Here is a 142,757-nt window from a genome sequence, read left to right as displayed (position 1 = left end):
TGATAAAATAACATGAGGATTAAAAAGAAACTGACGGGCTCTTGCTACATAAGTTTCATTTATCAGTCACAATAGAAATCTCACATGAGAGAAATAAGGAGTTCTTACAACACATAAAATGGGCTTTCTTTCCAAGCTATGTTACATCACCAGTAAGTGGTAGTAAAAATAATCACAAAATCAGGAGCCCTCCTTGTTTTTGATCATTAAATGCCCCTTGGTGTTCATGTCAGGTCTCAGGATAATGATGTAACATTTGGGTATAAAGATACAGCCCAGTAAGCCCAGGCTGGAGGCCAGGATGGAGAAGATCTGCACAGCCACCATGTATTTCCCTTTGGTGCTCAGGTAGGTGGGGACAAAGGAGATCCAAACGCTGCAGAAAACCAACATGCTAAAGGTGATCCACTTGGCTTCATTGAAACTCCCTGGCAGCTTGCGGGATATGAAAGCCACCAAGAAGCAGATGGCAGCCAGAAAGCCCAAGTAGCCAAGGGCAATGTAGAACATGGTGACTGAGCCTTCATTGCACTGCATAACAATGTGTCCTGGTTGGGAATGCATGTCAGAATCTGGGAATGGGGGAGAGATTCCCAGCCATATCATGCAGATGCCCACCTGAACCCCAGAACAGGACAAGACAATGGAGTTGGCCAGATTTTTCCCCAGCCATTTCCTCATCCTGCTGCCTGGCTTTGTGGCCAGAAATGCTACCACCACCATGATGGTCTTGGCCAGCAAAGAAGAAACAGCAACTGAGAAAACCACACTGAAGGCAGTTTGTCGAAGAAGGCAGGTCACTTTTTGGGGGTGACCAATAAACAGAAAGGAGGCCAAGAAAGAAAGCAGGAGAGAGATCAGGAGAACGTAGGTGAGATCCCGGTTGTTGGCTTTGACTATGGCAGTTTCTTGGTATTTAATGAAGATTCTCAGAACAAAGCCAGTGGTTAGAGACAAAAAAGAGGCAGAGAGAGCCAGGATGACCCCCAAGCTTTCTTGATAGGACAAGTAGCTTATAGCTTTGGGGACACATTGATCTCGTTTCTTATTGGGATGTTGGTCATCTGGACACTTTTCACAGTGAGCTGCGTCTGAAAAACAGAAATAATTGCTGTAAATCTGTGTGGTCAGTGGCATTCATCACCTTATGATCAACTGACCACCATATGTAGCAGGGTATAGACAGAGCATTAGGGGTTTCCTTTAAGTTCCCTCCTTGTCACACTACGTGCTCGTTTCTTTAAAAATATGTTGGTTTTTGTCTTATACAAACTGCCTCACTGATCAATGCTAAGATCTGATTCCCACTCTCAGGAATGCCCATACACACCTCCAGCACAAAAGTCTGGCTTCTGAAGCATTTTGTGAGAAAAAGAGACTGCCACGTTAGTAGCAATTTGGGTCCCTGAGCACATGGCAGCCTTTGACAGACTCAAGGGACCTTGGGAGCTCAGCATGATCAGGCCTTGTATAGACTTGAATGGTGCTCCTTTGCTTCTGAACCACCTACCTTCCTGGGTGGAGACTGTTCCTTCCATACATGGAGAACAGTCATAGCAGCAAACCGGTGCTCCCTCTCTCTTGAGTTTGTTGTATCCCGGGAGACAACTTGAAGTACATCTAGAAAATGGCACCATCTAAACATATAGAAAATCCAGGATAACCTATTTTAAGGGGACTATTTCTATGAATGGAAATTAGTTCCATGCTTGATTCACAAACTGGGTTAAACCATAGTTTTTGTGGACTTCAGCTCAGCTTTTAATACTATTATACCAGAAATTCTTTACAACAAACTGATCCAGCTTACTGTGCCTGACCATACCTGTAGGTGGATAATCAGTTTTCTAACAGATAGGAAACAACACGTGAGGTTAGGCAAAACCACATCCAGTACCCGGTTAATCAGTACAGGTGCCCCTCAGGGATGTGTGCTTTCCCTGCTGCTTTTATCCCTCTATACCAGTGACTGCATTTCAAAAGACCCTTCTGTTAAATTTTTGAAATATGCAGATGATACAACTGTCATTGGTCTAATTCGAAATGGAGATGAGTCAGCATACAGACGGGAGGTTCAACAACTGGTCTTGTGGTGTGGTTATAATAACTTGGAACTGAATACACTTAAAACTGTGGAGATGATTGTGGATTTTAGGAAGAACCCTTCTAATACCCCTCCCCTACCATACTTGACAGCCCAGTATTAGTGGTAGAGTCCTTCAAGTTCCTGGGTTCTATAATTTCCCAAGACCTGAAATGGACGCTTAACATTACAGCCATCATTAAAAAGGCACAACAAAGGATGTTCTTCCTGCATCAACCTAGGAAGTTTAAATTATCTCAGGAGCTCTTGGTTGTGATGGAATGGAATTATGAAGGCCAGGCTCAGGGAGATAAGCATTTTCTTAGCTCGCCGCAGGAGTGTGGGAACTACAAGAGGATGAGATTGGCACCTCCCTGAGGAATTCACACTGTTGTGGCTGGCTGACTTGGGACCTGGGGTTTCAGTCTGGGAAGATTCTTGCTAGAGGTTGTAGCTAATAAACATAGCTGAACTGATTTTGCATTGTCTCTTGGAGTTCCTTGGGCTAGGCCTGACATTGGTACAGTTTTACAGGGGAATCATTGAGTCTGTTATCTGTTCCTCTATAACTGTCTGGTTTGATTCCGCAACCAAACAGGACAGACTCAGACTCTAATGGATAGTTAAGTCTGCAGAAAGGATAATTGCAACCCGCCTACCTTCTATAGAAGAACTGTATACTGTGAGAATCAAAAGGAAGGTGGAGAAGATAACTGCAGACTTTTCACATCCTGGATATAAACTGTTTCAACTTCTTCCTTCAGGACAGAGCTATAGAGTACCGTATGTTAAAACATCTAGACACCAGAAGAGTTTTTTCCCTTGTGCCATTGCTCTGTTAAACACTACATGATACAATATGTGCTGGACAGTGGCTTCTCCTTTTGAAAATGAACAGGTGTTGGTCCATAGCGGTAGTGTTGTTTTACTGTGTAGCGTTACTGCTTATTATCATTCCTTCTTTTTGCTGTTATCCAAACACACTGTTGCTCTTGTTGCTTCTTTTTTCACCAAAGATAAATTCCTTGTATATATTTTATACTTGGCCATTAAAATATTCTGTATTCTGTTTTAACTTTAATTTGTGGAATATGATTCACGTATCGGGCAAACTCACAGAGACTATTGCCTGCTTTCAGAAAACCAGTTGAGTGGAAAGTAGCCAAATCTTGGATGGCTTAATGGAATGGATGAGCCCAGCCACGGAGGAGGGTTTATCCTTCAAGGATTCTTGGCTCCTTCCTAAGAACAGGATTTGATACTAACAGAAGGACAGGTTGCCCTCAAGCTGGTTCTTGACCATAACAATGTTTGAAGATCTTCCAAGAACTTTATTTTTTTTTTAAACTCAAGGTGCTAAAGAATCTATACTTGCCCAATGTACTAATTCTATATGCCAGTTATGGCCAGTTTATATATACTTTCATAATATAGTGAAGATTTGTTTTTCAGAAACTCATTTTCAACCTCATACTCTTTTTCTGAAGGATCCCCAGGAGCAGTCCATTTTCAGTAGAGTTTGATTACAAAATCCACTCAATATTCATGAACAGCTGATGGCTCTTCTGGCCAGGCACCCTTACCCTTACTCCTTCTATTCTACCAAGAGGTAACGTGTGGTTTGACCCTTAATGTCCCAACAGCTTCTGCTTGAATGGCCAATGCTAAGAAACTGTGAAAGTGTAATCCAAACCAGGGGAAGTAGAAGGTTGCTTGCTTCTCTCAGTAATTGCTAGGACAGATTGAGCATAACCTGTCCTTGATCCCTCTGCTTCCTCCAACATGAATCTCCTGAATCTCTATTTTCTACTAGCCAAGACTCAAATTAGGCTCACGTTCTGAGGAAGGCTGGAGTTATGTACCATGCAGTTAGTTCTTTCCTCTATGAAGGGAGTTGCTGGCCTACTTCCAGCCTTACACTAAACAATATGATTTGCCATCCTGCTCCAGAACAAAGCTGGCCTTCTCATAGTCAGCATTAGGTGTTTGAGAGGTCCAGGCGAACTAGAAGAATCTCCTTCAACCTGCTCGTTTTTCCAGATTAGACCTTTCATCAGAGTGGCAAGGCTGGTGAACTCCAATTTCAGAGAGATGTATGAGACCAGACTAATAATAAAACCCACAAGCAGCAGACGCAGCTACCTGCTGAAATGATGTTGGCCATATGATGGCACTCTCATTGATGGACAGCTTGACTTCTGAAGAGGCCACACTTTCAATCTTTCCAATTTTTACTCCACCAGTAGACCAGTTGGGAAATACTGCCCAGTGTATGATATCAAAATCAGCAACAGGAATTCCATTCTCATCCAAATAAACATCATCTCCTGAAAGATTATAAAGCTGGTACTTTCTCAGAAAACGATGAAGCTAGAAAGACATGGAAAATTACCCTGTACCATCTATATTCCCATTTGAGCCGCAAGTCAAAACTAGGCTACTTCAGCTTATTGCACCTGTCTGCAAACGTTGGGTGGCAGAATCTAGTCAAGGATTTACCCTCTCTCTCCTTTTGGTTGATCACTCTGGCCTGCTCTTTTTTTATAAAGTTCCTAATCTCAGGTTACAAACCTATTTTGACTCCAGTAATCAGATGCTGTGTAAAGTGACCATCTCACTATGACTGCTTCTCCACCCTTGGTCTAAAATGCCAACCTGCCCTTCTGTCAGCAAAAGCAGTATTCCAATTTGGCTTTTCTGGGACATCAGCTCATATTTGGACCATCTTCTTTGATGGATGTCAAAATCTCCAAATCTCTTTCCCACCCAACCCTGCCCCCTGTACAATTGTTCCTATCCACCCCCCACCCCTGCCTTTGTCCTCATCATTTACTGGAATGCTAATATTTGGATGCCTAAAAAGAAATGTTCAGCTTCAGCACCTCCCCTCTTGAAAATTCTGCTTTGTACCATTTCACCATTGATCACTTCAGATTTGCATAGCGTTCCCTCTTTCTTCTTTTATGTTTATTTCTGAAGGACGGAGGAAGAGCAGGGAATAGCCTTGGGATCTGCTCCTCCTTGAAAAGCCAAATGAAGAAGAAAAATAATGATGGTGAGTGCCAGTCTATGCTCAACAGGCCTCAGTCAGAGAGAGACCAACCAACCTTGTTCTTTCTTGAAGATGCTGAGCAGAGGCATAGATGTAAGACCTTCCTGCTGTGGCAGGACAGGAAATGAGAACCAATCCCCTGGTCTAAGAACAAGATAAGGCCAATGTGGGATGATCAAATGAGAACATGGTGCTTACTCTGTCATTGTGGTGATTATTTAATCTTCAAAAGGAGAATGAGCCTTTTTCTCTTTTTGAGATAGCACTCCCTGTACCATGTTCTGTCCTTCCCATTTCGAAAAGATAACAGAAGAATTGAAGCGGGGCCATCAGTGGAACCTCGAAGGAGAAGTCTTACCTGCCCAGGTGGTAACATCTGGGGTACGAGACGGTCTCGAACCTGCATCCTCCCCCTATTCAGTTGGGAGGAATAGGCAGCATTTAGGGCCATGGAGACAGCCTGAATTGCAGTAGAAATACTGGCGGCATCTTCGAAGAGGATTCTTTCAACTATATCACGGGGTGGAAATTCCCAGTTCTCTTTTTCTGTCAGTCTTACCCAAACCTTTTTGGCTAACACAGGGCTTGAATGGGAATACTGAAATGCTGTTTTCACAAACTGATCAATACTAAAGGAATCTAAGTGAAAATGACCATATGGTGTCCTTTGTCTGGCCTGAGTTGACAAGGATAACAAAAGATGTTTATGATAGAGATCAACATATTTGTAAAACGATTTGACCCCTATGTCTGTCAAAGCAGTGGCAATCCACACTTTCTCCCCAAACCCTTTTGGATCATATTCCAACTCTGGTATTGTTAATGCTAGGAGTAGAGCAGCCTGGAAGTCCAAATAACATACAATAACTTTTACTTCACTGTGGATAAAATGAAGACTTTTCCCCATTTTTGTCTCTTTATCAAACAATTGGATGTCTTCTGAGAAGGCAACACAAACCCCTTCCTTTATGGCTTCAAGCGCAAAAGAATTTCTGAAGTTTTCTCCATTTTCATTGTCGGGAACAAAGAGGCCGATCCACGTCCATCGGAAATGCAGGAGCAGCTTGACAATGGCCAAGTGAGGAGGCTCTTGTTTTGGAATCATCCGGTAGAAGAAAGGAAAAAGATGTTTCTGCTCCGGAATGTGGCTGATGACCCCGTAGCTGATCTAGGTTGAAAGAGAAAAGATGGATGATTCTCTTCCTCTTGGAGAGAAGAAGGAGTGCTGAAATCTAAGGGCCTTTCCCCTTTGCAGAGAAATTCTTTCTGTCTGCCCTTGAGTTGCAACCATGGAATGTGCTCGCTCTCTCTCTCTCTTGTATCACTTTTCTGGGTTGAGAGTCAGAACCTGTTACCTGACTTCCCTCCAAGATCAGGGAAGGAGAAATATACCAGGTTTCACACACCTTGAATTTGTCCTTAGACCGTGTGTGAAGAAAAGGAACATACTCCTGTGACATCTGTTCAGATACACGTCTCACATCTGGATTGGGGACAAGACAAAGTCATGGGAACTCCACAGAAAAAAGATATCACCTGATATCTTTGAATCCTCTTTATTTGCAAGTGGGGAAACACCCTCTTCATGTAATACATTCCCCTTCTTCCTTCATTACATGCCTTCAGGCTTCCTTTGGAGGTGAATGGATTAAGGGGGATAATAATTTTTTGCTGCCCATTTTCTTGGAGGGAAGTCAACTGAGTGCAATGACTGGAAAAGAAAGGAAAGAGGCAGGAGAGGGATTGGGGAAAGGAGAACTCTTTTTTGAGTGGGGTGGGAAGTGTAGTGGGTTTTGTAGTTGTTTTTAATTTCTGTAAGCTGCCCAGAGTCACCGTGAGTGAGTTGGGCGGTGATATAAATTGAGTAAAAAAATAAAATAAAGTAAAATAAAGTAAAAACTCTGCAAAACCACTATATCTTTAAAAAAAACATGGTGTACCATGATGCAAGAGTAAAGAAAGAAGAATTTGGACGCATAATGGAAAAATTCTATTTCAGGTGTCCTTTAAACTCTGTCATCTTGGTCCATTTATCAGTTGATATGGAGCACATACTCATACACGGTGGATTGGCTTCATCATCCATTCATACCTGTGGGATTTTGTAGATGCTCAGCATGGTTGAAATACAGTTAAAGAGCTCAGAATCAGTCCCTTCAAGCACAGCCAACAGATTTTTTGGTCTTCCACATCTGTAATTTGGGACATTTTCCTGCCCTGTAGTAAGCAAGTCTATAATGGACTCATATGTTATTCTAGCACTGAAGAAGTTGTCATAGATGCTGTAGCCCAGGGTGATGTTGGATAAGAGCCTTGGATTCTGGTTGATCTCATGAATGGTAAAGATGAAGGGCAGAACATGCCACCAAGTTATGTTATCACTGCAAGATAAGAGATATTAATAGATCTTCCCCCTCAGTTTGGATTTCCATCTTCATTTCAAAAGGTCTTCATGTCATATTGCTTTAAGGGAATGTATAAGTCATCAGCTGATTTCTATCTTATTGGTATAAATAGGACAGTAAATAAAGCCATAGTGTGAAATCGATGGAATAGCAATGAAACGGGTAATTCTGAAACATCAAGGTAATCTAGGCAATCTCCTGAAGGGCAGAGAGGGGCAGGAGGTCACTCTCACTACATTGCAATTGAGGAACTGCTGGCAAGCATTTATTGCTCCATTGATAACTAGTGAACTGCTGAATCCTTTATTTACAGGGCCTGTCCTATTGATGGCCTTCACTGGGTGCTCCAATCAGAAGAAAAGTCCCAGTGATGCAAGAGGGACCTTCTGTCCAAGATGAAGATCAGGAAGAAACATTTTTATTTAAGGTTCAGAGTGATCCTCACTGGAAGTCCTTGACTTGACCCCAACTATTATTCTCTCTAAATGATGGCTTACGGGGCAGTCTTCCATACTCTTATAGGAGGTATCAAAATGGGTTGTGTATCTTCACAATTGGATGAATTTATTTAAAATTTAAAATCCACATTGGAAAAGTACAATCAGGTTTCTGTTAAATAATTCTCTTTTTGTTGAGTACTTCCTACAGGATTTCTTTGACTGCTAGTTGTATGACTACTTGAAAGGAAATATTCTGGCAAAACCCAAGCCAGGAATTTGTACTTTATTTGTCTTCACTGAGTATCTCACTGAGAAGAAAGGGTGGCATTACCACCACCCTACAAATAGGAGAAGATTTCCTTATATACTTAGCTGTATCTTGTGGTCCATTTGTCTCTGTTCCAAAATCTGTCACCCCCGTCTCCCTTTCCTTTTCAGCAGAGAAATGTAAAGGCTCTCCAAAAGAACTAATGGTTCGATTGTTGTTGTTTTGGATAATACAATCAAAATCACCTTCCTGATTTGGATTACAAATATATTTATTTTGATTACCTTCTGAAGGGATTCTGAGCTGATTCTAAAGACAGTGAGCATTGCGGGCTAAAAAATGAATGAAAATTATTTGATCTTGTTTACGTGTATATACATATCAACACAGCCTGTATATAGTTCTGTATAGATTTTGGATGAATCTGTTCAGTTTTGATGAAGTAGCAGAGAGGTGAAGGGAAGAGAAGCGTAATCTCTAATATGGTTCTGGAATGGATTGTTTGCAGGAAGATGGCAACAGTAAGTAGACTGTAAAGAAGGCAAAGTATGTGAATAGAAGGGAAGGGCAAGTATTAGTAGAAGTCCCACCCCATCCTACCATCCCATCGATTGATCCATCATGTTATAGATACAGGAAGGAAAAAATGAACAGAATTGTACGATTAGAGCAGTACAATAAGAAGGCAGTACATTTTCATTACTGTCAAAGATTGAAGGGAAAAATGAATGATGTCAAAAGAAAGGAAGAAAAGGGAAGGGGAAGAAAAACTCAGATATGTTGCAACAAAGTTCAAGAACTTAACCACACAAATAAGGGGTTGCATGAAAATCTTCAGGAATCAGAACAGATGGCAGTGATTAAGATGGATGAAATTAAAGCAGGTATAAAAGCAGATATGGAAATTATGAGAGCTCATCTAAATCAGAGATTACAGTTATTGCTAAGAGTGTGGAAAACAACATGCAATAAATCTCGGAGTTAAAAGAAAGAAAGAAAGAAAAATTATTCCATAAGAAAAACAAGAAAAATGGTGTTCCAGATGTTTTTTGGAGGATGATCTCAAAGGTCATTTCTAGGTGGTAATGCAAAATTATCTGAAAATACAAGATTTTGCAGATTTTGAAAATGTTTTCAGGATAAATTCTGCATTGGCATAAAAAGAAAAGTTCCCTAAGACAAATTCCTACATAAAAGAACAAAGAGATGCCAAATTTACAATAGCAGATTGAGACACCCTTTACTCTAGAATGGCATCAGATCTAAATATTTCAAAATGTCTCTCCAAGAATGCTAAGAAAAAGGAAAGAATGTGCATTTCTCATAGGAGTTTCAAGACACAAGAAAATCAAATACCAATGGAAATTCTGTTTTCTCTGGAAGTCCTCTTGGAAAGAATAAGAATAAGAATAAGAATAAGAATAAGAATGATCCAAGAGGCGTCGTCCTAATTTGGAAGAATTTTTTCTGTCACTGTGTCATATTTAATGAACCATTTGTAAATACATCCTAATGAATTATCTTGATTCTGTATGAGTCTTTCAAATTCTGTCATCTTTCTCAAGGTCCCTCCTTCTTCTTTAAGATCATGTTTTATTTTTCCAGTTATTTGCAAATATATTAACCAGGGTGGATTCCTTCCTTCGCTAAGCCATTCTTGTTGTCCCTTTTGTCTGTTTCCTGAGTCCAGATGGATTGTGTTGGCATCTGTAATCAGAAATGGGAATCGTTCTCTGCTGAAAAGAAGACAATAGAAAGGATAAAATGACATACCTTACAAATGTTTCGTTTGGAGGCATGATGAAAATGAATGGTTTAAGATCATGTAAAGATATAGATATGATTCCACTAATCAGCAAATCCCCTGGTTTGTAGTGATTAAAAATAAACTTCTCTTCTAACACACTGAATGGGCAATTGATCATCAACATCGTATAAGGAAAATGGGACACCAGGAGAAGAAGCAGCAACAGCATTTGAGCTATCATGATGGAGATCGGGTATGGTTCTCTGAGACAGGCGCCACCGTCTTTCATCTCATAGCTGTCTAAGGAGAAGACAGTTCTCTCACCCACGAACACAGCCACACTGACTCTATCAAGGGAGATGCGGCCAGGCACATTAAAGGGGCAGCATTACATTTCAGACCTGCACAGTCTGTGCCTGCAAGAACACTACCATATACTCTCCATAGAGCTGGAGGTATTTTGAAGGTTTTTATATGAAGAGCTACCAAATATTTGCCAAGTTTAGTTGATGAGAAATTTCTAAGGATTTGTTACCTTGGTTTCAAAGATGACCAGGAGTGGGGTGGGTGGAGAGAAGGGAAGATATCCCATAGGCTTTGGTGGAAATAGAATAAATCACCATGATTATGATAATTATAAAGGGAGAAGGAATCATTGTGATGTGACTTGATCGCAGATGTGCAGCTGGAGAAATAAATTTGTGTGACCATAGGTGTAATTCCAGGCAAAGAGTTTGTTGATTCCCTCAAGGGACAGTTCAAGAATGGTTGACTTGCTTCTACTTGCCAAACTTATTTCTTGATGCTAAAGTTTGTAATTGCTCAGACAACTGAACAATTTTTCACTAGTTAGTGAGAAGATAAGAATTCATCCCTACCTTGTTTTGGTACAAATGAGGCACCTTCCTAAGTTCAAGTCAGATTCCTCAAAACAACAAAAGTCAGGTCTTCTGCAAGTTCCTGGGCAAGCTCTCTCTGTCCCCTCCCTAAATGCTCTTCTTCCCCTCCACACTATCTCTACTCCCAATGGCTGATCTTTAGGGCTGGTCCTGTCAGGTTCAGCCCAAGAACCACAGCGAGACAAATCCAGGAACAGTTTAGTTACTTTATTAGCTTACTGTACACCTAGTAGACAGAATCTTGCCAGACTATCTCTAACCCCCACCGACAGCAACTAAACACTCTGAATTCCTTAGGGTGGTACCAGTCTCCTTCTCTTCACTTTCACATGCTCTGGCTGAGGGCTAAGGAGACACTTGGGATTCCTCTCCCCTTCCCTATCACCTTGGACCTCCCCGCTCATATCTTCCATCACAGGGGCTAGTAGAACCACCACCTAGAGTTAGCAAGTCTCACAGGCTGGAAAACCCTCTTCATCTCTTTCTATGATAGGCATTTCTCTTTACCTAACTACCCATCTTAAAAGATACAATTTTTTGCATTCTGCCATTAACAACTTTCTCCATTTTGCCTTTCATTTAACTTTACTGCAACCTTGGGGTACACTAATACGGCTGAACAAGATATAACTAGCCAGAGAAACCAGTCTTATTCCCCCTTTAATTCTGGTCCGATACTCCAGAATAACCACTTCCACGGTAGAGAATCAACTCTTATGTTTATGGTCACCATGATATCTAAGCTTTCTTCTCTGAGCTCCCTGCCCAACAGAATCAGTCTTCATCTATTATAGGATATAGTGCTCAGGAATGCAAGCAGATTCTTACTGGAGCAATGAGATCACTATGCTGGATAAACATTTCTTCAATCAATGAACAGGACTATAAAAGAGTTGGACCACTATTCCGTGGTGACCTCTTCCCTGTGGAATGTTATTCCCTCTGAATTAAGATTGGCCCCTGATGTTGTTTCAGAAGGCCCTGAAGACAGAGTTTCGCCAGCGGGTCTGGAGACCCAAGCTGAAAAGGAGCTGACCAAGTGGCTGTGTCAATTGTGTTTTTGGCTGCTGCAGGGGGTGGGTGTTGATGGGTTTGTATTAGGGATTTTACTTTGTAAGCTGCCCAGAATCAGTGTGTGTGAGTTGGGAGGCCATTTTAATTTGTTAAATAAATAAAATAAAATCAATAATACACCATAATAAAAACTGACTGAAAATCCTATGTAAAATTCTAATGATGTAGATGCCTACTTGAATCCCAGAGCAGTACAAGAAAAGGGATTTGGCCAGACTCTTCCCCAGCCATTTCCTCATCCTGCTGCCTGGCTCATGAGAACTGTTGGGCCTCCCTGCTGCATAGCGACTTCCCTACCTGAGCTACTGGAAACCATCACGGGGCTGGCGGTGGAGTTCCCCAGGTTTATGTTCTTGGGGGACTTCAATGTGCCATCCCTTGGGTGTGCCTCAGAGGCAGCTTGGGAGTTCACGGCCACCATGGCAGCCATGGGCTTGTCCCAGATTATTCACGACCCAACTTCAGACAGTGGTCTCACACTGGACTTGGTTTTCTTGTCAGAGCAGTGGCAATGTGATCTGAAGGGGGAATTACATCTGTCCCCCTTGTGATGGTCAGATCATGTTCTGGTGGCCTTGAGATTCTGCTATGCTATTGCACTCCGCAGGGAGGCGGGACCTATTCAACGGGTCCACTCACAGCAACAGATGGGCCCAATCGGGTCCCAAAGGCAGCTGAGGGTCATACCCAAGGATCTGCTGCATAGTCCAGCAAAGGCCTTGGCTGCTACCTAGAATAGGTGGCAACGAGGCTTTGGACAAGATTGAGCCCCCACAACCCATTGAGCCCAACCCTCCCTGTGGTTTATGGAGAATTTGAGGGTCTTGAAAGGATTAAGAGATGCCTAGAGGACTGCAGGAGGGAAACAAGGACGTAACAAGACCAAACACAGGCTAGAGCCACAATTAAGGCCTAACTTGTGGCATTAAGAGTGGCAAAACATCAATGTTGCCCAGTGGCTCTGTTTAAGATCACCAATCTCTTTTGGGAAAAGAGGGGCCCAGTAGCCCATTTAGAGAGCCACACAGAGGAGTTTTCTGGGTATCTGGAAGATAAAATCACTCACATTCAGTCCCAGTTGGATGCCAAGTGTGGGGCATGGTCTGTAGAGATGCCCAGGGTACGGACTTACCCTGTTATCTGGGAACAGTTTGATCCTGTTGAATCCCAGGAGTGGACAAGGTCCTCCAGGCAATCAATACCACTACTTGTCAACTAGATCCATGTCCCTTCTATCTAGTTAAGGTTACTTGGGAGGTGACATGTGGGTGGGTCCAGGTGATGGTGAATTGATCCTTGATGGAGGGAGTGTTCCCAGCAGCCTTTAAAGAGGCACTAGGGAGATGCTCCTCAAGACACTTTCACTGGATCCCACCATATTAGACAATTTTCATCCAGTTTCCCACCTCCCCTTTTTAGGGATGGTGGGTGAGAAGGTGGTAGTGTTGCAGCTCCAGAGGATCCTGGAGGAAACAAATTATCTGGAACCTTTTCACTCAGGTTTCAGGACCTGATATGGGATGGAAATAGCATTGGTTGCACTCATGGATGAACTCTGGTGGGAGCAGGATGGGGGTAGTGAATTCATCCTTGCTCTTCCTGATATCTCAGTGGCTTTTGATACCATTGACCATGGTATCCTTTTGGGTTGACTTGGGAAGTTGGGAGTGGGCATCACAGTTTTGCGCTGGTTCTCTTCCTTCCTCCAAGGTCGGTCCCAATCGGTGTTGATAGGGAATGAGAGGTCCACCTCATGACCCCTCCATCATGGGGTGCCACAGGGTTTGGTACTCTCTCCACTCCTTTTTGACAGCTACATGAGACCACTGTGTGAGATCATCTGCCACCATGGGATGAGATATTGTCAATATGCAGATGATACCCAGTTATACATCTCCATCCCAGGTGACCTGAGTGATGCCATGACCACCCATTTGTGGTACCTAGAGGCAATGGGGGTCTGGATGGGGTACAACAGGCTTCAGCTGAACCCTGGTAAGTTGGAGTGTCTGTGGATTGGAGGCCCCTCTGTATCTGAGAATTTACCATCTTTGGTTTTGGATGGGTTGCACTGCCCCAGACAGACCGAGTACGAAATCTGGGGGTCCTCCTGGACTCACAACACCTGCTCAAGGAGCAGGTGGCAGTCATGGTCAGGAGGGCCTTTGCTCACCTTCATGTGGTGTGCCAGTTACACCCTTTCCTGGGTCAGGAGGCTCTTCAGTCAGTCACTCACGCCCTGGTCATCTCTCAGTTAGACTATTGCAATGCGCTCTACATGGGACTACCCTTGAAGAGTATCCAAAAGTTACAGCTGGTTCAAAATGTGGCCACATGGACAACCTTGTGTTCCCCAAGGATGGCACATATAACACCTTTGCTGTGGGAGCTGCATTGGATGCCAGTTTGCTTTTGGGTCCAATTCAAGGTGTTGGTTATCACCTTTAAAGCCATACTTGGCATGGGTCCAGGTTACCTGAGGGACCATCTCACTCCCATTACATCAACCCATCCCACCTGGTCAGGCAGAGAGGGCATGTTGCGGACCCCATCAGTGAGAGAATGGCATTTGTCAGTGCCCAGGAGTAAAGACTTTTCTGCCATTGCCCCTGCTTTTTGGAATGTTCTCCCCCAAGAGGTATGGTGGGCCCCTACCCTCCTGGCTTTCCAGAAAGGACTAAAGACCTGGCTCTGCCAGCGTGCATGGGGCAACAAGAATATTACCCAATCCTGGGGGTGGCTGGCGCCCTGATGATGCTCCCCAAGCTACTTGCCAATTAACATCTAATCTTGGACTATATTTATTTACTATTCATTCAGGACCGTTCTACATTTTATAGTTTACATTGAGTTGTCCTATCTTCTTTGGCGGATGTGCCAATGCAACCTTCCTGCTTTCTCTCTCTTACCTATCCTTCCTCTCCTCTTCCTCTGCTTGGAGATTGTTCTCCACCCCCTTGTCTATGTCATCTGGAACAAGGGGGAAAAAACCCAAATCTCAGTGTTGTAAGAAGGAAGAGGGGAGCTTCAGCAATTGACCTGGCTGTTCCCTGAGGATGCTGAGAAGAGGCATAGATTTGATCCCTTCTTGGAGTGGCAGGAAAGGAAACAACAAGAGATGCCCTGGTCTTCACAGCAGAAAAAGATCAGTGTTGGATGATCAAGGGAGAATACGAGAGTTACTGGGGCATCCTGGTGGCTATTTAATCTACAAGTATGAAATGAGACTCTCTCTCTATTGAGGCAGCCTTCCCTTTTTGCACAGCATCCCAAACCAGCACAAGTGTTCAGTTTAGAAGATCAAGACACAGAAAATCTCTCTCTTCTCTCTCTCTCTTTCCCTCTCTCACTCACTCACTCAGTCTCCACACACCCCATAGACTACATCTAGCCAGAATACACATTAGAAACTGAGAAACTGGGCAGCACCCCACCCCATGTCCATTCCGTCCCTTCTCCAACATGAAACTGAGGAATTGAAGGGGATTTTCACTGGAATCCCAAAGAAGGAAAATCTTACCTGCCATGGTCTTACTACCTGAGGTACCAGATGATCACCAATCTGCATCCTTCTCCGACTCAAGTGGGAGGAATAGACAGCATGGAGGACCCAGGAGACAGCCTGGATCACAGTGGAGATACTGGAGCTGTCCTCAGACAGAATGTCTGCAACCACATTATGGGATGGGATTTCCCAGTTCTCTTTTTCTATGCATCTTCCCCAAATTCTCTTTGACAACCCAGGGCTTGAATAGGAACACTGAAATGCTGTCTTCACAAAATTTTTGAGAACCAAGAAATATGAATTTAAATCATAAGATCATGTCCCTTTGTTGGTCTGGGTTAAGAAGGAGAGCAAAAGGTGTTTATGCTGGAAGTTAACAAATTGGTAAAAGTATCTCACACTTATGTCTGTCAAAGCTGTTGTAACCCACAGTATTCTCCCCAAACTTTTTATTAGCCTTTTCAATATCATGTATTATTATTGCTAGTAGAAATGAGGCCTGAAAGTCCAATTGACAAAGAATAATTTTTACTTGTCTGTTGCTAAAATATTGAAGGATGTCCTTTCTTTTCATCTTATTTATCACAGGGAGGATTTCTGAGAAGGCAATGCAAATCCCTTTCTTGATGGCCACAACCGTAAAGGTTCTTCTGAACTTTTCCCCATTTTCATTGTCCAGAACAGCAAGGCCAGTCCAGGTCCACTGGAAATGAAGGGGAAGTTTGACAGTTGCCAAGTGAGGAGGCTCTTGTTTTGGACTCATCTGGTAGGAAAAGGGAAAATGATATTTCTGCTCAGGAATGTGGCTGATGACCCCATAGTTGATCTAAGATAGAATAGAAAATAAGATAAAATAGAAAAAAATGGGTGATTACAGATAGTCCTCCCTTAACAACTGTTCATTTAACGATGTTCTGGAGTTACGACAGCCTTGGGAAAAGTGTTTTATGACCCCCACAGTCACGTTATTGCAATTTGCGACCTTTTTTACAATGGTTGTTAAGTGAGTCACATGGTCTTTAAGTGAATCACATGGTTGTGCAGCAAATTCTAGCAAAAAAAGTCCATTGGGGAATCTGGATTTGCTTAACAACTACAGTGATTCACTTAATGACCATTGTAAAAAAGGTCATAAAATCAGTTCCTATTCGCTTAACGATCAAATTGCTTAGTGATCTAAATTCCGGTCCCTATTGTGGTCAGATAGTAAGGACTACCTGTATCTGGCTCTTAGGAACAAATGTGAGTGCTTAAACTTAAAGTTTTTTCCCAGTACAAAGGTATCTGTCCTTGAGAACACTGCAGTTGAGCTATGGATAAAGACTCTTAGTCTGAATCCAGTTCAGTAGCAAAACAAGGAGAACTCTGCAAAATCAGTGTACCTTTAAAAACCATGCTATAAAGTGATGCCAGAAGGAAGAAAGAATTATTTGGATACATAATGGAAAAATATTATTTCAAAAAATAGTTCAGTATTATTTCAAGCTCTATCATCTGACTCCATTTATTTCTTGAACTGCACCGTTGCCACCTTTTAGACAATCTGGAGAATTTACCCAGTAAAATTAGCTTGAATGTTCATTAATACCTGTGGGATTTTGTAGATGCTTAGCATAGTTGTAACATGATTGAAGAGCTCGGAATCAGTCCCTTCAAGTACGGCCAACAGGTTTTTTGGTCTTCCACAACTGTAGTTTGGGACATTCTCTTGTCCCATGGATAGCAATTCCGTCATGGCATCGTAAGTTATTCTTGCATTGAAAAAGATCTCATAGATGTTGTAGCCCAGGGTAATATTTGGTAACAGCTTTGGATTCTGGTTGATCTTGTGAATGGCAAAGAAGAAGGGCAGGACGTGACAGAAACTCACAAACTTAGTGCAAGATAAGAGATATTAATAGGTTTTCACCTTCAGTTTGAATCTTCATCTTCATTTCATAAAGGTTTTGGTTTTTTTTGTTTTTTTTTTGCATTTTTGACTGACCAGGCAGGCATCGCTGCTCAGTCGCTCTGCCCACTGTGGAGCAAGGAGAAGCTAAGCTTCTTTTCTCGTTCCCAGAGCCCTGGTCCCCCTTCAGCCAGGGTTGGCTGCCTTGCTGGCTGACTGGTATTTCCAAAGCTCTATAGTCAGGGATGGGTGGCCTTTGATGGGACAGAGATTTAACTAGAGTTTTAATGTCATGATCCCTCCCTTCCTCCTCTCTTCAATTTACTTCAATCAGAGTAATATTTTGGTGAGCCTTTTTTGACTTTTTCTTCCAATTCTACTAAAAGTGCACTTCGGAATCTTTCAGAAATGCTGAGGATGCCTCTTCAGATGAAGCCAAAAAACAAAAAAATCTTCTGCCTCTCCAGTTGAGGAGGAAATTGTATTTATTTATATATTTATCTATTTATTTTTCAAATTTGTCACTGCCTATCTCATTGCAGAGCGACTCTGGGTGGTTTACATTAAAAAAGAATAAATATTGATTAAAATAAAAGAAATATTAATGAATGAATTAAAATACTCTGGATTGCAACATGAATTTACTACCAGGTGATCTGAAGTCTGTGTAGGCATAACTCAGCAAGCTTATTTATTTATTTTATTTATTTATATATCACATTGATATAGCTGCCCATCTCACATAACCGACTCCGGGCAACGTACAACAATTGAATAACACAACAAACAGATAAAAACAATAATTATAAAAGATAAAAAGGGGTTATTAAAATACAACATCATCAAAAAGTTTAAACATTTTAAATGTTAATATATAAATTAAAATTTTAAAGAAATTTCAAGAAGAGCTGGAATATTTAACCATTCCTTGCTCCCATGAACCCAGGATGAAGGCTGCTGAATCTACAAATTAAAAGCAAGGAAAGGATGGAGAGAGAGAGAGAGAGAGAGAGAGAGATTTGCATGACAAAGCCCTGATTAAAGTACAAGAGGAGCTGACTTGCAGACACTGAAAAATACATGGTTTCCCCACCAATGCTGAAAGTTTTGATACTTTGAATTTTGGGGAAAATGCTTCTGCTTTGCTTTCACTATCCCTTGATCAGGACTTGGAAATGGATGATATCTACTGTATAGTCTCAGAACTCAGAATTTGGCAGGGTATGAGTACAAATCATTTTTACATGCTGATGATAATTTAGCAATTTTGGATAAGTATTCCATTTCTCCACCTAATTTTATACAGCTAGTACAATATTTTGGAAAGCCTGCTGGCTAAAAAATCGACTGGAATCAGTCTTGTTTGCTTTCTATAGGCCCTGATACATCAGCACAGTTTGATGGTTGGGTTTTGCCATTTCTACTGAGTCTATCAATTACTTGGGACTCTATATCCCCAGAAGGATTTCTAAATATGTGGAAATAAAAATGTTGAAACTTTTAGAAAAGACTGAGTTGGATTTAAATAGATGGTTTAAAATCCCATTAGGTGATTTTAAGAGACAAAATTAATGTTATTAACACGAACATTGTCCCTTGTTTAATTTATGCCCTTAGAGGCATCCCAGTGATAATACCAAATCAATCTTTTTGTCAGACTGATCGGTCATTCAGGAAAATTTATTTGGGATAATAGTCCACCAGGGCTTTCATTAGCTAAATTGAACTACCATTTGAAGTGTGGGAGGCTTCAACTGATCGGACTTGCAAAAGTATCCCCAGGCTTATATGTTAGCAGCCATCAAGATGTGGGATGAAAATTTAGTAGAACATTATCTCATCTGGGTTTGTTGGAAAGTTACGATTCATTCCCATTATGGTTATGAGGAAAATACAACTTTGGGTGAAAGTAGTAGAAGCTACTACTGTGCAAGCTGGCTGTAAAGAATTTATCCAACTGGTGTGAACTGGGGTAATTGCAAAAAGCCTCATCTCAAAGCCTTATCGTGAACATCCCAATATACAAGGCACCTGTCTCGCAGTTCTTCCTGGCATTTGGCACCTTGACGAACTTGTTACTTCCTCTTAGTAAGGCTATTGTCTTCCTTGAAGATAGCAGATAAGAAGAGGGGCAAATACACAAAGTATCTGTCTCGATTGAGATAAGAAGGGGGGCAGAAAGTAACTTGAGATCCATTGCTTACTGATGTATGCCTGCATCATCACATGAATATGTATGCATTCTTTTCCCTTCCCCTTCTTGTAGAAATATATAAATATCAGGGTATCCATTGTGCGTACAGGGGAGTGTCTCCCACTAACCTTTAGTGGGGTCCCCTCCAGTGCACACTGTCTAACAAACACTGCAGTGAGGCCTTGATTATTTTGCATTTGAGACCTGTGTTTTGATTCCACACGCTCATGGAATGTTCCTGGAGCAACATACATGTCTTATTTCTAGGAGTGTGGTCTCCAAGAAATCTTTGGGCCATATTGGCGTGTTGCTTGGGATTTTATCATGACACTCATGAATATTTAACCATGTATACTGCAGATTAGCACTTGGTAGGGTAGCAATGCAAACCTTGGAGAAGGTATTCAGATACCATGATGCAGCTAGTATTGATGCTTTTAACTTTGGTATAGCAGAAGACTCTCGAGAATCCAATGGATAGCCAAGAAAACAAACAGATGGATCCTAGGACAAATCAATTCAGAGTTCTCACTCAAGGTAGAAATGACTAGGCTGAAATTATCATCCTTTGGACACGTGGTTCAAAGACCTAGCTCTCTTGAGAAGTCTATGGTTTGGGGAAAGGTGGAAGACAAGTTAACGTGGATAGCCAGCAGCAAGGTGGCTTATTCATATTCAGTGACAAGGACAATAGGTGGAGTGTGGGAAGACCTGACCATGTTGGGAACAGATCATCCTGGAGAATTCTACCCATGGGATTGCTAACAGTTGACACTGATGTGATGGCATGTAATTCAGCAATCAAAAATATGACAGAGAAGAGGGACAGGTTCCAGTCAGGAACCTGGAACCCTTCAGCAGCAACATCAAGGTGGACTCCCTGGCAGGCATGCCATCCCCTTCCCTGGTTTGCTGTAGGCTGTGAGTCAATCAGAGGCGGTCAGACTGCTCTGTTTATCCCTGTATCTTATAAAATATACCTTGCCTCCTAGGAAACAGAATTTTTATGCTTGTTCCCATGACACTATCTTCATCTCACCCATGCCAACAAGTGAGACATCTTTAAGCCACCCTTTATTGTAGGATCGTACAAGATCCAACAGTTTGGGGTGAGGTAACATCAGTATGCCAATGATACCCAGCTTTATATCTCCATCTTGGGCTGCCTCTGTGATGCCATTGACGTCCTGCCTCAGTGCCTGGAGGCTTAGGGGCCAGGATGGGGTTCAATGGGCTTTGGCTCAACCCAAGCAAGACTAAGTGGCTTTGAGTGCTTGGGCTTACCAGGGTCAAGGGTTGTCCGCCTCTGGTCCTGGATGGAGCGTCACTGCTTCAGATGAACCCGGTGCACAATCTGGGGGTCCTTTTGGATTCACAGCTCCTGCTGGAAGAACAGGTGGTAATGTGGCTAAGAGGGCCTTTGCACACCTTTGGGTTGTATGCCAGTTGTGCCCATTCCTGGACCAGGATCCTCTGCTCACTGTCACTCATGCCCTTGTGACCTCCCATTTGGACTACTGCAAGACAATCTACATGGGGCTGTCCTTGAAAAGCATTTGGAAGCTTCAGCTGGTGCAGAATGTAGCTGCATGGGTTATAAATGGTGTCGGTTATTTGGCACATGTAACACCACTGCTTCATGGACTGCATTGGTTGCCGGTGTGTTTCCTGGTGCAATTCAAGGTGCTTGTTGTCACCTTTAAAGCCTTTGATGGCTTTCAGCCGGGATACCTGAGGGACCAACTTCTCACAGTTGTTTCTTTCCATCCAATCCAATCTGGTAGGACAGGCATGTTCCAGGTCACGTCAGCCAAGGAATGTCACCTGGCAGGTACTAGGAGATGTGCCTTCTCTGCCGTAGTACCTGCCCTCTGGAACATCCTCACGTCTGCGATTAGGGTGGTCTCCACCATGTTTGCCTTTCAGAAGGCCTTGAAGACCTAGTTATGTGCCAGGCCTGGGATACTGAGTGTGTGAAGGGCCCCGTTTCCTGGTTAGGTTGACACCGATGGATTGTAATATCTCTTGGCTGCTATTTGTGTTTAATTTATTATTTGTATTGTGTTTTAACTGTGAAATTCTCTTTATGATTGTTCGCCGCCCACAATCACTGGTTTCAGATGGGCAGCTATGCAAATTGAATAAATAAATAATTTTTTAAAAAACAGAGTTCATCTGTAAAATCTGTTACATTCTGTCATCAGCTATCTTGAAAGGACATCTGAAGACCAGTCCTGATTGAGAAGAGGCAAGAATGGCTGGATAAAGTTTCGTCTTCTTTTATATTAAGAACATAAAAATTAGCATAAGCATGTCTTTTGAAATAAGGAGATAGCCAATTATTTTCTACAATCTCTGCCTGAATATCTATTTCTAAATCTTATTACAAACATAAGATTTAGAAATAGATCGATAGATTCTGCAGAAGGGAAAATGCAGCAACGTGACAGACACTCCACCCATCTGTGTACACTTGTGAAGTCAATGCATGAACCAAAGGGTGGGGCTTCATTAGCACTGCCATGACTGCTATCTTGACTTTTCTGAGCCTTCCTGAGCAGGTCACTGTTCCTATGGATCACATTCAATGAGTTTTCTATGAGTTTTCTATCACCTTGGGCTTCTATGAACTCCTCTATTCATAAATAGTATTTGGTATGTATCTCATTCGATGGGTTCTTTATTGGGCCAGTATCTACACTTTCTCTATCCTTTTCTTCCTCTCCCCCTTTTTCTTTTATTGGAATGTGAATAGCCCACCTGGAGGAAATCTCAGGGCTCAGCTATCCTTCCCCTTAGCCATAGTGGGAGGAGGACCAACAATAGCAAAGGATCAAGATGGTGATGGCAGATACATCCCATACAAAAGGCTCCAATTGCACAGTTGCCACAGCCATCTTGCCGTTGTGACCTCCCAGGCAGACACAGCTAATCAGCCCCACTCACAACTGTTCAGGGAGGAGAAGCACAACTCTTTTGTCCTCAGTCTGAGCCCTGCTCCCCTTTTACCCTTCCAGACTTGTCTGGCTTGGTTGCTGGCTGGTGTCTTCTAGGCTCTACAACCAGGGATTGGTTGCCTTTGGCCCAAGCTGCCCTTGGGACTTGGGGGTCTCTCAGCCTCAGGTTGGCAGTTGGTGGTTGGTGTATCTCTTGAAGTTGGTGTGGCTGCAGGGAGCTGCCTTTCCGCTCAGTCGGTAGCCACATTCCGCTCAGTCGGTAGCCTCAGCAACCAGCCACTCAGCTGGCTGCACTTCTGAAGGAACTCTGGCTTTTCCTCCACCTTCAGCTGCCCACTGCTCACTGCTTTGGCAGTGAGTCCCCAGCCAGCTTTGTCCTGGGCATCTCTGGCTTTGCTCAGCCGACATCGGCAACTTTTGCTGCAGCATTGGCCTTTCTCTTTCTCTCCAACAGACCCAGAATGCACCATCTCCTACTGACACACCCATGCGGAGCTCCAGATGGCTTCTCTTCTTGGGTTGGGATCAGCTAATTCAGCTGATGGAAACTCTTGGAGGAAAATAAATCAAGTCACCCAACCTGCCTAAAATTCAATCTGGGTTCAACAAAATTCTCCCAAGGTCCCTGAACACTTAGTATTTTCACTAGTTTTACTGAAAATGTCAATCGTTATTGCTTAAGTGCTGAACTGAGTGTGATGCCTACTAACAGGCAGGTGTGCCCCTTCAGTGAGGATCTCAGCTGAAGACCTTTACAAAGCCTGTGGTGCTCCAAGGGCCTGACCCCAGATTGGCATCAAGGGAAGAAGCGGAAATCTGGATATGGCCATGTTACACTTTTTCCCGAGGTTTTTATGAGGGATGGGGGTGGAAGAAGGAACTGGGCACTGAAATCAGTAGGACTTTTATACCTCCCCAATACTACCGCTCAACAGCTTGAGAAAAAAATGAATCCTGCTGTATATCTACTGGCCCCACAAACTGCGCATTACGGCACCTCTTAAGTGAATGAGTTTATTCACAGGTAACAGATTTTTGTTTGCTTCATTTGTGGAACTTGTGATGATTTAGAAGATCTGGTCTTCAAGGAAAACTTTCCTCACAGTGGAAAATTCTGTCTGTGGCCTCTTGAAACATCATCAGATAGAACTGGAATTGGTTTTTTGTTTTTTTGTTTTTTGCATAGTTTTATAAATAGGATCTTAAGGTATAACTGTGGAAAAAAAAATCCCACGTAATGTGTCTTTCCCCAGCATGAATCTTCTGGTGTTCTAACAGGAGAAGTAAAACATTTTGTCCCATCAGGACACATCTTTTCTGTGTGGATTCTCTGACGACCCACAAGCTTGTTCACCGAGATATTTTCCACAGACAAAACATTTCTGTGGTCTCTCTGCAGTTGTATTTTCTTCCAGATTAAGAAGTTTGGGCTGAAAGAAAAACTTTCCTGTATTCAATGCCTCTCAAGGGTTAGGGGCACCCCAATAGAGTCTTTGCTGTTTAGGAAGGTGAATGTTTTGAGAAAAAACTTTTCCCCACCCAAGGATGGATCAGGAATTTCTACCATGTGGTCTATGTTGTGTTTTGCAAATAGGGGGTACCAACATTCTTTGCCACTGTTCTTGAAATGTCTCCCTTTTGTAGACCCTATAATTCACTCAAGCTGACTGGGGATAAAACTGCCTCCATTATTCCAATCTCTGTAATTAATTTACATAGAATTGACTCTGAGACTTACTTACTTACTTATTTATTTATTTATGCAATTTCTATAGCTGCCCATCTCAATCCAAGTGCCTTTTGGATTGTTCTTGCAAAAAAAAACAACAACAGTATTTAAATTAATGGAAACTCATACCATAATAAACTGACCAGACTTTTAGCTGGCCAAAAATTCTTGATTGCTACAAGAGCGTATTGTGGGTTATCTTTGAAAATGACCTGGTCCTCTTTCTGTCCCCACAGAAGGCCATTCTTCCAAAACTATTACCTAATTCAAAAAAACAAAAGTTAGGAGTAACAATTGGAATTGTCTACATGATGTGTGAAAAAAGAGGGAAAAAGAAAAAAATTGCAGGAGCATTTAACTGAGGCAAAGAATATAATCATCCAGGGAGAGGAATGAAAATTCAACCCACAAAAAACAGGAAATCAAACGAAACCAAACTGAAACCAAATCAGTCCTTAGTAACAGACTTCCTTCTTGACTAAAAATGAGATCAAGCAAAGCTGTTATATACATGTTTTTTTCTAAATTACTTTGCTAAAATCCATTAATGTCAGTAATTGTTTATGATTCTAACTGAAGAGACTGTTATAAGATAATATAAGGATTTAAAAGAAAATGAGCTTTGCTATATCAGTTTCATTTATCAGTCATATCTGAAATCTCACATGGGAGAAAGAAAGAGTTTTTAGAACACATAAAAAGGAATTTAGTTCTAAGCTATCCGATATCACCAGTAAGTGGTACAAAAAATAACCACCCAAATCAGAAGCCCTCCTAGTTTTTTATCATCAGATGCTCCTTGGTGTTCATGTCAGGTCTCAGGATAATGATGTAGCATTTGGGGACAAAGATGCAGCCCAGTAAGCCCAGGCTGGAGGCCAGGATGGAGAAGATCTGCACGGCCACCATGTATTTCCCTTTGGTGCTCAGGTAGGTGGGCACAAAGGAGACCCAAACACTGCAAAAAACCAACATACTGAAGGTGATCAACTTGGCTTCATTGAAGGTCCCTGGCAGCTTGCGGGCCAAGAAAGCCACCGAGAAGCAGATGGCAGCCAGAAAGCCCATATAGCCAAGGGCAGTGTAGAACATAGTGACCGAACCTTCATTGCATTGCAGCAGGATCTGTCCTGGGTGGGAATGTAGGTTGGCATCTGGAAATGGGGGAGAGATTCCCAGCCATATGATGCAGATTCCCACCTGAACCCCAGAGCAGGACAAGACAATAGAGTTGGCCAGACTCTTCCCCAGCCATTTCCTCATAATGCTGCCTGGCTTTGTGGCCAGAAACGCCACCACTACCATGACGGTCTTGGCCAGCAAGCAGGATACGGCAACTGAGAAAACAACACTGAATACAACTTGCCGGAGGAGGCAGGTCACTTTCTTGGGGCGACCGATGAACAGCAGGGAAGTCAAGAAGGAAAGCAAGAGGGAGACCAGTAGGATGTAGGTGAGGTCCCAGTTGTTGGCTTTGACTATGGGAGTTTCTCGGTATTTAATGAAGATTCCCAGAACAAAGGCAGTGGTTAGGGACAACCCAAGTGCAAAGAGGGTCAGGATGAGACCCAACGTTTCTTGATGAGACAGGAAACTTATAATCTTGGGGACACACTGGTCTCGCTTTTTATTGGAATGCTGGTCATCTGGGCACTTCTCACAATGGGCTGCATCTGAAAAACAAGCAGTTGTATTTTTAGCTAGTGTGGAAGCTTTGGGAGCAAAGCAGGATCTCTCCTGGCATGGACCTCAATAGTGTTCTTTCTTTGCTCCTGAGCCACCTACCTTCCTGGGTGGAGATTGTTCCTTCCATACATGGAGAACAGTCATAGCAGCAAACCGGTGCTCCCTCTCTCTTGAGTTTGTTGTATCCTGGGAGACAACTTTCAGTACATCTAGAAAATGGCACCATCTAAACATAAAGAAAATCCAGAATAATCTATTTTAGGGGATTATTTCTATGAATGGAAATTAGTTGCAGGCTAGATTCACAAACTGAGTTAAACCATGTTTTGTTTTAACTTTAAATTGTGGAATATGATTCACACATTGTGCAAAACCACATCAGCAGAAAGTAACCAAATCAAGGATCGTTGGCTCTTTCTAAGAACAGGTTTTAATATGAGCAGAAGGACAGGTTGCCCTCAAGCTGGTTCTTGAACATAACAATGTTTGAAGATCTTCCAGGAACTTTGTTTTAAATTCAAGGGGCTAAAGGTTCTATACTTGCCCAATGTCCTAATTCTACATGCTAGTTATTGTCTGGTCATATATACTTTCAAAACACAGTGAAGATTTGTTTTTCAGAAACTCATTTTCAACCTCAGATTGTTTTCCTGAAGAACCTCCAGGAGTAATCCATTTTCAGTTGAGTTTGATTCCAGAATCCACTCAATATTCATGAGCAGCTGATGGCTCCTCTGGCCGGGCACCCTTGGCCTTGTTCCCCCCGTTCTAACTGTCAGGTTCAGCCGACGTGGCACAGCTAGGAACCTGCCCAGCCGCGCTTAGTCAGTTTCACCGCTCTAGCACTGGCAAGGAAAGAGGAAGTGTGAAACCGCAAACAAATTAATGGGCCAGCTGGCGCCACTTAACTAAACTGCAAGGGGATGCATTGTGTTAATGCCAGTTGGCTGTGGGCACTATAGACAAAGGGGAGAGCTGCGGATTTGAGGAATAGCAATCAATGCGCGATTGGAAACTCACGGCTTTGCACGCAACAGAAAGACCCAATGAAGACAACGACCATGCCATCGGAAAACAACAATCAAAGAACAAAAGAATTGGGCTGAACCTGCCATTTGAGTAAAAGGGGGGATTACTGGGGGTAATCTGTAATCTGCAATCTGTAATATGTAACCTAGCAACGGGGCTAGCGCAGGAACGAGACGACTATAAATTGTGTGGTAAGATGTGCCAAGCCAGTTCTGGCTTTCTCTGTAATTACGAATGTTACACTTGAGTAAACTTCTTTGTTGAACACACGTGTCATGAGAGTTTCTCTAGATGAACGGGGTAAGCCTTACACTAACAAGAGGTAACATGTGCTTTGACCTTCATGTCAAAAAAGCTTCAGCCTGAATAGCCAGTGCTAAGAAACAGTGTAGTCCAAACGGGGGGAAGTACAATAAAGGTTGCTTGCTTCTATCTTAGTAACTGCTAGGACAGCATCAAGCATAACTTGTCCTTGATCTCTCTGCTTCTTCCAACGTGAATCTCCTGAGTCATTATTTTCTACTAGCCAAGACTCAAATTAGGCTCCAGTTCTGAGGAAGGCTGGAATTACATGCCATGAAGTTTGTTCTTTCTCCTATCAAGGGATTTGCTGGCCTACAAGCAACCTTAAGCTAAACAATATGATTTGCCGTCCTGCTCCAGAACAAGACTGGCATTCCCACATGCAGCAATAGGTGTCTGAGAGGTCCAGGAGAACTAGGAGAGTCTCCTTCAACCTGCCCTTTTTCCAGCATAAACCCTCCATCAGAATGGCAGTGTTGGTGAACTCCAAATTTTGAGAGATATACTGGATCATATTAATAATAAAACCCACAAGCAGCAGACTCAGCTACCTGCTTATATGATGTTGGCCATATGATGGCACTCTCACTGATGGACAGCTTGACATTTGAAGAGGGAACACTTTCTATCTTTCCAATTTTTACTCCACCTTTGGACCAGTTGGGAAATATTGCCCAGTGTACGATATCAAAGACAGCAGCAGGAATTCCATTCTCATCGAAATAAACATTATCTCCTGAAAGATTGTAAAGCTGGCACTCTCTCAGAAAACAATGAAGCTAGAAAGACATGGAGAATTACCCCTGTACCGTCTATATTCCCATTTGAGCCCTGAGTCAAAACTAGGCTATTTTAGCTCAGTGCATGTGTGCAAATGTTGGGTAGCAGAATCTAGTCAAGGATTTACTCTCTCTTCCCCTCTCATTTGCTTGATCACTCTGGCTTGCAATCTTTTATGAAATTCTTATCCTCAGGACACAAACATGTTTGGACTCCAGCGATCAGATGTTTTGTAAGGTGACCATCTCATTGTGTCTGTCCCTCACCATTGGTCTAAAATGCCAGCCTCTCCTTCTGTTAGTAAAAGCACCAGTGTCCCTATTTGGTTTTTCTGGAACATCAACTCCATCTCATGTATGGACCATCTGCAGCAACCTGGTGTGGATTGTTCTATGTTTTTTATGAATGTCCAAATGTCCAAATCTCCTTCCCCTCCCCTGTACAATTGTTGCTATCGATCCCCCACCCCACCCCTGGCCTTATTGATCCCCACCCCACCCTTGCCCTTTTCAACATCATTTACCAGAAGGAAACATTATAATATTTGAGTGCCTAAAAAGAAATGTTCAGCTTCAGCATCTCTCGTCTTAAAACTTCTGATTTGTACCATTTCACCTTTGATCACTTCAGATTTGCATAGCACTCCCTCTTCCTTCTTTTATGCATATTTTTGGAGGAGGCAGTAAGAGCAGGGAAAGGCCTTGGGATCTGCTTCTCCTTGATAGGCCAAATGAAGAAGAAAAATAATGGTGGTGGGTACCAGTCTATGAGCAACAGGCCTCAGTCAGAAAGAGACCAACTGACCTTGTTGTTTCTTGAAGATGCTGAGCAGAGCCATAGAGGTAACACCTTCCTGCTGTGGCCTGACAGGCAATGAGAACCAGTCCCCTGGCCTAAGAGCAAGATAAGGCCAATGTGGGATGATCAAAAGAGAGCAAAGTGGAACTGTGTCATTGTGGTGGTTATTTAATCTTCAAATAGAGATAGACCCTTTTTCTCTTTTGAGACAGCATTCCCTGTACCAACTGCATTTCACACAAGCACACATTGTTTAGTTTGGAAGATTCAGCAACAGCATCTCCACTTTTTTCTCTTTCTCTAAGCCTTTGTATCTGGTAGGGACAAACACTAGAAATTGGGCAACTGATGTTGAAAAGACTCCACTCCATATCTTGTCCTTCCCATCTCCAAAAGATAACGGAAGAATTGAAGGGGGGCCGTCAGTGGAAATTCAAAGGAGAAGTCTTACCTGCCATGGCTGTAAAATCTGGGGTATGAGACGGTCTCCAACATTCTTCCTCCTACTACTCAGTGATAAAGAATAGGCAGTATTTAGGATCCAGGAGACAGCCAAGATTGCAGTGGGAATACTGGATGCATCTTCAGAGAGGATTCTTTCAACCACATCAAGGGGTAGAAATTTCCATTTGGCTTTTTCTCTGAATCGAACCCAACATTTTTTGGATAACACAGGGCTTGAAAAGGAATACTTAAAAGGCTTTGTCCACAAACTTAGTAACACTAAAGGTTTCTAAATTTAAATGACCATGTTGTGTCCTTTTTCTGGCCCGAGTTGAGAAGGACAATAAAATTGTTTATGATAAAAAAACCTGACCCCCATGTCTGCCAAAGTGGCAATCCACACTTTCTCCCCAAACCCTTTTGGATTATATTCAAATGTTGGTATTGTTACCGTTAGGATATACGTGGCCAGTAGATCCAAATGACATACAATAACTTTTACTTCACTGTACACAAAATGAAGAAGTTTCCCCATTTTTGTCTCTCTACCACTCAGTGGGATGCTTTCTGAGAAGGCAACACAAACCCCTTCCTTTATGGCTTCAAGCGCAAAAGAATTTCTGAACCTTTCCCATTTTCATTGTCTGGAACAAAGAGGCCGATCCACGTCCATCAGAAATGCAGGAGCAACTTGACAATCGCCAAATAAGGAGGTTCTTGTTTTGGACTCATCCAGTAGAAAAAAGGGAAAATGATGTTTCTCCTCAGGAATGTGGCTGATGACCCCGTAGCTGATCTAGGTTGAAAGAGAAAAGATGGGTGATTCTCTTCTTCTTAGGGAGAAGGAGTGCTAAAATCTACAGGCCTTTCCCCCTTTGCAAAGAAATTCTTTCTGTCTGCCCTTGAGTTGCAGCCATGGAATGTGCTCTCTCTTGTATCACTTTTCTGGGTTGACAGGCAGAATGTCTTACCTGACATTCCTCCAAGGTCAGGGAAGGAGAAATACAGCAGGTTTCACAGACCTTGAATTTGTCCTTGGACTGTGTGTTAAGAACAGGCAACATACTCCTGTAACATCTCTTCAACTATGTATGTCTCTGGACTGGGGACGATGCAATGTCATGGGATCTCAACAGAAAAAAATATATATATATATATATATATATATATATATATATATATATATATATATGCACCAATGATTTAATTGCTTTTACGGAAGTGGGGAAAGACCCTCTTCAAGTTATATTTTCTTCTTTTTCCTCCATTACACTCCTTGAGGTTTTCTTTGGATATGAATGGATTAAGGGGGATAATCATGTTTTGCCACCCTTTTTCTTGAAGGGAAGTCAGCTGAGTGTGGTGACCAGAAAAAAAGGAAATGAAGCAGGGGAGGCATTGTCAAAAGGAATGCAAACTTCATCCAGAGAATGGTTGAGAGATCTTCAGCTCAGACACAGATAAAGGCCCTTAATCTGAATCCAATTCAGTAGCAAAAAAAGGAGAACTCTGCAAAACCAGTATATCTTTCAAAAACCATTCTATAGGCCTTCCGGTGGGATAATGATGGGTTGAACATTTCCTTTTGAATGCTCTTCGAAGGGTAATGTCAACGTGGCATTTTTGAAGCTCAGGCAGGAACCCTTGTGACCAAAGAATTCTCCGGAGTCAAGGAGAATCCCCAAAATTGACCAACATGTCCTCCAGATGGCTGTTCCTGGCAAGGAGATCATGAAGCAAAGGTTTTTGTGATCGCCTGGTGAGTGAGCAGCTGGAAGGCAGGGTTTTCATCCAGTTCCAAGCTGCACTGAAGCTCAGAAAACAGACACCAAATTTGACTTTCCCATTTCTTCATTGCTTTTAGATTGCTATTTTTTAGTTACAGAGGCTTTCTTTGGACACAGAGGATTATTTCCTTTTGGCAATTGCAGGTATTTCACGGGACTATTGATTTTCAATTAATGGGATATTGGGTTTTGCTTAAAACATAAAAAGTAACGGAGTTTGAATTACTGTGGAATTTTAAAGAAACAGACTTTTTTTCTTTCTTTTATTGGCATTGTGTGTGTGTGTGTGTGTGTGTGTGAATCTGCTTTCGTTGTACTACATTTGGATCTACGTATCTCCATGAGAAAGTTGTCTTTTTTTTATCTACTTTGCGCTGATTGGGACAGACCTGTAAACAAAATAATTGGAGATTTGTGGAATTTGTCATGAACTTTTTTTCTCTCTTTTTCTTCTTTAAGGTGTAATTCATATTTTTGACCACGAGAGTGTGTTATTGCATAACTAACTGACTTGCTGAAAGACTTTCTGGTTGATTTTTTTTTTCTGGCTTTTTTTTTTCCTGGTTATTACATGTGAAAAATGTCATCTAAGAGATTGTACAGGCAAGGATCCAAGGACTTTGACTTCTTGAAGAAGATATTTGATGACTTTTCTGTTAAAGTGACACTACAGAGGCAAAATTTGAAACAATAGAACAAAAACTGGGTAAAAAGGTGGAACAGGTGGCTGCTGGTGTAAAACAAATTACTGACAAACTAGAGGTATTGGAAAATTAAATGGATACTAAAGACACAGAAATGCAAGGACAGCTGGATAATTTTGCCTTACTTGAATTTATAGAAAATGAATTCTGTCTAAGATTAAGAGCTATTCCAGAAATTCCTCAGGAGAATATTAGACAGCTGGTTGTGACAGCCTTGTCCAATTTATTAAGCTGGGAAGAAGAGAGGATGGAACAGGAAGTGGACATATCTTAAATATTAATCCATTTTTTAAAATTTTTTAAAATTTAAAATTAAAATTAAAAAATTAAATATTAAGGAGGGGTTACAAGTTCTTATTACAAATGTTTTGAAGATGAATGGTTATTGCCACTTTAATATATAATAATAACAATAAATTAATAACAATAAATTATTAATTATATGTAATATTAATTAAATAAATTAATAATAATAAATATCATATAAATTCATGCTTTGCAACTGTTAGAAAACTTCCTAGAGGTGTCATGGTCTATTTTTTTGAGAAGAAGGACAACAGAACAAGTACTACAAAGTCATTTTGATTTGAGATTAAAAATTCACAATACAGATAGAATTGTGTGAAAAGAAATTCCTGTCGGGATTTTGAGAAAGAGAAAGGAATACACTTTTCTGACAGAGGTTTTAAAAAAAGGTTCCATTTTGTTGGGATAAATTGGAGGGCATGTTTTTTAGCTTCAAACAATTCAGAAAAATTCTGTTCAAAAGGCCAAAGATCCTTTGGTGAGATATGGATCTGAACTACAGCAGGAATCAACGGGAATGGACTTACAGGGACAGCAACAGTTAGAAGAAGAGGTTGGTGCACAGGTTGTCCAGATGGGTGCTACAGCTAAAGACTTTGACAAATTGTTTCCTTAATTATGGCACTAGAATAATTAGCAAGAAGGGAACTGATGTTTGCATTTACATTCATTGGAGAGGAAGGGATTAGCAGTAAGCAGGCACAGAATGGGGAATACACTAGTGCTGGCAGTTTGCTTAACACACTTGCAGTTCTGAGCCCCAAGCTGCTTAGGAGCAACAAAAGCCAAAGGTGTAGAAGTGATTAAAGTCTTGTCAGTTACAGGCAGCATCTGTGAGATGGCTAATTAAGGTCACAGAGCTGAGCTTGTTAATGTGCGGTTAGCACTTTTAGGGATGCGCTATGCTGTGGAGAAAAGGAAGAAAAGGATGCATTTGTTTAGGCAATCTCTCTGCTCTATGATGGTGGGGGGAGAAAAAAGGGCCAGGCATAGGACAACACATACTAACTGACTGTAATGGTGAACATGTAACTGAGAGAAAGATGCTGCGAAGGTTGTAAATCCATGCCTTGGTCACAAAGTTATTTTTCAGCACCGTTGTAACTTCAAATGGTTGCTTCATGAGGCAAGGTCTACCTGTGATAGATTTATGTTATAGGCAGATAGATTCTGATCCAGGGTTAGGAAAAAAAATCTTTATTTCATGGACAGCACAAGAGTAAACCCAAGGACCTTGAAAGGGGCAGGCTTCCCTTCATTGGATGTATTTAAGCAAAGGTTAGGCAACCATCTCTCTGGGATGGGCTTTAATTTCAGTATCTGCACTGAGTATATGTGAACAGTATGTTGGAGTCCAGAATCCCAATTACCCTTTCCACCTCCAAATTCTATGGGATGACTTTCCTCCCTCCTGGGACATCCCAAGAAGGAAGAAGAATGTCCTGCCTCTGATGGTCAACCTTTTCCAACTTTACTTATCCCTAAAAAGTCATTATAAACCCACATAGTACAGTAGAACCTTGAGATGATACTAAGCTATTGAATGAACTGTCTAGCAACCCAACTCCACATTCCCTTCCCACTGAGCTCTCTCTCTCTTGTCACTGCCAGAGTCTCATGAAGCTGGCTGCTTGCTTCTGCTTTCATGGATCAGGTCCTAAATCATATCTTGTCTCCCTCATATCCCAGCACTTTCCTCCTCTTGACCTCAGTCTCCAAACTCTTTCTCTGCTGCTCCCCATCGGGGAAATTTCCAGCTCTTCACCCACCTGCCTCAGCTGCCAATTGTTGCTCTGGAATTGTTTACACCAAGTCTGATGCCTTCTTGACCAAGCCTGATGCCTTTACCTCTTGCTCATGAGTAGTCTTTCTAACCACCCCCCTCATTTCAAACTTCCTCCCTTACTTTCCCTCTCCCTTTCTTCTCCACTACCATATCTAAACCCCATCTTTTCTACATCTTCCTGAGCCAGCTCTCCCAGCCCCCTCTCAAATGAGCTCTTTTCCTCCCTTCTGCCTCTGTTCCCACAGCCTTTAGGACTGGGGCTAGTAAAATTTAAACTGGACTTAGCAAGTCTTGCAGACAGAAATAACTTTGCTAACTCTGCCCAAATGCTGCACTTCTGTTTACTTCTATCCCCTTTTAGAGGATTCCAGGTCTTGCATCCTGTAGTCCCCACTTTCCCCTTTGTTGCCCTTGCCCTTGTGTTGCCATGAGAACACTGAACAGTCTCTAAGTAGCCAGAGGAAATAGCCTCATTCCTCCCCACCCTGTCCTGGTATCAATAAGGCACCTAAATCCTCCAGAATAACCTTTATGCTTAAGGTGGCATGAAATCTAGGCCTGTTCCTTCAACCTTTCTGTCAAATGTAACCAGTCTCCATGTATCAGGAATTCAACTTCCAGAGGAAGAAACAGTGGACTGAAGACGTCTCCACAAAAAGCATAGCCAATGACCACAGTACAGAATGAAGAGCCAGCGAGTAGACCGTCTCACCGAACCTCTCCGGATAAAGGAGAGGACCAGAGATCACCTACAAATGCTCCAGACAATACCTTCATAGGCTTTCAGACACTGTGAGTCCGACACAGCATTCTGATGAAAGAAAAAATGAAAAAGTTATACATATATTTTTCATCTAACAGGGCCTGTGTCTCAAAAATTAACCATAAAATTACTGACATTAGTAGCATCCATTCTGAAAAAGGTCTTTTTAGCTGGCAATGGTGGAGAAGGATGGATAAGTCAGAAACCGCATACTGAAGCAGTCACGTATGCACCCTACTTCATACATGTTGTTGATGTCACAAACTAATCACATCAGAGATGCTGAATTCTTAACACCTTTTGCAAAAGCAGCAGGCCCACCCCCTCCAGGAAGCCCAGTGTGTTTACCATCTGACATGGCTAAACAGAGGTAGAAAAGGAAATAAAACACCTGTCACATGATTTGTAAATATATTTTATTATAAAATTCAATGGGTGAATGTTTATTACAAAATTCAATGGGGGAAGTTTCTTGTAATTAATTTCTGCTACATTCTGACATATGACCCTCTTCAGAGACACAGGCAATTCAGCCTCAATGTTTGACATTACTGAAAGTGGATTATTGTTCTTCTCCATACATTGTATGAATGTCCTGAGTTCACCAAGGATGTCCTGCATGAAATATAATTGATCCAGTTTGTTGGAAATTCTCATGATGATCCAAAGGGCCTCAGGCCTGGAAAGTCTACAGCATAAGCTTTTAATATGCTCTGCTTCACTGGTTCCATCCATTTGCTCTTCATCTTCTTATAGACACCCCATTAAACAACAATGCAGCATTTTTATGATTCACCTTTTCAGAATCTGTGTCATGCTAACATCTTGAGACCCCATAATTCCTAAAACAGGAAATAAGTAGAATTAGACTGGTGCTTTCAACTAATCAAAACACTATTTTCTCAATCTTTATTTTTACTTACCATTTGATGTTTTGCAGAACCTACAGGAACAAGGCAGTATAAGTTCATCCTGTGCATTCTCCTCAAAGAAGTGTTAGAATGCAAACTTAGGAGGTTGGTCTCTGACCCGGGAATAAACAGGCAGGCGGTTGCTTGAAGGAGAGAGAAGACTTTATTTCCGAAAGCCAGATACACAAGGCAATCAGCTGTCCAGCAGGCACAGTGGGGCTTCCCAGAAATCCCTTTTATAGGGAAGATCCTTAAAAGGTGCAAGGGAAACCCGCCCTCTAGGATTTCTTAGAAAAGGTAATTAGCGGGGATTCCAGGAGAGAGCGCTGGCGGGTGAAATTGACTAGGGAGCGGTCTAAGGTGAGGCACCCTACTGAGTTGGGGTTTCCTGTGTTTGCCTTATCTGGTATTGCCTAGTTGGAATGTAGACCTTGATTTTTTGGGTTTAAGGAATGTTGCCCTTCCTGGCAGGTCTTTAATTATTGATTTAGACTCTTGATTCTTTCTGTTACGTCTTAATCTTTTTGAGGTGACCCCATTCTTGCTATAATTTAGCCCTATGCTTTGATGGCTGTTAAGATAAACAATGGTAGGGTAAGACAAATGGGAAGCTTTGACTTCCTGCTGACATGAGGGGAGGGGAGGAATCTGATTTCCTTCTCACAAGATGAAACCAGAATTGTACTTACTAGGACTTATGGAAGAAGAACTGAGTAAAAAGCATGGCGTCTTATTGTTTTATATGACGATGGCAGCAAGATTATTATACACGCAGAAATGGAAAAATAAAGAAGCTCCAAATGAAGATTGGATATTTATATTTATGGATTTGGCATGTCTAGTGAGAGAGAAATCTACAGAGGCTTTAATTAAAGACTGGAGTCTGCTTATGGGTTTTGTTACAAAAGTAGAGAAAAATAGCCTGATGATCAAGGATTTTATAAATTAAATGAGGGGAGATAATGGAAAATTTAAACAGTTACAATAAAGGTACGAAAGAATGAGAAATGGTTAATGGATCCATGAGGAAAGTGAAGGGCAGAAATGGATTATACGCATTTAAGTCAGAACTTTAGTTCTGTATTTCTAGGTTTACGTTTTTGTATTATTTATTGTATTTTTTATGTTTATGTGTAGAATTTTAATAAAGTGTGTGTGTGTGTGTGTGTGTGTGTGTGTGTGATATGGCTCAGAGTCAGGTCAGAACTACATTGACTGATTTGCTGATGGATCAGGGCCAACTATTTGAAAGTTGTCTGGCAATGCTCAACGGGGACATTACAAATCATCTAAATCAAGTCTCAATTTACCTTCTAGTCCAATCCAAGCTGCATGGAGATATCACTACAGGTTTGGTTTGACAGCTACATGACGCGCTGGTGATGCCACAATAAGCAAACATCAGATTTTCATTCATGAGTAGTAAGCACACAGGTATATTGTAAAAAAAAGAAGGGGGGAAAAAGCCCCCACCATTTACACAATAAACCAAGCAAAACGAGGTACTGAAGTGTTAAAAGGAGGGTTAGGGTTAGGAGGGTTGACTTCATCCAAACAGTTGAACTGCTGACCTTGTTTTACGGAAAATAGCAAGCAGAGAAATCGGAGACTGTTAGAATTGCCAGAGAAGAGAGGAGAAAGTCTTCTTAACTGTTCGGATCAGCCTGCCCAGTTTTCCAGGCCACATTTTCAGCTGTGGCTTGCCCTTGCCTCCTTCCCAAGACTGAAAGATTGATGGGCCCATGTCACCCAGCTGGCTTTGTGCCGACCGGAGGACTGGAACTCCCACTCTCCTCACTATGAATCCAACCCCTTTAACCAAATCAAAGATTGCTTTCTTTCAGAACTGAGAAACTGTCTTAGAATAGCAATAATAAAATGATCCCCCAGGAAAGGTTTTTTAACGAGCTGGCTGCTCACTCGCACCCTCCTTTACCTGCGGCGGGACCTCTGTCCTTTAGCATTTTTTTCCAAAATAAGCCAGACTCATCTACATTAAATATTTGGTCTGGCAAATAACCTCCCTCCTCAATAATGGTTTTAAACATGTCAGGAAAATCACATCCAGCACTCACATTAGCACTCGCTGCTGCATCTTGCACCTTCAAGGATCATACATTTCCCCTCACATTGAAAAGTGTAAGCCAGTCCCTACTCACTGCAACTTCTGCATCATGAGGACCTTCACTTGCTCCGCATGCAGCTTTTAAGTAATTGAAAAGGCTTCGAGCCTTGTTTCGCAATAAAGTATGGCTAATAGGCTTATTACGCTGATTTTGATCATCTAACCAAAGTATCAATAGCCTTTCCATTTTTTTGATTAAAGTGATGTATTTTTTAGTATTAATTGTAGCTTCCATTGGGGCAGGGCCTTTCACACATGCCGTTATTTTTTCTTTATCCTTTATAATTGTTGCAACCGTTGATTGACTGTAGCCTAACGCTCTTCCAATCACCATTGCCATTTCGCCTCTTTCTGAACACCTTATGATTTCCAGTTCTTGCTCAGTGGTGATTGTTTTCCTTTTCTTTGATGCATTACCAGCCCTTTCATCAGATCTTTGCTTTGGAGTCATGGTAAATACCTGCAGCCAGAGAAAAACAGGACTGTGATGCAACTCAAAATGGGAGACAGCATTCTCTTTCACTATCCAACAAATATTTTTTAAGAAAAGTATATGGTCACTCTGAGAGTCAAAAATTGCCTCTCTGAATTTTAAATATAGAGTTTTCTTCAATCCAAAAGTTAGTAATTACCTACTTTTTTCAGGGTTGAGTTCCAGCTTCTTTGACAGATTTTTCTTCAGTATAAAAATGTATATTTCACGTAAAGCGGAGATCAATAACCCTTTCTGGCTATAATCTAGCTGTACAATTGAAGATGGCTCTTCCAGTATCAAACTGGAATTGCAAAGACCGTAGAAAGAAAGAACATGGATATAGAGTCCTCTATTTGAATAGTTTCAGAAAAAGAACTGTCTATTTCAAACAAGCCTGAAGGTCTATGAGTGCTTGTGTAAAAGTTGGCTCAACTAAAATTCAATCACATGTTTGGTGCCCACTGGAATTCAATTCATGCAATTCATCCTTCTCCATCCTGAATTTCCCACATTGGTAACGATCATGTGAATTTGGTCTGAGGACCCCACTGATGACTTTTTCTTGGAATCAAATTGTTCCAGGCTGTTCCAGTGAACAGCTTTAAACTGAATATGTCCACAAATGGGGAAGACAGACTTCCAGCAAGGAGAGCCCCATTCAAGGAGACCCACTGGAATTCAATTCGCATATTTCATCTCTCACCATCCTGAAGGTGGCCAAATGTTTCGGCAGTGGGCTCTACCTTAAAATGCCAGATGGACGAGCCGACAAACCACTGAAGCCACGCAATGCTTTCATGAACTGCTGAAAACAGGCTGTATATTAAAAACGTACACACTAGTTTGCGATGCTGATGAGAGCACTGCGTGGCTTCAGTGGTTCATTGGCTCGAGAATTCAGGGAGTTGAAGTCCACACATCTGTAAGCTGCCAAGGTTGAGAAACACTGGTATAAACAGAAAAAGATCATTGTCAAGCATGAAGTCAGAGCCTAGAACAATTCAGACTGAAACTGCACAGTGATTTTGATGGAAATAAAAATTGTTTTGGAAATGGATAGAGACAAATCAATAGAGAGCCCCCAGCAGAGCAAACAGAATTAAAAATAAAAACACTGAAAGGAAGGAGGAAGAAAATGAAATGAGGAAATGCTGGGAGAAGTATTTCAGAGATTGACTGTATATGGGAATGACCGTGATCTGCTGAAGAACGGAATTGAAATGAATGCCAGAAACTAAGTGTGAAAAAAATTAATGAAAAGTCATAAAAGCTGTGAGAATGCTGGAAAACATGGGGACTACCTGTATTTCTCAATTGCTTGTTCCTTTACTGCGGGTGGTAGATCCTATAACTGGGCAGGACCTATCCACCACTTGTCCAATGGGGGGGGGGGGGTAGAACTGTCAATCAACCATGAGGAACAAGGCTTAAGATGTCCCAAATAACGCTCCACAGGCACGGACCGAAATAGCTGAGCCGCCATGGCCCATGACAAAGGAAGGACAAGAGTCACTCCACAGACCACAAAGTGACTTTCTCCTGGTCTATCATCTCTTTAATTTAGTTGTTAAAAGAGGCTCCTCACATCAACTGACTTTCAATTCTTTCGGAATGCATCTGGCAAGGTTACCTTTGGATGAGGAATTCACTAAGCACCACCTTGGTGCATTTCAGGCGCTCCCCACAATGGCAGGGGACAGAGTGGAGGCAACTTGGGCCACAGCAGAGAAGGGCGTTTGCTAAAGCCCGCTCTGGGCTCAGGTCTGATGCCGCTTCTTCTCCCGCCACAGACCGGCGGACTTGTGACCGCTTTTCCTCTGCCTCGTCCCCACCGCCACCCGTCGGTACTTGCCGTTCCGCAAAGCCACCGGACAAGGCTCCGCAGATCCCGTTCGGGAAGGAGAGGGGGGCAGCCTTACGAGGACGGGGTGGGACGGAACGGGGGGGGGCGACATCTACCCTTCCTCGGAGGGCTCTGGAAAGGTTCCGGGACTAAGGCTCGTCAGAGCGCGCGGCAGGTTAAGTCTGAAGCCCCTTTTGCCTGGGGAGGGCTTCCTGCCCGTGCAGGGAACTTGGGAGACTTAAACTCCGTCCAAGGAGCGCCAGGGGCGGGCAGGGACGAAGCCGGGGGAACGCGCTCCTACCTCGACTCCGGGCGGTGCACGGCGAGTGTTCTCGGCGCGAGTAAACGCCGCAGTCTCCCCTCTCGCTGCCTTCTTCAAAGCGCAAGAAGGGAGGAGCAGGTCGGAGGCTTTGCAAGCCGAAACCGACTGCGCCTCTCCGATCTTCTGGGACGCAGCGTACGAAAACTCCCAGCTGCGCGCAAATTCCCACGCGCGTGGAACAGCGCGGCGCTGCGTCTCCCAGAAGCGATCACGAGCCAGACGCCTCAGCGATCCGCTCGTGAACCTCCTCCCTCTCCCAATTCAGTTTCCCGTCCAAGTCATGCCGTGAACGGGCGTGTGGTGCATCAAATCCAGAACGCGATCCTGGCTGCGTAGCCCCCCCCCCCCCGGCCCGTGTGGGGCACAAAGGCGCGTGTTCCCCCGCGGGGAATCGGAGCGGAGGGCGAGTCCTCCGAACTTCTCCTCCCTTATTGCACTTTCCATTTCTCGCTGGAGTTTCGCTTCCTTCGCCCCGGGAGTGGCGAGACGCGCGAGCGGAGGGAGCTGGAAGGAACGTCGAGGTCAAGATTCTTTCTTTAACCGCACCCGTAACATATTCTTAACTAACATGATTAAACTTGAAGTCTTGTGTAGGATTCCCTGGGTGGAACATAGATATTGTAAAGGATTTCCTGCAAATCTAATGCAAAAGGATATAACAATGTCCCACACTTACTCATTAGAGCATTGCAAAGAATTTCCCATTCTTAGCCCACTTAAAGAAAGAGTCTAGAAGTTAAGCTTCGACATCACAATGAAAATGAGCCTCCTCTTTTCTTTCCAGTCCCTTTTGGGATGGTTTGGCACTCTTGCAGAGGGAAAATTTGTTAGATTTCACTGGAAATCAGTGCTCCCCTCACCTAACAGTCCCAAGTTTGCCTTGTGAAATAATATTGAAGTTAATTTCCCTGCACAGATCACACATCTTCCCAAGGAGTGCTATACCGCTGTTCAGAAATAGCCTGACAGGTAAGAAGAAGAGAGAAAAGCATCGGGACACACCCTTCCAATTCACCTGTGTTCCCCTCACCCCAATCAGTGCTTCCCTCCTGTTAGCCTGGGAACTTGACAGGTGGCTAACTCAGCCATGCTAAGCATCCATCAATCTTGCTCCACCCCACGCTAGGGAGGGTGATTGATGGTTCTTTCCCTGCTGGCAGTGAGGCTTGGTGGAAGAGGAAGTGAAACTCTCATGAATAACTGCAGTATAAAGAGACGATGAAGTGCTTTGGGAGGAGATGAAGGAAGCGGCTTTCTTTTAGTACTGCCGCAAAAGTTATCCAAGGGCATCCATCAGGTGACCCTATTCTTGGAAAGTTGCTGTTGGTGTGAAAATGGGGCGGCCACGTTGGGACTGGGGCAAGATGCAGTGAGGATACTGCACTAAATGTTCTGCATTGGTGAAGGATGCTTCTCAGTCCCAAATGTGTTGGGACTCTTGCTCCTCTTTCAAATCCTAAGGAAATCCTCCTAGGCCCTGAGGAGCTGTGGGTCTGTCTCTCCTGCTGTTTTCCGCCAGGGAGCAGGAAAGACCCCTTCTGAAGAGGTGTCTCCTGCCTGCAGCGGGACTGATGAATATGCCAGTGTTAAGAGAGGCTGGTCCTCTGCTCTGCAGTTAGGAATCTCTGTGCGAACTCCGTGAACACCACCCAGCAATTCCAGGAGACGACTGGGAATTTTTAAAAGCTTTATTTTAGCAACATCAGGATCTCACACTGTCTCAGTCATTCGAATATTACATACCAAAGATCCTTTTTGTTGCCAGCCAAGCACCAGGAGGATGTGAAAAGTCCTTTAGGGCGCTCTTTCAGATGAATCTTGGTGGAGTGCAAGATGGGGCTTTGGGGTTTCTCCTCTCCAGCTCTTTTAGGAACACATGCTGGATTGCCCCGGCTTGATGGGTAGGTTACTGTAACCTCATACCCATCATGGTCATTCATCTAGCAGTCATCCTTCTGATCAAGATCTTCTCTTCCATCATCATAGGATGCATAAGCATCAGATCAGAAAGACGTTCTCAAGAAATCTCTGTCCCTTCAGAACTTGGCTCGGAATAGCTCGTATCTTGATACAGTCCTACATGTGCATACTTCCCAGTTTTGGGGGGTTTTTTTCTCCAGCACAATTTTTCAGCTCTTGATATTGTGGCCATTAACTCATCCTATAACATGGGAAAGGGCATCTCCTGCGTGGCTCTCCCTGGTGATAGTACGCCCCCCCCCTCAGGATTTAGGAAGAAGAGAAAAGAAGAGGTTTTTAACCAAGCTTGATTATTTTAATGGGTGATTAATGGTGCCTTTGATTTTAACTATATTATTTTTATCCAGTTTTATATTCTCTTTTTTTCTTATTGCTGTAAGCCATCTTGAGTGCTGGGATGACCAAAAAGGGAGATATAAATTCCAATAATGAGTACATAAATACATAAATCACAGAATATGGAAATTCTCTGATTTTTTTCTGAAGCTTGCTTCAAGTCTGCAATCTTTCGCACAGATTTATTAATGAATAAGTGTCACCAAGCATCCTGAAATTGCTGATGCTCGGACTGCAAATAACACATGTGTTTGCGCAGAAAAAACATTTTCAAATCACTTCTCCGATGTTAGGCCAGGTGTCACTTTTCATGATCATACCAAAGACTTCAGCATAATTAAATTATACACCCAGCTAGCTGGGAACTGTAGCCCAAAATATCTGGAGGACAGCAGGAAGCCAACTGGAAAGATAAAAGGTCTTTGGAAGTCTAGCTTGGCTTTTGGAGTGATGGGGCAGAAAGGGCAACCTGAAACACACAGCTAATATGCTTCCTCAATTTCATATATTTCAAATGTGTTGGAACTACAGCACCCATAATACCTTGCTTACAGTCACACTGACTAGGAATTCTGGGAGTGGCAAATTTAAAATGGTGCTGAACAATCCAGTCAAGAACTAAACAAAATGGGTAGCGAAGCTACATGAACCCTTACTTTAAGCTGCTGAAAGTCATCTGGGTGCAAATATAATAAATAAATATGGTAATTAAAATGTTCTGGCATCTATTGACTTTCCGCATCAAGAAAAGTAAAAAAATATATATTCATTTTATTTTATTAGATTTTCTTGGCCATGTGACTTGGGGCAGCTTACATTTTAAAAAAGTAAAAAATACAGTAATCAGAAGCAGCTATGGGTGTCCATTCAAGAAACGCTCCAAATGCTATGAATAAAAATACCTGATGGGTTCAGCAACCACCTCACCCCAAGGCCTAGGAGAACCACCAGGTTTTGAAAGACTTCCAGAACCCCATCAGGGTGGGAGCCCCATGAACCTCTGGGGTAATGATTCTCACCCTTGACAACTTTAAGATGTGAGGACTTCAACTCCCAGAATTCCCCAGCCAGCAAGGCTGTGAGTTGAAGTCCTCACATCTTAAAGTTGCCAAGGGTGAGAAAAACTGTTCTTGGGGAATGCTGTTCCAGAGGACAGGAGCCATGACAGAAATGGCTCACTTCCTGGGTCTTGTGAGATGACATTGTTTAATTGATGGGACCTGAAACACACCCATTCTGCCCAATCTTAGCAGATAAGCAGAAACTATGGAGGATAGGCAGTGCCTCAGATGGGACGACAAGCTGGCAAACTAGGGTGCGCAAGTGAACCAGAAACAGCAGAATTAAAAAGCTGGGCAAAAGTGTTTTTCTACCCCCTTTACATTCTTCTTTCCAGTAAGAGCTCCAGGGCATCTCATGAGACTTCATTTCTGCAACCCTCAGAGCCCTTTCTTGTTACAAATTGCCCAGAATTTATCCTGTTGCATCAATCTGGAACTAGGCAGAGAAAAAGTCTCTCTTGCGTTTGGCTTGACTCTTGGCAACTTGGCAGACATAGTCTTATAGTTTTCTTGGCATTGTACAGAACGGCCATTGCCTTATTCTGAGATGTTTTTTTCAATGTCCCAGCCTGGGGGTTTCCTAGTGGTCTCCCATCCCGGTACTAACCAATTGCAAGCGTGCTTAGTGTTCTGAGGCTGACACTTAATTCATACACCAGTGTTTCTCAACCTTGGCAACTTTCAGATGTGGGGACTTCAACTCCCAGAATTCCCAGGAGGGAGGATATCAGAAATGGGGTTGGCCGGCCCCTTAGCAGCCTGGTGTGGCCCCTATCGGCCTCTTGGATTTTTTAGCCTTTTTATCTTTGTAATGTCTGGTTTTTATAACTTTTAATTGTATTTCTGATTTTAGTTTGTTGTAAGCCGCCCAGAGTCCCCCGTTGTGGGGAGATGGGTGGGGACAAGTCTATTAAAATAAAATAAATAAAAATAAAATTCGCAGGCCAGCCAGGCCTGCAGGCTGACCAGTGCTGGTACTCGCTCGAGGTCACTGTACCTCGTGGCCACCTTCTAGCGTTGTCCTGCGTGGCCGTGGGGTCCCCGGATGCCTTCCTCGCATCCCGCCCCCCTGCGCGTATCTGCCAGCAGGTTCCCCCGGCTGGCCAGAGGGGACGCCAAAGATGCGCTGGGGAAAGAAACGCCAGCTCTTAAAGTGCGCTTTTCCCACTCAGTCCCAACCCGAGACTGAGCTCCAACACGGAGAATAGGGCGGGCAGGCGTGGATGCGGGCTCAGCAGCCTGAAAGAGCCACGGTGGGGATGGCAACTCTCCAGCTCAATTTCCGGGTGCCCTGAACCGCTCCTTGCAGCACCCCACCTTCTCCTCTTCATTTGCAGAGGCTGTTTGGTGTTGCTTTTTCTAGAAACGTATATTAGTCCCAGCCCTGGGGCTGGATGTCGTTTGCAACTACCTCCATCTGCGGTCCCCAAAACTGGGTCTTAGCTTGGTGTCGAAGCCAAATGACATCCAAACACGAGGTGGTGGAAATGCAAAGAAACTTTTATTGAAGCCCTTCAGCTAAAGGAGCCAAGACTCAGAACAAAACTTTGTTCTCTTTCATGCAGCTCAAGTTCAGGAAACATCTTCGTAACATGGAAATCTCTTGCTATTGGCTAGGTTCCCATAACTTACCATTTTTGGAATCTGTCCGTTGCCTTTTGGGTACGTAGGTACAAGCATGATTGGCTATAGCTCCTGAGCATACGTTGCCAGCTGCCCTGCTTAGACCTCTAACGCTGCTATTCTCACCACCACAAGTTACTTCCTGCTCTCGCCAACGAAGCCTTCAGCTCTCTGTCACATATCCTGTCCTCTACAGGTGACGGGTACTCTTGCAAAGTCCCAGCTATGTTTAAGCTTACCACAAAATTGCATCCTACCGCCTCTCTGCTAGCGAAGTCTACAAGCTTCTTATAGTCTGTAGACCCCTTCACGATGGGCTCCACACACACACAGCCCAACTTCTTCTTCAGAATGGTCATGATATGATGTTAATTCTAACCCTAACCCTTTACATCGAAACGGAAGTTTGATGGTTGGTTGATTTATTTATTGAACCAATTTAATAAATAAATTTTATTTATTTATTACATAAAACAGGCGACGCTGGGCGGCGTACAGCAAAGCTAAAAACAGTCAAATACGATTGTAATAACCTTCTCCTAAGATTATTAAAGCCAACGCCCAAAATAAAATGGGGGGGCGCATACTTATTGCAGGTGCAATGGGTAAAGCAAAAGTGGTTGGCAGGGTTGGAGAAAGCATTCAGATTGCAGCGGTTGGGGTTTTCTCCCAGTTGTGGGGAACAGCTGGAGCTGGTTTGTGTAGGTCAGGGATTCTCAACCTTAGTGACTTTAGGACGTGTGGACTTCAACTCCCAGAATTCTTGGCAGGGGGATTCTGGGAGTTGAAGTCCACACATCTTAAAGTGGCCAAGGCTTCGAAACACTGCCTTTGCCAGGTGAGCGTGAGGCAAGGAGGCGTGTTCTCTGCTTCCCCGTTGCTCCTGCAAAGTGTTTGCAATGAATTTTGCTTCTGGTCACTGTTGTATGGGAAGAGGCAAGAGGATGAGGAAGAGGAAGGAGGTGTTTCATTATGAAACGAAGGAGGGAGCTACAGTGGTACCTCTAGTTACGAACTTAATCCGTTCCGTGACTCTGATCGCAAGTCGAGTTGGTCGCAAGTCGAGGTAAATTTTCCCATAAGGTTCAATGTAAATACGGTTAATCCGTTCCGCCCTCCAAATTTGGTTGCACCATGAGGCAAATTTCCCCATAAGGTTCAATGTAAATACGGCTAGTCCGCCCTCCGAATTTGGTTGCAAGTCGAGGCAAATTTCCCCCATAGGGTTCAATATAAATACGGTTAAACAGTTCTGAAACATATGCATTTTATTTTTAAACCACAAAAACATGAAAAAAAGTACAGCACAGCACAGTATGAAGAGGGAGAATGTGGTGGGGAGGCAGTTATCGTTTGGAGGGAGAGTCCCCCTCCAAAAGGACATCAGGGAGATCTCCTTCAGGGGTTTCCTCTCTTCTTTGCCTCTTAGCTGCAGGCTCAGTTCTGGGGAAAAACCTGTCTAAAGTCAGTTGTTTTTTCCTGCGCTGCATAACCCTCCGGAAATGAGAGAACACGTTATCATTCATCATATTCAACACTCTGTTTGTCACAGTTCTGTTGGGGTGGTGCTTCTCAAGGAAATCCTGGCACTCATTCCATTTCGCCATGATGGATTGTATCACTTCACTGCTCACCTCCTCCCCGTCCTCCTCTTCCTCAGTGGAATGCTCCTCGCCAAGCGCTTTCTGTTGCTCATTCTGGAGCTCAGCAAGTTCTTCCGTGGTCAGCTCCTCCTTATGGTCCTCAACAAGCTCCTCTATGTCCGCATCATCCACAACCAGACCCATGCTCTTGCCCATGGATACAATCTCCTCCACTACCTCTGCATCAGACCCTTCAAAGTCACGTTCAGCGACACATTCTGGCCACAGTTTCCTCCAGGCTGAGTTTAAGGTCCGGCAGGTGACATCTTGCCAGGCTTTGTCAATTAGGCTGATGCAGTGGAGGACATTGAAATGTTTTTTCCAAAACTCTTTGAGAGTCAAGGATGTTTCTTCGGTGACATTGAAACACCTGGTGAAGAGCGCCTTTGTGTACAACTCCTTAAAGTTGCAGATCACTTGCTGGTCCATGGGCTGCAGAAGAGGTGTCGTGTTGGGGGGGAGGAACTTGACCTATATGAAGTCATACTCGGGGTCCATGTCATCCACCAAGGCTGGAGGGTGTGCCGGGGCATTGTCCATCAGGAGAAGGCACCTTTCAGGCAGCTGGTTGTCAGACAGGTATTTTTTAACGCAGGGTGCGAACACCTCGTGCAGCCATTCCATGAACAACTGCCTTGTGACCCATGCTCTTGCATTGGCCCTCCACATGACAGGCAGTCTGGCCTTGTTCACACTGTGTTCCCTGAATGCACGAGGGGTCTGGGAATGGTACACGAGCAGTGGCTTAATCTTCAGGTCGCCGCTTGCGTTCACACACAGCAAAAGGGTCGATCTGTCCTTCATGGGCTTGTGCCCTGGCAGTGCCTTTTCCTCCTGCATGATGTAGGTTCTGTTTGGCATCTTCTTCCAGAAGAGCCCTGTCTCGTCGCAGTTGAACACTTGCTGAGCGACGTATCCTTCTGCCTTCATGAAGTCCTCAAAGTCTTTCTGGTAGGCTTCTGCAGCAGCCTTGTCAGAACTGGAAGCCTCACCATGTCTTGCCACACTGTGGATGCCACTTCTCTTTCGGAATTTCTCAAACCAGCCTCTGCTGGCTTTAAATTCCTCACTTGCTGCGCTGGTAGAGGGGTTTTCCCGCAGTAAATCTCTGTGCAGCTTCCTGGCTTTTTCACAGATGATAGCTTCAGTCACGCTATCACCTGCCAGCTGTGTCTCATTCAGCCACACTAACAACAGCTTTTCCACCTCTTCCACCACTTGTGTCCTCTTCCTCGTTAAGATCGTTACTCCTTTTGTCACATCAGCTCCTCTGATGGTATCTTTATTCTTCAAAATAGTCGAGATGGTCGACTTCGCCATCTTGTACTCCGAGGCCAGATCAGTCACACGAATACCACGATCGTGCTTTTCTACAATGTCCTTCTTCAGTTCGATCGTCACTTTTTTCTTCAAAGCCTTATTCTTGCCAAGCCTGCTCTGCATTTTCTTTGGAGCCATGCTGACAAGCACACCAAACACCTTCCAAAACCTTCCAAAACGCCACAAAACACACCACAAGCCTCACCGAATGTCTCCTTGCTACCGCGATCTCGCCCACAGGAAGCCGCGACCGCGTGGCAGCAGGGCAAATGGCCGCAGATCCGGTTCATAACTCGAGGCGGAGTTCGCATGTCGAGGTAAATTTTTGGGGCCAGAGCTGGTCGTATCTCGAAAAATTCGTAAGGAGGGGCGTTCATAACTAGAGATACCACTGTAGATCACTAAGGGAAGCCGAGGTTTGGATCCACTCGAAGGTATAAAGGTGATCCTAGGTGAGGGTGTTGAGCCATTCTTCCTCCCCAAAATTAGCGAAGAGAAGGTAATCGTTTCCATGGGGTGGCGTGTTGCAGCAAAATCAGAAATGAGTCTTGAGACACCTTGAAAATGCATAATTTTATTACAGCATAGTCTAGGGGAAATCAGGCTTTTCCAAAACTGTTTTCCAGGTGCCACGAGACTCATGTGTGGATCTCAGAATGATACAGTAAAATTCTGTAAGAAGAAGCTCAATCAATACAATAAAACAAATTACAATGCATTCCTGGGTATTAATTAAATTTCCTTGATGGAATAGAAGTAATTTAAGCTGTATCTGTGAGCTTGGCTTTATTACCATATGTATTTGGATCATGCTAGCTAATTGTTTCTAACTGTACATTGTTCAGAGTCATATATACATTTGATTTAGTTGTATCAATCAATCTGAGGTATCGTGTTTTGTTCCAGTTTTATAGCCACATATCATTTCTTTCTGTGTGCATTTATTAACTTTTAGCAGTAAGATTTTCTTGATTTGGGGCAGAAGAAGGAAGGCCATATGTGGCTCCTTAGGGTCAGTTTTTGCTACCAAATTTCAGCAATGCAAACATTTAGTTTTTGCCTCCATAATTCCTAATGCTGCCTGTTAGCAATTGCTCTACAGCAATTATACAAATTATATTATGTAGCAATTATCTAAAACAGCAATAATCCCACACTTGAGTCTTTCTAGAGAAAGTCATAGCTACTTTTATATCTACCCTCACATTTTACAATATCCATCCACAGTTATCCCAACATTTTAGCAGTTATTAAATCAGCACATTAATATCTCAGTAGGCTGTTATATACTAATATAGGATTGTGTTTTATTTCTCAATTGAGTAACTCTTCAATTTTAGCTCATTTATACACTTTGGGTATCTGCTTTTTAGGGTGTTTTTTTTTTTAATTTGCTTTTTATTTTGTGCAATTGCTTAGTTTCCTTTTTGCATTACCGTTTGTTCTTGTTTCCATAAGTTTTTTTATGGAATTATTATTCAGATTTGGTCATTCCCTGTAATAAAGGCAAGACTTTTTTCTTTCTGACAGACAGTACTTACCTTTACAGGAAAGGATTAAAAAGAGAATACTTTTTAATCTTTTAAATTACAGTACTGGTTAAAATGGGCTAATGTAGCAAAAGATGACCAGGTTCATTCCGCACAACAGAGCATGCACACAATCAAATCACTCACCCATTTCTAGATCAAGATTCATAAAGGATATGTAGAACAGATCTACCTAAGCAAATACAATATTTGTATTTGGTCAAGACTCTTATGACCAAAGGCCTACAGCTGGCAGATGGAGTTGCCAGCATTGTGCTACAGAAAGCTAGAGAGCTTACTGAACATAAGCCACCTTTTCTCTACAGAAGAAAAGAAAGATATCCAAAGATTCAACAAGTGCTTCATTTCAACTAAGGCAAGTTTCTTGCCACATTTGGTAATTCAGTTTTTCCAGCCGGGGATCAAACCTTCACCGGGGAGAACTATAATGCATTTGAAGATCATCCCACTTCTCCTCCCAATACATTTTTCATCTCTCCTTCTAAAATTTTTTTTTTTAAAAACCACATTGTTTTGCACAAAATGTTTCCAAGTGGAAAAAGAAAGCTGAACAAAAGTGACAACATTTTTTGTCTCTAAATATTTTTATGGTTGAGCTTAACTCTTGAGGGAGGGGTATATATGTAAGTGGCAGTCCACCTGCAATCTGCATTCAAATCAAATCAAATCAAATAATACTGCTATACCCAATCAATCAATTGTTTTGGTGTATTGATTACATGTATATTGAAATCAGCATGTCTGTATTACAGGTTTGCAGCCCTGCCTGTTTTAAGTTAGCCTCTGCTGTATCTGGTACCATAATAAACCGTTTGTGCTTCAGTGAAAGCGTGTCTAATCCCCAATATTAACTCCTTGGAGAAATTTCTTCTATACTAATATGGGACTTACAACTAAAAGTGGTAACAATCCACCCAAGAAAGGGAATCAGAAAAGCCAGTCAGTATACGTAGAGAGGAATGAAGACAACCTTGATGGAAATGTGGAAGAACAGTTACCTAAGCAAAAGGAGCTGAAACATTTTTTGAGCAGAAATGAGATAACATTTGGAAGCATGGACACTGCCCTGATCCACTGGAGTATAAGAAAAGGGAGGACAATCAGATTTGCAATCAGATTTTCTGTTATTATAGCCAATCTCAATAAAAATAGTATTAGTCTTCATCTGGAGTTGATTTCCTGGTCTGGTCTTCCTAGTGGACTGACAGTACAAAAAGAAGTCCATAAAGGTTATTCCTGATTTTCTGAAATATTTGTATTCGTCTATCTGTGTTGTTCCTCAGTGATAACTCAGGAGTCTAATCATACTCTTTGCAAAAGCCATCTTCTGCACTCCTTTCACTCTTTTGGGAAGTTCCTTGTCTAGTTAGTAATGTGGCTGCCTTTCCACTTGCTTATTTAATGTGTCCATTTCCTAATCAACTTACTTTGAACTATTTTCCTGGGAGGTGCTGCTTTTGAACGGGACTTCCTTCTGAGTGGATCATTCGGTATCCCACCTCTGACCATCAGCTTCCTGACCTAGACAGAGGTGACTGGGGCTTCTTTTTACAGAAGATGTGCTGGAATGGAATTCCCACGGATGGATCTGTGACATCACAGCTAAAGAGACCAGTCAGAATCAAAGCACATTCTCTCTGGTAGTTCACCTCTTCCCAAGTCCCATGGATGCTAGGAAGTACCCAGGCACAGAGGTGAGCTCATTCTCCTCCCCGCAATTTCTAATGGCAACCCCTCTGCTTCTGTCTCAGCCCCAGACTATCATCCTGACCCACAACTGGTATTTTGCCTTCTTTTCCTCTCCTTGGTCCAAATTCCTAGGCATTCACCCTGAAGTTTATTTAATACCAATAACTCTCCTTCTCGTCCTTTTGCCACTTTGCCTTCTGTATATTGAAGACGGTTTTTCTTTACTTGCATGTTTATGGGAGTAAAATAGGCATTCTAAGACGTTTTTCTGACTCGGTAGAGAACCATGTGCAGGCAACTCTTCTGGATGGTTATATAAAATATTAGGGAGAGACACAATGATTTCTTGGAATCAGTAATCTTGTATCTGTATCTGTGTGGGTAATTTCCTGATCAGAAAGCTGGATTTCTTTTATAAAGCTCACAACCAAGGAAATCTCAGGAAAGCCATTTAATGATTGGTTTAAATTCAGCCTGCATATTAGGAGAACTTCAATTCAGAACCACTTCTTTACCATTTTTTTCATGTTTAAGATAACTTAGATTTTAATAACACCAAGGTGACGTATTATTTGAATCTTTTCACAGACCCCAAGAGCTTTCAAAAAATAGGTATGTTGAAATACCATCCACATTTTGTGAGAGCTGGATTTAGCTTTAGCTGTCTTTTATTCCTTTGGTGCTAATAGCATTTCTTCCCAACATACTACTTATTTGTCCAGAATATTCATAGTGTGCCCAATAAAGAGCATAAATACTATAAACATACCCAATATTAAAATCTCATGATAAATCCTCATTTAATTCATGAAAACAAAAATTAAATATCTATTTCCTCCCAATATGCAGTTGATCTAATATGCACATTATATAAATGCAAGATTTTCTCACGGATGGGTTAAGCAGCACCTCCTTTTAAGGGCTGGACTTGTACCATGTCAGACAATTCGCTTAATATAAGTTGGTGGTTATAAAGTTGTTTAAAAGTCTTACAGTGGGAGATTAATGAGAGTTGGTCTACTTGATAACTCAGTAGAAGGACATGGGGATGAGTCTGGATCACCAGTAACTCAGAGGCAAAGCAGAAGCTTTGGATGTCCCAATTCAATTACCAGCATTTCCAGGTGAGGCTGTAGAAACTTCAGCCTGGAATCCCTTAGGAATCCCTCTCTCTCATTATTGATTAAGCTGCACAATACCAAAAAGGGATTTGAGAACCCTGCTTTCTGTGTTTTTATGGATCATTGGTTTGCATAAATTATAGATGTGACTCTACAAAGATGGTCTTTAAGAGCCTTTAATTTAAGACTCCAGAAATACAGGCTTTTGGCTGCTTTCAGAACTTTCTCTGGTTATAAGCAGATTTCAGTCTGTTCGTTCGTTTGTTCATTCATTCATTCAATTTCTATTTCCACCTGTCTCACATATGTGACTCTGGGCGCTCACACAATTGTTTCCTACTGTTATGAGGCAGAAAATACAGGAAATTGTTGTGTGAGCCTAAGTTACACTTAAAAAACAAAGAAAACTCCCACTGCCCGAAAACAGTCAAAAATAAAAGCCAACCTCAGCCATATATGGGACATAACACCACCATATTTGTACTATCATCCTGTCCCAGCCTTTCTGGGGGCTATAAGGGCAGCTCTTAGCCCCCACCCCACCTTTTGGGTGCACCATCATGCGACACACAAGGCACAGCTAAAATGGGTTTAAGGAGTTTCTAGTTCAGCCATTGCCTTAGCCTGTGGGTAAGCCAGGCCATAATATGGTTTGCTTGGGCAATATACATTATGTGAACAAACAGTTATGGGTTTGGAGTGAAGCATGTTGTCTGGACCTAGCCACCAAGGATGGCCCCTAGCTATCAAAACACGCAGCCCTGCTTTAACATTTCAGACTGACGGAGCATTGTGTGTGTGTGTGTGTGTGTGTGTGCATGCGTGAGTGTGTATGTCTCTTGTGGGTGTGAAAGAAAGAGAAGATGGATTGCTTTTTTTACAAACAATTTGCAATGCCCTCTGTCATACTAATATTTGATGATATAATTATGAGTAATAACCATTCATAACTTGATCTTCCTATGCCTTTTTCTAATTCCCATTTTAAAGCCATCCAAGCTAATGGTCATTACATCCGCAAACTGGTTATACACCAGATGAAAAAAAAGTGGAGGTGAACCTTAAACCAAGGGCCTCCCTTCATAATGCCATCTCTTTATCCATTATGCTGTTTCCAGCCTCTCCTCTTTCCTCATCTTCTACTTCATGCTTCCAACCACCAGAATTCTTACAGATTACTCCTCACTAAGAAAGGTATGACTCTGAACAAATGCATATTGTTGTCAATCCAGATTCTTAATATTTTTTCTGCTATCATTTAGGAGGCTCAATTACCCTCTTGTGAAACCAGACGCCATTAGCTTGACCAAGATCACAGCTTGCTGTACAAAAAAACCCCCATCTTCAAATGCATTCTTTCTTTTCCAGATTTTGAATATTTAATGCCATTGCATGGGAAGACATGTTTGGTGCTGCTTCCATAAAACTTGGTCTTTCCTCGTATGGGTGCCTGCATCCCCAAACACATACCTCCAACACCACTGAGTACAGAAAGCTTACTGTCAGCACACAACAGTTTGGAGACTGGTAACCGGGAATCTAACGAGATGTTGAGGGCTTGCTTAAATCATGCTGTCCAAGAGTTCCATCGTGAGCCACAAAGTCTACGAGACAATGCCACCTTGACTATTCAGGTGAGAGGAAGAAAGAGAATGGAGTTTGTCTCTGGTGAAGGAGAAAACAAGATAGTGGTTTCTTGGTTAAAGGGAAAAACACACTACCATATTGAGATCTCTACCCTGGAAGTGTACCTGAATCGACTGTCCTTTTCTCCAGCTCCACTAACCTCTGAGAATTTGGAGAAGGTGAGGCAGGAGCTTGCTAGATGGGACAACATTACCAAGGAACTGCGGGCTTGCTTGGATATAGCTATAAGAGAGATTGAGAAGGAGCCTCCTTCTGTGAAGGGCAATGCTGAACTGACTGTTGAGTGTGGTATTTCCTGCTTGGATTTCATTTCTGGAAAGGGGAGGTCCCGTATCCACATCTTCTTTTCTGATAAACAACCTCACTATCAGGTTCGAGTTTCTTCTGTGGATGTCTATTTAGACAGGTTGAGCTGTCGCACAATGTTGCTCACCACAGAGAACTTGATGAAAGTATGGAAGGAAACAGAAGGCCTTAAAGGATGTACAGTAGACCTCCGAGCCTGCCTTAAGCGAGCTTTGCAGGAGTTTAATACCTTGTCCCCACGACATCGGGCTAATGCCACTGTCTTCATTGACTGTGATGGAAAGAACTTTAAGATGGTTTCTGGACATGGAGATAGCTGGATCTCTATCTTCAACGTTATTGGAGATCAACATTGCCACAGAGAAGTCGTTCTAGCATTGGGAGAGGTGGGGTCATCAAGCAAAATAACAGGGAAACATGGGAAAGAAGGACCATCATTTCGGATAAGAAAACCAGAAGCAAAGAGAAGTGCAGAGGAGGGGCCATCTAATCAGTCCTGGAGAACCTCTAACCAGCCCAAAGGGCTATCCATTAGGAAAAAATCTAAAAAAGGGCCATCCAATATGATTGAGTTAGAAGAATTTGCATCAAATGATAGAAAAGTAGAGGAAGAAACAATGCTATTTCAGGGAAGGACACTTTCCGATGGGAAAGAAACAGATACTGGACTCTCCAATAGTTCCGGGGCACTGGGAAAAGAACATTCTCTTACACCAAAGGTATTGTCATCTAGTACCCCAAACCCCCAGCCTGATGGAAAAGAAATGGATCTTGCTGGACCACTGAGTTTATATAGTGGGACAGCAACAGAAGCTGTACTGATCCATGGAAAGAATGAGGAAGCAGACAGTGAAGTGGGGGCATCTAATGACTCCAGTGAAGAAGAATCACCTAACGTTCTAGAGAAACCCTCAGATAGCAGACAGGGAGATGATGGACCAGAAAGATGATGCATCTAAAGGATTAATGAGCCAGGGTAATGCAGTAGCCAGTCCTTGGACCGGTAAGATGACGGATCCATTCTAGAGACAGGGTGCGGTTTCTGGATCTGGAAAAACAGAGGGCTGGTCCATCAAATGAATTGTGGAAGAATAACAACAAATAAATGATCTATGGACCTGAGATTCCTCACCTTTACAGCTTCTTTCTGTAGACTCTATTCCCACTAGTGCCAGTTCGTCCTCATACTGGTTCTGCTACCTCTGCATACTGTAGTAGGGATTTCCTAGTAGCTTATTTTCTGTTCCCATAACCTCCCACCAAAAGCTTATGTTTTTCTGTCTCCTTTATTTTCTGCTTTAGAATTTCTAAATCATTTAAGTGAGTTGAATTTGCAGCTCGTGTTCATGTTCCAAGGTGACTGAAAGCAGCAGAAATGCAAAAATAAAAAGCGTAGGAATATGATAGGAGTAGCAGTCACCTGGAAAATCACCCTGCTACCCAACCAAGTCAAGCATTCAGTGTAGCATCACTGCCTTCCCATTGGCCAAGATTAGACACTTCACGGCTGATGTTAATCTTGATACCAACAGTTCCTATTTTGAGAGACTAAATGCAAATGTAGAAAGATGCCTTGAGACCAGCATCTTCCATCCCTTTCATTTTTCCCATTACGTGAACCATAAGTGTGGCGGTGTTCGGACAAGTTAATGAATTAATTAATTAATTAATTAGAACTTCTTTAATACTGCTTTCTGTGTCCAAAATGTCTTAAAGTGGGGTCAAGGAGTAGTAGTTAAAGAACCATTAAAATTCAAAGCATCAAGTTCCATCCATAACATATTCAATGTAAATGCATATAAAAGAGATTTTTTTAAAAACGCACAGCACGTTATTCAGGTGAGTTTATTTGTGGTTAGGTCTGGTTTGCAAGTCAAACAATGCAGGAATTTATACCCAAGTTGAACTTAAAGGTGATAGATTCTCAGTCCAACGGTCAAGCAGAGAGAATGGTTCAGACAGGGAAGCCAGTGTTGAAAGAAGTTCTTCTAAATGGCCCTGTTGCTTCCCTTGAGGAATAATCCAGTGACACGACTCCCTTTGGCTCCCTCACAGCTGTTCTTTGGAAAGTTGTTGAGAACTTCTTCGGCTCCTGAGATTCCAAAGGGAGTACATTCTCACTTAGTTTGGCTGCGATGTCACCCAAAGCAGCAGTACAACAAAGATACAAATTGTCTCTTACCTTTGAGGTTGGGTCAATGAGTTAGACTCCAGATGGACAATGGATGGATTTCAGCTTCTGTTGCTCAAAAGATTGAGGAGCCTCAGTCTTGCATGGTGGAGACTCAGCAAGGCATGAGATACCAGAGGGACTGAAGAAGGCAAGGCAGAGATATAGCAGGGAGTCAGATTACAGAGGTGACTGCATCTCTGAAATTAGGACAGGAAGTCTAGAGGATTTGGACCAAGGTAATCTCATAAAGAAGGTAAACTTCAACCTCAGAGATCTCATCAAGTTCTATACAGAAAAGAAGTGGGTAACTAGTGATACCGCCTCCAAGGTTTCAGGATAATGAAATGTATAGTATAGTAAAAAAGTACTGTAATATATTAAAGTCAACCTATCATATATTTAAAAATGTGATTTAATAGAAAAGCTAAATTAACCCTATTGAGGGATTTCCTAGAAAGAGAGGAGATGGCATATGGGTGTTATATCTTCGAGTTGCTAGTCAGCAAATGTCTATTAAGACAGTTGGCCTTCATACGTTTGCTATATATTGACAACATCCCTTTCTGTGGGGTGCTCACTGTTGTGTTATGTGTACTGGTTGCTGTGCATGCTTGGCTGTCTTCCTGTGAATAAAGGATTTCATTTAAGCATCCAATGTAACTAGACTGTGAACCCTAGATTCAAGGTAGAGCTATGGAGCAATGCTGGGCCAGCAAATGTTACACTGTTCACTGTTATTCCAGAGTACAAAACAAGGAATAATGATCCTACATTACAGGAAGTTAGATTCCAGTTGAATATTAGGGGAAAATCCCCACCAGTTAAAGCAGTTTGACAGTAGAACCAATTACTTGGAGAAATGGTGAGATTCCCTTCCCACAGTACCAAGCAGAGTCTAGAGAGCCATCTGTAAGATTTCTGCCCTATTCAGGGGGTTGGATGGCCTAGATCAGCCTTTCTCAATCTTGGCCACTTTTAAGGTTCAACTCCCAGAATTCCCCAGCCAGCCATGTTGGAAAAGTTTTGGATTTACCCTACCATTGTAGCTTCTCTTGGGGTGATTGGTGTTTCTTGAGATATCTTGACTGTAGGTTCTTCTGTTGTGGACCATCAATGTAAAGCTTACAACATCTTTTGGGAAAGTGAGGTTGGTTAATCATACAATATCAACTATTCCCATCTGAGTAGGAGTCCCATGCCTGGGTTTTAAAAATCTAGATGAGCTCTAAATGGCAGCAAAGTTGACACCACTTTCCTGAGCAGACAATCTCTTTATGTATCAAGTTCAGCTTTTGTGTCTAGCAGGCTCCAGCAGAAACTCCAATGAAGTTCCCTCATCCTCCATTTAGACCGCTGGAGGCTTCTTGCAGGAGATTATAGAGTCAGTGGATTGTTAGATTTATTCATTGCTTTACAAAAATGGGCCTGCAAATGCTGCTAAGCAAGTATATAATATCAGCATGAAGTGTTCAGTGGATGTTCTTATTCATATATGGGTAGCAAAATATTCATGGTTGTTTTCCCTGCATTTGGCTAAAAGTAATGATTGAAGGAGGATTGGTGGAGATGGACTCTACACCCTCATGCTTCTGCACATTTTTTGTCAACTTCATTCAGCTCCTTTCCTCAAAAGCTGGCCCGGTTGAAATCACTCCCCCAGCCATCCATAAATCCATCCACATGTATAAAAAGTTTGGCTGTCACCATAGGCAAAGCCCTAAGAAACAGATGTTGCTGCCATCTTCTGGCCAAGTGGGAAAAGCAGTGTTTCTCAACCTCAGCAACCTTAAGAGGTGTGACCTTCAATGCACATGCTGGCTGGGGGAATTCTGGGAGTCGAAGTCCACACCTCTTAAAGTTGCTGAGGTTCAGACACACTGGTGTAAAGTGTTTGTTGTTTTAGATCGTAGACTGGAAAGGAACCCTTGAGGACATCAAGCCCAACTCCCTGCTCAGGGCCAGTATCAAAATATCACAGGGAGACGACTGTCTAGTCTTTGCTGGGCTAGGTCCAATAAAGGGTAGCCCATCACTCCTCTGCATAATTGGTCTCATCATTGACTGAGGATAGGCAATGCAAATGGCACCAAACTTCTCTTGATTCCTTCCTTGGTGCCCATCAGCGTCCTTGCTTTCGCCTGGATCTATTTTTAATATTCCTTTATATTAAAAAAAAGTTCAATAGGAAGCTGACAAGATGCCATCCACCAAGCTTCCATTTACTTATAGAAATGCCTTGGGGCCCAACCCAGATCCTTCAAGGATGATAAACAATATTTGTGGAGTCGAGTGGTTCACTTTCTGGTAAGTGGGCACTTTGTGGCTGGTCACATCTACCATAGCAGCCGTAACGTCCACAGGCACATCTCCAGTCAGTTGTGATTTATTTAACACACCATATAATAGCACAATATGCAAACCCAGTCAGTAGTTTCATTTGTAGGACTTAAGCTGTTTTAATATATGGGACTTGTTAGCTCCATTACCTTAGTTAGGATCCTGTCAAATGTCAAAATTCAGAATACTCAGGAGAAGTAGGGGGGGGAAACCCAACTAATGGAATAAAGCCATTGCAATTAATTAAAAAAAAAACAGTGAGAACTAGATTTGTTGGCATGTTGGACAACCTGGATGAATAGAAATTTCTTTGCCTAGTGTTAGATAATCACTGTCAACAATAGATGAGTCTTTCTGGAGAAGACACCTAATCCCATATCCCTTCAAAGATGATCCTTGGGTAAGGTAGGCTAAGAATAATGACTGACCGTAGATCCTTTATTAAACTCTGTGGGTCAGGTTTTGAAATCCACAACTTCCATGCTCTCGTCCAGCCCTCTAACTGCAATTAATCAGCTTGATAGATTATGTATGTATTTATTTATCATATTTATATATTATTGCAAGTTCTCTTGCTTTTGTTAATTTTTCTAGCTGAACAGAACTGCAATTCACAGTCCTTCCACCTTTGTATTTCTGGAAAGTGTGTTTTGTTAAAGATTTCTTCAAACCCAGTTAAGGGCAATTCTCTGCTAGCCCCTTCTTTCCCCAACAACAACCCAACTTAGTAGGCTCGAGAGATTTGCTCAAAAGGAAGTGGAAACGTTTTTTTGTATGGACTTCTGATTATAGGATCCAAACAAATTATTCTCCTTAACTCATTGTCCCCTTATTAGTAATATAATGGATGCATCCGAGCCTCAGTCAGAGTAATAACTGGCAATGTTCTTAGGTCTGTATTAAGACAGTTCCCACGCTTTCAAAGATAATTTGCAACTTGCAGGAACATGTATTAAGCCCTTCTTCTGAGATGATGAAAAGTGATGCATATTTCCCCAGCTGTCTCTGCCTATGGGTGCACACATAACTGGGTTGCTTGCTATTATTCCCATCACATTCTTCCTTATCTTCCAGAAACATTGGGAACCAGCTGTTGGAATTTTCCACCGACATGGCCAGCAAACAACAGACGCTTGTTGGCATCCTTAGATTTAGCGTGTCACAACTACAGTGGTACCTCAGGATACGAACGCCTCTACTAACGAACTTTTCGGGTTACGACCAGCTCCGGCCGCAAAAATTTACCTCAATGTGCGAACTCCGCCTCGGGGTACGGTCATTTTTCCGCCCTGACATGTGGTCCGCGGCCATTTTTCCGCCGCGCCCAGCCGTCTTCCCACCCCTGAGGTGTGGTCCGCGGACACCAGAACGGATTAACGGTAATTACATTGAACCTTATGGGAACATTTGCTTCGGGGTGCGACCAAATTCGGAGGGCAGAACGGATTAACCGGATTTACATTGAACCCTATGGGGAAATTTCCTTCGGGTTACGACCAACTCGGGATACGCCCAGAGTCATGGAACGGATTAAGTTCGTATCCCGAGGTACCACTGTAGTTTGGTTTCTATGTAGATTGGCTAGATTTCCTACTGTTGAACCAGTGAATGCAACGAAGTGCAACGATGCTTAGAAACTGACAGCTGCCTTTGCTTTATGTTGCACTTCTCCAGTCAAAACATGTGGGAAAACCATGCTCATTAAGGGAAAATGCAGTGAAATGTGTATCTTAGTAGAAATGACCTTCAAAATATTCTATATTGAAAACGTACCTGACCACTCAACCCACTACAGCACAACCAACCCAAGCTATGAAAAGAATAACGCTGCCCTACGTCAGAAATATCTCAGAAGCAACCAATAGACTATTACAACCATATGGCATCACCGTAGCACACAAACCAACGAAAGCCCTCCAAAACATCTTAAGTAAACCAAAAGACCCAGTAGCTCAAGGAGAAAAAACAGGAGCCATCCACAACATACAGTGCAAGGACGGCAACAACCACTGTATAGGACGGACAGGCAGAAGGCTGGCAGAGCGCATCCATGAACACCAACGAGCAGTCAGAAGACACGATGAAAACTCCTTAATCTCACAACACATGGACAGACTCAACCATAGTTTAAACTGTGAGCATCCTAGAGTAAGCTATATCCAAAAATGCTGGGGAATCCCCGGAAGCTTGGCATTCAGACAAATCAGCCATCAACAGACAGATAAAGATAAACCACATTTACACACCATTCAAAAGAGACAATAAAAAGGATAAGAAGGATAAGCAGGGATTAACACCAGACAAACAAGCAGAAAACAATACCCTAATCAAGGATCTACCAAGGAGAAAACCACACCCCCACCAACACTGGCAGGGCAAGCTGCTGTATATAAACAGGGAGCAAACCCCACACCCGCACTGATGATGTTACCTAGTGGGGCAGTGAAACATCTGCCAGCAAACAACTAAGCTCAAAGAGCACCAAGGACTCCACAATATTAAAAAAAAAACTCAGAAAATGGTAAATTGTGGGGGAAAGGTGTACAAAAATTCAGCCTGCCAACCTAATTCAACTGGCCAAGGATCTCACATGAGGACCTTCCTACCAACCCCCTCTCCTTCACCATTACCTGCAGCCAACACCAGCCTTACAGGTCCTTCATCTGGATGTAGCTACCAGCAGCAGCCCCATTTCAGCTCCCTTGGGCTATTCCCCTTGAGGAATGTGGAAAGGGAATATCTCACAAGGAAAAGGTTCCCACCTCTTTTTCCTGATAGGCTTCTTTTTATCTGCCAGGCCTATCATTCAGCAAGGTGAGACAGATACTTCCACCAGCAGATTACAATATTATGAAAGGTGATCAGATTGCATTTGCCTGGGTTTGTTATTACTATTTCTATGGACTGGGAAGAGAAGAGGAACTTGGGAGGTTTTCTATGTCATGTGTTAAATTAACTTGACCAGACTCATGGTTTTTAGTGGATAAATGGTTTTGTTTGCTCTTACAAATGCCTTAGGTTAGCCAGGTTTTAAAACTGCTTCATGGCTGGCAGCTCCAGTGTGGTCCTCTCTATGCTGAGAAAAGCCATAGCTGTTGAGTTTACATACTGAAGGTCGATGAGAATTGTGTTTGGTTGTTTTTATTTTTTAAGCAGCATGTATCCAAATGTACACTTTTCCATGAATGGGATACAAAGAACAAGGGATTAAAAAGGAAAAAAATCAGATGGAGGAAAATGTGGAATTGACAGAGGTGTCTAGAATTGATAGAAGATCTCCCTCTTTCTTATCTGCAGTAAAGCTGCCCATTCTGCGGCACTTAATCCATGGGTGAGGGTATGTTTTTGGCAGGTGTTCAGCAGGCTCCCAAAAGTCCTCTGAACACACATAAAAAATGGTGGGCTAGTTTTCTGGAAGACTTCTGGAAATGTATTGAAATATGGGAGTAGCAGTATTCCAGAAGTGGTGGGCCTGGATTAAAAAATGCCCTCAGCCCCACTGATATGACACTGCTGTGCCTGGATGGGCTGCTCTTCCTGCCCAGACTTATCCCAATCCATAGACCCCCTCTGGGGAAAGAAGAATTGATAGCTAAAGAGTCACAGCCTCAATCACACTTAGCATGCCATCCTTGCAAGCCTGAGAATCTGTTGCCAGGGTGGGCTGGAGAAATGAAGATATAGCTCTTTGATAGTGGGAGAGCTTGCCAATGGCTTGGAAAAATGACCCCTGGGACTGGGTGGTGGGTTCACACCTACGTTTGATGGCCAACAGGAACAGGACAGGTTCCTGACCTCAAGATGTGCTCCTATATGTTCTCCAAACTGCAAGGTTTGTCTAGGCAGAGGTTGGAAAGCACCACATTCAAAGGGACACAGGAGAAGACAGGGTGCCTTTATGGTGCATCAGAATGAGACAAAGTGTTTTCTGTTTATGGCCTCTTGATATGACTAAGAAGACAACTTCCTGCTGCTAACAGATCATGTAGAGAGGCCCATAGTCACCTCAAATCAGGCCACCCAATGCAAATGCCAAAAATCAGTAGCACAATTTCTTGGCCATTTGAGCTGTGCTGCCCAAAAATGGTAGGGTAGGCTTTGAGATGCTGAAGTAATAATTCCTGCACTGACAGGGGGTGAGTATCCATAGAAAGTCTTCATGGTCCCTTTCACTCTATGTTTTATGATAGGCTTCATGTAACTACCTTTTTTTTAAAGAAACCCGATCTACCCCCTCCAAACACCTGGCCTTGCACGGTTGTGTTAGAGCTATGCAAATGCCTAAAAGCTCCATGGGAGGGCCCCTTTGAAGTGATGTTCCAGGGCACCCTGTTTCCCTGCTTTACTTTACATTCTCTGCTTTACTTCTGAGCATGTCTTTCCAAGGTGGATCAGCTGCACTTTGTGACAACCTAATGTGGGTTTATATGTACAGTGGTACCTCGGTTCACGAACGCTTCTGTTCACGAACAGTTCGGTTCATGAACAGCTCCGTTCGCAAAATTTTGCCTCCGTTCACGAACGCCAGATCGGGTGACGAACAGGATCCGCGGCCATTTTCCCTCCCGTGACATGTGGTCGTGGCTTCCTGTAGGGAGGGGGAGTCTCCCTCCAAGCAATAACCGCCTCCCCACCCGCCTTCCTGTCCTCCACGCCAGAAGTCGCATCGAGCAAGGTTAGCTTTCTCTCTCTTCGTGCTGTATTTTGTTTCATATTTTTGCGGTTTAAAAAAAAAACACATATGGTTCAGAACAGATTAACCATAATTACATTGAACCTTATGGGGAAATTTGATTCGGGACGCGACCAAAAATCAGTTGGCGACCAAATTCGGAGGGGTCAGAACGGATTAATCGTATTTACATTGAACCTTATGGGAAAATTTGATTCAGGTCGGGACCAATTCGGGTCACGACCAGAGTCACAGAACGAATTAAGTTCATGAACCGAGGTACCACTGTAGTCCTTACAGGCCTAATGTTGATATGACTCTTCTCACAGTTCTGTTCCGGTGAGGCAACCAAGAGACACTGAAGAAATACTCTGAAAGCTGACGTCTCTGCTGGGCCCTAAAGCAGGTGTGCACAGGTTCCAAGATCTAGTTCATTAGTTCCCCCAGAAAGTGGAAGGTAGGGCCTGTTGGTAGAGAGTAGAGCAAAATTAGGATGTGGCTCAGGGACCAATGGGAGCTTTCTATGAATTTGGGACGTTTGTTAAATGTCCAGGCTCAAATAATCCTACTTCAGACACATCACACAAAGACCTAGCTCTCTGGAGAAGGCTCTAATGCTGGGAAAGGTAGCAAGAAAGAGAAGAAGAGGACCAGCAGCAAGTGGTGATGGGGATGCTGTTGGAAGAGCTGAAGGACCAGGTCAGGGACAGATCATCGTGAGAAAATCTAAGACTCAACCATGACTTGATGGCACATAATCAAACAATGAACTATTAAATAATTGGGAATTGGAAATCATTGATGAATCAACCAACCGTCTACAAGAAGATCCTTTTGCTGAACTGCAGAATCCTGGCTATGAGGAGAAAAAGACTTAGATGGAAGGACTGTGGTCAATCAGTCAGTTTTTATTCATTCCTTCAAGCCAAAGTGTTTAGCAAGCCCTACAGTATCAGAGTATTATACGAAAAGCACAGCAGTAATGCAAAACATGAAGCCAAGTCAGCTTGCATCTGCACCTCCTGCTACTTACAGGCACGATCCTTATATACTGTAAGTTCAGGGGCTGTGAAAGTGAATGAAGCACCTTTAATTTGTATCACTTAGCAAGCAAGCATTTTTTCCTGCTGTAGATAAAAAAGGCACACCTCCTGTTTTATTAAGAGACCACAGGCACCTAACTGTGGATTTTTTTAAAAACAGGAGCATGCCAATTCCATAATTCTTTTTCCACAATTCCATAACTCCATCATTCTTCTTCCAAGATCTCTCTCTGCCTATAAAAAAGCAGAGGATGGTTTCAGATTGATAGAGTCAAGGAGAAAGCCCATTTAAACCTTTCCTCCCCAGAAATGTATCTGCTCCTTGAAAAGATTTTAATGTTTAAAATCTTTTTGGAAGAAAAGCCATTCAGGATCAGGACTTGGAGCACTGGTTCTAATCTACTTTTTAAAAACTACTACAGTAAATGAGGGGCAGTTTGCAAAGCACTGTCTCTTCCATAATTTAGCTCAGTATTGTTTTCTTCAGGGAAAGTAATCTCACTGAGATCTCAGGCAAAGAGAACATTTTTCTCCTCCCTGACATTCTGTTTTAACTGGGAAACGTATATCTGAGCCTGTCTGCATCCAAACTGAATAACACCCCCTGAGAATAATACAGACTTTAATGTGTAACAGGATATTTAACATTGTGGGGTAATTTTACACAGTGGTAAAGCGTGTGTAGAGAGAATAATACAATTAGAAGAATTATCTTGGCAGAAAGACCTGCGCAGAGTGGTCCTTGCATGGAAAGAAAAAATCATCACTATCATTTTATGATAGGAAAGGCTAAATTGCACATTCTACCTGTCCCTTAAGGCTGATAGGATCGGTACCTGCGAAAAACAGCAAGATCCCTGAGGAGGACCATGGGAGACAAAAGCAGGAACTAGAAGTGATGAGAGCTCAAATCAAATCAAATTTTTATGACGGTCAAAGACCAGTATAAGGAAGATGGGGTACTGTCAGATTAAACAGCACATGAGAGCTCTGAGAATATCAGTCCCACCAAGGAAAATGAAAATAATTATGCAAGGAGAGAGGGAGGGAGAGGGAAAGGGAGAGGGAGAAGCAGTCTCTTCCCTAGTTGTCCTCTGCTGCCCCCGGTGGCCAAGAAGGTGCCAAAAGCAATGCATTCAAAGGCATTAGCACGAGACAAAGGGGACTGTGGGGGGCAGGCAAATAATGAAATTGGTATTGCAATGCAAACTCTGCTGTTTTGTACATTGCAATGTGCTTTTGGTCATTTGGATGAAACTGTTGGATTCTATGGATGCCTCTGTTCATATATTACATGTTCCATCCCATAATACCTTGTGTATGGGCCTACATGACTTGTAAGCCACCAAGGAAGCACAGTCCACATTCCAGCTTAAACGTTTTCTAGGGAGGCAGGAATCATAGCATGGGAACGGTGTCGTCAGGGTCTAGTTTTGGGGCAGAAATTCAAGATCCGAACAAATAAAATCAAGAACTGGACCCTAAGTGGAGTGCTTTTTCTCAAGAGGGTATGGATGAGATGCGGTCCAACCTCCAAAATTACTTAACTGTGCCACTGGAAACAGGTAGTGGACCACATTCCCTCTGAAGGGCTGACAAAATCTGCAGGTTTGTGATGCAAGCTCCCATTATGATAACTAAGTGTTGGAAGGAGAGGCAGGGTTGTTGAGTAGTTAGGGAGGACAAAAAGCCAAGGGGATGGGAGCACGATGTGGGTGCTTCTTTTAAGCTGAGAACAAACATCAGGGTCAGCCTTTACACACTGCAGCTTTTTCCTGTCTCTCCAAGCTGAGCCGCGCTAAAAATTGGAGGTTGACGCTTAATCCGTGTTGCATAAGTCAGTGTCGCAGCAATAACGCTTGTAGGTTCTTCTGAAGGGAGTCTCCCTCCGCTCAGTTGTGTTGCAGAGTTCTTGCTATTTGCCACACCCGTATTTTGTATAGAGCGGCAAGCCAGCTGGTGGGAGAAGAAAAGAAAGAAACGTGAGATGCAAATAATGGAGATTGCATCTCTGCCCCACCCAGAAGAGTCACTTCCCAGAGTGGCCCCCCCAATCCAATATGCTTTTAGGCTGGTTTATATCTATTTGCACATCCTTGTTCACATCAGTGCATACAATCTCAAGTATGCTATACTTGGCCCAATACCCATAACATTTGCCACTGCTCAGGTTGGCTGAGGTCGCAGTAGTCCAGACTGGAGGTTTTTCTTGTCTGATATATCTGGAGGACATCAACCTGGGGACTGTATAACTAACTGTTAACCCTGTGTCAAATTCTCCTATCTCAGCCACAAAATACAGCAGCAAACTACAGTTTTCAGCAGTGTAACTTTCTCTCTTTTTGTGGACCGCCCAGCCCCCCTTGAACATAATTGTGTTAAGCCTATGTTAAGCTTCATACAAAAATTTTATGGTGCATGTCCCCCATGTAACCTGCCCAATTCCCAATAGTTACCTGCAGTTATGAGCCAACAGTGAGAGACAGTATATTTTTACTTTCTTTCAAGAATTTATTCTGCATTTAATTGTCCTTAATAACCCAAAAGTAGTAAGCCCAGAATAGCATTTTCAAAATCATCCTGCGGAAAACTAAGTCTTCTATGTCCACTTAAAAAAAAAAAACTCTATTGGATTTATTTATTCAATTTATATGGCTGCCCATCTCACATTCATGACTCTGGGCAGCTTACAATTAAAATTTATACATTGTACTCTGGGATTTCTAATCCATGCAAACAATTATTGCTCAGGTTCTCTGCATTAGGTATGTAGGGTTTTATTTTGTATAATATTTGCATTCCACCAATAACTAGGAGTGGGATTTTCTTCCCCGCAGCAATATTGTTCCCAGAAAGATTCCAAGAACTAAAGCTTCTAACAAGCTCTTTCCTTGCTAACGTCAGTAATGCGGAAGTCATGTTTGGGAATTTGACCAACTGGTCTTCCTGGCCTTCCTTACCAGAGATAGAAGATAGTTACACTATGGTTGCTATATCTAGGCCAGTGTTTCCAGAGGTGTGGACTTCAGGGCTGGCTGAGGTATTCTGGAAGCTAAGGTTGAGAAACACTGAACTAGGTCATGAGAACACTAGATGGCAGCTAAGAGATTTTCCTGTACCTCTCTATTGCCATCTACTGGTTCACCAGCCCAGCTACGGCACCCCTAGTATGATCGTTTGTGTATGCCTTCTGGTTGAACAGGGACTTGTGTGGCTGGCTGGAGGGAGGGAGTGGTTATGGATACTGAGGATTAAAAATTGCAAAGATAACACTTCTAAGCCAGCAAAAAAGGATCAGAACTGCCAACCTAAGAAAACTGTAGCCAGAACTTTAATACCAATTTGATATTAAGTAGCGGGCAACCTACAGAATCAAAAACCATTGGAATCACCATTCCAAATGTTTATAACTATAGGTTGAAACGTTATGCCAGATTATTCCATTCGCTTACTTACAGATCTGGTCTATCTATATTTTCAGGCATTAGTTATTTCTTTTCTTTTTGGCTTTCCTACTATCTTTAACAACCACAACCAAACCCACCCTCCACCACCTATAAAGACACTTACCTATTGTGCAAAACAGCAAGACAGTAAAAGCAAGAAGAAAAAAATGCTTCATCTTGATAAGTCTCACCAGAGAGGGATGGAGGAATTGAGTATGTCTAGGACACAGAATTTATAGAGACAGAAGAGTTCAGATCAGCTCTGTGGTGGAGACTCTTCCAAACAAATCTTGGGATGGGAAATGTTGGGACCAAGATCTTATTATCATCCAGGCACAGGGATCCACTAATGGGATGAAGAAATGGGACAAAAGACACACCTGATCTTTAGGAGATGAAAACAAGTATGTAGATGATGACATGTGGATACAGTTTCAATCCAATTACAATTCTATTCTTGACCCAGTTCTGTTCTTGTTCTCCGCTCCATAACCTTCAAGGTTATTTTCTGTTCTTAGCACAAAATGGAAAGACTTATTTATCAGCCAGGTATCTGGAAATTATACTGATGAGTTTTATTTCTCAACTGCTTGTAAGTATGATACACTGGTTGGAAATTCTAAGAGTTCTGGTCCCAACATCTGTGAAAGGTGGCAAGTTGGGGAAGCTGGTTTACATCCTTCCTAAAATGGGATAACTTTAAGCCATGCTATATAGCATTAATGTACAGTGCACCCATCTACTTAACAAATAATGAAGGATGCCTACTCTGAAGCAAGATACCAAAACATTCCTTACAGCGATGGCAAAAAGAATACTTAAGAAGTGAAATTGTGGTGTGGAGATGAAAGAGATTTTACACCAGAAAAGCCCAAATATTACTTTCCCTAGCCAATTGCTTTCTGCCAGAGATTAGAAAATACAATGTTCATAATTATAATAAACAAACTGAAACCAAGTGAGTTTAATCCTGACCAATTTAAGTCTCAATGATTTCAAAATCGGTGGCTAAATTAGCATAGAACCAATAACCTAAATATAAATGTGTATAATGACACTGTAGGAGGAGAGACTTGTTAGTCTATGGTGGCAAAAGATCAGGAGACTGGTAGCATCTTTTCTAACACATTTTATTAAAAGACACACTTTTGTATGCTTTTGTTTTGTAAATGTGTGGAAAAGATGCTGCCAGACTCCTGATTTATAGCCACAACATCTTCCTGCTCAGATAGGATCCTGCTTTATTCTCCAGGATTTCTCTTGGACAAGGCTAACAAAACATCTTCCAGTTGTACTGCCCTGGAACAGGAGTCCTCAAACTCTGGTCTGTGACCTCATGGAGGATTGTTAGCAAATTTGAGGAGATTGTACATTTAGGGGGAGGGGGCTTGCCCACAGAATACTGGGTTGTAGGCTCATGAGGGCTTGGGGGGCCTGAATAAGTTGCATAGCCAGAAGAAGCAGGGCCTGAGAGGGGATTTGTAGGTAGGATAATATCCAGGAGGCTCTTCTTGCCAGAGAGAGCACAGCAGCTACCAGAAATGTTGCCAGGCTGTTACTTTGAGTGTCCATCTGGGCAGGCTGTTCTCTTCCTGTTGAACACCAGGAGAAACCTGACAGAGGAAGCAAAAGCCCAGTGACATGGCTTCTGGCTTGTCTGAGCAGAGCAAAACTTTCAACCACCTTAGATTTGCGATTCCCCTTACTATGCAAACTGGAGCACTGTCACAACTGAATCCTGCTGTGCTAGACAGGAGAAATAAGTAAATCAACCAGCTAATGATTTTATTTTTTTATTAATTAGGTAAATCAAAGAGCAACAGAAGCAAAGAAAAAGGAGTATCCATACCTAAAATAAAATTTACGCTAGAGTGAAGGATGAAAGGAAAATATGACTGTAAAGTTTTTAAGTGGAAGTTTAAAAAAAAGGCAAAGCAAATAAAAAAGATAAAGAAAAACATTATAGGAAAAACCAGTCTAGTAACCCCCCCCTTCCCCTCCTCTCCCCCCTGCCCCACTACTAATTGCTACTTAAATATTATACTTTGCTCATGATGATGATGATTGCTTATTTATATTTGGCTAGTTTTGATTATTATTTTTTTGTTGTTGTTCAAAGAAATATATTCTAAGTGTCTTAGCTTACCTTGCCATGTAATAGGTTGTACATTATCATGTCTTTTGGGGGGGAGGGTACCTCTCAAAACCTCCCAAGAATGACTAAAAACCAACCGCTGACTATGAGTGCTAAAAACCAACCGCTGCCACTGTGAGGTCATAAATATATAAAAATAGTTGTGACTTAGGTATCTTCTAGTTAAAAAAGAAAGAACCACCTTATCCCCAAACTGCCCCCTCCCTTACAAACCTTATTCTGTTCCATCCAGTTTGCTAACTTCAACCATCAAACACCTCGAGTGTGGCCTTTGGCCACCAAAGGTTACCCATCTTCTGTTCTGTTTTGGAAAAAACTACTCACCAATAAAAGAGTGATATTTAATAACAGCATTCTTCTTCAGTGAGAGAATATCAGTCTGTTTGGTAAATAATTCCCTCCCTTAATTTCACAAAACAAGAGGAACCTTTGCCTTCACTTATGGGTGTATCCAGAACAGGCAAGCATTACCCTGTAGCATTCTTTCACGCCAATCCTTTTTCCAGGATAAGCAACTTGTATCATTCAGACCAGCGCATGACAATAATTACTGCTTATTTCTCCACTTTTGGGGTTGGCTATGTTCACCTGAACATTCATCTCCTGCAGTATCTGAGTAAACAACTTTCTAATTCCTGATTGAAATATATTTCCTAGAGGGCAACTCTACAAAGAGTACAAAGGGCTCAGCTTGAAAATGACTCAGAAGCAGCAGTTGGTCCAAAATGCAGAAGCCCAACTATTGTTTAACATTATTATTAATAATAATAGTGGAATACAGAAAAAAATATAATAACCCCCCAAAGAAGAAAAAATAATGATGATAGCATGAATTAAAAAAAAAAGCTGGATGTATTATGGTGGTTTTAAAAAGGGTATTTTTTTTTTAAAAAAGAGATCCATATAGTAACCCTTAATCAAATAAAATTAATTCAGTCCTTAAGATTATTATTAAATCTAGACCATCAGGATACATATTGCTACATCTTCTCATTTCTAGAACATCAAGACTTTCCAAAAATAGATAACAAATTAATATCCTGAATCCATTCCTTGATATCAGGAGAATAAGTTTCTTTACATGGATGTAAAAATTATCTTCTTTAGCATGTCCCAGTTTTGAAAAGCCAAATTTCTTCATGAGATGACAAATTTGATGTTTTAGAAATACAGTTCACCATAACATTAAAGTCTTCAACTGCAACATCTTTTTCCAGAATTGTTCTGATATATGCAACAATTTGAAACCAAAATGAGGTTTAGCTGGACAAGACTAGATCATGTGATCCTTCAAATGTCTTACAAAGCCAGCATAGAAAATCTAATGTCCAACCATTTGTAAATATTCTTTGAAGGGTCCAATAATATTTTCTGATGAATTATTTTCATTTTTAAATTCTATGAAATGTATTTTATGTACCTTAACACCTGGACCCATTGATTCTCCAAACCTTCAAGTCAGTTTACTGCCTGGACTAGTCCCTGCAGTTTTCTTGGCAAGGTTTTTCTGAAGTGGTTTGCCCTGGCCTTGTTCTTCCTGGGGCTGACAGAGAGGGACTGGCCCAAGGTCACCCTGTTAGGCTTCAGGTCTAAGACAGGACTAGAACTCACAGTCTCCCAGTTTCTACCTTGGTGCCTTAACCATTACACTAAACTGGCTCTCATGTATGTGTGTGTGTCTGTGTGCGTGTGAATTCCTTATAGAACAAGCATTGTTGGTTTTTGTTCAGGTGTTGCTTCTCTTAAGGATCCTTAAAGTATGGGAACCGCCAAGACTGTCTAACTATTAACAAGGAGGAGAAGGTTTAGTAATATTCAGTCACTACACTGGCTGACAGTAGGTTTCTGGGTTCAGTGGAAGGTGCTGGTTATCATCTATAAAAACTTGTCACCCCAATACTTACATATTTACCATACTTACAGAAACATCTCCCCACATGTCCCTGCATCCTCAGAAGGTTGTGGAGGGCCCCCACTCTTCAAGAGGTGAAAAGCTATGGGACACCTTGACACCCGCTGTCAGCCTTACCAGGTAGACCAGACAGGAAACGCAACCAGATGAGCTAATTCTACTTTATTGTAAGGTTACATTAACAGAATCTTGCAAGTCTGAAAGTACAGTTCTCTCCCCATCTCCTTTACACCCCGAGAAATTAGGGAAGGTCTCTTCTGAGCCTCTTGCCCCACCCACTATCCAGCTGCGGGCTATGCTGTCTCTTATCTGACCGTTCCCTTGGCTCCATCTCTGGGCTCAGTTGCTCAAGGTCATTCCCACATACCATTACACCTGCCTCCGTCCCCCTCTCTTTGCCTTTCCTAAGCCTTTGAGATCTATATTTATCTATAGAGCTTTGGATCTAGGCAGAGGATCTGGCCTGCCTTGGTAGATGTCGTTGTGATTTTTGTGATGATGATGATGATGATGATGATGATGATGATGATGATAAGGAGGAGGAGAAGGATGGTCTTATTTTATTCTATATTTTCCTAGTTTGTAAATTGCTCTGAGTCCATCGAATGGGGCAAGATACAAGTGATTCTCTCTGTAAATAGATACATATATCCCTCTCTCTGCAAAACAGTAGGGGAAAGGATTAATTCATAGATTCAAACAGAGTCTCTAATGTCATGGGCTGTTAACTTGAGATGGCTTTACCATAGCTGCTATTGTTTATCTATAATTTGTACTTTAATATTTTGGTCGATGTGTTAGTCTTCCCTTGTTTTTTGACCGAAGATTGAATCTTCCATAAGATTATCCTTTGGTACATATATTTTTAGGTACGATTTTATTTATTTAGTCTTGCATTTCTATCAGAACTTGCGTGGTGATGGGTTTAACAATCCCATGGAAGTATTTTAAATACGCATACATACATCACACAAAACACTTACATCCATGGACACAAACATAAACACTTAGGTTACCATCTATGTGACATAAACCAGCACAATTTCTGTCTTAGGAGACTATAGAAGAGACAATAGTCTTGCGGCATTTTAAAAATCAGCCCCTGGACTGTAGCATAAGCAAAATTTTAAATGATTTAACTGATATGCCCCCAAAGATGGAAGAGGCCTAGGGATAATGCTGTGATGTCACCAAAGGAGCCAGAGCAATAATTTAATTCTTTTTTTTTTTGAACAAAATGTAGTTTGGATTGAGGGAGTTAATGAAATGCATATGCTCATCCTGTCAGCAGTTTAACATACCTATATTATCGCTTATTGATCTGTAAAACAGCAAATTTAGTTTGCTGCTCATTTTTTACCACATCACCAACTTTATGAATTGTGGAAACTCTGTGGGGCTGAAAAAAGAACAGGGGCCTTGGGGTCACTTTTCGTGAACTAAATAGACAAGCCTCCGTTCTTTAAAAATATATGGGATAATCTAAACTTCTACAAGAGTGTAGCATAGGGAGGTTTGGGGTTTGTTCCTATCAAGCCTCGCCATCAATATTCATGAACACAATTCTGGGAGTTGAAGTCCACTCATCTTAAAGTGGCCAAGTTTGGACAACACTGCTATATGGGGTTTTATGCATAAGTATATTTTGCTATTGTTGCATTATATTTGTGGATTGTATTGTTTGTTTTTATCCTGGATTTTAGTTGTTTAAGTTCTGGTTTTTAGTTGTTTTAATCCTTGGTGGAATTTTTAAAAGCTCAACGTTGGTAAATGATTGGCGCCGCATATAAGCCTAGTAAAATGAATGGATCGATCGATCGATCAATGGATCAATGGATTGCAGAACAGCTGAGCTATGTTTTGCAGTACAGGTTTATTGAGAAGTAAATCTGACTAGCTTTACAAGTCTGGCTTTCAGTCCTGTGAGTATAAGATCACAACTTTAGTTTGTTTGCATAAACAAACATGAATGAAATAACCAAAACAAGGAAATTAATTCCAGATTAGACAAGCATGCTAGCCCTGTGGGTAGATATAGCGTTCCAAAAATTCGTGCTATGAGAGGACTTGTTTGTTTCAAAATCTCTGTCACACTGGAAGTGGCCAGTTGCAAAAGATGTGCAGTTGTTCATTTGATACTATCTAGCAAGTAAAGCATGCTTTCTAGCATTACAGTAGATCTTTATCCTTTTCTTTTTTCTTTCTTTCTTTCTTTCTTTCTTTCTTTCTTTCTTTCTTTCTTTCTTTCTTTCTTTCTTTCTTTTTTGAGAGGCAGGTATATTTCCAAAGAATGCACTGAAGTGCAGATCATTTTTTTTTTATTACCTTTAGTTTACTATGGTGTTTATGCCGAACTCTGAGGCAGTCATGTAACTAAACTTGATAGCTTTGTAGTGTAACCAGGTTACATGGTTCTTAATCATCATTATCATCAAATACTTAAAAAGTAGTCAGAGAAAAGACAATGGACCCCAGTCCATTGGAGTTGGGTGGCAAATACATTTTAATAAATTAATAAATTATTATTATACAAAATGGCCTAAACTTGATGAATTAAATACAGCTTATATGTTTATATATATGTGTGTGTTTCATCATTCTCTTTACCTCCATTTTAAAAAAAAAAACTCAATTTTGACAGCACTTTTTGGATAGGTTTTAGGAACCACTCCCAAGTCTTTGGGGATCCATATTCAACTGTCCATTCCTTTATTCAGATGTCCAGCTGAAAAAGAGGACAGAGGGACATACTCATTTTATGAGGGAAAATTGCTAGGCATCGTTTTGTCATTGAGCTGAAGAAGGAAAAATAAAGGTGAGGAGACTTACAGCTCCTCTCACTTTGAGAATGTAGCAATACTGTAAACTGCCCAGAGTTGTTTCACGAGATGGGTGGTGACAAATTTGATTAAATAAATAAATAAATAAATAAATAAATAAATGCTGTCATTGGCCAGGGCCCTTGGGCTGCTAAGAGTCTCTTCCTTTAATTGAGGCTCTGAAACATGCCTGGGAGGAGGCAAAAGTGTTCTAGTTCCCACTCCAGGCAGGAATTTGCAACATCCCACAGCACTATGATGTATCTGAGGAAATAACTGTCTGTTCTCCAGCCAGCAAGATCATTTTTACTTAATCCAGTTTTGTAAACTTGGCCAAGCTGAAAAAAATTAATCATGATGCTCACGAAGCTTAAGAAAAGAGGAAGGGAAGAACTGAGATCTAGAGAAGTTTGCTTGGGCCATAGGATCATGCATGATTGGCATCCATGTTTGTTATACCATGCTTGAAATTGTTGTCTTAAAATTATTAAGGCACAAGTGGGGATATTCCTGGATTATAGTACCTGTAACTTCAGATTAACGGTCATGCTGGTTAAGGCAGATGGGAATTGGATTCCAGCAGCATCTGGAAGACTTTTGGCTTCCCAGTTCAGATTTCAGGTTCAGAATATTTGTTTTTCTGGCCAAAATAGGAGAGATGAAATTATGATGAAAGGGAAAAAAAAGGCGGGGAGAGAATAAAATGTTCCACCAAAATTATTTTGGTTCCAAACTTTGATAGATAGCAAAAACTTTAGAAAATGTATATGAATTAATTCCTGCCATTCTGCCCATTGGGAATCAAAGGCTGGTAAAACAAACAAGGTTATAAATACCAATTAAAACTGTGAGAAGGCAGGGAGAAGTGAGGGCCTCAAACGAACCATGTTTGCTAGGGGAGAGCGCTGTGCACCATGGGGCAGCCTTGGGGGGACGGCAGGAGGGAGGATGGGCAGAAGGCACACTCGCACCAGAGTGGAGAGGGACGGCAGGAGGGAGGAAAGACTGCAGGCAAAAGGCACGTTCGCACCAGAGTGGAGAGAAACGGCAGGGGGCGGCTGTTGGGTCAAGTGGGTATTGGAATGTGTATTGCGCTGATTGGATTCGGAAAGTGGAATGTCTGCGGTTTTGCGGTTAATTAGCGGCGCTCCGGGGCGGTAAAAAAGGTGAGATTGTGAGCCAAGCCCTCGTAGGAGGGGGAGGACAGATAGGGGGTATAAAAACCTGTCAGACCTTGCTTCGGGGTTCCTCCATTGCTGCGGGAGGGACCCACCTTTGCAAACGTGCCCAATAAAAACTTCTGTCTACTGGACAACCGAACCCGTGTCTGTCGTTTTCTGACAAAACCATTATTAAAACTAACCCAGACTGGAAAGGTCTGGTTCTTTTTGTTAAAACAGAAAGAGTAGACCAGGAGCTATTGCTGGGAAGTGCATACTGTAGGAGGTGATGGTTATCTTCTGAGTGTCTGATAAAGAGATTTTTGGAAAAAATTTAAAGGGTCCTCTCCTGCTGACCTTAAGGTCTGGCCTGATTCATAGCAAGATAGATAGACTCTTAGATACGTGGGCCCTAAGTTAATTAGGACTTTAAAGGTATGTATCAACAGCTTACACTTTACTTGAGGGGTTGGAGATTTAGCCCCAAAGCTAACAAAATTAATTCCAAACTGGAGCAAGAATAAAACCCCCATTTAGACAATGGGGGGGGGGGTATGAATTGCCAATATAAGTTCAATGATACCTCGTAAAATAAGAAAGAGGTGACGGCTCTCTGAGCTATTGTTCCTTGACCCAGTTCTTCCCACAGCTAACAGCTGTTCTTCAGACGATTTCTGAACACGGGTTTAGTGCCCTTCTGGAATAATGCTGATTCCATATCGAAATAAACTCGTCAGATGATATTCACTGATAGTTGCTCCCCCTTTTGAGTGCACCCACACAAAACATGTGTGCAACAACTGAGCAAGTATTTTAACCTTCCATCAAAATTTGACTCCTTCCCATTCCCATCGCCATTCCATGTTAAAGGAAGTGATTGGTGGATGTTTCCCACTGGTTGGTGACATGTGGAGAGACGGTAGGGAAACAACACTGGGGAAATCCACCAGTCCCTGTCCTTAACACGCCCTGTATACTGTAAGTAAGGGCAATGCCATTTGCCTGTGGCAGGATAGGGATCCCCACGGGAGAGGGGGGAGCCAATTTTATAATTTTCTGCTGGCTTAAGGACTGGTGAACTGCATTTTAACTTGGCAGCGATCCTTTGAGGAAGAGATCCTCATCTGGTATACTATATTTAGTGCTGGGAACACAATTTAAAATAAACGTTGATGGAAAGGAGCATGTTCAGAGGAGGGTGCCAAAAAGGGTGAGAAAGACAGCATTTAAACATTGAAATGCATGCAGTCAGGCTTCTCCCAGGCATGGCTGTAACTCTCTAAACTTTACATAATTCTGCTCATTCAGAGATAAGCTTGTTCAATAGGATGCTCACAGATGTGATTCTGCAAGATTAAGGCTTGAGGGGGACCCATCCATCTTTTTGGTAGTGTGGTACCACTGTGGAATAAAGACAATATGTCTATTCAGTGAGCTGCCCAGAGTTGTGTTCTAAGACCTCGCAAATCTTTTAAATAAATAAATAAATCTCAATTCTTAGAAAGCTTTTGGGCTTTTATAGATTTATTCCACTCTCCACGGCATTCAAGGGAATGGCTTTCCCCACTATTGCAAACAGAATCTCAGAGACAAGCGAGTTGCCCAGAGTGGTGAAACAAAAAAGAGGTGGAAGGGGGGGTCTGAACCATCCACTTGATCCTGGTTTTCAGGTTAGTACATTTGCAGCAGTAACATAACAGCTATTTTTGTGAGGTGGGCAGACCGATCTATATCTCAAACTCATCCTTGACCCAAGTTGAATCTATTCTGATCATTGACACCTACCGTACAAACATCCATACATACTCCTTCTGCTAATCTCTTTTGGAGTAAGCAACTTTATGGAAAGGGCAGAAAAACAGTCAGCAGTAGGTTGAGCAAAAGAAATTAAAGGCAGGATTTACAATAAAGGAAGAGGAAATCTATGAAAATCTATTTTGCATTATGTCAACACTATTCCTCTCCATACCTTTCTATTCTTACAAACCACTCTTCCTTCCACTTCATCCATGCACCAGTTCATACATTGCCCACCTTCCCCATGTAATGATCCATATGTCTTTCCCTTCCCTAATTAATTACTTGCATTTGTTCCCAAACTTTCTATTAATTCATCCATTTATTCAGGATCCTCCCTTTTGGAAAAGTGAGAGCATGTTATGGATGCTCTCACAAAATGGCAAGGCCATTTATCAGAAGATAAACTAGTGGGGTGGATTCTTGCTGCCCTCCCCCCATCCCCTTCCAAGATACCTTCTATCCCCTGGATTTTATTTTTTTCCCCCTTTCGGAGCATACTTCCAAAAACAAAAAGTCAACTTTGCAACCACTTGCCTTGTCTAAAAATGCCTCTGGCATCTGTGTTGGTGATGGAATACAGATAAAAATATAGGTTATGCTTAAGGACAGTGCTTTCCTTTGTATCATGCTTGCTTCCAAATTATTTTTTAAATTAAACGACTCCTCTCCCCCCCAAAATAAAACCAGTAAAGCAGGAAAAGGGGTGCCTGCAAGGGGGGAAATGAAAAGAAGAAAGGTAATGTCAACCACATGATTAAAATCCTGCCCTCTTTCAATCTGCATCAACACATGTAAAAAAGGAATGGGTCTTCAATCGTACAGTCATGGCTGCCATTTGGACTTTTTTAAACCCTCCCCAGCACAGACGCTCCAGGTTAAGAAGCTTAGTAGATTTCAAGGAACGTGTTACCAGGTGCATTAGTACAATGACTCCCCCATTCTGAACAAGCCCTAATTCATTATATTATCAATTTTCCAAATTCAGTACTGCATCCTTTGATTTAACCTGGCCGCTTAATTATCCAGATCCCTCCAGTGCCATTTTATTTGTTTATTTGTTTATTTGTTTATTTGTTTATTTGTTTATTTGTTTATTTGTTTATTTGTTTATTTGTTTATTTGTTTGTTTATTTATTGCTTCTTCCATCTGCTGGCTATCGAGATCCACCCTAATTTATTTTTCTTGCTTCTCCTTCCTCCTAGGAAACCTTTTTCCCCTTTCCCCAGGCTAGACACAGTTCTTCCCTTTCTCTTTCTCTCAGCTGTGTTGGCACAGCCTTTGGAGATCAATGGGAGTTGCAAACAGGCGACTCTCAGAGGTTGAGATTATCAACTTCCTTGACTTACTAGACTGGAAAAAGAGGTCCCATTCAGGCCTCCAAAGACATCAAGAAGTAGGGTTACCAGATATCTGAACAGGCAAAGGAGGACACAGACAACTGAAAGGAGAACAAGGAAAGGGAGAAGGAGGAAAGATTGTTTGACTTTCTTGGCGTCCGTGACCAAAATTGCAGTGAAAAATTGCAAACAAAAAGTACTTAGGCCTACCTATCAGAAAAATTGATTTTTCAATCTCAAGAATCTGCTAGAGCAGGTTAGGAGGCAAAAGCCTTCAACTGATTAAGGTCTTGTCAATTTCAGGCAGCAGCCCAAGCCAGCCAGAGGAGGGTTCAATCAACTAATTAAGGTCACAGAGCTGAGCTTGTTAACTTGCAATTAGCACTTATTAGGGATGCACTGCACAATGGAGAAAAGCTGCTCAGGAATTGATACTCAAAAAAGTCAGACAATATTTGATTTTAAGGCTATGCTTGCTGGATGGAGCACATGAGGACAAAAAGGAGGACATGTCCTCCTTTTGCAGGATGCCTGGTAACCCTGCAAGAAGCATCACTATGGACCAGTAGGTGGCAGCACAGAGCACTTTTAGACACAAGGCAACTATGATATCCAACCCAGCTGATGGGGCCATTCCCATTTCTCTGTTCAAACTGGGCTCATTTCTGGTTTCTCTTTACAGCTCAAGGTCTAGTGTGCAAAGTCTGCAAGTTCAAAGTTGGCAGTGTCTGTTTCAAATCCGAGGAACCCTGCCAAACAAACAAAGGCCAGCAGTGCGAGACGACGAAAGTTTATACAGGTACAACTTTGGAGAGAGATGTTTTGAGCATTGGGACCCATCAGAAAACTTCGAGACCTAAATATAATCCCCCATCTTCCATCATGGGATTCTTGGGGACAATCCTTTCATGACTTGGGCCACTTTGAACTTCTCTGTAAGAGGGTTAAGTGTTTGTTTTTTAAAAAAATGGATGAAGCCTATTTTGGGGCTCACACTACTGTTATCAAGCATTTCCAGCCTAAAATGGCAGGAACCTGCACTGACCACATGGAAGCTGAACTGACAATAATGCCCACAGTTGTCAACCTGGTTGGAGAAGGAGCTGGAGAAGCTTGGAGGCTGCTTTGACAAATGGTCAAAGGCTATCCTAGTGCAGAATTCCATGGCTTAGGCTCTGGGCAATGTTGGAGGAAGAGTATCAATAATAATGTTGGAAAGACTATGTGGGCTTGAAGGACATGAACTGGGACAGTTGGAAGTAAGACTGAAAATTAACCTAAATACAGATATTTTAGCCACTAAATTTCTTACAGAATTTATCTTGGAGACAGAATCACTCACATCTCTAGAAGTATATGTAAAACAAGACTATATTTCATTTCATTTCATTTCATTTCATTTCATTTCATTTCTAGAAACAGCATCCAAAACTCTTAGGGTTAAATAGGAGCTACCAGATTCTCCTTTAAAGCCTTGTGCTAGCACTGTGGTTTGGGTCACAGTAACCTATAAGCTGTTTGTTGCCCACCCCTGATTTAGGGGAAAATTTGAACATAGTTTAAATTTCTCAGTAGTCCAGCTCCTCATTCTACTATATGGGGAGAACAGACAAAAGTATGGAGCAGAAATAAAGTGATAGACACATACACAGTAAGTAAAGTGAAGGAGGCTCAATTCATGGAGACTGCATGGGTCTAATCATTCAATTATCTTGGCAACAAAATGAAAGTGATTTGTCATTGTCTTCTCTGGGGATGCTTTTCACCTTCCTGGTCTTGCCTACATCCCTGGGATACGTGGATGGTGTAGCATCTAAATTCTAGCCAAACCCAATCCTGCTTGCTCCAAATCCAGAGAAGATCAAGCAGGAGGTGCCATCTGGTAAAACTTTAATAAGTAAAGCAAATCTCAAAACCATTAGTTTTCAAAATGCTACTTCTCACATACGTTCTCCAAGATAGAGCAGAAGTTCTAGCCATTAACATTTATTTTTCTTGCTTTCTCTCCCACCAGGCAGCCTAATGCTCTTCACAAAACATGGTTGTGGCAGAATGATTGAACTCTGCAACAAGACCGAACAGAGGGATAATGTTTTTGACATGAATTACAACTGCACTTGTTGTACTTTTGATTTATGCAATGGGGGAATGGTCAGCCAGCCCAGCTTCACTCTCTTTGCTGGCCTCAGCTTGGCACTGGGCTGGTGGGTTACACATTAACTTATAAATTGAAACAACAACAACAACAGCGGAAGACTGATGGCTATGCTCTTCTCATCTTGAAGCAACCCTAGAACTATGACTCTGTTTTCCCTTGCTCTTTTATCCTTCTAAGGACTCAAGATCCCAGTGTCTCATACACTCAGTTCACACATCATTCCTATGAAGATGAATTAAAAAAACCCAGCAATTGCATTCTCTCTCCATCTTAATATTGATTCTACCATTATCAAGAATTTTCTGTGGTTTATTTTCTTGTGTGAACCCAAACAATTTAATTCATTAATGATTCAAGGTATGGTGTAAAATTCAGTGGCCAAGTTAAAAGTGTTAAACAAACCTAGATATAGAACTGAATTTTCTTCCCTCCAGTAATGTTCTTTCAATAAGGCATCATGAACCTGGACCTACTCTGCGAAATTTAGCTCATGAGGTCTGAATGGTGGCCCATCAAGTACTCAATATCCTTCTTTATTTTGGTTTTTCATGTCTGTCTGAGATTTGACTAGTCCTTGGCAGACTACAACACCATGGGCTGTGTTTGTTGTGTGTTTGTTTGTTGTTTAATAAATCTGTTTGGCTTCGTAAGCTGGAAGTACTGGCAACCTTGACTAGTATCAGTAGAAAGGATTGTTTTGTATTTGCAAAAGTTTTTTTTAATCCAGACAGTTTTTGAAGACCCAGCCACTGCCTGAAGGTCATCCCCTCAACTCAACTAGATGGTGAAAGCAAACCCAAGAGATTAAAGGTGAATAATCATGGAATCTATGTAATCAGCAAGGAGTGCTCTATGTACTCACCATGAGCACTTGTGCAACATAAATAATTATGACTCAGGTTTCACTTAACTCCTTTTCTGTCTCCAATGTCTCTCATTCCCTCTATTGTAAATTGTAGATTGAAAGTCCCTCAGAACAGGGACCTGCCATCTTTATAAAATACAATGCATTCACAAGAAGATAACAAGGTAAAGGGATAGCTGACATACTGAATATACCTGAATTTTTTCAGGTATATTCTGAGCATGCAAGTTCTCAGAAGGATATAAAGACCATAGAGAGATGTGGTCCATTTGTAGAATCATCTCACTGCCCAAAATCATTCAAGTGAACTATGAGGGAAGGAATTATTAAGTTCCATGAGCCATTGTGATACCTCTGCAGAATATATTTATCTAACATGTAGGTTGTAGTCCCATGCAGGTTTATCAGGAGGTGTGTATGTGTGTGTGTGTGCATGTCTCTGCCTTCAAGTCAATTTTGACTCCAACCACTGCCTGGACAAGTCACCAACATTTTTAAAGTGGCTTGGAATTGTCTTCTTCTTCCTACAGCTGAGAGAGAGGAGTTACAATCCTTAAATTTATCATTCAATCTATATAGAAACAAATTGCTCCATGTTCTCACTTTAAAATATAAAATATTCAACAAATGAGAACAAACACACATCCTGAACCCATCCCTTAACATCACGAAGATAGTTTCTTTTTATTTCCATGAGATTTTCCTCTTGGCTGAGGCCCTAGCTCAATAAAGTCAAAGCTCTTCATAAAATGACAAAACTATCTAATAGCATTATATAAAATGTTATTTTTCTCTGCAGAATTGTATTAACAGATGCTGTAACTTGAAACCAAAACGGAACTATGGCTAGACAACACCAAAGCACCCAAGAAAGAGCCTTCACATCTCCTAGAATGTGAACATTAAAAATCTGATATCCAACCTTCTAAACACATTCCCGGGGGAGTCCAATAAACATCAAACCATATTTTCTGTTGAATGAACTTTGTTCTTAAATCATAAGACGTATATTTTACATCTCTTAAAACTTGGACCCATTGATTTTCCCAGATGGGATATTCCAATTCCTCATTTCACATTTCATGCATATAACCCTAATCCTTCATTCTGTTTTTTCATTCCATATAAAATTGAAAGGTTGATTTCATCTCAAATGCAGCTTCTTTTAGGGGCCCTAAAATTCCAACTACATCTGAAACTGTTATGCCATCTGGAACATATCATATCGTGCATATAGTACATGTTTCAGTTTTCTGTATTGCCAAGCAGCTGATAGGGATTGCTGTGAGCAAAATGCCCACTTTAAATTAGAAACCAAAGTGATTGGAGATCAATGGAAGAACATATACTTTTCCCGGCACACAGAGAGTCCAGCGATTACTGGGCTGCTCATTGAAGAACTGCAGAACAGCCCTGAACAAAGCAAGTTTCCTGGTTATATACTTTTGGTGTATTACATTAAAGAAACTATTGTGAATCACTGTGTGACTGTATGACTTTTACAGCCAAAATGTAGCAATGATAATATCATCGGGACCCAGTGCCTCTAAATTCTGCGTTTCTAGAAAGACTCCAAGTACATTCTCTTCTACTGATACTAGCACCTTCTAACATAAACAAGGTCCTTCATATTGTCTCCTTTTACACCAAGGAAAAGGCAAGAATCTGGTTTCTGTAACGTGTCATCTTCCCTTCCAGGGCCATCAGATCCAGCCTTCTGCTTTTACTCAGGGCTGCGTTGCAGGCATGATTTCATTCATGCCTTGACTGATTGATGGCGTGCCATCAAGTCGGTTTCAACTCCTAGTGACCACATAGGTAGATTTTCTCCATGACGATCTATCCCCAACCTCTTCTTTCAAGTCTCCCAAGGGTGCCCCCATCACTATTGTAATGGAGTCCATCCCCCTTGCTGCTGGTCTTCCTCTTCTCCCTCCTTCCATCTTCCCCAGCATTAGAGCCTTCTCTAGAGAGCTAGAAAAGTCCTGTTGTGCTGCCTAATCTTTGGGGAGGGGGGCTGTTCCTGGGAGGGATGAGCAAAGAACGTCGGGAGTGTATGCCCAGAGTCAATATTCCCAGCAGACTCACCTAAGGTGTGAAGGTCATCCCAGCTGCCCAGCTAAAGCAAGCAGGGGGCTATCCTGGGCAGCAGCGATATAGGAAGATCCCAGAGACAGACAATCACTTTAGCGACAGTGGCAAAGGCATGAATTCATTCTGCATGGGAGAAGGCCATGGTAAACCACTCCTGTATGTTGACCAAAAAAACCACATGGGTAGGAAACCACATGCATGCCTTAGCTATCTGTAATTATTGAATTAAACCTCCACAGGGATGAATCATCACCAGAAGACAATAGTTCAAAAGTCTTTAAAGCAGCCATGATCAAACAACTCATTCAAGCTATTTGTCCCTTGTTTGGCTGACTTTCCAATGACACATCTTCATCGATATCTGCAAATTTGGATTATTCCACTGTATCAGTTTCACATGTGATTCTGGGTCAAAACCTAACCACTTATGTATTAATAACCAAATGTGTCTAGCTGTGTTCAAAGCTGGAAAAGGAAGTCCCTCTTACTATTCCTTGGCCTTAACATTTGCCTAAAATGTCACCCCAAAAATCAAACTCCCTCTGGTTTGGGCCCAAAGAGAGGAGAGAAATGTTCATTCCACAGAAATAGAGACATTAGAATAAAAGCACAATGGTAGACTTGATCATCTGCTCAAGTAACATCACCATCATCCTCAGCAGACTCAGTTTAGCAACGAAAACGTGACTTGTCCAAACAGGCTTTTCAGTAGTTTATCTTTGCATAGGAATTCACACTGGAAGCCCTTTGAAAATATAAATTAATCTTCTTGTAATATTCATTCTAATTGCATTACCCTTATCTCAAAGAATCAATGGAACCCGATTTCTAAAGTAGAAATTTCTACTGAAATCTTAACTATGCATTTTGTTGTATTTAATTCAAGATATTCTTATTATTTTGAGAGAGAAAAATAAACCCAGATATTTTATGCAGTTTGCATAATTTAAAACCCAATTTCTCACAGTAGTTAATAAATATTTTGAATCCAAAGGGGTGAAGTTTAGATTTTTCCAACTGATAGGACAGCCAGAATTTAAACCATATTATTGCAAACCTTCCATAAGGTTTGCTAAGGACACTAAGTAGTTATCCAAAATGCCCATGATACCACAAACATATAAAAAGAATTTGTATTTGTAATCTAGTGCTACAGTCTCTTTAATTGTCTAACAAAGGAAGCCAAAGATTCAAGAATCTACTTAAAAATTTAGAGAAGACAGAGGGCATCCCTGGTGGGTGCCATGATATAATTTATAGCCTGAGAGACAAATTCATTTGTCATAATTCTAGCCATGGAGTACTGATACTAAATCGTAATCCAATATACAAAAGATGGCAGAAGCCCATATCCTCTTAGGACACACTTCATAAATTCAGTCTGAATCATATCAAAGTCCTTTTCGGCATGTAGTCAAATGAATGCTATTCCATGAATAATATCAAGATGCCATTTCCTAGAAATAAGATAGCTCAATCTTCACATTGATGTAATGTAAGAATGACTATCTGATCTCAAGGTAGTCCAAAAAGATGTAAATATTCTTGAGGGGCCCAAGGTTCAACTACAGGGAGTTGTCCAAAGTTGGGTAGGAAATATGCAAAGTGGTATAATTCAAGCTTTGAAAAACCAAATCCTGTCTCTTTAATAGATACCTGAATCTTTTAAAATACGTCTTTGGAATTCACTCCAAAACCCCTCCATGAAATGAGGACATCTGACAGGGCCTAGGAGATGATCCTTCTCTGTAGCAGTACCTGCCCTATGGAACAGTCTCACCCCAACATCAAGAGGGCCCCGACACTACTAACCTCCTAGAAGGCTGTAAAGACTTGGATCTTCCCCCAGACACTGGGCTGGGATGAGAGTTCAGCCCAGCATGTGTGCTGTAGGCAAATGACTGCAATGGCACCATGGTTGTGCATGATAGTTTAAATTCTCTGGTGTTCTTTTCTATTGTATACAAAAAGGCTATATTGTGTAAGATGGGCTCCCACATAAATATTTTAAATAAATACATACATCTATTTTCATGTGATTGATGATAAATTGTTCTTTGATTTCTAGACATTGAGAACATATAAGCAAGCTACAGTGTTTAAGGTTGTGACAAATCATATTGCAGGAGGCCCAGTAAATAACAGGTGTCAGATTCAGCCGGCATGGTACGGCACGGCGAAAGCGCTGCTTAGCTTCGCCTAGTAAATTTCACCGCCCGGGCGCTAGCAGAGAAAAAGGGGAAGTGAAACCGCAAGCGGATACTTTACTGATTGACAACAGGCGGCTGTGCTTAACGAAAAGCGGCAAGTGGGTGCTTTGTGTCAGCGCGGCTACCCTCAGGCGCTTCCAACGAAGGAAAGCGCAACGGCTCAGAAGCGAAGCAATCAGTGCGCAATTGAGAACTCCCGGTGCTGCGCGCAACAGGAAAACCCAACAAAGACAACAGCTGCACGAACCATAGGCTGTAATCAGAAAGACAAAAGGACCGGACTGAATCTGCCATTTGGCCGAGGGGGGATTACTACGGGTGATCTGTAACTAAGCCACGGGGAAAGAACGGGGAAGATATAAAATACCATGTAAACTATGCCAAGCCAACCCTGGCTTTGTTTGTACTTACTTACGTTACGCTTGAGTAAATGTCTTTGCTGAACACGCGTGTCACAAGAGTTTCTCTGAGACGAACGGGGTAAACCTTACAACAGGAAGCAAAGGCAGGGTTGAGAAACCTCTACCACAGTGAGCTTCTTCAGATCAGCCAAGGTCACCTAGTGCCGCTTCCAACCTGTGGTTGTTTAAAGAGACACTCAGCCTCTTATTTGTGTCTTCATGTTGTGGACCACCAGGACAGCATCTCAGTAGAGAACGAGCTTCACCACTTGCTTCAACTCTATTACTAGATGGAGAATAATGGACAATGCAGTGAAGCTCCAGCCTGCTGAACCAAGTGAAGGTGCCTGAAGCATCTGTTTGGGACAGAAGTTATTAGCTGAAATTCTGAACAGAGAAAGTGCTCTGCAAAGCATGTTATTGGAGAACTGTCAATGAATATGTTCTGAAAGTTGTTCTGTTGTCTGAAAGCTATTTGAGTCTGGATGGGAGAGAACTTACTCCAGTTGAAGCCAAATAGGATGGAGTCACAGCTTGTACATTGGGGTTAGTGGGTTAGTACACATGGGCCATGCAGCAGACCAGCAGGAACAACCCCCGGCTGCTTCTGGAACCCCTCCGGATCCATCAGTCACTGGGGGTGGACCAATCTAATAGGTCCAGCCCCCCTGCAGTGGATACTGATGCTAGGGAATCCCATAGTAATCAGGGCATAATCTAGCCATGACAGGGGGGACACCAACAACTCCCCCAATTACAGATCACATAGCCACTGATCCAACAGGAACACTAGAACTGGTGTGTGGTTACTGTCCCGTGTCGGGCTCTGGATGACCTGGGATAGGCCCATGGCCATCATCGTGGCCATGAACACCTGAACCATCTCCAGTCCCACTCTCAGGGAATGCATCTTAAAATCCCCCAGGACCATAAGTCTGGGGAACTCCACCACCAACCTGGAGGTGGAATCAAGGAGCTCAGGCAGGGAGGTTGCTATGCAGCAGGGATGCTGGTACATTAGCAACAGTCCCAACTGATCTCTAGAGCCCAACGTAATGAACAGGGTCTCACATCCGATGGCCTATGGGACAGTGCCCCTGAAAGCCATAAGCGATTCTCAGATGACCCCACACCCCTGGCCCAGGTTCTTGGCCTGAATTCTTGCAGTACAGTAGACCATGGTTGCCAGGCAGTTGGGGAATTAGCTCAAATGGTAGAGCGCTCGCTTAGCATGCGAGAGGTAGCAGGATCGATGCCTGCATTCTCCAGTCCATCTCTATTCAGTTTTGGCTTCCCTACAGAAAATCCTGTTCCAGGCAAATTTGGCATTATCTCCTAGATTTCCACACTATTGCAAAGCAGTCGAGGCAGGCAGTTGGGAATTAGGGACAATGCCGAACTCTTGCTTTGCTTGCAGGAAGTATTGGGATCAATGTCCACCTTCTCCAGACATCCTTTTGCTTGATGTTACCGTCCGTACAGAAGACTCCCCACCTCCACCCATCTCACTTTCTTGAGGAATTGTGCAAGAGTGCTATCAGACAGCTGGGGAATTAGCTCAAGTGGTAGAGCGCTCGCTTAGCATGCGAGAGGTAGCAGGATCAATGCCTGCATTCTCCATCCAGCCTTTCTCCTTTTTTTTTTTTTTTTTTGCTCCATCCATAGAAAATCCTTCCCACCCAACTTCTGCATATCCTCCAAGGTTCTTTCCATGTGGTGCTCCTATGTTGCTGGGGAGCTAACCCTATGCTGGGTGATCGCTTAGCCTGAAGAGATGGTAGGATGCTTTTTCTGTCACAGCTTTAGCTATTAATCAATGTTTGTTGTGTGGGCAGGATCCATAAGATGCTTAACATCTCCTCATCTCCTAGGACTCCCAGGATGGAGTGCTTAGCAGACACAGCAAAACCTGGGCTCCTTTTCATTTGGACTAACAGAGTCCATAAGCCAGACCTCTGCATCTTGCATCCTGGAGCCAGAGAGATGATGAGGGTTCTGCACTTCATGGAAAGCAGACCCATTTGCCTCAGGGAGCGTTTCAGGGCTTGCAATTCACAAGGGAGGGAGGGAAAAGTAAGCAGAGAGTAAAGATCTAACTAGCGATTGCAACGTTTTCTTTTGGCCCTTGTAAAATAGCTACTGCTTTGCTTCCTGTTTCAAAAACCATCTGTAGAGGTTTTCTCTACCAGTTCAGACCCTGAGATTATTCTGGAGTCCCTTGAATGAGCCCATGCTTAATGAAGAGGGCAGTCACGAGCAGGAGGACCGTTTAGGTGGTGGCTTCAGCCCATACGGTAGAGTGCTTGCTTTGCATGCAACAGGTGGTGGGATCGATGTCCACATTCTCCAGTCAAACTTTTACTTTATTTTGCTATATTATTAGACCACTTTCATCTTCTCAGTTTCTCCATCTTGTCCTGACGTCTTGTAACATGGTGAATCAAGGTTGCCAGGCAGCTGGGGAATTAGCCCAAATGGTAGAGCGCTTGCTGAGCATGCAAGAGGTAGCAGGATCAATGCCTGCATTCTCCAGTCCATCTCTATTCAGGTTTGGCTTCCATAGAGAAAAGGGAAAGAGAAAAGTGTGAGTCAGGGAATCTTTTTTCTGACAAGAGGATCTCACGGGAAACACAAAGATTCAGAGATGGGAGCTGAAGGCCTGCTGAGCAAGAGCAGCCAGCAGTTCCCAGCAAAGGACTCCTGCAGGTGAGTAAGACCTCCATAGTTCCAAAACAAACATAGCCCTGCATTCACAAGATTGAGTTCCAAGTGTCCTGGCTCCAAGAAAATATTTCTGCCTTCACTTTATGTACCGCCAGGACAACGTGCCAGCAGAGAACAGGCTGGCCTTCACCTCTTGCTGGAGCTCTACTAGTAGATGAAGTGTAATGGACAATGCAGTGAAGCTCCAGCACACTGAACCAAGAGAAAGTGCCTGTAATTTCTGTTTGGGACAGAAGTTATTAGCTGACATTTTGAGCAGGGAAAGTGCTCCTCAAAGGACGTTATTGGAGAAGTATCAATGAACAGGTTTTCAAAGTTGTTCTGATGCCTGCCAGCTATTAGGGTCTGGATGGGAGAAAACTTACTCCAGTTGAAGCCAAATAAGATGGAGTCACAGCTTGTACATTGGGGTTAGTGTCTGTACCCCCTTTGTCATCCCTGGATGGGGTTGCCCTGCCCTTGAAGAAGAAGGTCCATGACTTGGGCTCTTTCGTGGACTCACGGCTTCTGTTAGATTAGCAGGTGGAGGCTGTGGCCAGGCGCAATTTAAAGAGCTGGCTTTAATCGATAGAGACTAGTTGGACCGTATCTCTCCACCAGAGACATCCTGACCAGGAGAAGCAGCTGGTTGTCCCTTTCCACTGGAAGAAGTTGAACAGATCGCTTTTCCAAAGTGTATTGAGCAGTGTTCTTTATCTACTATTATATCTATGTTGTGAGCTGCTGAGAGTCTGATTGCAGCAGGATATAGAATTGATAAACAAGCAAACCAAAAAAAAAGAAAACAACCTTTCCTCTGCAGTTAGAAGAGAGGCTGTCAGTGACTCAAGATCTCTTCCCTCCATTTACATCCCTGCATTTTCCAGAGACAAGGAAACAAAGGAGGGCTTGTTTTGCATAGAAAGACCAGCCTTTCTGCACTGCTCAGAAAAGAGAAATGCACCAGGAGGCCTTTCCATGGCCCAGTTGGGTCAGTTGCTTCATGGGGATCCTGTTTCCCTCTCATGGGGCTATAGGGTGGCTCTTCTGTGTCTCATCCTGCCATATCCGTTACAGCCTCCTTATGGAGGGCCCATAAACAGGTACATGTCATCCAATAACAACTGTTCCTGAAAGTTCATCTACCTTGAGTGAACAATATAATGAAGAACATAACTTTTCTAACACTCAGTGACAGTGACAGCAACAGAGACACAAACACAGACATAGACACAGATACAGACACACAGATATACCCACACATATATCATACACTGTCCCAGCCAAGGAAGACTTTGGGGGCAGAGAAGCAGTCATGCACCCACCAGCCCATCTTCTTTTCCAGCCTCCACAATCTGGTCCAGCTCTTGGTGGCCCCATGGAAGTCCAGAGGCTCATGAGCTGCTTCTCTGGCTGCCTCCTCCCCTGTTTCCCCTCCCTGAAGGTGCCAAGGAAGGATCACTTTGGATTATGGCTGAAGCTCACTTAAAAAAGAATCATGTCTCGGGATGCTGGAATTTTACTTGGTTTGTACACTGATTGTGTTGCACATTGATCAATACTTTTAATGCACACTACTGTTTTCTCTTGGCACTGGTCTCATTTAAATTTACGGCAGGAATAGCAGGTGCTTAAAATTTTGGCAAGCAAAAACCCAGAAGGGACATTACTCAATGTTTCCTTCCTTCCTTCCTTCCTTCCTTCCTTCCTTCCTTCCTTCCTTCCTTCCTTCCTTCCTTCCTTCCTTCCTTCCTTCCTTCCTTCCCACATATAATAGAGGCTTGCACCATTTGCCCTCCCCTCACAACCCACAGGAGAGCCCCAGTGATGGCTCCTCCTCCTCCTCCTCCTCCTCCTCCTCCTCCTCCTCCTCCTTGGCTGACCTGCAGAACTGCCTGCCACTTTGCTGGGGGGAGGTGGAAGAAAGAGAGCCATGGACCAAGAGGAAAAGGGCACTCCTGCTCCTCAATCTGGCTTGTCCCCAAGGGCCCCCTTTCCTTGAGGGAGGAAGAAGGCTCACTTGTAAACTGCTGCTTCCCCCCAGACAGCCTTACCTCACCAGCAGGCATCCCAGTCACTCCCTCATCCTTCTCTCAATGCCCACCGCCATTAAGAGATTTAAAATTTCAGCCTTGGTTCCAAAGCAGCCAGTCACCACTTCCCTGTTGGGCCTTACTACCAGCCAGTTGGGCACAGGGGCCAGAGGGAGGCAGGAAAGAGGTTGGGGATCGCTCCCTTCCTCCCTCCCTCCCTTCCTTCATTTCCACATATAATATAGGCTTGCACTGTTTTCCCTCCCCTCATGACCCTCAAAAGAGCCCCGTGAAGTCTCCTCCTCCTCCTCAGCTGACCCATGAAACTGCCTGCCACTTTGCTGGGGGGCGGGGGGTGGTGGAACAAAAGGAGGCACAGACCATGAGGAAAACTGCACCCCTGCTCCTAATTTTGACATGTCCCCAATGGCCACCTTCCTTGAGGGGGGAAGAAGGCTCACCCATCGACCACCAGTGCCCCACAGCCAGGCCTACCTCACCAGCAGGCATCCCAGTCACTCCCTCATCCTTCCCTCAACACCCGCTGCTGTTAAGAGGTTTGAAATTTCTGCCTCACATCCAAAGCAGACAATCGCACTTGCCCGTTGGGCCTTTCCACCAGCCTATTGGGCACAGGGGACAGAGTGAGTTGGAAAAGAGGTTGGAAATGCCACTATTATAAGCTTGTGCAAAGGTAAACTTTGGGAGAGTTTTCCACCTCCTTAGAAATGTGTAAGTGATCCAGTACAGATTAGCCAGTGCGATTGCACCATTTTCAATGCCTTGTGTGAAACTGACTATACAAAAATGTTGGGATGTGTATTTGGGGTCTGTCACCTGGGATCTTTCTGGGCTGGTTGGCGCATTTGCCCTTTTGAGGAAGGCCAAGGGTGCTCTCACAAGATGTCTGCCATGAGTAGGAATGGCTGGTTTACAAAATGGCTGCATTTTGTATATCACTGTATCTGATGAAGTGCATTTCAAAATTTGGCAATGCTGAAATTTTTGAATAATGCTGAGGCTAGTAACCATGTCTGGGATCAAAAACAAGAAATCAGATACATTCAAATCCACCCACAGCCACACATCTTTTCTCAAGATGCTGCTTCCACCCCACCTTCCCTCTCTCTGACTTCTTGTTTTTGATCCCAGATATGATTACTAGCCTAAGCATTATTCAAAATTTCAGGATTGCCAAATTTTGAAATACACTTCATCAGATACAGTGATATACAAAATGCCCAACATGGGACAGTAGCCACACACCAGATCTGTCAGAGTCTGCAAAGCTCAGTTCCCAATCCCAGTAAATCCTCTGGAGACTGGTTTGTTCCAGTAAAGTTTTTTTTTTATTGAGAAGAAGCATACAGCGTCCCATAGATTGCTGCAACTGAATTCCTCATGGCCAGAGGCTTCCCTTTTAACCCCCCTTCCTGCTGGTTTCCTGCTTGATTCCTTTTGGGTCCTTTCTCCGATCTCATGGTCATCCGACCTTGCTCTCACCTCAGACCTTGATAACGGGCCATCTGGCTTTTGTTGTTTATCCTGCGCGCCCCTCCTTTGTTTTATGGCAGGAATGAGCAAACAATCTATATAACCTAACATTCCTGCAAACTAACATCTAATTTATAGCTATACTGAATAAACATTCGATATATAACAATTTCTAGCAACTGTACTCTTTGGCCTCTTGACAACTGATTTATTGCAAGGATCCTGACATGATCTGGTGTCTGTGTCAAAGCAGTGTCTATGTGATCTGCAATTGGGGGAGTTATTGGTGTCCCCCTTGTCATGGTCAGATCACATCCTGATTACCATGGGATTCCCTAGTGCCAGTATCCACTGCAGGGAGGCTGCACCTCTTAGATTGGTGCATCCCTAATGACTGACGGATCTGGAGGGGTTCCAGAGGGAGCTGGGGGTTGTTCCTGCTGGTCTGCTGCACAGCGCATCTAAAGCCTGCATTGCTGTCTGGAATAAAAGGGGAGCTGAGACTTTGGACTGGATTGCATGAATGCGACCTCTCCCCTCCCGTGGATCTCGTCACTCCCCATGGTTTACAGAGGAGCTGATGGAGATGAAATGAGAGATATAAAGGGTGTCACTGGTGCTCATATAAGGACAAACTCGACCAAACGTGGGTTAGAGCCACGATTATGGCCTTCCAAGTGGCAGTAAGGGTGGCAAAGCGACAGCACTCCTCCGCCCTTATTGCATCCGCAGATTGCTGTCCCGCAGCCCTGTTCCTCTTGGGTACAGGCAGCCTGGACAGCCTTTTTCAGGGTTGTGCAGAGGAATTTGCTCAGTGTCTTTAGATAAAATCACCTGGATTCATTTGCAGTTTGTGGACAGTTGTGTGTGCTCCCAGAACAGCACATGTCACACCTCTGCTCTGCAATCTGCTTTGGTTGTCAGTTTGCCTCCGGGTGCTACTCAAGGTGCTGGTTTTAACCTTTAAAGCCCTTCATGCCATGGGGCCAAGTTACCTGAGGGAACGGCTCTCCCCCATTACATCAGCCCGTCCCATTACATCTGGCAGAGAAGGCATGCTGCGAGTACCATCTGCCAGGGACTTACATTTGGTAGGTCCCAGGAGGCAGGCCTTCTCTGCTGTGGTGCCCGCCTTATGGAACATTCTCCCCCCACCCCAAAGTTAGTTTAGCTCCATCCCTTTTGATGTTCTGGAAGTCCCTCAACACCTGGTTATGTCACTGGGCCTGGGAGTCTCAGGGAACCAGAGACATGCTAAGATGGCTCCACTCCTAAGGTTGATATATTCTCTCTCTCCATGCCTGGGATATGTATATTTTCAATTTTAATACTATCTAATTTTTAACCCTGACTTTTAAACTATGTTTATAATGATTGCTTTTATATATGTGTTGTGGAGAAAGCAAGTCCAAGGCCCTGAACATCCACCTCTGCTACTAACTGTGATGTTGAAAAAATAATGACATGCATGAGATGCAAGTAGATGAGTCATTGGGTTTGTGTTGTAATGCCACAGAGGTGATTTTGTCCCTTGCTCCATACCACCCTTGGTGGAAAACGTGGACTGAAAGGGGGACTTTCATGACAGGGGAGGGCAAAGGTTTAATCTATGTTTAGCAGGCCACAGGGCAGGTCAACATTTTTGCAAGAAATGGCACCACTGCATAGGAATTTTGCAGAGGAGAAAATGCAAGTAAGAGTAGTGCCCCTGACTGAAGGTGAGGCGTTTAGAGGTCTTCATGTTGCTTCTCCTTCTGATTTGCTTCCCAGATTCACTGAATCTTGCATCCTTACTCTAGCATCACTGAGTCCAAACTGGATAATAAGCGAGGTATGAAATATCTCTTGGACTTTTGGTTCATCGTTGTGTTTTACTCAGGATGTAACAAGTGATAGCCCTAGAACCTATTAAGGGCTCCATGTCTCATAACCCTGTCTTAAAATAATATTTGGATTATTGTCTTTTTCAAACATAAGAGCAAAGGAACCTTGTGATTATACCTAGAAGCTGTTTATCACATGCCAATTGATCAGTTTGATTGAGAGTGATGCCGGAACAGGACACCACAGAAAGACAAAACATGATGGACATCTGTGTACAAATCAGAGCAGGAAAGAGAAGCAGACGTCTTCCTCTGTTAATGGAAGATTCTCCTACATGTCAATAGAAGAGAATATTTGTAGCTTAGGGTTGGACTGTGGAGGCCTTGATGTTCTCTGAGGTTGGCTGTTGTCTTGCAGATGACTTGCTTCCCAACTAAGGAACATCTTCAGTGCTAGAAGGGAGTGGGGTTTGTCCTCTGTTTATATACAGTAGCTTGCCCTGTCAGTTTGGGTGGGGCTGTTGTTTTCCCCTTGGTAGTTCCTCGATTAGGCTGTTGGTTACTGCTTGTTTTCCTGGTGTTAATCCTTGTGTTAATGCCTGCTTATCTGGGTGTTGGTTGTGGGTGAGGAGGTGTACTGTATATAAACAGAGAGCAAATGCCACTCGGCTCTGGCACTGAAGAAGTTACTTAGTCGGGTAATGAAATATCTGCAAGAAAACAACCAAGCTCAGAGAACCCCAGGGACTCCACAGTTCAACCCTGAGCTACATATATTATTTTCTATGGGTCAATATATTTCATTATCGGAATGTTCTCATGTGGACTACCAAGATTGCACTGAAAAGTGTTGCAGCATCTGGTGATATCTACGGTGGAGATATATAGACCTTGATAACTCTGTATAGTTGCATTTAATGTCACTTCTGTCCGGGGTGCAACCAGCCTCCCAGGAGAGCAGTCTGCCATCTATACAGGAAAATTCAAAGGAAGGAGGATAAAGAAAAAAGAAGAAAAAGTGGGGGGTGGGTAGAGAAAGAGCCAAAGGAAAGGGAACCCCTTGAAGTTCCAGCCCATTTCAAACCTCCCACCTTGGAGCTCCAGGATCTTACCTTTATAGTAAGCTCTCTTGAAACCATGATCTGTGTCACAAGCATAACAAGCAGCAACTATTCCAGATAAACTCTGGCTTCTGTCATAGCACCAGAGACAATGAGCTGAAACAGAGAAGGTTAGTATGGCTGAGAACTGTAAACCACAACATGGATTTTGCATCTTTGGTATTATGGCATTATTATGGTTGGTCACACAGTCAGCCAGAAGTTTAGACTGGATCTGGCAGTTTTATCCACCTGTCGAGCCCTTCCCAAGGACCTGGGATAGGCAGGTGTTGTTGTTTGATGGGGTTAAAGGTATCATCACAGGATGGAAGCTATTCCAAGTAAGGCTGCGTTTTGCAATTGACTGATGGTGATTTTGTCAATGCCGGTGGTGTTCAAATGGTGCTCCAGATGTTTTGTGATTGCACCTAAGGTGCCTCTAACTATTAGCACTACCTTTGCTTTATTTTTTTGCATAGTCATTCTAATTTTGTGATTTTCTCCAGGTCCTTCTCTTTTATTCTGCTGTCTCCAGGTATTGCTATGTCCATTACTATTACTACTACTGCTCCTACTACTACTATTGTTATTATATCGCATACTATTATGAAGAGTAGATTTTTAGGCTTTATGCTTGGCTGTGCACCAATACAGATTCCTGCCGCTGCTCCACGAGTGCAGGAAGGGAGGATATGGTCCTCTTCTCGCCCCCCCTCCCATCCCATTTGCATCCCGTGCCCATGCTTTCCACCTTTGATTCAAAACTGCTGGTTCCCAGCTGGGGATCCATCTTAATCCTTCAGGAGCCTCCAGAACGTCCTTCCGCCTTAGCACCTGCTGCAGTTGCCTGCAGAGCCTGCTGGACCCCTCCCCTACAGTTCACTCTCCTGTGCAGCCAATTTCCCCTGGCTAGCAGTTGCCATTTTTGGAATCAGCTGGCAGTTCATGAACTCTGCCCATTAAGCCAGAGAACTGTCCTCAACCCTAGAAGCTGATGTTCCCTCCAACCTTCATCCTACCAGTAGGCACCCTTTTGGTTTCTGCCCAGGATGGGTGAACCACATGCCCCTTGCTTAAGCACTCTTGGTTATCGTCCTGCAAAGCTTCCCTTCCTTTTTTCTTTTTTCAACCCCTTTAAGTTGCACCATAAGATTGTTGCTACTTTAACTCCAGGAAGCTGAACTATCAGTTTTTCTTTGCTATAGTATCAATGAACCCATAGAGGAGCCAAAAGAACAACCTGTTCCCTACTGCATGGATAATTGTAGCATCTGAGCTACAATGGTACCATAATGAAAAAAAGAAGGGGGTAAAAAGGGGAGGCTGCGTTAGTGTGAAAGGAGATAAACTGAAATGTCAGATTGAAGGCATCCATGCATGCAAACATTTGGGACAGCAAAGTACACGGCAAGCATTACTTCTCATCACCTGGAAGCAGCCCAAGATTGCATTGACTATTTTAGCCTTCCTTCCTCATGTTCAGCTGATGGTCCACTAGGGCTCCGTGATCCTTTTTTCTTGCAATGCCACTTAACTTCATGAAACCCAAGGTCCTAGTCTGAGTGTTGATCCAGTTGGACCCAGGACAAACTTCACTCAGCTTTCTTCTCCAGATATTTAGCTCCAGCTGTGCCCAGATATACCAGGTGCTGATGCTGCCCTAGAGATCAGACCTTCCTCCATAACCCTCCTGGTCTCCAAGTCAACCTGAGGATCAACCAAAATCCTTGATTCCTCCTTGGATCAAAATTCCTCCTTGGATGTCTCTCTGTATAGCTGCTCTCCATTCCTTCTTGACCTACCCTTGGGTGCTCTGGGGAATCAACTGACATCCTCTTCCTTGAGACAGCCATTCAACATCAAATAACCTTGTCTTCATTAAGTCTGGTACAAGATGAGGCAGAGAGAAATTTTGACAGGCTTTCAAGATTGTTGTCAGCCTTCTGAGGTAGGCCAGGTAAAGAGAGAAATACCACAAGGATCCCAGGAATGCTACTTGATAGTTGTAGGGCTTAGGAACAGAATCTTGAAAGCCTGTCAGAGCTTCCCTCTGCTCCATCCAATGCCAATGTTCAAGTCTTGAGGGATCTGGCCCTTCTATAGAATTCAAAGCTCCTTCTGCTAAAGGATCCAACAATAGGCCACTCAGACAGGAGGCTGGGATGACGTTTGACCAACCATAGTTTGGAAAAGAGAAAGCCCTAGGCATGTATGAGCAAAATACTACGAATGAAAGTACAGGACATTGTGGAACCTTAACGTACAACTCCAAAGATTTGTCAGTTTACCGTTCTGCAGGCATGAGAGAAAACTATGCATTAGAAAGTGTAATAATGTAGAAGTTGACAATATCTCTTTGTGAGTCATACTGAGCGTCCCCAGGATAGGGTTATCAGATATCTGAAGAGGCAATGGAGGACACGGACAATTGGAAAGGAGGACAGGGGGGAGGACACACTAATTATAGCAAAAACCCTTTGCTGTGGAGAAAAGCTGCTCAGGAAGAGATAGCTTGTAGATACTCAAAAAGCTGGACAATATATGATTTTAAGGCTATGCCTGCTGGATGGAGGACATGAGGACAAAAAGGAGGACATGGCCTCCCTTTGCCAGATGTTTGGTAACCCTACCCAAAGTATTGCTCAGTTATGGGCTGAAGTGCAGTGGCAGAGACTGGGGGCTTTTCAGCATGGCAGCTGGAACCAGCTTGTTTTCATAATGAAGCCAGGCCTTTTTGAGGAGGCCCCTTCTGTTGCCTCCCCTTGTCCTTGACAACTTCCCATCCTGTGAACAAAGCTGCCTTTCAAAAGAGATTCTAGGAAGAAATGCAACCACAATTCACATGGTGAGCATACTTAAAAGTCATCTGAATAGAAGATGCAGGGGTGTATGTCATAGAACTGTGTGTGCAAGTTGGTTATTTGCTTTCCCTCAGGCCATGAACAAAGGGAACTGCCAGAAAGATTGGCCTTTGATGGTGACCAGATCATTTGGTGCATAAATCAAATGCAAATATTTTTGCACTAAATCTCTCATTGTCTTTCTAAATCTCAACCGTCAGCCGTGCAGACAGGATGCATGAGAGGGTGTTTGTGTGTGTAGAACCTCAGGTTGCAAGCACCTCTAGCTGGCCTCAGCACTGAAGAAGCTGAGCCGAGTCAGGCCTCACTAGGAGTTTGATGGAAGACCACAGCAAAGACCAAAGCTGTAGGCCACACTGAGAAAAAAATAGGGGGAAAAAAACATTCTAGAAGAAGGCAAGGTCAAACCAATTCCATATGGTTCCCCCTAAAAAAGATACATGGGTTAGTCATGAAAACTCTAGGTATCAAGTTCAGTTTCAGAGACCTTCAGCCTTTTGTTTTTGTCTATTCATTTATGTATGTGATCAATTTTGTAAATTATTCTGGGCTTATTTTAGGGAAAAAATGGAATATATTTTCCATTAAAACAGGAAAAAAAAGACAAATCTTATGGCCATATTGTCAGCGATTGTCCCAAAGCAAGGGCAGTCATCAAGAAGTAATCAAGAGCTATGGGACGTGACAAATCTGACCACTGAAATGACTAGTTATTGTTTCAGGATTTGGTGTTCCTTCCACAAATGATATTAGAAAAGAGTTGTGTCTACATATAACTTATCCTCCCCTTCTGTCTAGCTTTCCTTTCTGGGTGGGGATGGGATCTTTGAGGAGATGAGGTTTCTCTTAATAGACCCTTTGTGTGAGGCCCCTTACTTGAACTCCCTGTGGGCCTGACATCCTTCCTTCCTATTTAGGAACAGGTTGTTGGAAGCAATTAAAACATTCAAAGCCATATTAATAGAAGTAAACATTCAAAACCATATTAATAGAAGATTCAGGGATGTACTGAACAGAGCTGTGGATCCAGTTTGGTTAACTGCTTTTCCTCAGGGGATGAAGATGGGGAACTGCCAGAAAATATTGATTTTAAAGAATATGATGGATATACCAAATGAAAACATCCTTGTTCTAAATCCGCCATTATCTTGCTAATCCTCAGCCATCAGTTATGGAAACAGGGACGATGGAAAGATGTGTGAGATCGAGAGCTGTAGAGTGCATCAGGAAAAATTTTGGGGAAATTTTGGGGGGGAAAAATTGGAAAAAGTTTGGGAAAAGACATCTTGGAAGAAGGCAAGGGCAAATCATGTCCATGTTTTTCCAAGAAATGGACTTAGATGTAATCTCAGTATCTTCAGGTTTCAGCTCAACTTACAGATCCTGAGGCATTTATTTCGGTTCTATGCACTGCTGTATTTCAATAATTATTTGGAAACTGGTCTGGGCTTATTTGGAAAGAAAGTGGAATACAAAGAAAGAAACAAATGCTCATCTTAAGTGCTTTTTTGGCAAGGGCAAATAATTTCCATTTGTTCCAAGAGATGGTCTTGGATGGGACTTCAAAATCTTCAGGTTTCAACTCAACATATAGACCCTCAGACATTAATTTTGATTCTACCCACTGCTGTGTTTCAAGAAATTTTTGGAAGCTGGTCTGTGTTTATTTTTTGAATGAAAGTGAAATGCAAACAAAGAAACAAACAAATGCTTATGTCAAGTGCTTTTTGTCAATACAAAGAAACCCCACCAAGACATTATGACACATGTGGTGCCCTATTATACTCCACAAGGTGACCCTTCACATTAGACAGTTGTAAATTTCCTTCCTCCTCCTCTCCCACCACCCTGGACAATTTCTTCTTGTCTTAATTATGCTTGCTGACGATTCCCCAGCTCCAGCATCAAAAGAACATGCCCTGCCCAATCCGAGATAGAGCCACGTATCCCTCCTCCGTTGGCCCTTCCAGGAGCCTCGGCCGGAATAAAGGGGACGAGCAGGTCCGTGCAGAAGAGTCCTATCTGGATGCAAGAGATTCTCCCTCCTGTTCAGCCTCACTTCTCCTGCCAAGTAGGGAATCTGAGCAAGAATGAAGAAGATGCTTCTCGGTGCGCTCTTTGCTCTGCTTTCCCTCACCTTGGGTAAGGTCAAAGAACCAGCTCTAGTAATAGATCTTACCAGCCCTCAGAAAGACAGACAGACAGACAAAGAGAGAGAAGGCTGGGTGGAAGCAGCATCTTATCTCACAACAGAAAAACCATTTATCCCCTATTTAACACCTATCCAAACCTATCCCCAAATCAGAGCCCTCCCAGATTTCTCCCATCTCAACCTCAAAAGTGTATAAATTCTATGCTTTTCTACTATTCAGGGCCCCTCTTTTTTGAAAGCAGGCACCCAATGATCATTGCAATAAACATGGTTCTTCTCCTCAGCGTTGTGCTCCTGTCGTTGGCAAAAATTCCACAAGAGTGTCTACATATCATTTATCCTCCCCTTCTGTCTAGTTTTCCTTTCTGGATGGGGATGAAATCTTTGAGGAGATAAGTTTCTCTTGATAGCCCCTTTGTGTGAGGCCCCTTACTTGAACTCCCCGTGGGCCTGACATCCTTCCTTTCCTGTTTAGCAAGAGGTCCGTGGATGCAATTAAATCATGAGAGCAAACATTCAAAGCCATATTAATAGAAGATTCAGGAATTATTTAACAGAGCTGTGGATCCAGTTTGGTTAATTGCTTTTCTTCAGGGGATGAACAGGGGGAACTGCCAGAAAATGTTGACCTTTAATGAATGTGATGGATATACCAAATGCCAACATCTTTGTTCTAAAGCTCTCATTGTCTTGCTAATCTTCAACCATCAGTCATGCAAACAGGGAAATTGGAAAGGTGAATGAAATCCAGAGCTGTGGGGCACATCAGGAAAATTTTTGGAAAAAACGTCCTAGTAAACAGCAAGGGCAAATCATTTCCATATTGTTCCAAGAGATGGACCTGGATGAGACTTCAAAATCTTCAGGTTTCAACTCTACTTACAGACCCTCAGACATTTATTTTGGTTCTACCCACTGCTGTATTTCAGGACATGTTTGGAAGCTGCTCTGGATTTATTTTTTGAAAGAAAGTGAAATACAGATAAACAAATGCTCATCTTAAGTGCTCTATTTCAATACAAAGAAACCCCGCCAAGACATCATGACACATGTGGTGTCCTATCATACTGCACAAGGTGAGCGTTCACATTAGACAGTTGTAAATTTCCTTCCTCCTCCTCTCCCACCACCCTGGACAATTTCTTCTTGTCTTAATGATGCTTGCTGACGATTCCCCAGCTCCAGCATCAAAAGAACATGCCCTGCCCAATCCGAGATAGAGCCACGTATCCCTCCTCCGTTGGCCCTTCCAGGAGCCTCAGCCAGAATAAACGCAATAAGCAGGTCCGTGCAGAAGAGTCCTATCTGGGTGGAAGAGATTCCCCCTCCTGTTCAGCCAGGTAGAGAATCTGAGCAAGGATGAAGAAGATGCTTCTCAGTGGGCTGTTTGTTCTGCTTTCCCTCGCCTTAGGTAAGGTCCAAGAACCAGGTCTGGTAATAGATCTTACCAGCCGACAGAGAGAAAGAGAGAAAGGGAGAGAGGGAGAAAGGGAGAGAAGGCGGGATGGAAGCAGCATCTTGAAAAGAGATATGTGGCTGTGAGTGGGTGTGAATGTATCTGATTTCTTGTTTTTGATCCCAGACATGGTTACTAGCCTAAGCGTTATTCAAAATTTGAACATTTCCAAATTTTGAAATGCAGTTCATCAGATACAGTGATATACAAAATGCATCACATTCCAGAAAATTACTTCCAGTAGGCCAATTTTCAAACATAATGTGGGAGGGTTAGAGTGATGGTCCCTAACACACATGCATAGTTTAACATTAACTCTTTTAAAAAGCAACCCCAGTTTACTAAAGCAATTTTGTTATACTTCCAAAAATGCAAAACAGACAACAATAAATGTATGAATTTCTAATTCTGGAGAGGAGGCAGCAAAGGAACCTGATCAGTTTGACACTTGTATTATTTTGGGCTGGTCATACCCGCATAGCAGCCATTTTGTAAAGCAGCAATTCCTACCCATGGCAGACATCGTGTGAGAGCACCCTTGGCCTTCCTCAAAGGGGCAAATGTGCTAAGCAGCCCAGAAAGATCCCAGGTGAAAGACCCCAAATACACATCCCAACAAATTTGTATAGTCAGTTTCACACAAGGCATTGAAAATGGTGCCATTGCACTGGCTAATCCCTATTTGCTCATTTACACATGACTAAGCAAGTGAAAAATGCCCCCAAAGTTTACCTCTGTACATGCTTATAGTGGCATTTCCATAGAGTTTGTCTCATTATCTATGGCAGCAGATTTGCAGCATGGTGTGCAGTTCCATCGCACCTGAACTGCATCACTGCAGCTGTGTAAGCATAGCAACCGTCTGCTTATTTTTTAAACCATAAAAAAAAAAAATCACACTCTGAATTTTGTATGAAAAAGTGAAAAAAGTTTTGTGAAACTGCTTTCAGTCTCTTTCATTCTTGCATTCATCTGCTGTTCCTGCCATTCAAATAAGCAAGACCGGTGCCAAGAGGAAACAGTAGTGTGCCGTAGTGGTGTTGATCGATGTGTAACAGAATCAGTGTAGACACCAAGGAAGATTCCAGCATTCCAAAACATGATTCTTTTTCAGTGCGTTTCAGCCATAATCCAAAGAGATCCTTTTTAGCATGTTCAGGAAGGGGAAACAGGGGAGGAGGCAGCCAGAGAAGCAACTCATGAGCCTCTGGACTTCCATCGGGCCACCAAAAGCTGGACTAGATTGTGGAGGCTGGAAGAGAAGGTGGGTGCATGACTGCTTCCGCGCCCCCAAATCTTCCTTGGCTGGGACAGTGTATGATATATGTGTGTGTATGTCTGTGTGTCTGTATCTGTGTCTATGTCTGTGTTTGTGTCTCTGTCACTGTCACTGAGTGTTAGAAAAGGTATGTTCTTCATTATATTGTTCACTCAAGGTAGATAAACTTTCAGGAACAGTTATTACTGGATCACAGGTACCTGTTTATGGGCCCTCCATAAGGAGGCTGTAACGGATATGGCAGGATGCTGAGACACAGAAGAGCCACCCTATAGCCCCATGAGAGGGAAACAGGATCCCCATGAGGCAACTGACCCAAGTGGGCCATGAAAAGGCTTCCTGGTGCATTTCTTTTTTCTGAGCAGTGCAGAAAGGCTGGTCTCTCTGTGCAAAACAAGCCCTCCCCGTGTTTCCTTGTCTCTGGAAAATGCAGGGATGTAAATGGAGGGAAGAGATCTTGAGTTGCTGACAGCCTCTCTTCTAACTGTAGAGAAAAGTTGTTGGGGTTTTTTTTGGTTTGATTATTTATCAATTCTATATCTCCATACAACAGCTCACAAAACAGACATAATAAAAGACCAAAAAAAAAAAAACACTGTCCAATACACTTTGGAAAAGTGATCTGTTCAACTTCTTCCAGAAGGCAACTAACAATGAAGCCAACTGCACCTCCGTTGTTCTAGAAGCTAGTCCCATTATGGAGAAACAGCAGCTCTGGGCTTTGGCCCTCTCTTGGTTCAGTGTGCTGGAGCTTCTCTGCATTGTCCATTATACTCCATCTACTAGTAGAGTTCCAGCAAGAGGTGAAGGCCAGCCTGTTCTCTGTTGGCAAGTTGTCCTGACAGTACACAAAATGAAGACACAAGTGTTTTCTTGGAACCAGGACACTTTGAACTCAATCTTATGAACTGAAGGCTACATTCATCTTGAGAACTATGGTGATCTTACTCGGCTGCCAGAGTCCTTGCTGGGAACCGCTGACTACTCTTGCTCAGCAGGCCTTCAGCTCCCATCCCTGAATCTTTGTTTCCTCTGAGATCCTCTTGTCAGAAAAAGATTCCCTTTTCGCACTTTTCTCTTTCCCTTTAAAGGTGGTGAATTTGTGGAAATCAGTGCTAGATGTGCTTTTTGTCAGGCCTAGCCCAAGGAACTCCAGGAGACCATGCAGATTCAATTCAGCAATGTTTATTAACTACGACCTCTAGCAAGAATCTTCCCAGACTGAAACTTAGTTCCCACAGTCAGCCAGTGAAAACAGAGTGAATTCCTCAGGGAGGGGCCAGCCTCATCCTCTTATCTCTTCCTCACCCCTCAGGAGACAAAAGAGGATGTTTCCCTCCCTGAGTGTGGCCTTCATAAATCCATTCCATCACACGTTTGGTGTAGACGTCAAGAGATGTGGCGCAACTCTAATGTTTCATTCAGAGTGAAGTTCAAGTTACATGTTGTTGTAGAACTGACAGGTGCAATGGGAAGCACGCACCTTTTCCTCCTGCTGAGTGTGCCAGGCCTGCTTTGGGAGAATGAGGGAAATCAGCCAGCAGTTCCTTCACCTCTACAGTCTTCTCCTTCCTTGATCTTGAAGAAATCGCTATTGCCTTACTACCCATTTGGGCCACACTTATAATCTAGCTATCTCTCTCTTATTTTCCTACCTATCCTCATGTAATCCATGTTTCTTGGACTTGATCTCCATTAAGTGCAGAGTGCATGACCAGTGACTGTGGATGATGGGACCTGTTGTCCAACACAAGTGGAACGTACAGGCTGGAAAACCTATTTTTATTGAAATGAGAAATGTTCCAAATAAAACAATAAATATGTTTTCCAATCAGTGCAATTTCATTACCTCAGATTAGCAGCAATACTAAACAGTGCAAACACAGAGATGCACTTTTAAAAAATCCAGGTCTTTAACATTCCTAGGAGAATAAAAAGATTTTCATATGGCACAAAAGGGCGCAAGGTCAGCTTCTTGAAGGAGGACACTCCATGGGCTGCTGCTACCACCAAATAGGTCCTCCCACTCGTGACTCCCCTCTTCATTAAGCATGGTTGCATGAAGGGGACTCCAGAATAACCTCAGGTTATAACCTCAATTGGCAAGCAAAACCTTTACAGGTTGTTTTTTGAAACAGGAAGCAAAGCAGTAGCTGTTGTAGTAGGGGCTAAAGGAGAATGTTGCAATCACTAGTTTGATCATTTACCCTCTGCTTAATGAAAGGAGCCCAGGTTTTCCTGTGTCTGCTAAGCTCTCCACTCTGGGAGTCCTAGGAGACGAGGAGATGTTTAGCATCTTATGGATCCTGCCCACACAGCAAGCATTAATCACACCAGTTTCTTCCCTCCTCTCCCTTGATCTGTGTCTCTCCTCTCCCAAACACAAATACACTGATTAATAGCTAAAGATCTGTGATGGAATGGAATTATGAAGGCCAGGCTCGGGGAGATAAGCATTTTCTTAGCTCACCAAAAGAGTGTGGGAACTACAAGAGGATGAGGCTGGCACCTCCCTGAGGAATTCACGGTGTTGTGGCTGGCTGGCTTAGGAGCTGGGGTTTGAGTCTGGGAAGATTCTTGCTAGAGGTTGTAGCTAATAAACATAACTGAACTGATTTTGCACTGTCTCTTGGAGTTCTTTGGGCTAAACCTGACATCAATCTTCCCAGACTCAAACCCCAGCTCCCAAGCCAGCCAGCCACATCTCCCCAAGCCTGGCCTTCATAATTCCATTCCATCACAAGTTCTTACAGAAAAGGGATCCTACCATCTCTTCAGGAAAAACAAACTCCCACCATAGAGTTAGCTCCCCAGCAACTTAGGACCATCGCATGGAAAGAACCTTGGAGGAGATGCAGAAGTTGGGTGGGGAAGGTGTTTCTATGGATAGAGCAAAAGAAAGGAGAAAGGCTGGATGGAGAATGCAGGCATCGATCCTGCTACCTCTTGCATGCTAAGCAAGCGCTCTACCACTTGAGCTAATTCCCCAGCTGTCTGATAGTACTCTTGGACAATTCCCCAAGAAAGAAAGAAACCAAGATAACATGCAGAAACTGACAGGAGAAGGTTCCATACTGGAATCCTATCAAAACCACCTAAATCAATAGAAGCCCCTAAATCAATGGAAGTCCTTAAATCAATGGAAGCCCCTAAATCCATGGAAGCCCCTAAATCAACAAATCTGGAGCTTCAAAGAGATGCTTGAATTAGCAGATAAGAGCCATCCTGCAACCTCAGGTGTGTAAAGCCTCCATCCAAAGTTTGCCCTGTTCTTTAGGGTTCAGTGTTTGCTCAGAGCAAAGCTCAGAAGTCAGAGCAAAGCTCAAATTCACAGAATGCACCAACCCAGATCTTGGTTTCTTTGATCTAGCTAAGTGAGATGTGGGGATCCAGTTACTTGGGAACATTAATTAAACCATGGTTAAGCAAGAAGTACCCATCACTATGTGTGAATACAGCCAATTTCAGGTTTAAATATGCAAGATGACAGAAGGAATGGTAAGATAAGAATCCTTATTTCACAAAAAGATGGAGGGACTTCAACAGTTGATTATGTCCCATTGATGTTTCTTTCCTGTATTTTAATGGTTATTTAAACTTTTGCTTTTCTGCTGTGGAGCTCAGTGATCAATCATTGTTGACAAAACTGACATTTCTGCCCTGAGAACCTCTAGCTCCCAGTGTAACTCCCACATCACAACACAACAGAGCACAACACACATTTGTTTGTTGGAGTCTTGTCACAGAGAGAAGATGATAGTGGCAGCCAAGTCTGTTGATCTTGGAGTGGTTTGTCTGGGAGTGTGAGGATTATAAATCAGATGATAGAGAGACAGTGGAATGGTGGAAGATTGGCAAGACTTAAATTAATTTAATTTAAAGCCTCACACTAGCTAACCAGAGATTGTCTCTTTCCTCCTCCTCCTCCTCCTTCATTTATTGGCTGTCCAACTCCAGTTCAAAATGTACCAAGTGGATAAAATTCACTGAGGAACTATGGCCATCAATCCCGTGATCTCTCACATAGAAAAGGCTGAATGATTTCACAACTGCATCTCAGTGCTACTTCCACAGCATGCAAAGGAACAGGCAGATATAAGATAATATGTAGAAATGAAATAGATGAGGACAATTTTGTCTATGGATAGCAAAAGCAAGCAGAGAGTTGACTGGAGAATGTGGGCATCGATCCCACCACCTCTTGCATGCAAAGCAAGCGCTCTACCACATGAGCTAATTCCCCAGCTGCTGGCCACCTTGACCCACCAAGCTGCAAGGACTTAGGACAAGATGCAGAAGCTAAAGAGGTAATAAATAGCGAATAACATGGGAAGATAAGGTGAAAGTTTGACTAGAGAATGCGGGCATCGATTCTGCTGTCTCTTGTACGTAAAGCAAGTGCTCTGTCATTTGAGCTGACTGCAGAGCGTTCTAGCAGTGCTGCTCCATCGTTCCTCAAGAAAGAGCCACAGAGAAGCTGATACGCAGCAAGTGAGATGGGGGGAGGTGGGGAGTCTTCTGTATGGATGGTAACATCAAGCAAAAGGATGTCTGGAGAAGGTGGACATTGATCCCACTACCTCTTGCAAGCAAAGTAAGAGTTCGGCATTGTCCCTAATTCCCAACCGCCTGCCTCGACTGCTTTGCAACAGTGTGGAAATCTAGGAGATTATGCCAGATTTGCCTGGAACAGGATTTTCTGTAGGCAAGCCAAAACTGAATAGAGATAGACTGGAGAATGCAGGCATCGATCCTGCTCCCTCTCGCATGCTAAGCGAGCGCTCTACCATTTGAGCTAATTCCCCAACTGCCTGGCAACCTTGGTCTACCATACTGCAAGAATTCAGGATGAGATTCAGCCACTGAGAAGATGAAAATGGTCTAATAACATGGCAAAATAAATCAAAGTTTGACTGGAGAATGTGGGCATCGATCCCACCACCTCTTGCATGCAAAGCAAGCGCTCTACCATATGAGCTAATTCCCCAGCTTCCAATGGAGAATCCTTTTTCGTTCCCATGTGGAAGCCAATTTTTAAATTATGATCCAGCTTGACAGCAGAACCACTTGGAAAGTGCTGGGGTGTAAGACAAGACCAGGAAGATGAAAAAACTTTCTGGAAGAAGGACACAGCAAACCATTTCCATGTGGTTGCCAAGAAAACAACATGGACATCTCCATGAAGTCACTAGGAGCCACACTCAAGTCAGGAGTCTCTCCTCCTCCTCCTCCTCCTTCCTTATTTCATTTCTTCTTCTCCACATTAGCATTTCCCATCTTTCTATATGCCCTTGAACTTTCTATCTTTAGTAAATATTGGCTGACCTGAAACTCCCCTTCAGCAAAAACATCTTTGTCTGGGTAGAGTTGGGTGGCCTTATCCATTTCATAGAATAAATGAATGCATCAATACATTTCAGGCTTATCTGCCCTGCCTGGTTGTTCAGTGGCCAGAACATGCCAGTTGCCCCCTCCCATTGCAAAGGTGATGACATCTGGATGCAATTTCCTGCCTCTTCCGTCTCCCCAAGCATTGCTGTTCCTATTGGCTGTTGCACTTTATTTCCTTACAGCATAACCCCAGCAGCTCATTGGCTACTTTGCAGAGCAAGAAACCCCACCCCACTCTTCATTCAAAGCTATTCTTCCAGAAGGTTTTCTGCTGCTTTTGTTTCAATGTTACCTCAGTGGCACAGCTGCTATAACTCTAGCTTCATATGTTGAACCCAGCAAAATGTCTTCTAATTACCCCTTTTCTTCTCCTGAGCTTCCTATTTTCCCCAGGGTGGTACACTGATTTATCATTTATTTCCCCAATTTCTCCAATGTCTCCCACCATGAAACTATTTTGCCCCAAATGACTGGAGAAACAAGGAAACAATGTACCACTGGACTTATTTTTGAAAAGAAAGGCCAGAGGAATATTAGATAACTCAGGGCAAGAAAAAAAGTAATTAAAAAAAAATCTGTCCTTCAAATAGGCAAGGGCCACAACCAATGTGCTATTTCAACACCATTTAAAGGAGTTTTGGTATATATTAGAGAACAAAAGGGTAGCAAGTAAAGAAGTTTTATGTTAGGTGGTTATTGTGCTTGAATATAAGTGCATTTAATTTCTTGATTGATTTGATCTGATTTTTTTTTATTTGCATAGCCACCAATATCACATTTGGGACTCTGGGTGGTTCACTAATCAAAAGCAATCAAACAACACAACCAATAAACAAAATAGAAAAATCGATAAAAAACAATAACCCCTTTAATTAAAAACCCAATTAAAAACCAAAATTAAAACTAGAAAACACAAAAAGCAGGGAAATACAAGTCATGGATCAATCAATACAGCCATCTAGTAGGCTCCAAACCATTACTGGATCCCCAGGCATGTTGACAGAGCCTTTCAGGTCAGGGCCAATCTAACCTCCAGGGGGATGATGTTGAAAGATTGGGCGCTGTGGCAGAAAAGAGTCTCCTCCTGTCAAATTACACTCCTTAACAGACAAGACCCGTAATGTACCTGTTAAGATAATTATAAGAATAAGGTTCCTTTAAGGAGTGTGTCATTGGAGCAGTAACACATCTCAGGTGAGAAAGGGTGGAACGGAATGTAGCCAGGACGGCGGAGATTGGCTAGCCTGAATATAATAGGCTGCTCCTTGGGTGATGTGGTTGGGGCATGATTGGAGAAGAATTACTGTTTAACTGCTGCTACATTGGACTGATTTGTAAGTGTATTGTTTGACCTTGGACTGTTAAATGACCTACTGCCTATGGCCTATACTTGCACATTGTAATACAAGTCTATTGAACTAAAGCTGTATTGACTTGTTATTTACTGCTGTGCATATCTACTGGTTTCTAAGTAGATATTATCTCCAGATCTATTCCTTGATAGTACCTTTCCTAACCTGAGGAGAGGTGGTCCCTGAAACAACCCGGACCCATGCCATGTAGGGCTTTATAGGTTCTTACCAGCACCTTGAACTCAGACCAGAAGCAAACTGGCAACCAATGCAGCTTGCAGAGCAGAGGTGTAATATGTGCTAAATAAAAAGTACACATAACTGCCCACACCTCTCCATTTTGCACCAGCTGAAGCTTCCAGGTGCTCTTCAAGGTAGCCCCAGGTAGAGTGTGTTACAGTAATTACAGTAATCCATTCAAGAGGTGACCAGGTCATGAGCACTTGAGAGTAAAGCTTCCTGGTCCAGGAACAGGCTCAACTGGTGCATAATATGAAGCTGTGTAAACAGGAGTCAAGAGTCAAGAAGTCCCCCAGATTGCACCCAGAGTCTGTCTGGGGTAGTGCAACCCCGTCCAGCTCCAAAGATGGTACGGTCCCAGAACCCAAAGGCCCCAAAACCCAAAGCCATTCAGTCTTTGTTAGCCTTTCGAGATAGTCCAGACAAGAAGCATAACAATGAATACTAGCTATATCTTCATTACAATGTAATTAATACAATAATGTTACTTTTTACTCTTCTAAAATCTAGGGAGGGTCCCTTCTGAGATAATTTCTCCACCCCTCCTCCTTCAGGCTTCACTTCATTTATCAGACCTTTGTCTAGGCTGCGGCTCTTCCTTCAGTCTCCCAGGATCACTCCCACATACCATTACAGTCTTGCTAGGGTTGAGCTGAAACCAAGATAGGACATCAAAAGCACTACTTAATTTGCCAGGGGTGGAGATATACAGCTGAGTATCATCAGCATACTGATGATACCTGATGCTATGGCAATGGAGGACCTCACCCAGTGGCTTCATGTAGATGTTAGAGGAATGTAGAGATTTCTGAACCCAAAGGAGCCCAGGGTCGAGGGTAGCACCTTTAGCTCCCAATCAGCACTGACTTGGGCTGGTCCCAGAGGAAGAAGGAGAACAAGCACAGCAGTGCCACCTGTCAGATTCAGCCTAGAAAGCACACACTGCTACCACAGAGCTGTTGGTCAGTTTCACCGCCTCAGGCAATAGGTGATCAGGGCAAGAAAACAAGGTAACCGCAAGTTAACTACCGACAGGGGGCGGGCAGTTAATTTGCAGCAGGGAGTCAATTAGAAGTGGCAACACTGGAGTGCAGCTGGCTCCCCGGGCGCCCCGGGCAAATCCGGCTTACCATACACCAGGAGCACAGCAATCCAGGGGCAATCAGTGGGCAATTCGAAACCAGATTAAAACAGCCACTCCAACTCACCATAAGAAAAGCTCCAGGAATGCAAGGGCAAGACAGACAAAGGAAGAAGATTACAACACAGTAGAAACCAGCTGAATCTGCCATCAAGGCGAGGGGAAGGAAGATCACAACGGACAGATGGATAGCCCAGGGCAAGGGCAAAGGGTGGAACCAAGGGGTAACTGCAGGTCAAGGGGGAAACCCTATAAAACGACTGTAAGAAACTCTGCCAAGCCAATCCTGGCTTTGTCTGTAACCGCTACACATTACGCCTGAATAAACTAGCTTTCATCCGAGCCTGTGCCTCACGAGGTTTCTGTTCAGCGCTGAATGCAGTGAACCTTACACTACCCGCCCTAACCCCTGTAGCCTGTCCAGAGGGATACCATGGTTGATGGTATTGACCGCTGCCGAGAAGTCAAGAAGAACAAAGATGGACACACTACCCCTATCCTGCTCAGACCATAGGTCATTCAAAAGTGCAACTAATGCTGTTTCAATCCCATGAAATCTGACTGGAAAAGGCCCAGCTAATTCACTTCATCCAAGGTCCTCTGAAACTGTTGCATGACCACTTTCTCAATAACCTTCCCTAAGAGAAGAAGGTTGGAGACTGGAGGAAAACTGTTCAAAATGGTTGGGTCTATCAATGGCTTCTTGAGGAGAGGGGAAACCACTGCCTCCTTAAGACCTCCACCAACACCAAGACTCAACGACACATCACCTCCCGGAAGGCCTTTGCCAACCAGGTGGTACATGGATCCAATAAAAGGTGGCCAAGCTCACAGTCATGAGGACCCTGTCCACTTCCTCAGGCCCAACAGCTTCAAATTCCTCCCAGATAACATGGCAGGACTGTGCCCCAGGCACCTCCACAAGCACCAAGGCTGGCATCCAACTGGGAGCAAATCCAATTGATTTTGTCCAAAAGATGCTCTGCAAATTCCTCCATGCAGCCTTGTAGGTGAATCCCAGAGTCTCCTCTACCCAAGAGGGCTCCAGCAATCCTAAACAAGGCTCCCAGTTGGCTATATTATTACCGTATTTTTCCGACTATAAGACGATACTTTTTTCTAAAATCCTTATGCTCAAAATTGAAGGGCGTCTTATTCAAGGAAGTCAGCCGAAAAGAGAACTGCGCGATGGCAAAACTGCCCATACCTTGTCTCTGCGAACGGGCTTCCTCCTATTGCTAGCCTCTAACCACGAGTGAAACTGCCCATACTTTGTCTCTGCGAATGGGCTTCCTCCAATCACGAGCCTTATGTAACTGATGTCAGCTGATGCTGAACAAACCAATTGGAACGCATCCCATTGGAGGTGGAGAGCCCATAAAGATGTCAGAAAATAAAAATATAAATAAGAGAATGTCTTACTGTGCAAAATTTAAACTGAATGTAATCAGTTTTACAAAACAGCATGGAAACAGAGCTGCAGAGAGACAGTTTGGACCTCCTCCCACTGAGTGTATCAGGTAAATGTTACCTAATTACTAAATAAAAATGTGCTCTGCTTTATCTTTAAAATATTGATTTCTTAATTTTGGGTTGGAAAAATGGGGGAGCGTCTTGTACATGGGGGCGTCTTATAGTCGGAAAAATACGGTAAATTTAATGCTTTAACTTTGGATGTATATATTTAACTTTGTATGCAGCTGTATGTGTCTTTCTGTTTGTGTGCATGTATGTACATAGCCTCCCATGCATCTCCATACTATACTCCGGCCTGAACCTAGACTGAAAAGGGTCGAGATAATCTACTTCATCCAGGGTCCTCTGTGTCAGATTCAGCCTAGCGCACCAGCGCAGGGCCGCTGGTCAATTTCAGCGCCTCAGGCAAAAGGCAATCAGGGCAAGTAAACAATGCAACCACACGTTAACTATGGGCAGAGGGCGGGCCATTCAGAAGCAACAACACTGTAGCGCAGCCGGCTTCCCAGGTGCCCCAGGATACTCCGGAAGCACAGCAATCAGCAAGCAATTCAACCCCAGATTAAAACAACCACCACAAGAAAAGCCCCAGGAACGCAAGGCCAGCAGAGACAAAAGAAGCAGATCAGAACACAATAGAAACCGGCTGAATCTGCCATCAAGGAGAGGGGAAGGAAGATCACCACGAACCGATGGGCAGCCCAGGGCAAGGGCAAGGGGCGGAACTGAGAGGTACCGCGGGTCAAGGGGAGAACCCTACAAAAAGATGGTAAGAAACCACGCCAAGCCAATCCTGGCTTGGTCTGTAACCATTACGCATTACACCTGAGTAAACTAACTTTCGTCCAAGCCTGTGTCTCACGAGGTTTTTGTTCAGCACCGAATGCAGCAATCCTTACACTCTGTAGCTGAAAGCCAACCATCCTCTCAACAATCTTCCCCAGGAAGGGAGGGTTGAAGACCATTGCCTCTCAACGTTACTTCCGCAGCATTCAAAGGAACAGGCAGATACAAGGTAATATGTAGGTGAGGATGATTTTGTATACGGGTGGCAAAAGTAAGCAGAGAGTTGACTGGAGAATGTGGGCATCGATCCCACCACCTCTTGCATGCAAAGCAAGCGCTCTACCACATGAGCTAATTCCCCAGCTGCTGGCCACCTTGACCCACCAAGGTGGATGGAAGTTCTCGAACACAGTCAGGTCCAAGGACAAGGTACTGAGAAACTGGTGCACCACTGCCTCCATCAAGGCTGGCAGAATTACCCCCTCCCTCAAAGAGGCATTAACCACCACTTGGATCCAACCACATGCCACCTCCCAGGCCTTATGCAGCCCAGAGGGGCATGAGTCCAGAACACAATTGGCCAAGCTCACAGCTGTGTGCACCACTTCTTCTGGATTGACCAGCTCAAACCCTTCCCAGATAACTGAGCTCAGATGTGTCTTGGTCACTTCCAGCGGACCTGAGCAGCTGGTACCTAATTTCATCTCCTCAGTTCCTGAATCATCTCCTGAATTCTTGCAGTTTGGTGGGTCAAGGCTGCCAGGCAGCTGGGGAATTAGCTCATATGGTAGAGCGCTTGCTTTGCATGCAAGAGGTGGTGGGATCGATGCCCACATTCTCCAGTCAAACTTTGATTTATTTTGCCATGTTATTAGACCATTTTCATCTTCTCAGTGGCTGAATCTCATCCTGAATTCTTGCAGTACGGTAGACCAAGGTTGCCAGGCAGTTGGGGAATTAGCTCAAATGGTAGAGCGCTCGCTTAGCATGCGAGAGGGAGCAGGATCGATGCCTGCATTCTCCAGTCTATCTCTATTCAGTTTTGGCTTGCCTACAGAAAATCCTGTTCCAGGCAAATCTGGCATAATCTCCTAGATTTCCACACTGTTGCAAAGCAGTCGAGGCAGGCGGTTGGGAATTAGGGACAATGCCAAACTCTTACTTTGCTTGCAAGAGGTAGTGGGATCAATGTCCACCTTCTCCAGACATCCTTTTGCTTGATGTTACCATCCATACAGAAGACTCCCCACCTCCCCCCATCTCACTTGCTGCGTATCAGCTTCTCTGTGGCTCTTTCTTGAGGAACGATGGAGCAGCACTGCTAGAACGCTCTGCAGTCAGCTCAAATGACAGAGCACTTGCTTTACGTACAAGAGGCAGCAGAATCAATGCCTACATTCTCTAGTCAAACTTTCACCTTATCTTGCCAAGTTATTCTCTATTTATTACCTCTTTAGTTTCTGCATCTTGTCCTGAGTCCTTGTAGCTTGGTGGGTCAAGGTGGCCAGCAGCTGGGGAATTAGCTCATGTGGTAGAGCGCTTGCTTTGCATGCAAGAGGTGGTGGGATCGATGCCCACATTCTCCAGTCAACTCTCTGCTTACTTTTGCCACCTGTATACAAAATCATCCTCACCTACATATTACCTTGTATCTGCCTGTTCCTTTGTATGCTGCGGAAGTAACGTTGAGAGGCAGCTGGGGAATCATTCAGCCTGTGAGAGGGCTATTAATTATTCTTTTCTATCAGAGGGCTATTAATGCCCATGGTCTTCACAACAACCCTCTGCCCTCTCTTTTTTTCTCTGCAAAGAGCCAACCCTCAGGTCTTCCTCAGCATGAAGTCACAGATCTCTATTTGTCTCTGGACATTCAGAAAAATGGTTGGCACTGGGCTCACTTTCCCCACGAGACACAGCAGGACTGGTGGCCATAGTCCTTCAGTGCATTTTATCCACCTGGTACATTTTGAACTGGAGTTGGGTGGCCAGTGGATTATAAAAAGATTAGGAGGCGGAGGAGGAGGAGGAGGAAAGAGACAGTCTCTGGTTAGCCAGTATAAGGCATTAAATTAAATTAAATTAAATTAAATTAAATTAAATTAAATTAAATTAAATTAAATTAAATTAAATTACGGTAGACCAAGGTTGCCAGGCAGTTGGGGAATTAGCTCAAATGGTAGAGCGCTCGCTTAGCATGCGAGAGGGAGCAGGATCGATGCCTGCATTCTCCAGTCCATCTCTATTCAGTTTTGGTTTGCCTACAGAAAATCCTGTTCCAGGCAAATTTGGCATAATCTCCTAGATTTCCACACTGTTGCAAAGCAGTCGAGGCAGGCAGTTGGGAATTAGGGACAATGCCAAACTCTTGCTTTGCTTGCAAGAGGTAGTGGGATCAATGTCCACCTTCTCCAGACATCCTTTTGCTTGATGTTACCATCTATACAGAAGACTCCCCACCTCCACCCATCTCACTTCCTTGAGGAATTGTGCAAGAGTGCTATCAGACAGCTGGGGAATTAGCTCAAGTGGTAGAGCGCTTGCTTAGCATGCAAGAGGTAGCAGGATTAATGCCTGCATTCTCCATCCAGCCTTTCTCCTTTATTTTGCCCCATCCATAGAAAATCCTTCCCACCCAACTTCTGCATCTCCTCCAAGGTTCTTTCCATGTGGTGCTCCTAAGTTGCTGAGGAGCTAACGCTATGCTGGGTGATTGTTTTTCCTGAGGAGATGGTGGGATCCTTTTTCTGTAAGATCTTTAGCTATTAATGAGTGTGTTTGGAGAGGAGAGACACAGATCAAGGGAGAGGAGGGGAAAAAACTGGTGTGATTAATGCTTGCTGTGTGGGCAGGATCCATAAGATGCCTAACATCTCCTCATCTCCTAGGACTCCCAGGGTGGAGTGCTTAGCAGACACAGCAAAACCTGGGCTCCTTTTCATTTGGACTAACAGAGTCCATAAGCCAGACCTCTGCGTCCTACATCCTGAAGCCAGAGAGATGGAGGAGGGTTCTGCACATGATGGAAAGCAGACTCCTCTGCCTCAGGGAGCGTATCAGGGATTGCAATTCACAAGGAAGGGATGGAAAAGTAAGCAGGGAGTAAAGGATCTAACTAGCAATTGCAACATTCTCTTTTAGCCCTTGTAAAACAGCTACTTCTTTGTTTCCCGTCTCAAAATCCACCTGTAGAGGTTTTCTCTACCAATTCAGACCCTGAGATCATTCTGCAGTCCCTTGCATGCACCCCCGGTTAATGAAGAGGGAGTGAGTCACAAGTGGGAGGGCCTATTTGGGGCAGCACCAGCCCATAGCGTGCTCCCTAGAGAGGCCGTCCTTATGCCCTTTTGTGCCAGATGAAAAGCTTTTTATTCTCCTAGGAATGTTAAAGACCTGGATTTTTAAAAAGGGCTTCTCTACATTTCCACTGTTTAGTATTGCAGCTGATTTGACCTCTGCTGTGCTTCTTTCACAGCTACTTTTATTCCAATGTTATCGTATTGTGTTCTTATTTTTCATTTTAATTTTTTAATAAATCCTGCACAACTCCAGAGAACCCTAGGCAGCAAAAAAGAGAAATCTTTACATTGTGCAATCTTTTTTCGGAGACTGTATTAGCTAGGGTTTACTTGAGAAGCTATTTTTAGGAAACCGTTTGTCCTGCTGTCCCCTCTCTATGTTGTGGGACTTCTTTCTTTCTCATTCCATAAAGGCTCCTGGAATCCTCTTTGTCTAAACCAAGAAAGTAACAAGAGTGAAATCTGTGTCTGCCTTAGAGCAGAGATGATGGAACAGCGTCAGTGCGTGGAAGATTCCCACCCCTGTTGTAATAGGAGGGAGCTCCAGAAGCAGATCCTCCCCTTTTCCTGTGGAAGCAGTGAGAGAGAGAGAACAGCCCCATCCAGCAGCCTCTCAAGCCCCCTTCACAGGACCACTGCTACAGAAATGCAGATAAAATACATTCTCAATCCTGGCTTAGTAACAGTACTTGGGTAAAAATGCCTTGAACTATAGCTGATTGCCAGCAGAATACGAGTCAGTAGTGGGATGTGGTTGCAAGAATGGCACATGACATTTTAAGCAGCATCACTGGAAGATTTAGACGACAGTGAGGATGACCAGGGAGCAGAAACCAAGTCCTATGAAGAAAGATGGAAGGACCTGGGAATCTTGAGAAGAGAAACAGGAGGAATAATATAACACTGAACTTCAAACATTTGAAGATGTGTCTCAGAGAAGGTCAAATTCTGTTTGGAGTGAATGTCAGAAAAACTTCCTAAGGCAGTTTGAGAGTGGGACCCACTGACCCAGAGTGGGGCTGGGCTCCCCTTCTGATGTGTTCAAGTGGAGAATGGACATCCAAACATTGGTGATGCTTTCATTTGGATTCTTCTTCTGGGCAGGGCTTCCCTTCCTGCAGTACAACTGGAAGGGTAATGACTCATGTTTTCTTTCTTTGCAAAATCATAGGCAAATGCACCATGGACCCAAGGATTTTAGGGTGGATACCTGAGGCAGTGACATAAAGGAGACCATGTGCAGAGTTATTGATTTGTTTGCCAATCCCTGGGACCTGGTCTGGCTGCAGTATTTGCCCCTGTTTATTTCCAAAAGAAAAGATATGCACATACCTTTGCCCCACATCTTATTGACCCTAGAAGTTTGGCAAACACACACTAGAAACCCCATGAACTGGATTTCTGAAACACCCCTGCTTTTATCTGTTAATATTGCTTCAGGACATTGCCACTTCAGAACTTAAAGCAGGATGAATGCTATTTTATTCCTCGGGTTCCCTGCTCTTCTCCTCTGTGGCACCGGTAAGTATTTGCAAGACTTTAGAGACAGAAAGGAGATTTGAGTCTCAAACTGGAAGATGTCGCAGTGAAAAGTGTTGTAGGAGCGTGTTCACTGAGGACCCAGGTTTGATAAGGCCTCCTCTATTATAATTTATTTGATATTTTCATATCACAACAGAATCAGGGAACGGGTGGAAGGATAGAAAGAGAAAGGGTTCAGTCAATAAAACAGCAGATTGGTGGGATTCAAAATGGTGCTGATATGCAGGAACCTGAAAAAGTCACCATGCAGAAATGGATGAAATCCACAGGCGTGCCTAGTTTCACAGAGAGAGAGAGATCTTCCTGGAAGACTCATCCATATTCAAGTGTTTCTCTAAAGTGCCTCTACACGTGACGGGGAGAGGATGACTTATGCAGTGCTCCTTTTCATCCACCTGATTTTTCTAGGTAGATTCAAAACATCTGAAGACTTACTGTTCAGCAGTCCTATTCAAGACATTCCCGCCCCTAGGACACCCCATTCCATACCCTGCATTTCCCATAGAATGAAGGAGCAAATCCTGATGAATGAAGGAGCACTTGCCCTGTGCAACACCCAGATTGCTCTGAAGATACTTGTTCCCGTTAAGTAGTTGGAAGCTTCCAGCTTTTGTTGATCCACTGCCCAGCCAAATCATTGTGACTGGAATTAATGAGGATTTGAGCTGTAAGAGTGTTTTAATTCTTGATGGTAGACCCTGAGGATTAAATGCAAAGATTGCAACTCCCTTTCTAATTTTTGTTGATTGCAGTGTAAGGCAGGGTACAACAGAAGGCTTAAGGTCTCCCCCATTTGCCACCTCCTTGCTTCCTAAAATTGATTTCTGCTCTAGAACCCTTTTAAAAACTTCATTAACTGTTTTTAAAAGGGCTCTAGAGCAGAAATCAATTGTTCTTATCATTATAATTACAAATAATCTTTGCAAAGGGGGAAACTGAATTTCACAAAGCAATCTGGTGGAGATTTAATCCTCCCTCCATGCACAGTGGTCTTAATTGCGATCGGTTTCCGGTCTGCTTACGGTGCTGTAAAAAAATCAGTAAAAAAGCGGTGCCTGATATATCTTATTCATTGTGTATTTTTTGCCTGAACAATTTGGGTTTTCCAATATGGCTTTGCACTTGTTCCTTCTTGACAATATGACAGTGGTCATCAGTTTTGGTTAGGGGTTGTATTTTGTACATGATTTCTAATTGAGGGTTTTAATTTAATTTAGGGACACAGAATTGTGTCGAAGTTTGCAACAAAAAAATGCTGCTTGTGCAAGCAAACCTTTCCTCTCTTCCTTTCTGTAGCAGATCTCTGTCCCCTTGAAAAACATTTCTATAGGATTGGAGGCTTCCACCAGACCAGGGTTTCTCACCCTTATCAACTTTAAGATATATGGACTTCAACTCCCAGAATTCCGGAATTCTGGGAGTTGAAGTCCACACTTCTTAAAGTTGCTGAGGTTGAGAAACACTGCACCAGACATTATTCTTATGGAGCACTGATGGGAACAGGAATGGTCTCAAATCAGGCAGAAAAATAGTTTAATCCCAAAATATAAATCTGCTTATGGAAATTTCCTTTACTTGCAGACAGTTCCTGCTTCTCATCCAAACTTGAGCAGAACCACTTCAAATGCTCCTCACTTTTGTTCACTGATTTCTTGTCCCTCTAAACATCTCCTCTTCTCTGTCAGCCCAAGGTATCATCTGTAAGGTCTGTGAATCTGGAAATGAAAAAGGTTGCTACCAGAAAGAAGAGACTTGTAAGACTTACTCTGGACAATGTTACACATATGCAAGTTATTTCGGTAAGATCCAGGGATAAAAAAACACGCAATATGGAAAAGGAAGCCAGCCAGATGTAGGGATGTGAATAGAGGTAAATGCAGGCAAGAATCTTTAGTAGTGTTTTTGATGTTTTGAGAATGATCCTTCTTAGCTTTTCATAGGCCAGTGTGTGGCTTTACAAATGGAGAATTTGAACACCATGCGATTCCACATATCATGGAGTAGTTTAATAAGCGACTCTGCCTCATCCTGTTCGGTGTTGCCTAAATTCATCTTATCCATCTTACAGCCTCGTGGTCACCTGTTCCATGTGGCACACCAGTCGTGCAATTAATTCCATCACCATCTGCGCACAACTGTCCATCTGTTACTAGGGATGCAATAGAGAACCAATTAGGACTGGGTAAATTGAAATCCAGATCTTCTCCCCACCCCATCCTAACGATGCTCAATGAATGACCTAGGAACTGTCCCATTGCCCAGTCTGAATGACCATCAAGGGTTATTGCGAGGCTAAAATATCAGTGAGGGATCATTTACACTACGTTGTTGTCATGTGATTTGGGGAAGACTGATCTAAATCTAGTCATTAAACACATTTTGAGCTTGTTGAAGACAGAGGTCAGAAGCTGTGCAGTCCTCATTTAAAGCAGAAGTCAGCAGTCTGATTCCTTCTCAATCAGCAGCCAATGTGGATAAGTGGCAAAGGATTATGAGAGCTGTCGTCCAAAAGATCTGGAGGTTTCTGACCCATTGGATAGAAAAGAGATGGGCATTATTGGTGTGGCACCCCAATGGGGGAGTGGGAAAAAATGTCAAAATTATACACACCAACGCAAATCCTAGAGAATTTCCAATGCTGACCCATTGAAGGCATTTTTAAAAACAGAATGAAATCTGAGAAGCAACATGTAGACGGTGAACTCCAGTGGTAAGAACTGCAGTGATCCTGGGGCTCTAAAATGGGAGTTTGGGAGCTGGTTGTTTATTTCGTGGTACAAAACAGACACTCTCACATTTTATACTTTGGCCTTTTTTTCCTTTTCAGACACTCTTCGGTTTAAATTAGAACCATGTTTGCAATGTACAGAACATAGCACTACTATTGTTAGATCCTGCTTTTATTTTGTACAACTCATGACAGTGTAAATAATGGTTCTGCTTCCTGTTTTCCCCACATCATTAACCCAGTGGAGCGGGATGGCCCGAGAAAGAGTAAAAATCACCCAGCTCGCTTAAGGGAGGACTAGAATTCACAATCTCCTGGTTTCTAGTCCACCACCTTCAAAGTGGCTCTCACATTGAGCTATATTTGAAACCACTTCATCAGATGTATATCCTCAGATGTGTGTGATGAGTACATTACTGTCTTGGTGGGACTACTGGGAAGGGAAGGGATTGCTAGTAAGCTTTCAGCACAAGTAGTACAGCTTGTGGCAATTATATTGAAGCTACAAGGGGATAAAAGGAATAGTGGTCACGGCAACTCCCATGGTAATGTAAACATTTGTTTTATTATTATCAGATGTATATCCTACCTTAGTTTTGTACAACTCAAGGTGGTATATGTAATGTTCCCACCTTCTACTTTATCCCACAACAACCCAATGGGTTGGGGTGACCTGAAAGATGGACTGACCCAAAGTCACACAGCCAGCCTTCATGTCCAAGGAAGGACTAGATTTCACGGTCTCCTGGTTTCAAATCCACCACCTTCACCACTACTCCAAACTGGCTTTACTGTATCTTCCTTTCTTCCCTGATCTCCTCCTGCCACATCAAAGAGGGCAGCCCTTCCCACAAAGAAAAGCAGCCAACAAACTTTTGTGTTTGTTCTAAAGCAGGTTCAGTGGAGGACTTGGAAACCTTTCAAGGTAATGTCCTCATCTGGCAACAGCTGCTCAGCCAAAGAGATAGCAGGGTTAATAATAATAAACATGGAGCCACGAGATGGCTTTATTATGTGTGAGTCTTTCAAACACTCTCCTCTGGTCTTATTTATATTTATGTTTAATTGTTTTTAATGATTATTTAAGATGTGTTTTTATTGTTTTGTTCTACTGTACATCTCCCAGAGTCACACTCATAAGATGGGCGGCTATATAAATTTGATAAATAAATAAAATAACTGATGTTCTCAGTGTAAGACTGGGATCATCCCCAGGTGTCACTTACAATGACCTGAAGATGCCTTATCAATTGTTTTCAAGAGATGTGTCCTCACAACGTCACTTCCATCTCATCTAGGGCCAGTTGCAAAGGCAGCCTGTAGTCATATTTAATTGTTTCACAGTTAGTGTTTTTTCTTCTTCTTCCAACACAAACCTTGTTGTACAATCTATGAAGACTTAGTGATGATGCTGGCAGTGATCTGCCAAGCTACAATTAGTCTGCTTAAAGCAGCACCCCCTTTCCCATCTAGTCACTGGGCATTACCCTTGGTAGTCATTTCCCCTTGGCTGTAAGAGAACCTGGAAGCCTGCCTTTCTACAGATCTATCTGCCTATGTAATGCTTAACCAGCACTTCGTAAAATTTCGTCCTTAAATAATTTTATTTTCAGTGCTGTAGCAAAGGTCTACCACCACATCCTTGCCTTGGCATTTGCTATCAAGGAGATCAATGAAAATCCTAACATCTTGCCTAACATGACACTTGGGTTTCACATCTAAGACAGCTGTTATGATGCAAGGATGACCTTGCATCATATACCCAGGTCTGTCCGATGCTGAACACATGCATAGTGGTCTTTCAAGAAACTGCTAGACCTATTTGTAGAGGAGGAGGAGGAGGAGGAGGTGGAGGAGGAGGAGGAGGAGGAGGAGGAGGAGGAGGAGGAGGAGGAGATTTAAACAGGGAAGGGAAGTGGGACCTAACAAGAATAAGTTTCATGTGACTGTACTAGCTTTATTATTTTCTATAGTGGGAATGTTGTCCTTTGGATTATTCCAACATCATTCTCCATATATCTAGGTATTCCCAGACATGGCCACCCACTGCCAGCACATCCAATCCCTTGGGTTGAGATTAAAGTTCAGGTTAAAAAGATTGTCTGTCTGTCTGTCTGTCTGTCTGTCTATCTATAATCTACCTATCTATCTATCATCTATCTATCATCTCTCTCTCTCTCTCTCTCTCTCTCTCTCTCTCTCTCTCTCTATCTATCTATCTATCATCTATCTCTATCTCTCTATACAGTATCTCTCTCTCTCTCTATCTTCTATCTATCTCTGGCTGGGAGGATGGTAGAGTAGAGAAGGGCGTGAGCTGGTGTGGAAGGGTGCTTGAATGCCCATTGATAGAGCTCCTGCTTACATTAGCCCAAGGTCATCCTATGCCCTACTAACCTGTCAGCTGTAAGTTTTCTTTTCTTTTATATTGATCTTCTGGGAAAATTGATCTGGGACATAACAAGAAATTTTTGTACAGTGCCAGCATCAAGAAGGCACTTGGTTCCTGCCATAGGAATCCTCCTGGGGGACTTTGTCAGGATGTAGCTCATGTCTCCATCATTATCTCTACTGTCAGTTAGATCACTCTACTCCATCACTTATATCAGGCTTACACACCAGTGGTTAGGACAATGGATCAGTCATTCTCACTGGCCCCCAGGAGCATGGCCAGTGCAGAGAGCTGTTGATCAGTTACATCAAGTAGACAGGAAGTTCCCTACTCCCCTGGCATATACTGTTTTTTCAAAGAGGTATACGTTTCACACATTTGTACCTTTCCCCTTGCAGATGGTAACCTCTACTTCATAAGGTATAGGTGCATCTATAGCAACTATGGAAGATGGCTTTGCAACAGAACAATGAAGTCAGAACCATACGTTCATATTTCAAGTTGTTGCACCACTGACAAATGTAATGGAAATATCCCACCTCTTCCTCAGAACTGGAATTAAACAACAGAGAAGGCTGTTAAGTGTTATGGATGACTTTCTATTAATTCTCTACAAACCTCTTTTTTCACCTGGGAAACCTGTCAAATCCTTCTAATATCCACAGCATTGTTCTCTGCTCCATATCTTGTTTCTCTTTTAATCTAGGAATTAAACTTTGGGATTCTTCCCAAATTTTATTGAACTCCAGTTCCAAACTGTCTGAGCAAGCACGGCCAATGAGGAGGGAAGTTGGGACTTGCAGTCCAACAACATCTGGAAGGCCACACACTGTTCATCCTTGATTTAATGCAACTTACTCCTGAAGAAATCTGCATGGGATTTCAGTCTCCATGTTGTATAATACACATTTAGAAGAAGTTTCATGATGGCTCATTGTATATAGTAATCTCCCTGCTTAGCTCACTTTGATGATTTGGCGCAATAAGAAGATCTTGTGAATGGAACAGACCTCTCTATGCTGTTTATGTTCTTCTTGTATCTTGCATGCTCAGAGTACATGTGCAAAATAAATTTGTTGTATATTTCAGTTACCTCTTTATCTTGTTGTCTGTTGTTCTGAATCCAATTAGAACAACATATCTGAGTACAAGACAATGCAACCTTAGGAACCATTCTAGAGAAGATTGTTGTTCTTGTAGTTCATCAAATCAAGCACACCTGGTACCTCTTCAAGCAAATCTGGAGAAAAAAAAATTGAGGTCTTAATGGGCCACTCCTCAGAGCTTGTGAGCTAAATTTTTCATGGTAGCTCAAAAAGTTATACATGATCTGGAACTGGAGGATACTGTATTACCATCAGCCCTTTACCATGGACAGATCACTTCCTATTAACCTTGGAGTGTTTGGTGTCAATTCCCTGCCACAGAGAGGAGGGACCTATTTGAATGGTCAACCCCAGGAGCTTGATGGACCTGACCAGGTTTCAGGGGGAACTTGGGGTTGGCCCTGAGGTTCCAATGCATGGTTCAACTAAAGCCTTATTTGCCTCTTGGAATGAGAGGGTGATGGTGGCCTTCAATTGGATCATGTCTGTGTGGAGTCTCTCTGTTCACGGATTCCAGTGATCTATGGATGATGAAGTGGCAGAAGTAACACCTAGAGGAAGACAAAGAGTGGGTAAGAGCCCTTCTGAAGATTACCTTAAAAACCTGGCTCTTCCCTCAGGCCTTGGGTTGAGAAACTGGTAGGTCCTTAGTAGGTTCTTTTGATTAAGATGATTAGTTTTTTCCAGACATATGGGGTTTCCCATTTATATTCTCTATATTTCATTATTGTTTTTAGTGTATGCTGCCCAGAGTCTTTATAGGCTGGCCTTATACATTAAATTAAATAAATAAAAGCTGTGAAATATAATTATTTATCCACTGTTATTGCATTTGCTGTTTGCTGGTCAGTGGCCCTGTTTGAGGCAACCTGGTTCTTCCTGGATTAAGGATGGGCCAGGGGACCATTTGCAAGGCCACCATGGGGATTACTATGGGCGTCTGACAGACAAAGTCACTCAGGTCTGCTCTCAACCGGATTCCAGCCATGCAAGTCCTATGGAGTTGACTTGAAGTATGGCCTTGTCCAGTTATCTGGAATGAATTTGAGCCTGTTAGATCTAAGGAAGTGGACATGGTCCTTGGGCCTGTGTAATGGGAAGAAGGAATAACCTTGAGGAACAGAAGAAAGAGCCACAACCAAGTCAACCATCAGATAAAAGAAATTGTGAGTCCAGGGCAGAAATGTAAGTTGAGAAAGCATCTCAGACAAGACCCTCCCTAATTCTCAGGAAGAAAAAGGAAAGGAGGGAGGAAGCACCTTCGGACTTGCAAGATTCTGTTACTATAGGCTTATACCAAAAGTAGCATTAGCTTGCGTGACTTTGGTCTTCAGGTTTACCTTGGAGGGCTGACAGACTGCTAGTGCAGCCACATATGTTTTTGTTTGTTTTGTTTTGTTTTTAATTTATTTATTTACTCATTTATTTGATTAATATAGCCAGCCATCTCACACATGTGACTTGGGGCAGCTTACAAAGATAAAAACACAGAAAACCCACCACTTATAACCACCTGGCACCCAAGGATAAACAATAACCCCATTCAACCCCCTTGCTAAAAACACACACATCAATAATAACAACGCTCATCCCCCTCTCCCCCTGGTCCCAAACGCCTGGGGAAACAGCCAGGTCTTCAATGTCCTGTGAAAGGCTAACAGGATTGGGGCCACCTGAACCTCTGGGGGGATGCTGTTTCCATAGGGTAGGTACTGCCACTGAGAAGGTGTCTCTCGGGATCCAACAAGATGACCTGTTTGACAGAAGGGACCTGGATCATGCCCTCTCTACTGTAACTGGTGGGGTGAGCAAAAACAACAGGAGAAAGGCAGTCCTGCAGTTAGTTGGGCCCTATGCCATGGAGGGGTTTACAGGTGATGACCAGCACCTTGAATTGCTCCCAGAAGCTTACTAGTGCAGCTGACAGAGCAGCAGCGTTACGTAGGCAAATGAGAAATGCCAAAAACTGCCTGTGCCACCTCTCTTCAAGCTGACATTGCTGGATCCAACAGAATTGGATAATTGTCATCCCGTCTCCAATCTTTCCTTTTTAGGGAAGGTTGTTGAGAAGAGAGTCAGTTTGCAGCTCCAGAGGACCCTGGAGGACGCAGATTATCTGGACCCCTTTCAGTCTGGATTCAGACCTGGATGTAGTACTGAGACAGTGTTGGTTACGCTTGTCCATCATCTATGCCAGGCTCAGAATGGGGGCAATGCTGTTAGTGGCCCTCAATACCATTAACCATGGTATCCTTCTAGACCAGCTCCAGGGGATGGGAGTGGGAGTGGGAGTGGGAGGCATAGTGTTACATGGTTTTCCTCCTTCCTCCAGGGTCATTTCTAGTTGATTTGGGGAGAGAAAGATCTGGTCCTAGACCCCTTGCTTTACAAGGATGCCTCAGTGTACTACTCCCCGCCCCCCTTTTGCTTAATTTTTACATGAAGCCATGGGGTGAGGTCATTCATTGGCCCAAAGTGAAGTATTATCAGTCTCTGCCCCAGACTCACCATGCCGTCAAGGTCCTTTCCCAGGGTCTGGAGGCTGTGGGGGCTTGGATGGTTTCTCTTTGGGGAGAAACAAGCTTTGACTGGATAGCTATGGATTTGGGACTCCATTAACCTGGAACTAGAGATTTTCCACTTTTTCTTGAGGAGGGGTTGCACTCCCCAACTCAGAACTGGTGCACAATTTGGGAGTTGGCCTGGACTTACAGCTCCTGCTTAAGGAGCAGGTGGCAGTTGGGGCCAGGAGAGCCTTTGCTCAACTTATCTCCCGCTCCAGTTTTGCCTGATCCTGGATTGGGAGACCTTGCTTGAGGTCCCTCACACCTTAGTCACATCCATTTTGGATTATTGCAATACTCTCTACATGGGGCTGTCCTTAAAGACCACCTGGAAACTGCAATTAATTCAGAATGCAGCAGCATGGGGAGTTGTGGGTACACCAGAGTATGCTTAGGTCACATCACAAGCTGTGCTGCCTCCCAATAGGCTTTTGGGTATGTTGAGTAGCTAGTTATCATCATCCACAAAACCCTGTATGGCATAAGACCAGGTTATTGTTAGGATTGCCGGTCTCTGGTTATCTCTGCTGCCCCTTATGTTCTCACAGGATGGGCATTCCCTTCTTTGAGGAATGTCATCCAATGCCCGCCTTTTGGAATGATTCCCCTCAACCCACCCTTGTTGCAATCGCTAGTTAGATCCTTTACTCCCTGCTTACTTTTCCATCCCTCCCTTGTGAATTGCAAGCCCTGAAATGCTCCCTGAGGCAAATGGGTCTGCTTTCCATGAAGTGCAGAACCCTCATCATCTCTCTGGCTCCAGGATGCAAGATGCAGAGGTCTGGCTTATGGACTCTGTTAGTCCAAATGAAAAGGAGCCCAGGTTTTGCTGTGTCTGCTAAGCACTCCACCCTGGGAGTCCTAGGAGATGAGGAGATGTTAAGCATCTTATGGATCCTGCCCACACAGCAAGCATTAATCACACCAGTTTTTTCCCCTCCTCTCCCTTGATCTGTGTCTCTCCTCTCCAAACACAACTACACTCATTAATAGCTAAAGATCTTACAGAAAAAGGATCCCACCATCTCTTCAGGAAAAACAATCACCCAGCATAGGATTAGCTCCCCAGCAACTTAGGACCACCACATGGAAAGAACCTTGGAGGAGATGCAGAAGTTGGGTGGGGAAGGATTTTCTATGGATGGGGCAAAATAAAGGAGAAAGGCTGGATGGAGAATGCAGGCATTGATCCTGCTACCTCTTGCATGCTAAGCAAGCGCTCTACCACTTGAGCTAATTCCCCAGCTGTCTGATAGCACTCTTGCACAATTCCTCAAGAAAGTGAGATGGGTGGAGGTGGGGAGTCTTCTGTATAGATGGTAACATCAAGCAAAAGGATGTCTGGAGAAGGTGGACATTGATCCCAATACTTCCTGCAAGCAAAGCAAGAGTTCGGCATTGTCCCTAATTCCCAACCGCCTGCCTCGACTGCTTTGCAACAGTGTGGAAATCTAGGAGATTATGCCAGATTTGCCTGGAACAGGATTTTCTGTAGGCAAACCAAAACTGAATAGAGATGGACTGGAGAATGCAGGCATCGATCCTGCTCCCTCTCGCATGCTAAGCGAGCACTCTACCATTTGAGCTAATTCCCCAACTGCCTGGCAACCTTGGTCTACCGTAATTTAATTTAATTTAATTTAATTTAATTTAATTTAATTTAATTTAATTTAATTTAATTTAATTTAATTTAATTTAATTTAATTTAATGCCTTATACTGGCTAACCAGAGACTGTCTCTTTCCTCCTCCTCCTCCTCCGCCTCCTAATCTTTTTATAATCCACTGGCCGTCCAACTCCAGTTCAAAATGTACCAGGTGGATAAAATGCACTGAAGGACTATGGCCACCAGTCCTGCTGTGTCTCGTGGGGAAAGTGAGCCCAGTGCCAACCATTTTTCTGAATGTCCAGAGACAAATAGAGGTCTGTGACTTCATGCAGAGGAAGACCTGAATAACGTTGGCTCTTTGCAGAGAAAAAAAGAGAGGGCAGAGGGTTGTTGTGAAGACCATGGGCATTAATAGCCCTCTGATAGAAAAGAATAATTAATAGCCCTCTCACAGGCTGAATGATTCCCCAGCTGCCTCTCAACGTTACTTCCGCAGCATACAAAGGAACAGGCAGATACAAGGTAATATGTAGGTGAGGATGATTTTGTATACGGGTGGCAAAAGTAAGCAGAGAGTTGACTGGAGAATGTGGGCATCGATCCCACCACCTCTTGCATGCAAAGCAAGCGCTCTACCACATGAGCTAATTCCCCAGCTGCTGGCCACCTTGACCCACCAAGCTGCAAGGACTCAGGACAAGATGCAGAAACTAAAGAGGTAATAAATAGAGAATAACTTGGCAAGATAAGGTGAAAGTTTGACTAGAGAATGCGGGCATCGATCCTGCTGCCTCTTATACGTAAAGCAAGTGCTCTGTCATTTGAGCTGACTGCAGAGCGTTCTAGCAGTGCTGCTCCATCGTTCCTCAAGAAAGAGCCACAGAGAAGCTGATACGCAGCAAGTGAGATGGGGGGAGGTGGGGAGTCTTCTGTATGGATGGTAACATCAAGCAAAAGGATGTCTGGAGAAGGTGGACATTGATCCCACTACCTCTTGCAAGCAAAGTAAGAGTTCGGCATTGTCCCTAATTCCCAACCACCTGCCTCGACTGCTTTGCAACAGTGTGGAAATCTAGGAGATTATGCCAAATTTGCCTGGAACAGGATTTTCTGTAGGGAAGCCAAAACTGAATAGAGATGGACTGGAGAATGCAGGCATCGATCCTGCTCCCTCTCGCATGCTAAGCGAGCGCTCTACCATTTGAGCTAATTCCCCAACTGCCTGGCAACCTTGGTCTACCGTACTGCAAGAATTCAGGATGAGATTCAGCCACTGAGAAGATGAAAATGGTCTAATAACATGGCAAAATAAATCAAAGTTTGACTGGAGAATGTGGGCATCGATCCCACCACCTCTTGCATGCAAAGCAGGTGCTCTACCATATGAGCTAATTCCCCAGCTGCCTGGCAGCCTTGACCCACCAAACTGCAAGAATTCAGGAGATGATTCAGGAACTGGGGAGATGAAATTAGGTACCAGCTGCTCAGGTCCGCTGGAAGTGACCAAGACACATCTGAGCTCAGTTATCTGGGAAGGGTTTGAGCTGGTCAATCCAGAGGAAGTGGACAAGGTCCTCACAGCTATGAGCTCGGCCACCTGCCTTCTGGACCCATGCCAGACAGCTGGGATGGTGGTTTGGATGCTGTGAGTGTACAGTTTCTGTCAACGAACTGGAGGGTGGGAGAGCCCATATCCTCTCAGGTTTCTGAGGTTGTAAACTTTTATGGCCCTTTGGGGAAAGGGATGAGCTGAGCCTAGCCTTGGGAAAGGTGGAGGGGGTGAGGTGGGGAGTATTTCTACATGGCTGCAGCTGCTTTTCCCAAGCAAGACAGCCACCTCAGCTTCCCTCCTCCCTTCCTCACACTCAAGGTCATTCATGCCTTGTCATTTTCCAGTTGGGCTATTGAGATGCACTCTACATGGAGCTGCCCTTGAAGTCCACCCAGAAGTTACAACCGGTCCAGCATGAGGCAGCTTGTACGGTATGTGGCACCCCTCGGTTTGCCCATGTTACACCATTGCTGTGTGAGCTGCACTGGCCTCCAGTTTCTTTCCAGTGCAATTCAAGGTGCTGGCTATCCCCTTTAAAGCCCAATATAGCACAGGGCCAGGTAATTTGCAGGAACACCTCTCTCTGGAGGTATCTGCCCATTCCACTAGTTCAGATAGAGTGGGCACACCCCAGGTCCCTTCCTTTAAATTTTGCCTTCTAGTGGTGTGAGACTAGGCTGAAGCTGCCATAATCTAAGATGAAGCAGGCACATAAGCAGAGAGGACAAAAGCCAGGAATCTTTTCTGTGAGATCCCTTCGGGGAGGTAGATAAGAAGGAAGCAAGTCCTTAAGGAAACAAAGGAAAAATGTGACCTGAACCAGACAAAAAAAGTTGGGCCTGAGCACATGGAAACCCCAATCCCATCACCAACTGCCAGACTTGTGAATCAACAAAGCAAAGACTTTTGGGGATAAAAGGGGTCCCAAAGCCTGCCCACTCTGAGTCATCTGAGTCACCTTTGGATCCACACAAAATAGGGGATAAAATTAATAAGGGAGCCATCGTTTTCTTGATTTTTTGTTGCAATGCTTTTAGTGTTTCTGTTTTTATCACTTTGTTAGACACCCAGAGTTATATGCCAGAAGATGGGTGGCCGTATGCATCCTTTAAATAAAGAAAGAAATGAAAATAGTCCGAGTGGTGCTCTCAAGAAAGAGCCACAGAGAAGCTGATACGCAGAATCACAGGGGGTGGAGAGGGGTGGATCTTCTGTATGAATGGTAAAATCAAGCAAACCAAAAGTTCTGCATTGTCATTAATTCCCAGTCCAGGAGAACATGCCAAACTTGCCTGCATGAGGATTTTCTGTAGGGAAGCCAAAACTGAATATTGATGGACTGGAGAATGCAGGCTTCGATCCTGCTACCTCTCGCATGCTAAGCAAGCACTCTACCATTTGAGCTAATTCCCCACTTGGCTTTAAGTGGGCAGGATCTTAATCCTCTTTTATTTTTATTTTTTTCCCTAACTGAAAGGATGGCTCCAGATGCAGGAAGCTGTTAAAAATCCATGCTATTGCAATAAAAACAGAAAGATTCAACCGTTTTGATTCTAGGAATATGACCGCAGAAACATCCCACTCTACTCTGGGGGTGGGGTCCACCTTCTGTAAATAATTCTATCTACACCAAGTGATGTGAGGGACGTTTGATCCCTTTTCTGCTTGGAACTCTGATTCAGAAGACTGGCGCTCCATTTTTCCACTGTCTTGCGTAGGAAAATCTCTCCCCTTCACTCACTGTGTGTCTCTCTCTTATTTTTTATGAATATATGAAGCAGAGACAATTTCATAAAAATTGGAAATGATTTTGTCACATGGGAATGGTATGACTTCTCAGCTTTCAAGTTGGAGGAGCAAAGTTTCCAAAGAGGCATAGCTCCGATGTGAGATTTCTGCATAAGCCACCCTCTTCCGCAGCCTTATTTCTTCATTAAATTTCTCTCACATCAGCCTGACATTCTCCCCAAAATTTTTCTGGTCTTAGAGACTAGAGATCTAGAGGTCATTCACTTAGCCATTGATCTGAGACTAGAAATCTAGAGGTTGTTCACTTAGCCACTGATCCGTTCACTGTGACGGAAAACATGCATCCTTAGTGAAAAGGCTGAGAAGCGATAAAGATGAAACAAAAATTAAAAATGAGAGTTTCCCTCTTGTCTACATTTTTGAGGGTTCTCAACAAACTACTCTCAGAATGTCAGTTCTGCCATTCATGCCTTCCTTTATACTGAGTGACAATTAAAGAAAAATTGGTCATTATTAGACACAGATCTCTCTATGATCAGAATTATGACTTTGAGCAGATTGTGGGGTTAATGGAGGTAAAGTTGGAAATGCCTCAGTCTTGCCTAGGGAGCCCCAGAAATCAAGTCTTGTTCCAAAGAATACCTATTTATTCATATCTGTTAGGAAGTGTAACCCGAGAGATTGAGGGAGCCCCCTGAATATGGTTTTAAGGATCTTAGTCTTCCTCAAGTGTTGGTCTGTTGGGTGAGCCATTTTTGTGTACTGATTCCTTATCAGGGTCTTGCTCTGTGTGCACAATGTTTTTTTCAAATTGTTTTTGTTATTGTGGAATGTTGTTGATTGCTCATCACCCAGGGTCACTGTCAACTGAGTGGCCGTATAATCCATACATACATAAAGCAAGCCTCCATTTAAAGGCGAATTCCTCCTTAGCATTGAACTGAAAGCTATAGTTTTTATTGAACCAATGGTGGAAATGCCCAGCATCCAGCTGGATGGTTTGCCAGTTGGGAAGGAAGGTCCATAATGATATTCCACCCAGGTAAGACTAATGGAAAAGGGTTGACTTATGTGACGCATACAAAATGGTGGTCAACCGGTTATGAACAAGGGAGAGATTAAAGGCAGGGCCAGCTCCATCATCTCTCTGGAGAGAAACTGACTCCACAAAAGCAAATGGATTCTTTGGTTAAAGCTAAGTGTTGGGTCAACAGAATTGGATATAAAGGTAGTCTTCGGTTTACAATGGTAATAGGGACCAGGATGGCCATTGCCAAGCAATGCAGTCATAAAGTGCAACGTCACATGACCGCATCGCTTAGCAACAGCAATCCCAGCAGTCCTGTTGCCATCGTAACTCCAGGACCACACAGGTCGTTAAGTGGGAAAAGGTGGGAGTCTCATGTAAGGATTGTGGGGGGATGGGGGAGGTCCCACGGGTGGGCACTGGGGAGCATGGACAGGCTGGCAAGGGCAGCGGGCAGGCGCTGGGAAGGACAGGCAGCCAGGGGGGTGCTAGTGGGGCTCCTCAGGAGAAAAAGCAGTGGAGGCAACTTACAGGAGCAACTTGTGACCTTCCCTATCAGCTTCCCAGTTGACTTTTCTTGTAGGAAGCCAGCAGGGAAGGTTGCAAATAGTGATCACATGATTGCGGCTCCTGCAATGTCATAATTGTGAGTCAGGCACCCAAGTGCCTGGATCACAATCATGTGACCACAGGGACACTGCAATGGCCACAACTTTGTAGACTGGTCGCAAGTCCCCCTCATTCAGTGCTGTCATAATTTTGAATGGTCACTGAACAAGTGGTTGTAAGTCGAGGACTACCTATACTGATGGAAATTGTCAGGTAGTCCTCACTTACCAACTGCCTCCATTAGCAACCATTCGAAGTTAGAATGGTGTAAAAAAACCCAGCTTTGTGACCAAAACCTCGCATTTATGACCATCACAGAGTCCCACAGTCGTGTGATCACCATTCATGTGCTTCCCAACTGGCTTGCGACAATCAGAATGCAGAAATAAAATCGTAAGTCGCAATCACATTATGTTTTGCTTAACCAAATGGGAAGTGAGGTTGTAAGCCCGTTGTGGTCATGTGATGTTCCACTTTTCTTAATTTATTTAAAAGAATATTTTTTAAAAAGTTATAAAAAATAAGAAAACAAAAGATGAAGTACAGATAGTTGTTCTTCTTGAACTTTAACAGTAAACAACACAATAAACCAATACTTCATAAATCTAAATCAATATAATTCTATAGAGAAGAAAACCTAAATTTTGGATGCAGCCCAAAACCATTGTGGTATAATTATAAGCATTATAATCCAAGAATAGTTTCCAATTAGAATTAAATTCTGCATCAGATTTACCTTTTATGTAAGAAATTATTTTGGGTTTCCAAGCATACTCCATAATTTAATTAGCCATTCTTCCAAAGAAGGAATCGAAGATGTTTTCCAATAAAAGGCATATAAAATCCTTGCAGCCATTTCTATATATAATGCTAGTTTAGGGAAATACTAACACACCTTTTGAAATCGATTAGGTACTATCACCTAGCTGGACAATAATACAGAAATAAGTTTCAAAATTCTCTAAATTGCAAGAGCATCAAATTCTACATTCTGCCACTAGAGGGCAGAAAAGGCTTACTGTTAATAGGATATTGAAAAACAGGCAGGGAGTTTCAGGAAAGGAAGGGAAGAGTGTAAATAATGAGTTGTGAAGGGCAACACAAACCTTCATACTTGACTTGTGATCTTGCATGCAACTCTGTATGCAGAGCTTGCATTTTGATGACAATCCACATTTTGTCTTTTCGACATCATTGTGGCTTGTACCAGATACTTCTGGAACAGTTGTACATTTCAGAGAATACTTCGCTTCTGAAGATATTCTAAGTATCAGGAATCTGTGTCTCAATTCAGGCAGAAATTATAGGGGACAAACAGACCAGCTTTCTTCCAGTTCAGCCCCTGCTGTATTGAATGATCAACCCCATCATTTCCAACCAGCACCATTGATTGCAGAAGACTGAGTCTAATTCTGTTCTAGTCTTGACTAAGTTTCCCCTGAAATTGGGCACATAGACTTTTATTTTGATGTTCTTTACCACATTTATTTATCCCTCACCTTCAGGGGGGAAAAAGTCCTCCAAGAACACTTGGCAAGCAATAAAAATAATCATGAGTAAGTATACAGTTGCTCTTTTTAAAAAACAGAGAAGCAACCATCTTTTATAGGATCTATGGGGCAGATGGAGGAAAGAGTCCAACTGAGCATCTGAGCAGGGCCCAGTCTTCCTCCATCTTCTTTCTTCTCCCTTCAGGAGAGGAAGAAGGGGAGGTAAAAATACAAAATTTGTGGAAACTCTCGGCAAGTTGTAGGAGGACAGCCATCTATTTGAGATCATGTTACTGAAAGGATCTCAGGAGGAGTTTGGGGACCCATGAGAAGCAAAGCCTTTTCCAACCATGACAGGAAACAGCTATTCTAATGAAAAGTGGGAGAAAACAGGCCATTTTTATAAAGGAAGAAATGAAATGGCAATAACCATCACCCACAATAATCCAAGAGACAAGCAGACACACATCTCACAGCAGGCCTTATGCCATAATAGCATTTCCATCCTACAAGCGCCACTCATAGCTCTTCCCAAATCATAAATCGCAGCCAGGATAATTCCTGAATGAAAGGCAGAGATCAACCTTCTCACAGCCTTCTCTTCCTCTTTATAATCACAATGGGGGGAAAAAAGTCCTAGAATCAAGAATTGTATGAGTGGGAAGGAAATTGAGAGGTCATTTAATCCAAACTCTTGCTCAAAGTAGAAAACGATTAATTCAGCCTCAAAAGGTCATCATTTGGCAAGGGCTGTGTGTGTTCTGATGCCGTTTTAAGCAGACTGGTCCACTGCTTACAGATTTTACATTTCTGAAATATCTAACCAAAAAATTTAGTCATTTGTAATCTATCCAGATCAACATGCCACCCAGTATTCAAGATGAAAGCTATGGTGGTGCTTTCAACCTGATCCTCTGTCTCTTTCATGCCAGATCACTTGCTGTTAGAAGATCTACAATTTAGAATTTAACCTTGGATTAATCTTAGATCCTGAACTGGTGTCCATCATGGAACCTTGATGACAGAAGACAGGAAATGTAACAATTTTTGCTAGTCTCCCACACGGATCCTAATCTGACCAGGCCTGGTTTAGTTTTTGTAGGGAAATGTAGAGAGAGCTTAGAAAAGGTATGAAAGAATCATAAAGGAAGGACTTGCAGAAAAGATTACACCATCCAATGTTTGAAGCAAGAGTGGGTAAGAAACTCAAAATAACCCTGTTTTGATTTGGTTTGTATAAGATAGGATAGAGATAAGCTTAGACAGGCTTCCTAGATTCTATTATTATACCCTATAACAATACAGTAGTATTGGAATCGCTACAGTGTCTGTTTCTTGACTTGGCCTACCTCAAAGGCTTACAGCATTTTAAGATCAGCCAAGGTCAGTTAGCTGCTACCTAACTGGGTTAAAATGTTGAAATTGTTTTCACAATTCTGAATCATTAGTGATCAGATTCTACATTGTGCCACTAGATGGCAGAAAGGGCTTAAGATAAAATCAACACATTTTAGAGACTGTTTACATGCTCTATGTAGTCTAAACATCAGGAGTGTGTTTCTCCAATGGGCTCTGAATACAGGAAAAGCAGAGCAGACTTTTTCAACTTTGTGCCCTCCTGTGCTGAATGACAACACCCATACTTCTGAGAAGGACTACACCTGGAATATGGTCTAGTTCTGGTTGCCACGAAACTATAAAGACACAGGAGAAGTGGAAAGAGTGCACAGAAGAACAATGAAGTTGGTGAGAAGCTTGGAGGCTACCTCCTACTGTTAGCAACATTTGAGAGTTTCTGACTCTCCCCAATTAGGATTCAGTCCGGTAGAAGATCAGACACAAAAACACGAAAACACCAGCTGAGATTTTAAAGTTTTATTGAAAGCAGGCCAATAGAGTCAGCTGGGGTCTCCCCTTAAGGCAGAGAAGAACCCCGATTACACTCGAAGAAGATTTTATACATGTTTCTTACACAGAGATACAGCAATTAACAAATTGATTGGCTAAAATTGGCATAAATTTGGGATCCTCCTTATTATTGGGGGAAACTTATCTCCCCGATGACTCATTGGTTGCCAGTCAAAGTTCGGGGCACTCCCTCTGATCTTCTGATATTTATTGTTTCATGGAATGAGGAGGCATCTCCAGAGCAGCTGAAGGTGTTCTGAAAGCTAGCAGATTGGGGTCACTTCCTCCCATATCTTTATGGCCTCGGCACTTAAGGAGACAGGATGTCTGCCCAGTGTCTTTCAACAATAACAGAAATGAGAGAAATGTGTGAAGGTTCATGAGCATTAGTTTTCTTGTCATCCCTTTGGCTTCCAAATGTAAGGAAATAAAGATGAGAGAAACCGAGAGCCCTTTTTCATAAGGTTTCACTACGGAGAACGGCAAGAGAAACTGCCTACATTTAGCTTAAAAAAGCTAAAGTGAAGGGGAAACATTACAGCCATTTTCCAATACATGAAGGCTCTCACGGGGAAGAAAATGAGGATTTATTCCCCACACTAGGTGGAAGCTTTATGAACTTGAAATAAAAGGACATTCTTGATCCTGGCATGTATAAAGCAGTGGAACAGCTTGCCTCCTGGAGCCATCACTGGAGGTTTTCAAAAATTGGACGACCATTTGTCAGGGATGGTTATGAGGATCCCTGCCCTGGGAAAGGGGGTGGATTAGAGGACTTCCCAGGGCAGGGATCCCCAACTCTATGATTCTATGACTCATTTCCAGCCAGCACCACCAACTGCAGAAGATCCAGTCTAGTCCTGACTAAAGTTCACGTGAAATCTCCCACATTTATTATATAATTTATTTGGTTCGGTTCTGTTCTATTCTGGTCCAGGTTGGTCCATTCCATATATATTCAATATTTGCAACCTGTCCCAGTCCCAAGATTTTTGGGAGCCATACAATGAAATATACATATAAAAACAAACCAACAAACAAAAATACAAACTAAACAACCTACCTGGGGGAATCTGTGATGGAATGGACTTATGAAGGCCATGCTCAGGGAGATAAGCGTGTTCTTAGCTCCTAGCAGGAGTGTGGGAAGTTCAAGAAGATGAGGCTGGCACCTCCCTAAGGAATTCACAGTGTTGTGGCTGGCTGGCTTGGGAACTGGGGTTCAGTCTGGGGAGATTTTCTGTCTGGAGGTTGTAGCTAATAAACACAGCAGAACTGTATTTGCATTGCCTCTTGGAGTTCTTTGGGCTGAACCTGACAGAATCCCCACAACAGATAATTGGGGCCAAAGGCATAGCAGAATAATGTTTTTACCACTTTATGCTAGACAGAAGAGTCACTGGGAGTCGGCCAGCGTACAAACTTAATAAATAATAATTATTATTATTATTATATGCATCTCTGGAAAACTGAAGTTCTAAAACATTGGTGACCACAACAGAGAAGACCTGCCACCTCCCCTACACTCCACATATTTCTGGGGGAGACTTTCAGCAGACCTTCTCAAGATGCTTGGACCAGATGGAAAGATTCAGTTTCGGCCAGATTGTACCTGAGGTATTTTGGTGCCCCACCATGAAGAACTTTGTAGGTAATAATCAACACTTCAGACTGGCTGGAAGCAGGTTCTGCAGTGCAGTGGAGATTCTGACAGTTTTACAGCACCTGTTAAATCTTTCTAAAACACCTTCAGCTTGGCCTGGGTGTTACTGATAACGCCTCACCCCAAATCAATGGATTATCTTTTCCAGTAGTTTCATAGAGATCTTAAATAACACAGGGAGAGCCCTGAATCCTATGACACTTGAAGCAAGCAAGGACTTGAATGCTGCCTCCCACTCATGACTACAATCTGGTATGACTCACACAGGTAGGAGTAGAACCACCATAAAATGGTACCTCCAACTCCCAACCCTTGCAAGTAGCCCAGTCAAATATCACAGTCAATGGTTTAAATGCCCAGTGACGTAGTATAAATATGTATTCTAGTATCTACTTAACTTAAGCCAGCAGAAAGAAGACACGGTCTGGCACTCTAGATGGCGGCAGAGCAAACTCCTCATGGTTCAGGTGCTCAACAACTGAGCAAAGTGTGTTAAGAGAAGCTGTTAGCATTAGCTGTAGATAGAGTAGCACGGGAGGAAGAAACTAGCATCAAAGTGGTTTGTATTATAAGCAATGTATGAAAACTGTTGTTTAGTTAAGTGCTAAGTATTAAGTTAAAGAGCTATTAGAATGCATATTTAAGCTAAGTCACTACAGATAAATACATATTTATTTCTCCATATGTAAGAACTAAATACATATTTACTTCTGACATATAGAGAAGTGCTTATACACATAAAATCTTGTAAATGACTTTGCACTATGTTTGAATAGTAATAAATAGCACTATATTCAATCATTAGCGGTGTGTGTGTATTGTATTATTAAATAATTCCTATTTTCTTTGCACAACAACTTTTAGGTGTTGCCAGTATTCATACACATAGAATGCTCAAGTTGAAACAGTTGAGACATTAGCGTAGGGTGGGACCAAAAAGTTGAGTTTCCAATAATTTCCATATTGATGTAGCTTTTTCTTAAACTTTACCATAAGTGAACATAGCCACATTCGTTGATAACAGGGCTAGTAGAAACTTCTAGTGATCTCGCATTGGATGAATCCACAAGCCCTGTTTGACTTGAGCTTGTCCTCAATTCTGTGTTTGCTGACAACGCCCAGGGCTATTTTCTTTGCACATATTTTCATGCACAGATGTCTTCCCATTAGCCGATGGAATCTGTTGAATATTTTTAAAAAATACAATCCAAGCCAAGGGTGGGAAAAAATGGTGCTTAAATTGTTCAGGCTGCCACAGGTCTATTCTCCTTCAGTCATTGCCAGCAAAAAACAAGCTGACTGGCCTGTTTTTTTGCTGGCAAGCTTTGGAGCAGCTGAGTAGGTACAGTGATATTGTTATGCAAGCCGCATCCTATGGTGCATTAACTTGTCTTGCTTTGCTCCAGGCACCCCTCTTCCTTGCCTCCAATTCATCTTTGTTCCTTGTCTGATGGAGGCTGCTGGGGGGACATCGGTTAAAATCCACCCTTCCTTCTTTTTCCTTGAGAAGTGTTCATTTGAGGTCCCTCTTCCTTCTCTGCTGCCTCCAAGAATTGCTTAGGCTTCTTCGTTTGATGCTCACTGATCTTTGCTGGATTTTGTGTGTATATTGTCATGCGACCTCCTGTTACAATTTCTTAACCAGTCTTCTTGCTGAAACCATGACTGGCCTTTTCTTCTTTAACGCTGATATATTGTTTCCTGAAATCCATAACATCTTTTCCTACTCCTGCCTGGCAATTTGCCTTTTGTATTTGTTCTCCTTATGTTGTGATTTGTTTAATGAGTGCAATGCTTTTGACATCACAAGATGGGAAGGGGAAATACTTACTGTGCCATGATCTTGGCAATGCTTGAAGAACAATTGTGCACGTATGTAGGTCTCTTTCAATTCTTCTGTCCAAAGGACTCTGAATTTCAGGTAAAGAATCGGTCATAATGTGGGTGGCTGCCTTGGTGAACTTCTCATTGTAAGAAAGGAAATATATGTCCGTGCTGGAAACTGTTTAAAAATTCTGCTAACCCTTTCTATGAAGTAGTACTCAATAAAATTATGATTTACATCACAAGTGTGTGTCTGTGAGTGCCTTGTTAGAAACATCTTATAATTAAGCAAACATCTATAACACTTCTTGGAGCAAGGTATTGACTGTTGCTGGGTTTCTGAGACCAACTACACATACACTTAAGATCCTCTGCTCATTTTGATTTTTTGGTGGAAGAACTTGCTGCTAGGAGCTAAGGCTAGCTCTGCCTCAGGAGCATTAAAGCATTCTTTAAAGTATTGCAGGTAGTCCTTCTTTAGTGACTGCCTCATTTAGCAACCATTCACAGTTACAACAGTGATGAAAAAGTAACTTTACGACAAATCCTCACGTTTATGACCTTCGCAGGTCTATAAAGCAAAGTGGAAGTAAAATTATAAGCATAGTTGCAGTTTCACTTAGTGACTGCTTCACTTAATGGCTGAGTTGCCGGTCCCAATTGTGGTCACTAAACAAGGACTACCTGTACTTAAAGCATTACTTTTTATCCAGACCCAACATTGGTATTTATACCAATTTTTAAATTATTTTTATTATATATGAATATTTGTAAACTGCCTAGAATTTTCAAACAAACACATAGGAATTGCAGCATCTGAATCTTTTTGATAATACATACTCTGAAAAATGCTGTGTTTTACTCATAAATTAAGGGAGTTGGCTATCTGATTACCTGTCAGATCGTGTCCAGAAGTTGCCATATTTCCCTGAAATTCTGCTTCAGTTTTTCCTGCTATCTTTTGCTTTTATAATGTAGGAAAACTACGTACTAATACCCAAACTCTAGAACACTGTTTTTCAACCTTGTTAACTTTAAAATGTGTGACTTCAACTCCCAGAATTCCCCAGCCAGCACCCAATTCCCAGCAATTCTGGGATTTGAAGTCCACATATACCTGCTCTAACAGACACTCCCCACATCTATATTTACAAAGGCTACTCCTCAAACACCTCTTCAAGATATTCTTGTTCTCCGAAGGATTTAAGGGATGATATATTTGTGTATTCTATTTTTGCTTTCTTAATAC

The 142,757-nt window shown here is 42.9% G+C and overlaps 5 protein-coding genes and 14 non-coding genes across 19 annotated transcripts; 9 read left to right on the top strand and 10 right to left on the bottom strand.

The window, feature by feature from the left end:
• Positions 1-180: 180 nt before the first annotated feature.
• On the bottom strand, positions 181-17,313 carry LOC112542323 (vomeronasal type-2 receptor 26-like). The gene is made up of 3 exons (XM_088134807.1): positions 17,062-17,313; positions 1,511-1,637; positions 181-1,091 (listed from the first exon to the last, which is right to left on the bottom strand). The coding sequence occupies exons 1-3, from the start codon at positions 17,206-17,208 to the stop codon at positions 181-183; spliced, it is 1,185 nt and encodes a 394-aa protein (XP_087990933.1). The 5' UTR covers positions 17,209-17,313.
• Positions 17,314-25,015: 7,702 nt separating this feature from the next.
• Positions 25,016-26,153, bottom strand: LOC148216808 (vomeronasal type-2 receptor 26-like). Its single transcript, XM_088134719.1, has 2 exons — positions 26,027-26,153; positions 25,016-25,914 (listed from the first exon to the last, which is right to left on the bottom strand). The coding sequence occupies exons 1-2, from the start codon at positions 26,151-26,153 to the stop codon at positions 25,016-25,018; spliced, it is 1,026 nt and encodes a 341-aa protein (XP_087990845.1).
• A 27,915-nt stretch (positions 26,154-54,068) lies between these two features.
• On the top strand, positions 54,069-55,529 carry LOC112543080 (uncharacterized). The gene has a single exon (XM_025177227.1). The coding sequence runs from the start codon at positions 54,069-54,071 to the stop codon at positions 55,527-55,529; it is 1,461 nt and encodes a 486-aa protein (XP_025032995.1).
• An 18,643-nt stretch (positions 55,530-74,172) lies between these two features.
• Positions 74,173-81,654, top strand: LY6G6C (lymphocyte antigen 6 family member G6C). Its single transcript, XM_088134806.1, has 3 exons — positions 74,173-74,188; positions 80,117-80,233; positions 81,449-81,654. The coding sequence occupies exons 1-3, from the start codon at positions 74,173-74,175 to the stop codon at positions 81,652-81,654; spliced, it is 339 nt and encodes a 112-aa protein (XP_087990932.1).
• Positions 81,655-88,357: 6,703 nt separating this feature from the next.
• On the top strand, positions 88,358-88,430 carry TRNAA-AGC (transfer RNA alanine (anticodon AGC)). Its single transcript has one exon. It is a non-coding gene; the product is annotated as a tRNA-Ala (tRNA).
• Positions 88,431-88,709: 279 nt separating this feature from the next.
• Positions 88,710-88,782, top strand: TRNAA-AGC (transfer RNA alanine (anticodon AGC)). The gene has a single exon. It is a non-coding gene; the product is annotated as a tRNA-Ala (tRNA).
• Positions 88,783-106,978: 18,196 nt separating this feature from the next.
• On the bottom strand, positions 106,979-107,051 carry TRNAA-AGC (transfer RNA alanine (anticodon AGC)). The gene has a single exon. It is a non-coding gene; the product is annotated as a tRNA-Ala (tRNA).
• Positions 107,052-108,233: 1,182 nt separating this feature from the next.
• On the bottom strand, positions 108,234-108,306 carry TRNAA-UGC (transfer RNA alanine (anticodon UGC)). Its single transcript has one exon. It is a non-coding gene; the product is annotated as a tRNA-Ala (tRNA).
• A 489-nt stretch (positions 108,307-108,795) lies between these two features.
• Positions 108,796-108,868, bottom strand: TRNAA-UGC (transfer RNA alanine (anticodon UGC)). The gene has a single exon. It is a non-coding gene; the product is annotated as a tRNA-Ala (tRNA).
• A 109-nt stretch (positions 108,869-108,977) lies between these two features.
• Positions 108,978-109,050, bottom strand: TRNAA-UGC (transfer RNA alanine (anticodon UGC)). The gene has a single exon. It is a non-coding gene; the product is annotated as a tRNA-Ala (tRNA).
• Positions 109,051-114,737: 5,687 nt separating this feature from the next.
• Positions 114,738-114,810, bottom strand: TRNAA-UGC (transfer RNA alanine (anticodon UGC)). Its single transcript has one exon. It is a non-coding gene; the product is annotated as a tRNA-Ala (tRNA).
• A 408-nt stretch (positions 114,811-115,218) lies between these two features.
• Positions 115,219-115,291, top strand: TRNAA-UGC (transfer RNA alanine (anticodon UGC)). Its single transcript has one exon. It is a non-coding gene; the product is annotated as a tRNA-Ala (tRNA).
• Positions 115,292-115,400: 109 nt separating this feature from the next.
• TRNAA-AGC (transfer RNA alanine (anticodon AGC)) lies at positions 115,401-115,473 on the top strand. Its single transcript has one exon. It is a non-coding gene; the product is annotated as a tRNA-Ala (tRNA).
• A 489-nt stretch (positions 115,474-115,962) lies between these two features.
• On the top strand, positions 115,963-116,035 carry TRNAA-UGC (transfer RNA alanine (anticodon UGC)). Its single transcript has one exon. It is a non-coding gene; the product is annotated as a tRNA-Ala (tRNA).
• Positions 116,036-116,607: 572 nt separating this feature from the next.
• Positions 116,608-116,680, top strand: TRNAA-AGC (transfer RNA alanine (anticodon AGC)). The gene has a single exon. It is a non-coding gene; the product is annotated as a tRNA-Ala (tRNA).
• Positions 116,681-119,126: 2,446 nt separating this feature from the next.
• Positions 119,127-125,218, top strand: LOC148216802 (uncharacterized). Its single transcript, XM_088134661.1, has 3 exons — positions 119,127-119,266; positions 120,973-121,086; positions 124,806-125,218. Exons 1-3 carry the CDS (start codon positions 119,215-119,217, stop codon positions 124,967-124,969), a joined length of 330 nt encoding a protein of 109 aa, XP_087990787.1. The 5' UTR covers positions 119,127-119,214; the 3' UTR covers positions 124,970-125,218.
• Positions 125,219-129,247: 4,029 nt separating this feature from the next.
• TRNAA-AGC (transfer RNA alanine (anticodon AGC)) lies at positions 129,248-129,320 on the bottom strand. Its single transcript has one exon. It is a non-coding gene; the product is annotated as a tRNA-Ala (tRNA).
• Positions 129,321-130,267: 947 nt separating this feature from the next.
• Positions 130,268-130,340, bottom strand: TRNAA-UGC (transfer RNA alanine (anticodon UGC)). The gene has a single exon. It is a non-coding gene; the product is annotated as a tRNA-Ala (tRNA).
• Positions 130,341-130,829: 489 nt separating this feature from the next.
• On the bottom strand, positions 130,830-130,902 carry TRNAA-AGC (transfer RNA alanine (anticodon AGC)). Its single transcript has one exon. It is a non-coding gene; the product is annotated as a tRNA-Ala (tRNA).
• Between the last annotated feature and the right edge of the window lie 11,855 nt (positions 130,903-142,757).

Source organism: Python bivittatus, unplaced genomic scaffold (assembly GCF_059951505.1).
Source record: "Python bivittatus isolate LINGU-HERP-01145 unplaced genomic scaffold, Pbiv_v1 ctg000080_np1212, whole genome shotgun sequence".
NCBI classification, from domain to species: domain Eukaryota; kingdom Metazoa; phylum Chordata; class Lepidosauria; order Squamata; family Pythonidae; genus Python; species Python bivittatus.
Note: the sequence above shows the minus strand (reverse complement) of the source record. Positions and strands in the feature narration are given on the sequence as shown.

What these genes read in the sequence shown, in the direction of transcription:
- LOC112542323 (XM_088134807.1), bottom strand. Translation starts at nt 17,208, where the DNA reads ATGACGGAATTGCTATCCATGGGACAAGAGAATGTCCCAAACTACAGT. An exon ending in GCATCTACAAAATCCCACAG is followed by an intron (nt 1,638 to 17,061) that starts GTATTAATGAAC and finishes CTATATGTTTAG; the next exon opens with ATGGTGCCATTTTCTAGATG. An exon ending in AACAGTCTCCACCCAGGAAG is followed by an intron (nt 1,092 to 1,510) that starts GTAGGTGGTTCA and finishes TCTGTTTTTCAG; the next exon opens with ACGCAGCTCACTGTGAAAAG.
- LOC148216808 (XM_088134719.1), bottom strand. Translation starts at nt 26,153, where the DNA reads ATGGTGCCATTTTCTAGATGTACTGAAAGTTGTCTCCCAGGATACAAC. An exon ending in AACAATCTCCACCCAGGAAG is followed by an intron (nt 25,915 to 26,026) that starts GTAGGTGGCTCA and finishes CTTGTTTTTCAG; the next exon opens with ATGCAGCCCATTGTGAGAAG.
- LOC112543080 (XM_025177227.1), top strand. Translation starts at nt 54,069, where the DNA reads ATGGGTGCCTGCATCCCCAAACACATACCTCCAACACCACTGAGTACA.
- LY6G6C (XM_088134806.1), top strand. An exon ending in GACGACGAAAGTTTATACAG is followed by an intron (nt 80,234 to 81,448) that starts GTACAACTTTGG and finishes CTCTCCCACCAG; the next exon opens with GCAGCCTAATGCTCTTCACA.
- LOC148216802 (XM_088134661.1), top strand. Translation starts at nt 119,215, where the DNA reads ATGAATGCTATTTTATTCCTCGGGTTCCCTGCTCTTCTCCTCTGTGGC. An exon ending in TCTTCTCCTCTGTGGCACCG is followed by an intron (nt 119,267 to 120,972) that starts GTAAGTATTTGC and finishes CTTCTCTGTCAG; the next exon opens with CCCAAGGTATCATCTGTAAG. An exon ending in CACATATGCAAGTTATTTCG is followed by an intron (nt 121,087 to 124,805) that starts GTAAGATCCAGG and finishes TTCCCCTTGCAG; the next exon opens with ATGGTAACCTCTACTTCATA.